The 144179-nt window shown below is 39.5% G+C and overlaps 3 protein-coding genes and 4 non-coding genes across 10 annotated transcripts; 3 read left to right on the top strand and 4 right to left on the bottom strand.

Moving 5' to 3' along the window:
- Positions 1–63840: 63840 nt before the first annotated feature.
- LOC126237310 (BRISC and BRCA1-A complex member 1-like) lies at positions 63841–65217 on the bottom strand. The gene has a single exon (XM_049947273.1). The coding sequence runs from the start codon at positions 65054–65056 to the stop codon at positions 64154–64156; it is 903 nt and encodes a 300-aa protein (XP_049803230.1). The 5' UTR covers positions 65057–65217; the 3' UTR covers positions 63841–64153.
- Positions 65218–65390: 173 nt separating this feature from the next.
- LOC126237308 (pre-mRNA-processing factor 17) lies at positions 65391–131399 on the top strand. Of its 4 annotated transcripts, XM_049947270.1 has the most exons (12): positions 65536–65671; positions 66638–66848; positions 70988–71140; positions 82148–82364; positions 91036–91265; positions 102562–102658; positions 102792–103006; positions 106811–106919; positions 111579–111733; positions 112101–112234; positions 116779–117000; positions 130400–131399. In XM_049947270.1, the coding sequence occupies exons 4-12, from the start codon at positions 82286–82288 to the stop codon at positions 130575–130577; spliced, it is 1419 nt and encodes a 472-aa protein (XP_049803227.1). In that variant the 5' UTR covers positions 65536–65671; positions 66638–66848; positions 70988–71140; positions 82148–82285; the 3' UTR covers positions 130578–131399. The 4 variants fall into 4 exon arrangements, with proteins under 4 accessions (XP_049803225.1, XP_049803227.1, XP_049803226.1 ...); XM_049947269.1 differs by lacking the exon at positions 70988–71140; XM_049947271.1 differs by lacking the exon at positions 66638–66848 and having other exon boundaries at positions 65548–65671.
- On the bottom strand, positions 118464–118538 carry Trnas-cga (transfer RNA serine (anticodon CGA)). The gene has a single exon. It is a non-coding gene; the product is annotated as a tRNA-Ser (tRNA).
- Positions 118765–118839, bottom strand: Trnas-cga (transfer RNA serine (anticodon CGA)). The gene has a single exon. It is a non-coding gene; the product is annotated as a tRNA-Ser (tRNA).
- On the top strand, positions 119054–119128 carry Trnas-cga (transfer RNA serine (anticodon CGA)). Its single transcript has one exon. It is a non-coding gene; the product is annotated as a tRNA-Ser (tRNA).
- Trnas-cga (transfer RNA serine (anticodon CGA)) lies at positions 119355–119429 on the top strand. The gene has a single exon. It is a non-coding gene; the product is annotated as a tRNA-Ser (tRNA).
- A 133-nt stretch (positions 131400–131532) lies between the features above and the next one.
- Positions 131533–138059, bottom strand: LOC126237309 (zinc finger protein 572-like). The gene is made up of 3 exons (XM_049947272.1): positions 137929–138059; positions 137353–137514; positions 131533–135948 (listed from the first exon to the last, which is right to left on the bottom strand). Exons 1-3 carry the CDS (start codon positions 138055–138057, stop codon positions 135319–135321), a joined length of 921 nt encoding a protein of 306 aa, XP_049803229.1. The 5' UTR covers positions 138058–138059; the 3' UTR covers positions 131533–135318.
- Between the last annotated feature and the right edge of the window lie 6120 nt (positions 138060–144179).

Below are 144179 nucleotides of genomic sequence, written 5' to 3'. Positions count from 1 at the left end.
ATCATATAAATTTTACTAGAATCTTAATGACCTATGTAAATGTTACTGTAATACAAATATTAATCTGCCAGTATAGTACATGCTCTGTCTGTTTTATATCATCTTCTCTTTATTTTTCTACAGTATTTTTTCTGTATGTTGTAATGATGAAGAGATTGAAGAAATGTATGGTGTGGTAAAATCAATTATTCAGATAGTTAAGGGAGATGAAAGTTTAATAGTCATGGAGGACTAGAATTCGGTAGTAGGAAAAGGAAGAGAAGGAAAAGTAGTAGGTGAATATGGACTTAAGTACAGAGTGAAAGAGGAAGCTGCCTGGTAGAATTCTCCACAGAGCGTAACTTAGTCATACCTAACACTTGGCTTAAGAATGATGCAACAAGACTGTATGCATGGAAGAGACCTGGAGACACTGGAAGGTTTCAGACTGATTATATTCTGGTAAGACAGAGATTTAGGAACTAGGTTTTAAATTGTAAGACATTTGCAAGGGCAGATGTGGATTCTGACCACAATTTATTGGTTATAAACTGTAGGTTAAAAATGAAGAAACTGCAAAAAGGTAGGAATTTAATGAGACGGGACCTGGATAAACTGAAAGAACCAGAGGTTGCAGAGAGTTTCAGAGAGAGCAGTAGGGAATGATTGACAAGAACTGGGGAAAGAAATACAGTTGGAGAAGTATGGGTAGCTTTCAGAAATGAAAGGCAGCTGAGGATCAAGTAGGTAAAAAGATGAGGGCTAGTATGAAACCTTGAGTAACAAAAGATATACTGAATTTAATTGATGAAAGGAGAAAATATAAAAATGCCATAAATGAAGCAGGCAAACAGGAATACAAATGTCTCAAAAATGAGATCGACATGGCAAAATGGATAAGCAGGGATGGCTAGAGGACAAGTGTAAGGATGTAGAGGCATATATCAGCGGGGAGGGAGGGGGGGGGGTGGAGGGGGGTGGTGGGGGAGGGGGGGGGTAATATACATACTACCTACAGGAAAATTAAAGAGATCTTTGGAGAAAAGAGAACCACCTATAAGAATATCAAGAGCTCAGATGGAAAATCAGTCCTAAGCAAAGGAGGGAAAGCTGAAACTTGGAAGAAGTATATAGAGGGTCTATACAAGGGTGATGTGCTTGAGGGCAATAGTATGAATATGGAAGAGGATGTAGATGAAGATGAAATGGAAGATATGATGCTGCGTGAAGAATTTGACAGAGCACTAAAGTCGAAACAAGGCCCGGGGTTAGACAATGTTCCAGTGGAACTACTGATACCCTTGGGAGAGGCAGCCATGGCAAAACTCTACAGTCTGGTGAGCAAGATGTATGAGGCAGGTGAAATACCCTCTGACTTTAAGAAGAATATAATAATTCCTATTCCAAAGAAAGCAGGTGTTGACAGATGTGAAAATTACCGAACTATCAGTTTAATAACTCACAGCTGCAAAATACTAACACGAATTCTTTACAGACAAATGGGAAAACTGGTAGAAGCTGAACTTGAGGAAGAACAGTTTGAATTCCATAGAAATGTTGGAACAAGTGAGGAAATACTGACCCTACGGCAGATTAAGGAAAGGAAAATCTACTTTTCTAGCAATTGTAGACTTAGAGAAAGCTTTTGACAATGTTGTCTGGAATACTCTTGTTCAAATTCTGAAGGTGGCAGGAGTAAAATACAGGGAGCAGAAGGCTATTTACAATTTGTAGAGAAACCAAATGGCAGTTATGAGAGGCAAGGGGCATGAAAGGGATGTAGTAGTTGAGAAGGGAGTGAGACAGGGTTGTAGCATATCACTGATGTTATTCAATCTGTATATTGAGCAAGCAGTAAAGGAAACAAAAGAAAAATTTGGAATAGGAATTAAAATCCATCGAGAAGAAATAAAAACTTTGAGGTTTGCCGATGACATTCTGCAGAGACAGCAAAGGACCTGGAAGAGCAGTTGGACAGAATAGACAGCATCTTACAAGGAGGATATAAGATGAAGATCAACATAAGCAAAACGAGGTTAATGGAGTGTAGCCAAACTAAATCAGGTGATGCTGAAGGAATTAGATTAGAAAATGAGACACTTAATGTAGTAGATCAGGTTTGCTATTTGGGGAGCAAAATAGCTGATGATGGTCAAAGTACAGAGAACATAAAATGTAGACTGGCTATGGCAAGGAAAGCATTTGTGAAGAAGAGAAATTTGTTAACATCGAGTATTGATTTAAGTGTCAGGAAGTCATTTCTGAAAGTATTTGTATGGAGTGTAGCCATGTATGGAAGTGAAACATGGACGATAAATAGTTTAGACAAGAAGAGAATAGAAGCTTTCGAAATGTGGTGCTATAGAAGAATGCTGAAGGTTAGATAGGTAGATCACATAACTAATGAGGAGGTACTGAATAGAATTGGGGAGAAAAGGACTTTGTGGCATAACTTGACTAGAAGACGAGATCAGTTGGTAGAAAACACTCTGACGCATTAAGGAATCTCCAATTTAGTACTGGAGGGAGTCATGGAGGGTAAAAGTCATAGAGGGAGACCAAGAGATGCATACACTAACCAGATTCAGGAGGATGTATGTTGCAGAAGTTACTCGGAGATGAAGAAGCTGGCTGAGGATAGAATAGCATGGAGAGTTGCATCAAACCAGTCTCTGGAATGAAGACCACAACAACAACATATTGTAACTCAATTATCATTTAACATAAAAATAGTGAAATTAATGTAAATTTAAATTATTTAATATCATATTTTGTTATACATTGACTTGCCCTACATCAGAATGTACCATTTGTGTACTATATGATTACCAGGGCCAACAAAACTCTACTCTAGTCTACTTTGCTTTCCTTGGTAAATTGTTGCCTTTCAAATTTTTCTCTACAGCTGACATGAATTCATTTTGGAACCTGATTTTAAAGATTTCTGAATTCATCCATGCTTTCTTTTGATGAGTGTAATGAAGAGACAGTGATTCTCTTTAGGTTTTTGAAAGCTTTATGTTTCCATGATTTCCTTGTTAATGTAAGCCTAAGCTTGTGGTTGTCAGCAGCATTACTGGAAGCTAATATGCTAACTCCTTCCTCACTGTTCTTGTACCTGGGTGCTGTAGCTTCCTTTTTTCAAGCAAGTATTTTCAAAGAAAAGCACCTTGTAATTTAAACCACTCTCATCACAAATGTACAACTGTCCACCAGAAGTTTCCTCCACATCAATTAACTTCAAAAACTAGTCTTTAAACAATGGCACAGCCACTTTGTCAGTAGATAAAGCTCTCCATTAATGGTAATCCAGTGACTACTGAATTGTTTTCTCATTGATCCCACCATCCATCACTGGCAGTACATTCTGAATCATCTCCTTGTACTTACTAGTGAAATTACAGTGATTTTTCTCATAATATTAGCCCAGTAATGGGCAAACCTCTACCTCTCAAACATAAAAATAAAGCTTCCTCATCTGCCTTATTTTTATCTCTTAACAATGCCTTCCTTACTTTTATTCTACTTCTACTATCTTGGGAAGCACACCACTTTTTCTACCCCTAACTCCATAGCAGTTGTCTTGGCTGCTATCCCAGAATTCAGTTGCATTATAGCATGTAATTTCTGATCCATTCACTACAAGTTTTTTCTTTTATCACTCATTTCAGACTTTTTAATTAAAACACAAAGAACCCCACAAAACAACAATTTAACAATAATATGCAACTGAAGGAATTAAGAACACAGGGTGGCCAACAGTGTTTCTAAGTCTATTTGTTATTGTTTGTTAGAGCTGCAAGCAGGCTTCTAAGTATTGTTTGTTGAAGGGTAGTTCTGGTAATTTATTCAATATTAACAATTCAGTATGTACCTTATAACTGTGACTCCAGGTGTGTTAGAAGCACAAACAATACATTAAACATTCTGAAAGGCCACCTCTGCTTGCTAAAGCTTTAGAAAAGTGCAGTATGTACAATAAATTAATCCTCATTTTATCAGGAAGAAGTAATTATATGAAATTAATTAAGTGGGCTGGATAGTATGGAGGGCAGATGTATCATTAATTTCAATAAGATACTGGAATATGACATCATCAAAAACTGTACAAAAAAATGTATGTTAGAGCTTTTTTTCAGTATTTTAATGTCGGTTTCCATTTGTATGGTAAAGGTGAAAATAAAAGCAGGATTGAATTGGACATAAGATGCTGCCCTTTGGCACACCTGTGTTTATATGTTTGTTGACTGACAAGTGTTTTACTAAGAATTTATCATCAGCAGACAAGCGAAATACATCATTTTTCATGTGTGTTTCTAGGCTGCTTAGTACCGTTTTATGGTCAACAGCATCAAAAACCTTGGACAATTCTAACAATATGCCTACCACAGATTCATCCTTATCCACTTTTGTGAGCTTTGCAGTGGCTGATATTGTACTTCCCTTACTTTCGAAATCAATCTGTGCTTCATTAAAATGGTTATATTTATTCGTGTAACTCATTAGTCTACCTTTCATGACTGATCTATTTATTTTTGAAAACTTTCACAATAGTATAACTGGCCTATAGTTTTCTATACTCTTCACATTTTATCACTCTGTACTAAGGGCACAACTCATGCATGTTTTAGGCGCTCTGGAAAAATACCTGAACTAAGGGATTGTTCATTAATGATGTTTATATACTGCCTATGTATGCCTTCAGGATAGAGACTGGAATCTCACCTATGTCTGCTGATTTCTTGTTTTTTAATTTCTGTATTGTCATGCTGGTGTCAAGCTCAATTGCAGGAAACATCACCACTCTGCTAGCTGTGTAATTCAGTGTCAGTTTTATGTGTGTTTTAGGAAGATTTTCTGGCAATTTCTCCATAATATAAGAGAAATAATCATTTACAAAATTTGCCTATTCCTGAATTTTTTTTGTTACTATGCTCCCATCTTTGACATCCATGTCATTGTACTTGTATCTGCCTTTCCCAGTTTCATGTTTTATGACATCCCACACTTCCTTTAATGTGACCTGGTGAGGATCCCGAACACTCGAGTAACACTAGTATTCAGCACATGGCCTCCTTTTCAGATGAGCTATACTTTCCTACAGTTGTGGTAGTAAACTGAAGTCGACTATTTGCCTTTCAACAGTAATGATCAGAGTACCCAAGATATTTTGTAAATACTCTAAAATTTTCCCTGTCAAAATCTGAGAGTATGTGGTCTAAGACTGATACTGACCTCTTTGATAGTTTGGTAGTACTGTTTACTATTTGTATCATGTTAAAAGTGTTGAGGACGTTACAACTAATTTCACCCTCAATACCTGTTCATATTAATGTATTCCCCATATTATTTAGTTTTGTGGACTGATACTTTTTTTGAGGGCTTCAGTAATTTTGTTGAAGAAAGTGTCCACATTACCACTAGGTACACAGTGGATGCACAAAATGATTACCCTTTTTCCGAATGTCTAGCTTTGTTAATTCAACAGCTGCCAATTCCAAACTTTTTCTACGCTAATTGTGATCAGATCTTGTATAGCTTTAAAGTGTACCACATCTGATATAAATACATGATCCCCATCCACTAAAGTAGTTCTACAGTAGCAACTTGCACATTCATCTGATGATAGCATTATATGCTCTATTTCAGTGTCTCCTCACCAGTGCTCTGTAGTGCATATCGCTATGCTGTTCAAAGACTGTAATCCATCTTCAAGCTGGTGTACTTTACATTTAATAAGCTGTGGATGATCTTTTAATCCCTGAGCAGTTTTCTATAAACTTGTACTAACTCTTTCATTATTATAAATGAGGAATAGGTCAATAAATATTTGCTACCACACATGATTGAAGTTCACCTAATTGTAACTCATGTTGTTGGATTTGTGGATTGCAAGTTGGATTTAAAATTAAATATTAAAAGGAGTTTTTGACTTCTATGTATCTGGGAAATTTATTCAGAGGAATATAAAGATATTTCATGAGGTATTACATATGTTGTTGGTTTGCATAAATAAATAATAGGTACATATTCACTTCCTAATATGATTCCTGACATAGTTCAATAATTGAAAATATTGCAAATTTTGTTACCATTTCATTATATTAATACTTCCATGAGTGGGTATATTTCTACAGAAATTCATTCATTCAGACACACATCATGTTCCACATGAAAGATAACCTTCAGGGATATCTCAGAGGCCAAAATTCAGGCCCTGCTTGACCTCTATGCCATGGACCATATTGGTGTCTTAGATGTAGTCTTTACATCAGCAGAATATTGCTGCGTGGTGTGGGATCCTTACCAGGTGGGATTGATGGAGGACATCGAAAGGGTGCAAAAAAGGGCAGCTCGTTTTGTATTATCATGTAATAGGGGACAGAGTTGAAACATGAACAGCTGCTAGCATGAGTTTCTTAGAAGTAGATACCTTAGGGGTTGTGAAGCAACTCAAATCACTTGATACGGGCAAGTCTTCAGGTCCAGATTGTATACTGATTAGGTTCCTTTCAGATTACGCTGTTACAATAGCTCCCTACTTAGCAATCATATACAACTGCTCGCTCACCGATAGATCTGTACCTACAGATTGGAAAATTGCGCAGCTCGCACCAGTGTTTAAGAAGGGTAGTAGGAGTAATCCATCGAACTACAGACCTATATCATTGACGCCGGTTTGCAGTAGGGTTTTGGAGCATATACTGTATTCAAACATTATGAATCACCTCAAAGGGAACGATCTATTGATACATAATCAGCATGGTTTCAGAAAACATCGTTCTTGTGCAACGCAGCTAGCTCTTTATTCGCATGAAGTAATGGCTGCTATCGACAGGGATCTCAAGTTGATTCCGTATTTCTAGATTTCTGGAAAGCTTTTGACACCGTTCCTCACAAGCGACTTCTAATCAAGCTGCGACTGGATTTGTGATTTCCTGTCAGGAAGGTTGCAGTTTGTAGTAATAGACAGCAAATCATCGAGTAAAACTGAAGTGATATCAGGTGTTCCCCAGGGAAGCGTCCTGGGACCTCTGCTGTTCCTGATCTATATAAATGACCTGGGTGACAATCTGAACAGTTCTCTTAGGTTGTTGGCAGATGATGCTGTAATTTACCGTCTAGTAAGGTCACCCAAAGACCAGTATCGGTTGCAAAGCGATTTAGAAAAGATTGCTGTATGGTGTGGCAGGTGACAGTTGACACTAAATAACAAAAAGTGTAAGGTGATCCACATGAGTTCCAAAAGAAATCCGTTGGAATTCGATTACTCGATAAATAGTACAATTCTCAAGGCTGTCAATTCAACTAAGTACCTGGGTGTTAAAATTACGAACAACTTCAGTTGGAAAGACCACATAGATAATATTGTGGGGAAGGCGAGCCAAAGGATGCGTTTCATTGGCAGGACACTTAGAAGATGCAACAAGTCCACTAAAGAGACAGCTTACATTACAGTCGTTCGTCCTCTGTTAGAATATTGGCAGGACACTTAGAAGATGCAACAAGTCCACTAAAGAGACAGCTTACACTACACTCGTTCGTCCTCTGTTAGAATATTGCTGTGTGGTGTGGGATCCTTACCAGGTGGGATTGACGGAGGGTGCAAAAAAGGGCAGCTCATTTTGTATTATCACGTAATAGGGGAGAGAGTGTGGCAGATATGATATGCAAATTGGGATGGAAGTCATTAAAGCAAAGACTTTTTCGTCGCAGCGAGATCTATTTACGAAATTTCAGTCACGAACTTACTCTTCCGAATGCAAAAATATTTTGATGAACCCAACCTACATAGGTAGGAATGATCATCAAAATAAAATAAGAGAAATCAGAGCTCAAACAGAGAGGTTTAGGTGTTCGTTTTTCCCGCACTGTTCAGGAGTGGAATGGTAGAGAGACAGTATGATTGTGGTTCGATGAACCCTCTGCCAAGCACTTAAATGTGAATTGCAGAGTAATCATGTAGATGTAGATAACTGTGGTGGTGCCCCATTATGCACAAACCACATGAAATTTGAGCCTAATAATATGGGGCCATTATCAAACAAATTTACATCGCAGACACCTATGTACTTACTGGTAGAATATCTCGTATAGAAGTCAGCGGGAGCTCATAACCAAACATTGAACCGCCTTTTTATTCTTCTTCTTCTTCTTCGCGGATGGATCACTTAGGACCACGCGTAATCAACATTTGTTGGCCTTCCTTTTCGCCCAGTATTCCTTCATAAACAACGAATGGGCTAGCTTTCATTGCGTAGACCATGTATGTCGGTTAGTTTTTCTCTCTTCTTCCTCAAAACCCCGTGTGTTTGTGATTTTTCTGATTTCATTTCTATCATGTAGATTTGGAGACCCTAATTCTCTCAGGTCTTTTTCCGTCTGTTTGTACCAATTCGGTCTTGTAGTTTTGTTCTTTAAAAATGTATGGATTTTGTACGTTATCCTGTTTGAGTGCATTCTTTCTAAGTGCCCCATGAATTGGATTCTTCTCATGGGCATTGTCTCTGTTACTTTGGAGATATTTTTATATATTTCTGCATTGGGTTTTGGATAATGTACCCCATCTTTAGTTCTTGGTCCTAGGATTTTCCTCATTATCTTACATTCTTTCACTTCTAATTCCTCTTTTAGTGTTCTGTGTTGAAGGTTTAGTGTCTCAGATGCCTAGAGAGCTTCGGGTCTAATTACTGTTGTATAGTGTCGTATTTTGCAGTTCCACGAGAGACTCTTTTTGTTGTAAATGTTTTTTGTTAACTGAAACGCCATCTCCATTTTCTGGACTCTTGATCTGACAAATTTCTTTTCATTACAATTTTCTGCAATCCATTCACCTAAATATTTAAATTCTTTTACTCGAGAGATGTAGTTATTACCAATTTTGAGATCAGAAGGTGCATCTTTGATGTCAGTCATAAATTTTGTTTTTTCAAATGAAATTTGTAATCCTATTTTAGCTGCCTGTTCTTGTAATAATTCTAGCTGTTTCTGTGCATCAGTAACGTCTTGTGCGATCAGTGCCATGTCATCAGCAAATGCTAAACAGTCTAATTCTATGCCCTTATGTCTTGGTCCCAGTCTGTGTGCTGGTGCACCTGCTTTTTTCCATTCTCTAACAACTTTTTCAAGAGTACAATTGAAGAGCACTGGGACAGTACATCCCCTTGTCGTACTCCTGTGTCTATTTCAAATTCTGTGCTCAATTCTCCCATAAATTTTACTTTGGATTTGGTCTCCGTGAGTGTTTCTTTTATGAAGTTTGTTGTCTTTTGATCTAGTCCAAATTCTGCTAATACTTCAAAAAGGGATTCTCGGTCTATACTGTCATATGCTTTTTTAAAGTCGTCAAACGTGATGACATAACTTTTGTTTGAAGTACTATGTAAATATTTCATTGAGTTTTTCAAGTTAAGGATTTGTTCTACGCATGATCGACCTTTTCTGAACCCACCTTGGTATTCGCCTAATTTTGAATCCAGCTGAGGGTCTGCACGGTTTAGTAGGGCTTTAGACAGAATTTTGTATGTTATTGACAATAAAGAGATTCCACGATAGTTGTTGGGGTCTGTTTCACTTCCTTTTTTGTACAGAGGATGTATGATTGCAGTCTTCCAATCTGTGGGGATTTTTTCAGTTTTCCAGATTTCATGTATAATTTCTTTGAGTTTTGCAATAAGATTTTCTCCTGCATTTTTCCATAATTCTGCGATGATTTGGTCTTCTCCTGATGCGTTGTTATTTTTCAGTGACTGAATTATCTCTTTAATCTCTTGTAAACTTGGTAGCTTTGAGTCTGGGTTTCATTGTGTACGATGGAACTCAAATTTTTCTGCAGGCTTTTCACAATTCAGTAATTTAGAAAAGTATTTTGCAAGAATTTCACAGTTTTCGGTGTTGGTATGAGCAATTTCCCCATGGTCATTTTTGAACTGGAGTGATGGAGGAGAGTACTTTGTTAATTTTTGTTTGAATACTCTGTAGAAATTTCGGGAATTGTTTTTCTTGAAATCATTTTCTATGTCTTGCAATTTTTTGTCTTCGTGTTGTTTACGGACTGTTCGTATTGCTTTTGTGACTACTTTCCTGGTATCTTTGAGATCTTCCAGGGTCTTTTGATTTTTGTTGCACAACCAATTTTGCCACGTCTGTTGTCTGAGATTTATCAGTTGGTCACACTCATCTGTCCACCACGGGTGTTTACATGTTCTTGTTTGCAGTGCTACAGTTTCAGCTGCATTTAAGAGTCCTGCTTGCAGTTGTTGCCAATTTTGTGGTTTTAAATTTTGCTTTTCTTTTGTAAATTGTTCATTGCCATTTATCTTTTGTACATCATATTTACGGTGTGGAGATTTCTTAGTGACTTTTCTTTTTTCTGGAATGACATCTAGGGAGAATTTTGTTGGGTAATGGTCGGAATCTAGGTCTAGTCCATTAAGGACTTTAAGTTTCATGATTTCTACTGTATTTACGCGGGAGATCATTACATGATCCAACTGATATTCACCTAGTAATGGATTAGGTGAGATCCAAGTTTTCGTTTTCAAGGCTCTTTTCTTGAAAAATGTTGATTTGAAAAATAGGTCATGGTTTTTGCAGATTTCAATGAGTCGCATGCCATTCCGGTTGGTCTGTGTATGCCCTGACCATTTACCTACCCAATATCGATATTTCTTTTCTTTACCGATTTGTGCATTGAAATCGCCCATAAGGATTTTGACATGGTTATTTGGGTTTTTTTGGAGAATATTATCTAATTGGTTCCAGAATTCTTCTACTTCTTCTATTTTGTTTTTGTTAGTGATGTTAGTTGGTGCATGTCTGTTGATTAGGGTGTATATCTTATTAGCTGATTTTATTGTCATCGTGGAGAGCCGACCCGAGTAAGATTTGAAAGTTGTGACTGAATCAAGTATTGATGTATCTACTATAAATCCAGTTCCAAATTGTGGACAATTTGCCATGGTTCGTTTTCCAGGTTTTCCTTTGTATATCCTGTATCCTTCCGAATCAAAAGGATTTTCATCTGTACATCGTGATTCCTGAAATGCAATAATTTTGATTTTACGTTCTCTGGATTTGTCCAAGGTGTTTTTTAGTTTTCCCATTTTTAAGGTACTCCAATTTACCTTTTTATTATTATTACAATATAATGAAAATTATAGTTACTACTCACCATATAGTGGAGATGATGAGTCACAGATGGGCACAAGAGGAAGACTGTCACAAAATAAGCTGTTGAGTCCAGGAGGGTTATGGGAACCCTCTGGGCCTCAACCTTCATTAGTCTTATCCTCACTCACCTAACCCCTTCCCTGTTCCCATTCCAGCACTACACAGCCCTCTACTCCAAACAACACACAGAGTCTTTTTACTTTTCTCCTTTTCCGCTACCCCCTGCCACATCTCTCCCTCGCCCTCCGTCTAACCTCCCGACTGCACCTAGCTGCCATCTATTTTTGTCAAAAGCCTTGTTGGCCAAAAGCTTATTTTGTGACAGTCTTTTTGTTGTGCCTATCTGTGTAACTCAGCATCTTCAGTATACGGTGAGTAGCAATTACTCTTTTCATAATATTGTTACATTGCGTCCTCGATTTTCCATTTCTTTTTTTTTATTATTATTAATATAGTAAATTTAATAACTAAATTATTTTTATTTCTTTTTATCCTCATCCATATCCTCTCTGTTTTTCCTCATCTTGCTTTCAGTGTTTAATTTTTCTTTTCCTCTGTCCACTTTTATTCCTCACTCTGTTCTTATACTACCTCTGGACTGTATTTGACTTACTTATTTATTTGCCCATATAAACCTCTTTTTCAGTACCCTTATCATACACAATGTATTGAACAGGAAATATTTTTACCTGTTGTTCTTACAACTTGCAAATGTGTCATTTAAATTTGTATATTATAAGGTGTGTGAGAAAAATAATGTGACTGATTTTTTTATCTACCAATGTTTTTATTTTTCTCATACAACAATACTGTCCCTTTCAAAGTAGTTCCCTTCAGCAACTACACACTGGTGGAGGCACCATTTCTGGTCTTGATGGCAGTGCTGAAAGGCTTCAGCTGGTGCGGTCTTTAACATGTTGGTCGTCTTCTTCTAAATGTTCTTCAGAGTCTCAAGATGATGTCTATGTAAGATAATTTTCAATTTTTGGAAAAAAAAGGTCACAAGGACTCATATCAGGTGAATAGCAGGGGTTGTGGAACAACAAGAATGTCTTTTGAGATAAAAAAAACTCCGTGCTGGAAGTGGCTGTTTGACATAGGGCATTCTGATGATGCAGCATCCACTCATCTGTAAAGTCTGGTCTTACCTGATTTATCCCTTTCCTGAGCCTTTCAAGGACATCTTTGTGAAACACTTGGTTGACAGTTCATGCTGGAGGATCAAATTCTTTATGCACAATATCCCTACTGTAAAGGAAACAAATCAGCATTGTTTTGATCTTTGGTTTGCTCATTCGAGCCTCTTTTGGGGTGTCTTAGTGTGTCACTTCTTACTTTTCTGCATTGTCTCAGGACCTTACTCAAAAACCCAGGATTCATCACCTCTGATCACACTGCTGAACCATTTGTGGTCATTAGCAATCCTCACAAAAATATCAACACACACATTTATTCGATTGTCCTTCTGCTCAGTTGTGAGGTTTTTCGGTACAGTTTGGCACAAACCTTTTGCATCTTCAAAACTTTAACCAAAATTTGACATACAGTGAAAGTGTTTCAGCTTAACAGGTCATCCATCAACCTTATTGTTAAGTGCCAGTCTGATCTCACAAGAGTATGCACACATTCGACGTTTTTTTTTTTTTTTTTTTTTTTTAAGTTGAAGGTCTCCTTGAGTGAAATTCACCTTCAATGTGTTTTCGGCCTTCCAAAAATGATTTGTGCCAGTGAGAATTTTGTGCTCTTGATAAGAAATGTTCATCTTTTCAAGGTCGCAATTGTGGATTCCCCAAGTTTAACACAAAACTTGATGGTATAATGTTGCTCCAAATTCTGCTGTTCTATTTTTGTAACTCACAATAAAAACACAACTAAAAAATGATGTGATGGCTGTACAGAGCTGAAACTCGGACTGAGTATCTAGAGCAAGTAGAACAACACAGCATTGCCAGATTGCTAGCAGTGTTGTCAGTCTCATTACTTTTCTCAAGTACATCGTAAATTATATCCATTTGTTAAATACATAGAAAATTGCGAATATATTGTACATTTACAACTTATTTATATAATTACAAGCTGATGTACTGAGAGATAGAGTAACAGCAGTTTTGTAGTAGGTTGGATGTCAGAGTTTTGTTAAAGGTATGTACAGGATGGTTATAATTAAACTTTTGCTACTTGAGCCAGTGTAGATGGAAACTATTTACTGTATGCGTACCTAACTTTATAGGAATCACCTTTAGACTCTGTGCTTCAGGATTTGCGGTCTTAGTAGTGATAAGTGTCATGACTTATCGTTAGGCACCGATACTGGTATGCAATGTGGGGTTGAAACAGTTTGATCCCTGTGCATACAACTGCAAGCAGTCAACATGGGTGTGGAGAATGTGAACAGAGAGTTATTCGTAAAGCTGTTTTATCAAAAGAGTAGCAGTATTGCTGCTGCTCTTTGTCAGTATCAATGTGTTAAAGAAATACAGAGAGGTCCTCTTTCCACGAGGGCTGAAGGACACGATTCAGAAGTTTGATTTGTTGAAAATGTCGCTGTTGCCATGGCTGAGAAAGCTGAACGCATTGTGTGACCTTCAAGCAGTGCATGAGTTGTATCATGACAGCGGAACATTCCATTGACCATTGTTGTTTCGGACAGCAGTACAACAATACAACAATCTAGTGTGGTTCCAGGGTGTCGAAGAGCTAGATGGTCATCACATTGATGAACTTTTGTAATCTGGAATGTAAACATGGTACAGAATCAACAAATGCTACCCCTATCATGTGGAAACTAAAATGTGTTTCTTTGAATGGTTTATTCGTTATTTCTCTTCTGCATATCCTTGCATAAGTTACCACAAAGTTTCATTGTCCTACGATCACTTGTTTGTCATGGGGGCCCTCTCAAGTAGCAAAAGTTTAATTATAGCCACCCTGTAGTTCAGAAAGAGGTTCAATGTGTCTGGGTAATCTGTTGTACACTTTTGTTTCTACATGATATACATCTTTTTGGTACAATGCGGTGTTGCAATGACAAATGTGAATGTTACAATTTGAATGGGTATGGTAATCACGGACAATTTGTTGCAAGTAAAAAAAAGTTTCTTTTCTCAGTAAAATTTTTTTACAAGGGTAACTGCTTTCAATATATAAATGCAGGAAATGAGTAAAATTTAGAGTTCTTTAAATACATATCTGCGTGGTTTTGTGCTGCTTATTCATCTGTCTCATTATTCTTATAACTTGTTTTCTGTTTCTTGAAAGTTGTTTTGGTCTGGTGTACATTTTCCCAAACAATACCATACCTCAGTAATGAATGTACACAATTAGATTAAACAGCGCTAACCGTTTCAGCACAAGTGTTGCTGCAAAAAATTCTTACCACACACAGTTTTGGGATTTAGAAATGTGATATGAGAACTCCATTTAAAATTCTCTTGAATATGAGTCCCAACAAATTTAGTTTCCATAATAGAACTAATGTTTTGTTCATCCATACGTACTATTGGTTGTGATGCATTTTTACTTTGATCTTTATGGAAATCCATTAACACTGTTTTGTGGAGATTTAAAATTACTGTTACTGGCAAACCACTCAGACTTATTTTGTAACATTGTTTTCCAACACAGTAAGAGTTTCTTTGTTATTACCTCTGACTGGTAGACTGGTGTCATCTGCAAATAGTTCTGGCTCTGAATTCCTAACATTTAATAGAAAATGATTTATTTATAAGAGAAATAGACCTAAAACTGAACCATAAAAACCCAACAAGGTTGCATCCCGCATAGTTTCTACGTCTAGAGCCCCACGAGATAGAAAGCACACAACAAAAGTGAAGAAGGACTTAAAAACATTAAAAAGGACCCGTGCAATGGACTCAGAATATTCATCAGATATTCGTACAGAGGAGGTTACCAATGCCCTGAAGAAGGTTAAACTAGGCGAAGCTCCAGGTTTCGATGGTATCCACCCTGAGTTCCTCACACATGTTGGAGCCTACATAAAACAATGGCTGGCTAAGTTCTTTATGGACATTCTCCAAGTGGGTAACATTCCTCCCTCACTTCAACGAGCAAAGATCATCGCAGTCCTGAAACCTGGTAAACCAGGCGATAGACCAAAGAGTTACCGCCCCATTGCCCTTCTCAGTATGGTGTATAAATTACTAGAAAGACTGCTCCTCAACAGAATAGACCAAACTATACTCAAAAAAATCCCTGTCGAACAAGCAGGATTCTGTCCCTATCGCTGCTGTACAGATCAAGTCCTATCACTGACAACATATATAGAGGCAAGGTTGCAGAAGAAACATAAAGTAGCTGCAGCATTCATAGACCTAACAGCAGCCTATGATACAGTTTGGAAACAGGGACTCATGTACAAATTAATCTAAACCGTCCCCTGCAAGAAGATAACCAACCTCATTGACGATATGTTGTCAAATAGAACCTTCCAAGTAATAATGGGGAATGAGAGAAGTAAACAGATGAAACTCAATAATGGACTCCCACAAGGCTCTGTCCTTGCACCCCTTCTTCTCAGCCTTTACATAGCTGACATGCCAGCAACCAGATCGTGCAAATTTGGTTATGCTGACGACTGGGCTCTGGCAACAGCCCACAGAAATATAGAAACTGCCGAAGATATCCTTATGAGTGACCTAGGGATTCTCAGTGAGTACTTTAGAAAATGGAGGCTACAACCTAGTGCTACAAAGACGGAAGTATCTGCCTTCCATTTGAACATCAAAATGGCCAACAGAGAACTACATGTATATCTAGACGGGAAAATACTAAATCACAACAAACACCCAAAGTACCTTGGGTTTACCCTAGATAGGACACTAACATTCCAAGAACACCTGATGAAAACTGCAGCGACACTCAAAACACGCAACAACATATTGCAGAAGCTCTGTGGCACCACTTGGGGCTCCACAACATCTACCTTAAGAACATCCGCACTTGGCTTGGTGTATCCAGTCGCAGAATACTGTGCCCCAGTGTGGCTCAACAGCAAACACACACACATGGTAGACAGCCAACTTAATGCAACAATGTGTATTATATCAGGCACAACCAGGCCAACTCCTACAGTGTGGCTGCCTGTTCTCAGGAACATAGCCCCTCCTAACCTGCGCCGAGAACACGCTCTGGTTAGAGAATTTCAAAAAATCATGACCAACCCTCAATTGCAAATCCATGAAGATACTCACTCCAGTCTAGGCATCCTCCACTAAAGACTGCACAGGCGCTGCACCAAACCAACTTTAAAATAAATGACCGATGGAAAGAGGAATGGGAGAGCAGAACAGCAGTAAACTCCCACAATATGCCATGCATCTTTAGTAAACCAAAAGGATTTGATTGCCCTCACAAAGCTTGGTCAACTCTTAATCGCATCAGAACCAACTGTGGGAGGTGCGCCAACTCCTTACGCAGATGGGTAAACTTCCTTCGGCCACTTGCGACTGTGGCGCTCAGAGACAGACGGTCAAACACAGTGTGCAGGAATGCCCACTAAGGGCATATGAGGGTGACCCACAGGATTTCCTAATGGCGACTCAAGAGGCAATCGACTATATATTATCTAAGCTGGACGTTTGTTTGTGATTGCTCTTCTGTGAGTGTAAATTTACAATTAGTGGTGCCCTTATATACAAACTGTTATTTATTGTTGTGTTTATACGTATGTAATTTTTTTTAATCATGTTTGTGTAATTTTTACTGTGATGTTATGAGCCATACGCTAAATAAAAATAAAATCATGACTTAGTGCACATGGTTCCGCAAGCTGAATCTGAAGTTCATTTCTTTCCATGTACTTTACTTCTGTTACCTGAGAATGACATTCCAAATATGATTTAATCTAGTCATCTGGCATGCCTCTTACACCCTATCATTCAACCTTTTTCAAGAGCACAGAATGATCAATCACATCAAATGATTTTGTTAGGTTTAAGAATAACCCTGAGATTTCTGTGTAATTATTCACTTCATTTTATATATGTTGCCAGGCTAAAAGTAGCTGTTTTAATTGAGCACTGTGGCCTGAAGCCATACCAATATCCATAAATATAATTATTTTTGTCCAATAATATATTCAGTTGCAAAAGGAACACATTCTCAGTAAGTTTAGAAAATCCTGACAGTAATGGTAAAGGCCAACATTTGTCCATACAAAGCTGATCACCCTTTTTATATAGTGGTAATGCTTTTGTTATTTTGGAAAGACACCACTTGATGAAAATGAATTCCAGATACCTAACAAAGGAAGGAATGTGTCTCTTGCTGATATTTTTACAATACAATCCAGATGAATTTATTTACGAATTCTGTTAACCTTACTGGACTGAGGAACATGAACAGATTATTTATTTCAGTACTTAAAAGTTCTTTTAGTGTTGTATTGGGTGGATTTCCAAATTTGTTCTTCTAATTTATTGGCAACTCTTTCTGATGCCTTCCCATTCTTTTTTCTATCATATTCACAACAGGAAAGTTCCTCTTATCTTTGTGTCTGACTAAAATGCTTCTCCTTCCAACCTTTCCCAATCTATCCCTCTTTCCTCTCTGAAGGAGGAATTATAAGCTCCAAAGCTACAATAGTTGTTTCCATTTTATGTGCCAACTGGCAGTACTATCAGATTCATATCAGCAAATACTACAGGGTATCCCATTAGTTCATTTCTGCATCATGTAGGACAGTGTTCATGAGGTAGAAGCCATGCGCTTGTGCATTACCGTCTTGAAAGGCACATACATCACCAAAATATTGACTGTAGGACTGAAAACAGGTCAGAGGATCCTGTCATGATACTGCACAGCCCTCAGTAGTGACGGGGTGTCTGACACATATAATGATGCTGACCCACCTTCTTGTTGAATCCATGGGACTGTATGCCTGGCAAAACCCAGACTCTTCTATGATATCGGGCATTAAACAAGTCCTGGACTTGTCCATGAAGAGAACCTGATGCCATTCAGCCAGGTTCCATCCCAGCTCTTCCCTCACCCTACCTCCTTTACAGATCATGGTAAATTTTGGAAATTTGTGGTAAGTTCCTAATGGGCCAAACTGCAGAGGTCATCAGTTCATAGGTTTACACACTACTTAATCTAACTTAAACTATCTTACGCTAATGGCAAAACACACACCCATGACCAAAGGAGGACTCAAACCTCTGATGGGGCGAGCCGCACGAACCATGGCAAGGCTCCTCAGACCCCATGCGGCAAGCATCATGATGCTGGGAGTTTTGTACTGAGTGTCTATGGGCCAAATTATTCCTGTGGAGACAGTTGTGTACTGTTATATTCTCTGCAGGGTATCTACAAGACATAATTTCTAGGCAGTAATTATCTCAGCAGTTAATGTTGGCCACAGATGACCACCCAGAGGCAGATTTTCATTGTTTTGTGTCTCATGATGGTGAATAAATTTTTGAATAATGTTGTTATGGTGTATGCCAATTTGGCAGGCTGTGCTGACAACCCTTCTTACGATAAAGGGACAATATGAAGTTTGAAATGACGTTTCAAGGCATGATGACAAATAGAAACAGTGAGTACAAACCACATTGTGCCATTCACAATTGGAAACACAGTGCACTCAACTGAAACACAATGAGAATGCAGGATTACTTTTACTGCCATTACACAGGTGACTGTATGTAGCCATTTCATGTGATTGAAAGAGTATCCAATTAAAAAACACCTATTATGCAAGTCATGATGTTAGTGCAAAACATTTTTAAGTAGTTTATATATGTCTCCACTGTCTTATTTATCCACATGCCCCAGATTTTCACACAATGAGTTTCATTTAGCGTGACCCCATTGATTTGGGAATCTTCAAACTCATATTGAGTAACGCCTATCGCAGAATAACTTCAAACCTCATTATACAGGGTTTCCCACTCAAACCTCCCTGATTTAAAGGACCCAGGAAAGAAAAACCACAGTAGATATGACAATGAAAAACGCACTACATTGTAGAGCATCTCAAAGAATTTATATTCCCACGTCAGAAGTACCAAGTATCGTCAACAGAGTGCAGCACGGTCGCATGAAGTGAAAATGGTGACTCCACAGCAGCGCGCGCAAGCAGTAGTGTGGTTTGCAGAAACAAAATCACTGATTACTGTGCAAAGAAATTATCATTGTGTGTATGAATGTGATCCACCTGATGTGAAAACAATTAAGGAATGATATAGGAAGTTTCTGGCAACAGGAAGTGTTCTGAAACATTCTGGTAGTGCATGTTTCGCAGTTTCAGAAGAGACTGTACAGGATATCAGACAGACGTTTCTCAGAAGCCCACATAAGTCAATTCATCAAGCATCTAGGCAACTTGATGTACCTTGATCAATATTGCATTGTGTAGTTCATCAGCATCTTCATATGTGTGCTTACATAGTGTAAATTCTGCAACATCTGACGCTGAACAACAAACCATGCCGACAAAAATGTGCTGTGGATATACTGCACCGTATTGATCTGGAGACCAGCTTCCTGGAAAGATGTTTATCCTCAGATGAGGCAAACTTTCATCTAATGTTCGGATTTGGGGTTCGCAAAATCTGCATGTTGTCACTGAACATGTTCGTGATAGCCCTAAACTAAACGTCTGGTGTGGGCTAATGCACGACAGGACTGTTGGACAGTTCTTCTTTGCAGAACAAACAGTGAATGGATCATTGTATCTGGACATGTTGGAGCAGTCTGTGTACCCTCAGATACAAGACTGGCAACCCAACATCATTTTTCAACAAGATGGAGCTCCGCTGCATTGGTCAATAGCTGTTTGCTAGTTCCTGGATAGGAAATTTCCCAATTGTTGGATCAGATGCGGAGGACCCATTGTTCACCTGATATTACACCACTTGATTTCTTCATGTGGGGATTTGTGAAGAACTGTGTATATGCAACCAAAGTGGACGATATTCCTACGTTGCAACATTGTATCACTAATGCGATTGCAACAATGACAGAGGAAATGTTACAAAAACTTGGGAAGAAATTGAATATAGACTCGATATTCTTCGTGCTACAAATGGTTCACTTGTAGACGTGTATTGTTGATAAATTCTTTGAAATGCTCTACAATGTGATGCATTTTTCATTTTCATATCTACTGTGTGTGATTTTCCTACTCGGGTAGTAAAGGACAGCAGCACATCGGTAGATAACACGTTTATAGACCAAGATAAGTTTAAAAACATAAATTCTTGTCCTGTTGAGAATGGCCTTATCTGATCATGGTGCTCAGCTAGTTACAGTATATGACATAGCTCCATTCAGTAATTCAAAACTACCCTCCAAAGTTGTATGTTCAATTAATGACTCAACAATTAGAAATTTCAGGGAAAATCTTCAGCAGTTAGACTGGGATGAGGTGTTCAAGGAACCCGATGCTAATTTCAAACATAACTTATTTCATGATACACTTGTAAGAGAATTTGAAAACTGTTTCCCCAAGAAAGTAGTTAAATCTAATTATAAAAAACCATGCAAAAAGCCTCAGCTTACTAAAGGAATAAAAATATCTTGTAACCACAAAACGGAACTGTATCTAACAACAAGAAAGAGTAATGACCCAGAAACAGCCAAATATTATAAAAACTACTGTGCTACATTAAGAAAGGTTATTAAAAGGTCCAGCAGCATGTGCATCATGTCTGAGATTAGTATCTCTGATAACAAAATCAAAACAATTTGGAATATTATTACAAGGGAGACAGGGCAACCAAGACTACAGGACGATGGCATTACCATCAAAGCAAATGGAAACTTGACAAATAATAAGCCAGAAGTCGAAAACATTTTGAATAATCATTTTTTAAATGTTGTAGAGAAAGTAGGATCTAAATGTTCATTAGAAGAAGCAAGTCAGTTAATGGAATAGGCCTTACCCACACAATTTGATACAACTGAAATTCCACCCACCTCTCTTTCTGAAATTAGGAAGATAATAAACTCTCTCGAGAATAAAAGCTCACATGGAATTGATGGCATTTCCAGCACGATAATAAAAGCTTGTTCCCAAGAGATAAGTGGGATTCTTAGCCACATATGTAATAGCTCTCTGAAGCAGGGTATTTTCCCAGATAGACTGAAGTATGCTATTGTTAAACCACTGCATAAAAAAGGGGATACATCTGATGTCAACATCTGCCACCCAACCTCTCTTCTGACTGCCTTATCCAAAATTCTTGAAAAAGTAATGTACTGTACAGTAGCTTCCCACCTCTGTAAAAATAAAGTTTTAACACAATGTCAGTTTGGATTCCAGAAAGGTTCCTCAATGGAAAATGCTATATATACTTTCACTAATGAAATATTAAATGCTCTGAGTAACCGGAAGTCACCCGTTGCGATTTTTTGTGACCTCTCAAAGGCTTTTGATTGTGTAAATCATGGAATACTTCTACATAAGCTAAAGTACTGTGGTATGAATGGGACAGAGCTCAAATGGTTTAAATCATACCTAACTGGAAGAGTGCAAAATGTTGAAATAAGCATTTCACATAATATGCAAAAAACTGTTGATTTCTAAAACTGTGGTACAATCAAGAATGGGGTGCCACAAAGTTTGGTCTTGGGTCCCCAGCTGTTCTTAATATTTATTAATGACTTGCCATTCTATATTCATGAATATGCAAAGCTGGTACTTTTTGCCGATGATACAAGTATAGTTATCACACCCAACAGACAAGAATTAACTGATGAAATTGTAAATGATGTTTTTCAGAAAATCATTAAGTGGTTCTCTGCAAATGGGCTCTCATTAAACTTGGACGAAACACAGTATATACAGTTCCACACAATAAATGGAATGACATCATTAATAAATATAGACTTCGATCAGAAATCGGTAGCTAAGGTAGAATATTCAAAATTTCTAGGAGCATGCATTGATGTGGGTTTGAACTGGAAAAAACACACTGAAGATCTGCTGAAATGTTTGAGTTCAGTTACTTATGCTATTAGGGTCATTGCAAATTTTGGCAATATACATCTCAGTAAATTAGCTTACCACACCTATTTTCATTCTCTGCTTTCGTATGGCATCATATTCTGGGGTAACTCATCATTGAGTAAAAGAGTGTTCATTGCACAAAAGCATGTAATCAGAGTAATTGCTGGAGCTCATCCAAGATCATCCTGCAGACACTTATTTAAAGAGTTAGGGATCTTCACTGTAGTGTCACAATATATATATTCACTTATGAAATTTGTTATTAACAATCCGAATGAATTCAAAAGTAATAGCAGTGTACATGGCTACAACACTAGGAGAAAGAATGATCTTCACTGCTCAAGGTTAAATCTAACTTTGGCTCAGAAGGGGGTAAATTATGCTGCCACAAAAATCTTTGGTCACTTACCTAATAGCATCAAAAGTCTGACAGATAGACATATAGCATTTAAAAGGAAATTAATAGAATTCCTGAATGGCAACTCCTTCTACTCATTAGGTGAATTTTTGGATATAGTAAGTGGGTAATTTCCTCCTCCCCCCCCCCCCCCCAGTCCAAAAAAGTGTCATGTAATATTTTGTGTAATGTAATATTTTGCATTGACACCTTTTATTAACCTGACACGTTCCACATCATTACGAAGTGTCGTATTCATGATCAATGGAACAAGTACTAATCTATTCTAATCTACCATCAATTATGGCAATGCATGTTCAATTCCCAGTTGTGTCGGCATTGTCATCATCATCATCATCATCATCATTATCAATGGGCAAGTCACCATAGTGGCCATCCTGAACTTCGTTTCCTGTCTAATAAAGCCATACATACAAATCAGTTCATTTTACTGATATGCAAGCGCAGCCATGGGTAACAGCTAGTATTTTGTTTAAAAATGTTGTCCCTGGTGGTTGGCATTTTCTGGTACAAATAAAGAGCTGTTGTTCAGGTTTTCAGTGTGGAGTCTAATTTGATGCAGTTCTCATTGCTAGTCTATTCATCTAGGCATAACATCCATTTAAACCTGATTACTGTAGTCAAGCTTTGGTCTCTCTACAACTTTCATCACCCATACTTCCCTCTTTTACCAAACTGACAATTCCTCGATGTCTCAGAATGTATCTGTCAACCGATTCCTTCTTTTAGGCAAGCTGTGGCACAAATTTCTTTTCTCCCCTATTTGATTCAGTGCCTATTCATTTGTTATACCTACTCACCTACATCACCACACTTCAAAAACTTGCATTCTCTTCCGTTCTGAACTGTTTTTCATCTTCTGTTTCACTTCTTTACAAGGTTACATTCCAGACAAATACCTTCAGAAATGACTTCCTACCCCTTTAATATATATACAACATTAACAATTTTTTTTCTTCATCAGAAACATGTTGGCTAGCTATGGCCAGTCTGCATTACATATGAATCGCTGATTGCAGAAACAACACTTGTCCACTTTTTGGTTAAATTGAGTTAAGAGCTGATTTCCATGTTATGGTGCTCCCTCTATTGAATGAATGCAGAAACAACATTTGTCCATTATTCTTAATGGGACAAACAAGATCCCAACGTTATGAGTGAGAGGAGAAAGAACACTTGTCCAGGACTAGTGCTATTTCTGCAGCCAACATTGGCTAGCCTGTTGTATAATATCATCTCTGTGTTCACACACTTTTTCTTTGTGAAGTGCAGCAATGTTGGACAGGGAAGATATGGATGTACATGATGGTGGTGAAAGTAGAAAGAGAAAAAAAGGCGTAAAGAATGTTGAGTATCAGTGTGAAATCATAAAAAGGTCGTGAATTAAAGGTCTAGAGTACAAAAACTACAGTGGAAAGTTAGTTTCAAAGAAAAACATTGGTATGGGCTGCAAGTAAGTAATTTTCTAATACGGGAGGTTATACGTCAGTGAAATAGTAAACTAATGATTTATTGTGAGACTGAAATATCTGTGTAATTTTGTAGATGTCATAGAAACTGCTTTGGAAGAATTCCTGAAGAGGAAAGAAATGAAGTATTTTCACTTTTCTACAACATGACATCAAAGGACGCACAAGATTCTTATCTCCAAGGCCTGATTACTGTAGGTAATATTTCCTGAAGACAAAGAAGAGTACCAGAAGGAGGTAACTGCAAACCAAGATGCAACAGTTTTCAGTATTTTATTAATTCTAGCATGGGGCGATCAGAGGTATGCAAGAAAGCTTTCTTAAGTATCCATGGTGTCACAAACCAAAGGGTAAGGAGGATAAGCAATCTGCTTGCTTGTGGAAAGTCACCTAGTGACCAGAGGGGTAAAAATGCATCGGGAAATCAAATCGGGGTGCAGAAATAAGTTTGATAATTGATCACATAAATTCCTATCCCCAAAAAATTACTCACTATGGCACAAGAGAGCAGCATTATTTAAATAGCCAACTTAATGTCAAAATCATGCATGAGCAGTTCAGATTACGACATCCCCAAGCAAGTAATATTGAGTACGAATTTTATTTAAAAATATTCAAAGAATGAAACTTCAAAGAATGTTTTCCACTTACATTTGGTTGACCACAAGTTGACACATGTGGTATTTGTGAAGTGCTTCAAAATAAATTATGAAACAAAACACTGAATGAAAAGGCTAAGAGGGTTGCCGCTGCAGAAATGCAGGGCTGCAAAGTTTTCTGCTTGTATTCGTGAAGTACAAGTACTGAGTCAAAAAGACAAGGATGTTGCAGGTATTGCCATAGATTTTATGTAATATCTGTCCCTTCCTACCATTCCAGTTCAGGAAGTTTTTTTACCTTTGGCAGCTCAATGTTAATGTATTCAATATCCACAACACGAAGACAGGATATGCAACATTCTACATTTATCACGAAGGTGTAGCAAAGAAGGGTCCCGATGAAGTCTCACGTTTCTGCTGGATTACATACGAAACGAGTTGCCACCAAACATAAAATACCTGCATATCTTTTCAGATGGCTGCCCAGGGCAGAATAAGAATAATACTATGGTCAGGTTCCTCACAGCAGTTGCAGCATCTCAGCGTTTACTCAGAATTATCTTATTTCCCGGTCAGAGGCCATTCATTCTTACCCTGTGACAAGGACTTTGCAGTGATTACGAGGAAAATTCGAGCTGTCGATAGGATTTATAGCATCATGTAGTTTGTAGAACTTATTGTTGCTGCAAGTATCTTTAACAAATACCAGGTTAAAGTTGTTTCAACAGAGTTTGTACTGGCTTTCAAACAATGGTGGCCTAAATTTTACAAACACGATGCCTTGTCTTTGGAAATAATGAACAGCAAAGTGCTCACAAGGAATGAGAAACAATCCTTCACTGTTTCAGACTTCATGGAATTTGAATACAACAGTGAGTGTAGTGGGAACATCATTGCAAAACCGAACATTGGAAGCCTGGTGACGCACACTTTTTGTTTACTTCTTGATTTAAAAACAACAGTAACTCTACTGACGGCTGCAGCATACGAAAAATGTGTACCGCTAAGTGAGAAGAAAATAGCTCTACTCAAGAAATTGGAGCCGTATATCCCTGAAGAGCACCTATCCTTTTACAGAGCTCTCTACAACTGGCCTTCAGTAGACAGCAGAGGGCCTGACAGTGAGTCATATACATGGGTACAAGCAATATTTCACTAATCTTGCTATTTACCTGATTGTAATTTGTAGTTAAAAGTAGTTGTTCAGAATCTATTATGTACACATAAAATAGAAATTTTGGTAATGAGAAATAATATAGCTGATCTTCAGAAACTGTTATGTAGCCTAATAATAACAATTTTTGTATTGAACATAATAAATTTACAAATAAACTGCTGAATAACACAGCAACCAATTGATTTCAGAAACAGCACACGTCCACAAACTTCGCGTATTTAAATCATTATATAATCTAATCATTACACCATTGAAAATAGTGTCTGGACATCACCAGAAACTGTGCTGTTCAAAGTAAAATAGAGCTGTCAAAGAAAATAGAATACTCAGGCCCACAAAGTTATTTTTCCGTTTTTCTCAAAATCAACATGCATGGACTAATGCTGTTTCTGCAATCAGTGATTCATATATAGTCTACTTTGGCCACTGCCAATTATTTTGCTGCCTAACTAGGAAAAACTCTCTACCATCTTAATGCCTCATTTCCTGATCTAATTTTTCAGCTGTCTCTTCAACTGCTCCATGACACACTCCCAAGGGTCAAACAAACGTGTGAGGAGTTGAGTTGAAACCTGTGACGATTCATGTTGCCCTGTGTTGAATTTCTTTAAGTCCTGTTTTTACATCTACATAACCACTACAATCCACCACATAGTGTATGACAGGGGGTACCACGTACCACTACTAGTCACTTCTCTTCTTATTCCACTCGCAAATGGAGCAAGGGAGAAACAACTGTCTGTATGCCTCTGTATGAGCCCTAATTTCTCATATCTTGCCTTTAGGTCCTTACAAGGAATATACATTGGCAGCAGTAGAATTGTTCTGCAATCAACTGCAAATACCTGTTCTCTAAATTTTCTCATTAATGTTTCATGGGAAGATCCACTTGAGTTCAAAAAGCATCTCTGTAACATTCGCATGTTGACTGAACCTAGTGCTAAAATTTCTAGCAGCATGCCTGTGAATTGCTTTATGTCTTCCTTTAATCCAACCTGGTAGGGGTCTCAAACACTCAAGCAGTACTTAAGAATGTCACAAGTGTTTTCTACACAATCTCCCTTGTAGATAAGCTACATTTTCCTAAAGTCTCCAAATAAACCAAAGTCAACCAATCACCTTCCCTATTACTACCTTCACATGCTTGTTCCATTTCTGATATGAAATTTTGCAACATTATGCCTGGATATTTAATCAATGTGGCAATGTCAAGCATCACATCAGTAATGCTGTATTCAAAAATTACAGGGCGGTTTTTCCTATCCATCTGCATTAACGTACATTTTCCTACCATTGCGGCAAACTGCCATTCATCACACCAAGTAGAAATTCTGTCTGTCATTCTATATCCTTCTAGTCACTCAATGATATGTCCCACACATGACCAGTATTCTAGGATGGGTTGTACGAAAGTTTTGTCTCCTTTGTAGACTAATTGCATTTCCCTAGTATTCAACCAAGAAAACTAAATTTTCCACCTGTTTTACCTACTACTGAGCCTGTATGATCTTTCCACTTCATATCCCGATAAACTGTTCCATCCAGGTATTTGTACGAGTTGAACAATTCCAATTGTAACTTGATATTGTGGTCCCCTTTTTCATTTTGTGAAGTGCACAGTTTTATATTTCTGAGCATTTAAGGCAAATTACCAATTTTTGCACAACTCTGAAATCTTTTCAAGATCCAACTGAATATTTATACAGCTTTTCTCAGACATTTTTCCAGTATAGACAACTAAATATCAGCAAAAAGTCTGAGGTTACTATTAATATTCTCTGACATGTCATTAATATACAACATGAAGACCACAGATCCAAACACACCTCCCTGGGGCACACCCTATATCTGTTGATGACCCCCCATCCAAGATGACATGCTCATTCTCTCTATCATTATATCCTTCACCCAGTCACAATTTTGTGTCTTACGCCATACAGTCTTACTACCAATAATAAGTGTGGTACTGTTACAAACGATTTTCAGAAATCAAGATATACAGCATCTACGTAACTGCCTTTATCCACAGATTTCATGATGTCATGTGAGAAAAGTGTGAGTTCGGATTCACATGGTCGTTTTCGGAACATATGGTATGTATTGGCATGGAGGAAGTCACTCTGTTTGACATTCTCATTAGGTCTGAGCTCAGATTATGATTATATTGTCACGTAGAAGAAGGTCTAATTAGATGAATGATGAACACTAACTTCACTTAACGAAGATTTATTCAGCACTTGCACGTACAAGATCATGGAGCAAACTGCCTATGGCCAGAACACATACAGTATATATACAGCTACAGAACATTCCAGTACAATGATTCTTGACATTTGTGGATACTTCTAGAATGTACTCGAACCAAATATATCAATTAAAATTGTACAGTCCAGGTGGGTTTTGAACTCATGACCCTCCATGCAACAGTTTAGTATCATAACAACTACAGCACAGTGCTACTCACAAGGGAACCTCCCCATCGCACCCCCCTCAGATTTAGTTATAATTTGTCACAGTGGATAGGTCTTGAAAAACTGGACACAGATCAATCGAGAAAACATGAAGAAGTTGTGTGGAACTATGAAAAAAATAAGCAAAATATACAAACTGAGTTGTCCATGCGCAAGACAGGCAACATCAAGGAGAGTGTGAGCTCAGGAGCAGTGTGGACCCGTGGTTAGTGTGAGCAGCTGCGGAATGAGAGGTCCTTAGGTCAAGTCTTCCCTCGAGTGAAAAATTTATTTTTTTATTTTCAGACAATTATCGAAGTTCAGGCACTCACACATAATCAACTTCGCTCTCCAAAATTCCAGGACATGTTCAGATTTGCTTAGACATATGCAGGATTTGACAGTCTACACACAGAAAAATTTGAAAACGTTAAAAACATATGTTTTGACAGAGCACAGGGAAAACTGTGCGACTGTGAAACTGTTGCATTCATTTGTTGCAGTTTATGTGACAAACTCTTATGTTTTCATCACTTTTTTGGGAGTGATTATCACATCCACAAGAAAACCTAAATCGGGAAAGTAAGACGAATCTTTTTACCCATTCAACAAGTGTACAAATAAGGTGGGTCGACAACATATTCCTGTCATGTGATGCACATGCCGTCACCAGTGTCGTATAGAATATATCAGACGTGTTTTCCTGTGGAGGAATCGGTTGACCTATGACCTTGCGATCAAATGTTTTCGGTTCCCATTGGAGAGGCACGTCCTTTCGTCTACTAATCGCACGGTTTTGCGGTGTGGTCGCAAAACACAGACACTTAACTTATTACAGTGAACAGAGACGTCAATGAACGAACGGACAGATCATAGCTTTGCGAAAATAAAGAAAGTAAACTTTTCACTCAAGGGAAGACTTGAATCAAGGACCTCTCGTTCCGCAGCTACTCACGCTAACAACGCGACCACAGCACTCCTGAGCTCGCACTATCCTTGATGTTGCATATCTTGCACATGGACTACTCAGTTTGTATATTTTGCTTAATTTTTTTCATAGTTCCACACAACTTCTTCCTGTTTTCTCTGTTGATATGCGTTCAGTTTTTCAAGGCCTATCCACTGTGCCAACTTATAACTAAATCTGAGGTGGGTGCGATGGGGAGGTTCCATAGTCAGCTTCTTATGTGACATTGCTCCCTCCTTAAGAGTACAGCATCACGGTGTTACATCCTCCTAGTCCGGGAACGTGTCATCAGTTGTGCATACTCCAACTCCCGATGACTGATGCTCGCTCCGGTGGTGATCTTCTTAGAACTTCTTTTGCAGCTATGCTCTTTACCAGGATGATATTTTCACTCTGCAGTGGAGTGTGAGCTGATATGAAACTTCCTGGCAGATTAAAACTGTGTGCCGGACCGAGACTCGAACTCGGGACCTTTGCCTTTCGTGGGCAAGTGCTCTACCACTGGCAGAAGTAAAGCTGTGAGGACGGGGCGTGAGTCGTGCTTGGGTAGCTCAGTTGGTAGAGCACTTGCTCGTGAAAGGCAAAGGTCCCGAGTTTGAGTCTCGGTCCGGCACACGGTTTTAATCTGCAAGGAAGTTTCACTATGCTCTTTGTCGCCTTTCCACTTATTGCCGGTCATGGGAGCTTCAAATTTACCCTATGTGGCAGGATCCTTGTAGGGCTTCATTCGAAGGACATCGACCGTACCTCTGATCTTTCGTCGTCTTGCGTCATGGTCGAAATCATCAACTTAATAAGTAACATCAGACAAATGTCTTACAACCTTATAAGGTCCAAAGTAGCACCTGAGGAGCTTCTGAGAGAGACCAATCTTCCGAACAGGAGTGAAGATCCAGATGAGGTCACCAGGCTGGTAGACAACAGGGTGGTGCCTCACATCATTCGTTTGGCGATCGTTTTCTTGAGCCTGCAACATGCATAGTTGAGCTAACTGCCAAGCTTCCTCAGCTCTGGTTAACACCTGGCCGATGTAATCATTGTCCACATCAGGGTGTAATGTAAACACAGTGTCCATCGTCATAGTCACCTCATGCCCATGCACCAGGAAAAATGGCGTAAATCCTGTGGTGTCTTGTTTGGTGGTGTTGTAGACAAACGTCACGAAAGGTAGCACCTCATTCCAGTTGCTCTGCTCAACACTGACGAACATTGATAGCATGTCGGCCAAGGTCTTGTTAAGGCATTCAGTAAGCCCATTGGTTTGTGGATGGTAGGCAGTCGTCATGTGATGAGTAATGTTGCACTGATGGTTTATCTCTGTCACAAGATTCAATTGAAAAACTTTCCCTCAATCTGTTTTTTAATACAATGTCTTCCACGATGAATTTAGCTACCTCGGATGCTTCGACTGTTTTCACGGCTTTTGTAATGGCATAGCATGTCAGATAATCAGTGCAAACAATAATCCATCTATTGCCACTAGCAGATGTTGGAAATCGTCCAAGGAGGTCAATCCCAACAATTTGGAAAGATGTTTTGGCTGGTGGAATTGGCATGAGTCGGCCAGGTGGTTTCTGAGGAACTGCCTTTCTCCTCTGGCACTCTCTACAGTGTGACACACAGTGACGGACACTCCTAAATAAAACTGGCCAGAAAAATCTCTTGCAGATTCTATCATAGGTCTTAATAGATACTAAATGTCTGGCATCAGGTTTGTCATGCAACTTCTGTAGAACATCTAAGTGCATATGTTTAGGAATCACTGGTAGCCACCTCTTTCCAAATGGATCAAAGTTTTTCTTGCAAAGTAATTCATTAACTACATTAAAATGTCCTTTCACATCCTCTGACCAATTTAAGGCAAGCATAATTTAAGACATCTTGGCGTCCTTCTGCTCAGCAGAGAGATCGTAGAGGGCAGCGAGAGTCACTATCTTCATCATAGTCTTGATGGTCTTGCACAGGTTTTCTTGAGAGACAGTTGGCACTTTGGTGTTTTCTTCCCATTTTGTACACTATGGAAATGTCATACTCTTGAAGATGTAGTGCTCACCTGGCGAGTCATCCTGTTGGATCCTTAAGACCTGTCAGCCAACAAAGTGAATGATGGTCTGTAACAACTATGAATGGCCTTCCATAGAGATACTGTCGAAATTTGCACATGGCCCAGATCACAGCAAGACATTCTCTTTCTGTAGTTGAGGAGTTTCTCTCAGCTTTTGTAAGTGTCCTAGAAGCATAGGCTATAACCTTCTCTTATCATACGAAATTTGCACCAGAACAGCACTGATCCCATACTCACTGGCATCTGTAGGTGCTCTTTCATCATACAGACCAAGTACAGGGTCAGTCATCAGAGCTTTTGGTTGGTTGGTTGGTTTGTGGGATTAAAGGGACCAGACTGCTACGGTCATCGGTCCCTTTTTCCAAATCCTAAAAACATCCACAGAGAAGAAAAACGATTAACAGAACACAGACGACACAGAACAAGAGAAACGGAGATAAAGACCAGGCAAAACGAATTTAATCACACAGAGTGTAACGGTGGTTGGCCGACCATAGGAAAAAAAAGGAAAAGCCAACCACCGTGAACACATTAAAAACCGAGTTTAAAACCGTAGGCCAAAAGCCAGAATCAACACAAAACAATAAAATAAAACACAAACACTCAGATTAAATGATAAAAACCCCCTGCCCGAATAAAACGTAAAACTAAGCCAGCCATAGCAGGGTCATCAGATAAAAGGGCAGGGAGCGTGTCAGGCATGGCGAACGTCTGCCTGAGCACAGCTAAAAGTGTTGTTGTTGTTGTTGTTGTGGTCTTCAGTCCTGAGACTGGTTTGATGCAGCTCTCCATGCTACTCTATCCTGTGCAAACTTCTTCATCTCCCAGTACCTACTGCAACCTACATCCTTCTGAATCTGCTTAGTGTATGCATCTCTTGGTCTCCCCCTACGATTTTTACCCTCCACGCTGCCCTCCAATACTAAATTGGTGATCCCTTGATGCCTCAGAACATGTCCTACCAACCGATCCCTTCTTCTGGTCAAGTTGTGCCACAAACTCCTCTTCTCCCCAATCCTATTCAGTACCTCCTCATTAGTTATGTGATCTACCCATCTAATCTTCAGCATTCTTCTGTAGCACCACATTTCGAAAGCTTCTATTCTCTTCTTGTCCAAACTATTTATCGTCCATGTTTCACTTCCATACATGGCTACACTCCATACAAATACTTTCAGAAAAGACTTCCTGACACTTAAATCTATACTCGATGTTAACAAATTTCTCTTCTTCAGAAACGCTTTCCTTGCCATTGCCAGTCTACATTTTATATCCTCTCTACTTCAACCATCATCAGTTATTTTGCTCCCCAAATAGCAAAACTCCTTTACTACTTTAAGTGTCTCATTTCCTAATCTAATACCTTCAACATCACCCGACTTAATTCGACTACATTCCATTATCCTCGTTTTGCTTTTGTTGATGTTCATCTTATACCCTCCTTTCAAGACACTGTCCATTCCGTTCAACTGCTCTTCCAAGTCCTTTGCTGTCTCTGACAGAATTACAATGTCATCGGCGAACCTCAAAGTTTTTATTTCTTCTCCATGGATTTTAATACCTACTCCGAATTTTTCTTTTGTTTCCTTTACTGCTTGCTCAATATACAGATTGAATAACATCGGAGAGAGGCTACAACCCTGTCTTACTCCCTTCCCAACCACTGCTTCCCTTTCATGCCCCTCGACTCTTATAACTGCCATCTGGTTTCTGTACAAATTGTAAATAGCCTTTCGCTCCCTGTATTTTACCCCTGCCACCTTTAGAATTTGAAAGAGAGTATTCCAGTCAACATTGTCAAAAGCTTTCTCTAAGTCTACAAATGCTAGAAACGTAGGTTTGCCTTTCCTTAATCTTTCTTCTAAGATAAGTCGTAAGGTCAGTATTGCCTCACGTGTTCCAGTATTTCTACGGAATCCAAACTGATCTTCCCCGAGGTCGGCTTCTACTAGTTTTTCCATTCGTCTGTAAAGAATTCGTGTTAGTATTTTGCAGCTGTGGCTTATTAAACTGATTGTCCGGTAATTCTCACATCTGTCAACACCTGCTTTCTTTGGAATTGGAATTATTATATTCTTCTTGAAGTCTGAGGGTATTTCGCCTGTTTCATACATCTTGCTTACCAGATGGTAGAGTTTCGTCAGGGCTGGCTCTCCCAAAGCCGTCAGTAGTTCCAATGGAATGTTGTCTACTCCGGGGGCCTTGTTTCGACTCAGGTCTTTCAGTGCTCTGTCAAATTCTTCACGCATTATCTTATCTCCCATTTCATCTTCATCTACATCCTCTTCCATTTCCATAATATTGTCCTCAAGTACATCGCCCTTGTATAGACCCTCTATATACTCCTTCCACCTTTCTGCTTTCCCTTCTTTGCTTAGAACTGGGTTTCCATCTGAGCTCTTGATGTTCATACAAGTGGTTCTCTTATCTCCAAAGGTCTCTTTAATTTTCCTGTAGGCAGTATCTATCTTACCCCTAGTGAGATAAGCCTCTACATCCTTACATTTGTCCTCTAGCCATCCCTGCTTAGCCATTTTGCACTTCCTGTCGATCTCATTTTTGAGACGTTTGTATTCCTTTTTGCCTGCTTCATTTACTGCATTTTTATATTTTCTCCTTTCATCAATTAAATTCAATATTTCTTCTGTTACCCAAGGATTTCTACTAGCCCTCGTCTTTTTACCTACTTGATCCTCTGCTGCCTTCACTACTTCATCCCTCAAAGCTACCCATTCTTCTTCTACTGTATTTCTTTCCCCCATTCCCGTCAATTGTTCCCTTATGCTCTCCCTGAAACTCTGTACAACCTCTGGTTCTTTCAGTTTATCCAGGTCCCATCTCCTTAAATTCCCACCTTTTTGCAGTTTCTTCAGTTTTAATCTACAGGTCATAACCAATAGATTGTGGTCAGAGTCCACATCTGCCCCTGGAAATGTCTTACAATTTAAAACCTGGTTCCTAAATCTCTGTCTTACCATTATATAATCTATCTGATACCTTTTAGTATCTCCACGGTTCTTCCATGTATACAACCTTCTATCATGATTCTTAAACCAAGTATTAGCTATGATTAAGTTGTGCTCTGTGCAAAATTCTACCAGGCGGCTTCCTCTTTCATTTCTTAGCCCCAATCCATATTCACCTACTACGTTTCCTTCTCTCCCTTTCCCTACACTCGAATTCCAGTCACCCATCACTATTAAATTTTCGTCTCCCTTCACTATCTGAATAATTTCTTTTATTTCATCATACATTTCTTCAATTTCTTCGTCATCTGCAGAGCTAGTTGGCATATAAACTTGTACTACTGTAGTAGGTGTGGGCTTCGTATCTATCTTGGCCACAATAATGCGTTCACTAAGCTGTTTGTAGTAGCTTACCCGCGTTCCTATTTTCCTATTCATTATTAAACCTACTCCTGCATTACCCCTATTTGACTTTGTGTTTATAACCCTGTAGTCACCTGACCAGAAGTCTTGTTCCTCCTTCCACCGAACTTCACTAATTCCCACTATATCTAACTTTAACCTATCCATTTCCCTTTTCAAATTTTCTAACCTACCTGCCCGATTAAGGGACCTGACATTCCACGCTCCGATCCGTAGAACGCCAGTTTTCTTTCTCCTGATAACGACATCCTCTTGAGTAGTCCCCGCCCGGAGATCCGAATGGGGGACTATTTTACCTCCGGAATATTTTACCCAAGAGGACGCCATCATCATTTAATCATACAGTAAAGCTGCATGCCCTCGGGAAAAATTACGGCCGTAGTTTCCCCTTGCTTTCAGCCGTTCGCAGTACCAGCACAGCAAGGCCGTTTTGGTTATTGTTACAAGGCCAGATCAGTCAATCATCCAGACTGTTGCCCTTGCAACTACTGAAAAGGCTGCTGCCCCTCTTCAGGAACCACACGTTTGTCTGGCCTCTCAACAGATACCCCTCCGTTGTGGTTGTACCTACGGTACGGCTATCTGTATCGCTGAGGCACGCAAGCCTCCCCACCAACGGCAAGGTCCATGGTTCAGCTAAAAGTGGACACTCCAATAAAATGTGCACCACAGAGAAAACGGAGCCGCAGCGACACAGAGGTGGGTCCTCACGGCGCAGTAAGTAGCCGTGTGTCAGCCGAGTGTGCCCAATGCGCAGCTGGCAGAGGACAATAGACTCCTGGCGGGAGACCCGAATGGACGACCGCCATACAGTCGTCGACGCCTTGATACGGGCAGGTTGCGCCATTCAGTGTCCCATAAATCGGAAATTTTGCGGCGTAATAGTGCCCGCAAATCAGTCGCCGGGAGGCCAATCCCCAGAGGTGGTTGACTGGTGGCCTCTTTCGCCAGGCGGTCAACATTCTCATTCCCGGGGATCCCAACATGGCCTGGGGTCCAAACAAAGACCACAGAGCGGCCGCAACGGTCAAGAGTAGACAGGGACTCCTGGATAGCCATCACCAGACGGGAACGAGGGAAACACTTGTCGAGAGCCGGTAAACTGCTCAGGGAGTCGCTACTGATAACGAAGGACTCACCTGAGCAGGAGCGGAGATACTCTAGGGCTCGAAAGATGGCGACCAGCTCAGCAGTGTAAATGCTGCAGCCAGCCACCAAGGAGCGTTGTTCGGAATGGTCCCCTAGAGTGAGCGCATAAGCGACACGACCAGCAACCATTGAACCGTCAGTGTAAACAATCCCAGAGCCCTGATACGTGGCCAGGATGGAATAAAAGCGGCGGCGGAAGGCCTCTGGAGGGACTGAGTCCTTCGGGCCCTGTGCCAAGTCGAGCCGAAGGTAAGGGCGAGGAACACACCATGGGGGTGTACGCAAAGTGGCCCGGAAAGGAGGTGGAACAGGGAAAAATCCAAGCCCGGAGAGAAGCTCCGTGACGCGCACGGCGATCAGACAACCCGACCGGGGCCGACGTTCTGGCAGATGGACGACTGACTGCGGGAACAGCACACGGTAATTTGGAAGCCCGGGCAAGCTAAAAACATGGGCAGCATAAGCAGCCAGTAATTGTTGGCGTCGTAACCGCAGTGGAGGGACACCTGCCTCCACTAGTATGCTGTCCACAGGGCTGGTGCAGAAAGCACCAGTGGCAAGGCGTATCCCGCTGTGGAGAATTGGGTCCAGCACCCGCAATGCAGACGGGGATGCCGAGCCATAAGCCAGGCACCCATAATCCAGACGGGACTGGATTAACGCCTGGTAGAGCCGTAACAGGGTAGAGCGGTCGGCGCCCCAGCGGGTGTGGCTGAAACATCGCAGAGCATTGAGATGCCGCCAACACGCCTGTTTGAGCTGCCGGATATGAGGCAGCCAAGTCAACCGGGCATCGAAAACCACCCCCAAAAACCAGTGGGTCTCCACCACAGCAAGGAGTTCGTCGGCAAGATAAAGCCGCGGCTCAGGATGGACTGTTCGGCGCCGGCAGAAATGCATAACGCGGGTCTTGGCTGCCGAAAACTGAAACCCATGCGCTACAGCCCAAGACTGCGCCTTACGGATAGCGCCCTGTAGCTGATGTTCAACAGCTGCAATGCCAGTAGAGCTGTAGTAAAGGCAGAAGTCGTCAGCATACAGGGAAGCGGAGACAGAATTTCCCACAGCCGCAGCAAGCCCGGTAATGGCTATTAAAAACAGACAGACACTTAAAACAGAACCCTGTGGCACACCGTTCTCCTGGACGTGGGAGGAACTATACGAGGCCGCGACTTGCACGCGGAAGGTACGATACGACAGAAAATTGCGGATAAAAGTCGGCAGAGGACCACGAAGACCCCATCCATGAAGCGTAGAAAGGATGTGATGACGCCATGTCGTATCGTACGCCTTCCGCATGTCGAAAAAGACAGCGACCAGGTGCTGACGGCGGGCAAAGGCACTACGGATGGCTGACTCCAGGCTCACCAGATTGTCGGTGGCGGAGCGGCCTTTACGGAACCCACCCTGAGACGGAGCCAGAAGGCCCCGAGACTCCAGTACCCAATGCAAGCGCCGGCTCACCATCCGTTCAATCAACTTGCAAAGAACGTTGGTGAGGCTAATGGGACGGTAGCTGTCCACCTCCAGAGGGGTCTTTCCAGGTTTCAAAACAGGGATGACAATGCCTTCCCGCCATTGCGACGGAAACTCCCCCACGACCCAAAGACGGTTGTAAAGATCGAGAAGGCGCCGCTGGCAGTCCACTGAAAGGTGTTTCAGCATCTGACAGTGGATGCCATCTGGCCCAGGAGCGGTATCAGGGCAAGCAGCTAGGGCACTGCGAAATTCCCACTCACTAAATGGAGCATTGTAAGATTCTGGGTGGTTGGTGCGAAACGAAAGGCTCCGACGTTCCATCCGCTCTTTAATGGAGCGGAAGGCCTGGGGGTAATTCGCAGAGGAGGAACTCATAGCAAAATGCTCTGCTAAGCGATTTGCAATGACGTCGGAGTCAGTACAAACTGCTCCATTCAGTGAGAGCGCAGGGACGCTGGCAGGGGTCCGATAGCCGTAGACGCGTCGAATCTTGGCCCAGACCTGCGATGGAGTGACATGGAGGCCAATGGTGGACACATACCGCTCCCAGCACTCCTTCTTGCCTTGGCGGATAAGGAGGCGGGCCCGCGCACGCAGCCGTTTGAAGGCGATAAGGTGGTCTATGGAGGGATGTCGCTTGTGACGCTGGAGTGCCCGCCGGTGATCTTTAATCGCTTCAGCGATCTCAGGCGACCACCAAGGCACAGCCTTCCGCCGAGGGGACCCAGAAGAACGGGGAATGGCAGATTCGGCGGCAGTAACGATGCCGGTGGTGACCGATTGAACCACCGCATCAATGTCATCTGTAGAGAGAGGCTCAAAAGCGGCAGTGGAGGAGAACAAGTCCCAGTCAGCCTTATTCATAGCCCATCTGCTAGGGCGCCCAGAAGAGTGACGCTGTGGTAGTGACAAAAAGAGCGGAAAGTGATCACTACCACACAGGTCGTCATGCACACTCCATTGGACAGACGGTAAGAGGCTATGGCTACAGATTGAAAGGTCAATGGCGGAGTAGGTGCCATGCGCCACACTGAAGTGTGTGAAGGCACCATCATTTAACAGCGAGAGATCGAGCTGCGACAATAAATGCTCAACGATGGCGCCTCGACCTGTTGCCACTGACCCACCCCACAGAGGGTTATGGGCGTTGAAGTCGCCCAATAGCAAGAAAGGTGGCGGCAATTGGGCAACCAGTGCAGCCAGGACATGCTGCGAGACATCACCATCCGGTGGAATGTAAAGACTGCAGACGGTAACAGCCTGTGGCGTCCACACGCGTACAGCGACAGCCTCTAAAGGCGTCTGGAGAGGGACAGACTCGCTGTGCAGAGTGTGAAGGACATATATGCAGACGCCACCAGACACCCTTTCATAAGCTGCTCGGTTCTTATAATAACCCCGATAGCCACGGAGGGCGGGGGTTCGCATTGCTGGAAACCAAGTTTCCTGGAGAGCAATGCAGAAGAAAGGGTGAAGGCTGATAAGTTGGCGGAGCTCAGCTAGATGGTGGAAGGAACCGCTGCAGTTCCACTGGAGGATGGTGTTGGCCATGGCTGGGAAAGGCGTGACGGGACTGGGAAGGCAGATTACGCCGCTGGGTCACCTGCTGCCTCTGATTGAGCACCTGCGCTAGTGCTATTCATGGCGTCTGAGGGACCGGCGAGATCGAGGTCCTCAGCGGACGCCAGAATCTCCACCTCGTCCTCAGACGCAGAGCTGGAAGGTTGCGGTGGGGCGGCTGCCACCGCGAGTTCCTTGGGCTTAGAGCTCTTCTTCTTCGATTTCTCACGCTGCTCCTTGGGTTTAACTGGCTGGGAGGGCTTCACCAATTCAGTCTCCGGGACTGAGGAGGATCGTGAAGCCCTTCGACCAGCTGATTGCGGGCACTTACGCCACTGTCGGTCGTCAGCCTTCCCACTGGTGGAAACCTGGGAATGGAAGGACCCAAGGGACCCCTTGCGAGCGTGAGAAGCCGAAGAAGTTGGACACTTCTCCGGCTTAGAAGCAGGGACCGACGTCCCCGATGGGGGGGATGGTGTGGCTCCTGAGGTAGGTGGCACAGGAGCAACCCGGTGGGTAGAGCTCCCCACTGGCAAGGGGGCAGGAGGAGTTGTACCACTCGTCGATCCGGCCGGAAGTCGCAAAACTGATGGGGCGAGCGCAGGTGTTGTAGCAGCGGCGTAGGAAGATGTCATTCTCACTGGATGTAATCGGTCGTATTTCCTTTTGGCCTCAGTATAAGTCAGTCGGTCCAGGGTCTTATATTCCATGATTTTGCGCTCTTTCTGGAATATTCTGCAGTCTGGCGAGCAAGGTGAATGTTGCTCCCCGCAGTTGACGCAGATGGGAGGCAGGGCACATGGAGTATCGGGATGAGACGGGCGTCCGCAATCTCGACATGTGAGGCTGGAAGTGCAGCGGGAAGACATATGGCCGAACTTCCAGCACTTGAAGCACAGCATCGGGGGAGGAATATAGGGCTTCACGTCACATCGGTAGACCATCACCTTGACCTTTTCCGGTAACGTATCACCCTCGAAGGCCAAGATGAAGGCACCGGTAGCAACCTGATTGTCCCTCGGACCCCGATGAACGCGCCGGACGAAATGAACACCTCTACGTTCTAAGTTGGCGCACAGCTCGTCATCAGACTGCAAAAGGAGGTCCCTAAGGAAAATAACACCCTGGACCATATTTAAACTCTTATGTGGTGTAATAGTAACGTTAACATCCCCCAACTTGTCACAAGCAAGTAACCTGCGTGACTGGGCGGAGGATGCCGTTTGTATCAGTACCGACCCAGAGCGCATTTTAGACAAGCCCTCCACCTCCCCAAACTTGTCCTCTAAATGCTCGACGAAGAACTGAGGCTTTGTGGAGAGAAAAGACTCCCCATCAGCTCTCGTGCAAACTAAGAATCGGGGCGAATAACTGTTACCTCCAGCCTGAGACTTACGCTCTTACCACGGCGTGGCAAGGGAGGGGAACGTTTTCGGATCGTACTTCTGAGCATTAAATTGAGCCCGAGAACGCTTAGAGACTGCTGGCGGCTGGCCGCCAGCGAGAGATGATGTACCACGCTTCATTGCGGGTCATCCGCCCTGATGCCACCTACTCCGACCAAGGGCCCTCCCCACGGGCGCCACCCAGCCACAGCAAAGGCCACCTGGCAGGATGGCCATTGCCAGGAGTCCCGATACCCCAGGAGGATAGGCATCTACTCCTTGGCATACGTGGGGAGTTAACGGCGCAGGCATCAGCAGAGCGATCCCTGTGTTGTCAGGGGGCTACAACCAAGAGGGTACATGGCGGCCCCACCACAACGGACTGGCTACCGTGCTGGATGTTAGGTGACACGTGGTCCATGGTCGCCGTCAGTGCAGAAAGGGGCCCTGCACATTGCTTGGCAGAAAGGGCATGCAGGAGCGTAGCCATGCCCAAAAGACGTAGAGCGGGCAGGACTGCAACGCAACGACGAATAAGCAGGCGAAAGTTCTCAATGCAAGATGGACACAATGCACCAAGTAAGGCGCCCTTCCCCAATCGGCTCGCTCTTCGGAAAAATTTTGAGATATGGAGGTCAAACCCGACAGGGGACCATCACGTAAGGCCGAAACGTTTGAGACTCCTTTTAGCCGCCTCTTACGACAGGCAGGAATACCGCGGGCCTATTCTTACCCCAGACCCGCAGGGGGGCATCAGAGCTTTTCACAGCGCATCAAAAGAATCTTGTTGATCACCATCCCAGATAAATTTAGCATCAGCTTTGAACAACTTTTGAAGTGGCCCGGCTTTGATACAAAAGTCTTTGATAAAATGATGGTAATAAGAACATAGTCCAAGGAAGATTCTCACATCTCTAATACTTTTAGGAAAAGGAAATTCCATTACAGATTTCACCTTTTCTGGGTCTGGCAGCACACCTTCGTTTGACACAAGTGTCCAAGTATTTGATTTCTTTTGCTCCAAAGAGACACTTTTTTGGATAAGTTTAAGTCCGCCTTGTTGGAGACATTTAAGAATGGCCCTCAGTCTTTTTATATGGTCATCAAATGTCTATGGGAACACTATAATGTCATCTAAATAACAGACACACACTGTCCACTTCAGGTGACGTAGAAGAGTACTCATCATACATTCAAAAGTTGCTGGTGCATTACAAAAACCAAATGGCATTACCTTAAACTCATACAGGCCCTCAGGGGTGATAAATGCAGTTTTCTCACGATCAGCTTCATTTAATTCGATTTTCCAGTATCCCAAGTACATGTCCATGGTTGAAAAAAACTGAGCCCCCTTCAGACTATCTAGTGTATCGTCAGTTCGTGGAAAAGGGTAAACGCCCTTTTTAGTTATCTTACTAAGTTTCCTGTAATCAACACAAAAGCGTCAACTGCAATCCTTCTTCCTGACAAGCACCACCGATGACGACCATGAGCTCTATGAAGGCTCAATGATGTCAGTCTTCATCATTTTCTCTACCTCTTCATGAATTATTCAACGTTCCGTTGCTGACACACGGTATGCTCTGCGGCTTATTGGTTGATGGTCTCCAGGGCTAATCCAGTGCTTCACTGCCAATTTGTCTAATTTACTCTTCACCTGTGGATTGAAGCATTCAGAGAACTCTTGAAGAATGGCAAGTAGCTTCTTCTGTTGTTCCTTAGTGAGATCTGGTGATAGTCAAGCTAGAATATCTTGTCTCATAGTGGTTGAGCTAATTTCGCCCACAGACTCGGCATGGGAGATTTATATGACGCTCAGCTGTTCTTCAATTAATGGCTCAGCATTTGCTACGCACATGCATCTTGGAAGGATCTGCGGTTCTCGGCGACAGTTAACTATCCACAATTCACCGAATCCATTCTTAAACGAGACGACAGGCTGGGATGACCAAGTTATTCTTCAGTGATATGCTTCTCTTACATTCCACTACAAGATCCATGAGTTGATGCATGGCATGACATGTGACAGTTACCTTTCTAGTGCTGACTGCATGAATGATCACTTCATCCAGCACACAGTCTCCACACACTCGGTTGTGCATCTTCCTGTCCACAGCATCTCATCTTGTCAAGGATAATTTTCGAGCGACCACAATCTATAATTGCCTGAGAAGCTTTCAAAAAGTCCCATCCCAGAATGACGTCATGATTAACTCTTGTAAGGCAATGAATTGTAAGGGCTGTGTAAAGCCACTTATACCCACACAAATGGTACATCTTCCTGTAGGTTTTACATTTCCAATTAGCCACCTTCAACAGAGGTGTTTTGTTGTCGACGAATACTGTTTTCTGCAACTGGCGACGGAACTTCTCCGAAATGACTGAATATGATGCTCCAGAGTCCACAAGAGCTTGTGTTGGTCGGCCATCCATGAGGATATCAACGTAGTTTCCTATCATTTTCGTAGTGATCGACAGCAGAGGATTTTTCTCATCGGCGGCCTCACCTCCAAGGAAAGTTTTCCAGGTTGCAGTGACTAGGTGTTCGGCTGGAGCTTCTAAATGGTGATGGAGACCTTGATTGGCGTGTTGGGGAGTGTCCTCTCCAGCAATTAGCTTGCGGTGATGGTGACCTATGTTGTCCTGCACCCACATCATCTTGTTCATCTTCGTCGCCCCGGAGTTGGCTACGATTGGTCTGCTGTCTTCTGGCGCGAGCGTCATCAAATATCCACCGCCTTTCTCAACAATAGCGCACCATATGTCCTGGTCGTCCACAGTGGAAACATACTGGTTGGTTATCCTGGGTCCTACAGATGTCAGTCTTTCTCGGTGCCCAAACAGGTTCCTCATGCAGCATTGTAGGAATGTAACTCCGCCTGGGTCTCGACTTTTTCACCATTTTAATGGGAAATGGACAAGAGTTTGGGTTCAATGTCTATTCCACCTTCCTCCCTTATGACCTCTTGAAGCGTCTCGGTTTTTTTGCTTGCCGTGCAATCCAATCACCTTCTGAACTTCCTCTCTCACTATTTGTCGAAGAACACTTGTGAAATCAGTTGCTTCCTCCATCACAGACATCGATACGATGTTTGAAAGCCGTTCAAACTTTGTGCGTGTAATTATTTTTTGATGCATTGTCTCAATATACCGGCACCATTCTATGAAGTCGTCTGCTGTCAAAAACTCCTTCAAGAGTAGGGCTTGATACATGTCCTCAGCAACACCCATCATGAGATATGCAACCTTATCTTCCTCCTCCATTATAGGATCCACTATTTTACACAGCTCCAAGATGTCTTGAATATAGGATGCTGTAGTTTCTCCTGGACACTGTGCCCTGCACTTCAATTTATCTTCAGCCTTGCACTTCTGTCGTCGTGTGTCACCGAAATACTTGCACAGTTCTGCCTGGAATACTTCCCAGCTTGTTAACTACTTCTCGTTGTTCTCATACCACTGCTTGGCAGTACCCTCCAAGTAGAAAAATATCTTAGCCAAATACACGGTGTCATCCCATTTATTAAATTTGGCTATACCCTCGTATACCTTCAGCCACTTGTTTGGATCTTGGCCATCGTCACCAGAGAACCTGGAAGGATGTCTCATGTGGTGGCAGACAGTTGCTGTCATCACAACTTCCTCTTCTTCTTCTGTCTCCGGTAGATTGTGATCTGTTGAATATGGCTCGAACTCGGGTTTCTTGCCACGTAAATGGCAGCTCTGTCAGAGTCGTCGATAATGTGCACTATCACAAGTTCCAATACTTGGCGCCTCCACCAGAATAATGTCATGTAGAAGAAGGTGTAATTAGATGAATGACGAACACTAACTCTACTTAACAAAGGTTTATTCAGCACTTGCACGTACAAGATCATGGAGCAAACTGCCTACGGCCAGAACACATACAGTATATATACAGCTACAGAACATTCCCGTACAATGATTCTTGACATTTGTGGATACTTCTCGAATGTACTCGAACCAAATATAGAAATTAAAATTGTACAGTCTAAGTGAGTTTTGAACTCACGACCCTCCATGCAACAGTTTAGTATCATAACCACTACACCACAGTGCTACTCAGCTGCTTCTGCGGCAATATTATACAACAATGGAAGTCAAGAACATTGGATGGTGATTTTGCAGATCACTTCTGCTAGTCTTCTTGTAGGTATGGGTGTGACCTGTGATTTCTTCCAACTAATGGGTATGGCTTTTTTTGTTTGAAGGATCTATGGTAGATTACGGCCAAAAGAGGGGCTAACTCGGTCACAAATTCAGTACAGAATCTGATACGTATTTGATTGGACCCTGGAGCTTTATACAGTTTTAGCAATTTCTTTTATTTCTCAATGCCATTGAGATAATTTCTATATCAGTCATCTTTACAGTGTTGCAAGAATGGATTGTCCTAAGCAAAGAAACATTTGAAAACAGAGTTCATCATTTGTTTTGGATTTTTGAGAGATTTTTTTGATAAGATTATGTTATGGTAGCACTAAACAGTCAGACATGTTTCATTCACCATCTCTCCATCTATAGAGGAGGAGGAGGACAATAGTGTTTAACATCACATTGACAGTATGGTCATTAGCAATGGAACACAAGTTTGGATTAGGGGAGGACAGGGAAGGAAATCAGCCTTGCCCTTTTGGAGAAACCATCATGGCATTTGCCTGAAACAATTTAGGGAAATCATGGAAAACCTAAATCAGGATGGCCAGACACATGTTTGAACTATCGTCCTTCCGAAAGTGAATCCAGTGTTTTAATGACTGTGCCCCCTCAATCGGTCCCACCTATAGCCCCGTACCTTGTTTTGCACGTATTATGCAGTAGTCTCTTGTTTCTTTGTTGTTGTTGTTGTTGTTGTGGTCTTCAGTCCTGAGACTGGTTTGATGCAGCTCTCCATGCTACTCTATCTTGTGCAAGCTTCTTCATCTCCCAGTACCTACTGCAACCTACATCCTTCTGAATCTGCTTAGTGCATTGATTTCTTGGTCTCCCTCTACGATTTTTACCCTCCAATGCTAAATTTGTGATCCCTTGATGCCTCAAAACATGTCCTACCAACCGATCCCTTCTTCTCTTCTCCCCAATCCTATTCAATACCTCCTCATTAGTTACGTGATCTACCCACCTTATCTTCAGCATTCTTCTGTAGCACCACATTTCGAAAGCTTCTATTCTCTTCTTGTCCAAACTAGTTATCGTCCATGTTTCACTTCCATACATGGCTACACTCCATACAAATACTTTCAGAAACGACTTCCTGACACTTAAATCTATACTCGATGTTAACAAATTTCTCTTCTTCAGAAACGATTTCCTTGCCATTGCCAGTCTACATTTTATATCCTCTCTACTTTGACCATCATCAGTTATTTTACTCCCTAAATAGCAAAACTCCTTTACTACTTTAAGTGTCTCATTTCCTAATGTAATCCCCTCAGCATCACCCGATTTAATTTGACTACATTCCATTATCCTCGTTTTGCTTTTGTTGATGTTCATCTTATATCCTCCTTTCAAGACACTGTCCATTCCGTTCAACTGCTCTTCCAAGTCCTTTGCTGTCTCTGACAGAATTACAATGTCATCGGCGAACCTCAAAGTTTTTACTTCTTCTCCATGAATTTTAATACCTACTCCGAATTTTTCTTTTGTTTCCTTTACTGCTTGCTCAATATACAGATTGAATAACATCGGGGAGAGGCTACAACCCTGTCGCACTCCTTTCCCAACCACTGCTTCCCTTTCATGCCCCTCGACTCTTATAACTGCCATCTGGTTTCTGTACAAATTGTAAATAGCCTTTCGCTCCCTGTATTTTACCCCTGCCACCTTCAGAATTTGAAAGAGAGTATTCCAGTTAACATTGTCAAAAGCTTTCTCTAAGTCTACAAATGCTAGAAACGTAGGTTTGCCTTTTCTTAATCTTTCTTCTAAGATAAGTCGTAAGGTTAGTATTGCCTCACGAGTTCCAACATTTCTACGGAATCCAAACTGATCTTCCCCGAGGTCCGCTTCTACCAGTTTTTCCATTCGTCTGTAAAGAATTTGCGTTAGTATTTTGCAGCTGTGACTTATTAAACTGATAGTTCGGTAATTTTCACATCTGTCAACACCTGCTTTCTTTGGTTTGGAATTATTATATTCTTCTTGAAGTCTGTGGGTATTTCGCCTGTCTCATACATCTTGCTCACCAGATGGTAGAGTTTTGTCATGTCTGGCTCTCCCAAGGCCATCAGTAGTTCTAATGGAATGTTGTCTACTCCCGGGGCCTTGTTTCTTTACAGTGACTGAATACCATGGAGGGTCCCTTTCATCATCATAAGCTGTTCTACTAGGTACAGATCTATTATCTGCATGGTTAAATATTCTTTTAAGCCTGAGCCACAGATCTTCTACATGCTCCCCTCCAGAGTTAAGCGTTTTAGGTTTCTTACTGAAATACAACACTACGGCTGCTTTAACTAGTTTGCAAAAACCATAAATCAATCTGTTTGTTTCAGTTGCCCTTTGCACTTTAGTAACCACTGTTGCTGTAACTGCTTCACAGTCATTGATACCAGTTTCAACGTGGACACCCTTGAAGAGCTAAGGCCATTAGATCCAGTATATTTCCATCATGCATTGGCTTTCAAACTATTTGTTCAGAAGGCATTTAGTAGTTTTGGAGGATGTCTTGTCAGACCCACCACTTACAAAACTGTAATTTCTCAAATGACTGCTGAATGATTTAAGTCGCCTCTGGTGATGACATTCTGATTGAGAAACTTACATTTTCTTTCAAGTTAACGGTTAGATCTGGTCTGGTGGTTGACAAAAGTATCTAATTATAAGTTTATGCCCACCTTTGATACTATGTCTTGCCAAACAATCTCACACGCAGCTTCAATTTCTATCTTGGTGGATTTGACTTCCCTGTCTACTGTGACAAATACAACACCAAGACTAAGATTAGTGGCAAATAATGGACTGAACAAGAATGGAAACAGACAACTTGGGGAAACAAGAATAAGCTTCAAATTTCAGAACAGACACTAATTTGGAATAATTTTTTCAAAGGAATATAAAAATGTGCAATAGGGAATAGTTAAAACTGAAGAAATTGGAAAAAAATGTATGAAATTGAGGAGATGGGACCTGTATACATTGAAACAACTAGAGGTTGTTGAGAGCTTCAGAGGGAGCATCAGGCAACAGTTGACTAGAACAGGAAAAAGGAATACAGAAGAAGATAAATTGATACTTTAAGAAATGAAATAGTGATGGCATCAGAGGATCAAATAGATAAAAAGACACGGCCTAGTAGGAATCCTTGGATAACATAAAAATGCAATAAATGAAGCAGGCAGAAGGGAATACAAGCGTCAAAAAATGAGACTGACAGGAAGTGCAAAATTGCTAAGCAGGAATACCTAGAGGACAAATGTGAGGATTTAGAAGCATATTTCACTAGGGGAAAGATAAATACCATCTACAAGAAAATTAAAGAGGCCTTTGGGGAAAAGAGAAGCAGCTGTATATCAAGAGCTCAGATGGTAAACCAGTCCTAAGCAAAGATGGGGAGGCTGAAAGGTGGAAAGAGAATATGGAGAATCTATACCAGTGAGATGAGGTTGAAAGCAATATTATTGAAAGGGAAGTGGACGTAGATGGGATGGGAGATATGATACTGTGAGAAGAATTTGGCAAAGCTCTGATTTAAGTTGAAACAAGGGCCTGAAAGTAGACGACATTCTGTCAGAACTACTGATAGCCTTGGGAGAGAGCCAGCCATCTTCCATCTTGTGTGCAAGATGTATGAGACATGCAAAATACCCTCAGACTTCAAGAAGAATGTGGTCATTCCAATTCTAAAGAAAGCAGTAGCTGTCAGGTGTGAAAATTACCATACTGTCACTGTAATAAGTTATGGCTGCAAGGTACTAACATGAATTCTTTACAGAAGGATGGAAAAACTGCTAGTAGCAGACCTTGGAGAAGATCAGTTTGGATTCCAGAGAAATGTAGGAACATGCGAGGCAATACTGAATCCTACAACTTAATCTTAGAAGATAGGTTAAAGAAAGGCAAACCTGCATTTACAGCATTTGTAGATTTACACAAATATTTTGACAATGTTGAATGGAATACTCTCCTTGAAATTCTTAAGGTAGCATGGGTAAAATACAGGGAGCGATAGGCTATTTACAACTTGTACAGAAACGAAGCAGCAGTAATAAGAGTCGAAGGATATGAAAGGGAAGCAGTGGTTGAGAAGGGAGTGGGACAGGGTTGTAGCCTATCACTGATGCTATTCAATCTGTACATTGAACAAGCAGTAAAGGAGACAAAAAAATTTGGAGTAGGAATTAAACTTCAGGGAGAAGAAATAAGAGCTTTGAGGTTTGCTGATGACATTGCAATTCTATCACAGACACCAAACTGCTTGGAAGAGCAGTTGAACGGAATGACAGCGTTTTGAAAGTGATGCTAAGAGAATCAGATTAGGAACTGAGATATTTAAGGTAGTAGATGAGTTTGCTATTCAGGCAGCAAAATAACTGATAATAGTCAAAGTAAAGAGGGTATAAAATGTATACTGGCAATGGCAAGAAAAGCATCTCTGAAGAAGAGAAATCTGTTAACATCAAATATAGATTTAAGTGTCAGGATGTCTTTTCTGAAGGTATTTGTCTGGGGTGTAGCCATGTATGGAAGTGAAACATGGACAATAAACAGTTTAGATAAAAAGAGAATACAAGCTTTCAAAATGTGGTGCTACAGAAGAATGCTAAAGATTAGATGAGTCGATCACACAAGTAAGGAGGAAGTACGGAATAGAATTGGGGAGACAAGAAATTTGTGGCACAACCTGACCAAAAGAAGCAATCAACTGATAGGACACATTCTGAGACATCAAGGGATCACCAGTCTATTATTTGAAGGAAATGTGTGTGTGTGTGTGTGTGTGGGGGGGGGGGGGGGTAAAAGGGGTAAAAACCAGAGAGGGAGACCAAGAGATGAATACAGTATGCAGCTTCAGAAGATGTAGGTTGCAGCAGTCATTATTTGTAGATGAAGATGGTCACACAGGATAGAGTAGCAAGGAGAGCTGCATCAAACCAATCTTCAGACTGAAGACCACAACAACAACAAGGAATAGTAATCACAACAAATGCTACACAAAAATAGAATAAGCACGAGCAGAATAGATGGAACATAGACAACAAGGAAGCTGATGTCAGACAAATGACAGGTGTAAGCAGAGTCAGTAGTATACTGTTCTAGATTAAGACAGACATCTGATTAGGAAGTATCAGCCAAAGTCGTACAGGCATTAGAACTAACTGACTGCAAGAAAGAACCACAACAGATGCAAGATAAAAGTTTCAAGCAAATGGAATGTAGTAACAATGGCTAAAAAGGCAACAAATAAATAAGAAAAGAATATGAAGTCTACACTAAAATTATAGAAATTCTAGGATAAAAACAAGTGTTAAAAATGGTGATGTTCCAAAGCACTCACTTTGATGAAACCTAGAAATAAATTCAAAATGAGTATATATTCTTAACTACGTTAAAAATGTTGTAAAATAGTGAACTAAGTGTATACTTCTTTTGTACCTTCTGAATTTTATCTTTTCTCCCAGTAAACTACCTCTGTCTCACAAATGATATTGACTGATTCATTCTGTCACAGACTTCTTCCTGATAACTATTTCTTCATGATCAGTCATTACCCTCTGAAGCATAAACAAGTCCATGATCATGTCCATCTTCATGTAATCAGTGCCTCAGTATAGATATTTCTTCATATCATCAGACATATATTTACACAAAAAACACTGTACAGTCACATTAATGTGACCACCTGCCAACAACCTGAATAACCACCTTTTGCGAACTGCTGTGAGATATAGAGGAAGTGTGTCAATGAGGTTCTGGAAGTTATTGACAGGGATGTGGAGCCATACCAACGCGCAGATAGGTGCATACTTGTGTTGATCCATTGGACCTTCCAGAATGACACGATCACCCAGGGAATGCCCTCCGACTTGGCCTCTTCTGATAATTGGTTCAAGGTGTTTGTTTTTAGATGTTTTATGCTGTACATGCTAATGGCCATCTGTTTGATGGAGCATAAAACATGATTCGTATATGTCCACTTGCAATACTGGCATGCAAATTCCAGCTTTCGTCACCGATGAACATCAGTCAGCATTGGTGTAAGAACCAGGCACCTATTATGGAGGCTCATATGCTGCACAACATTCACTGAATGATTGTTGGCATATGCTGCTGGTAGCCCCTTGGTTCAGCTGGACAGTAAGATGCTCAATAGTTGCATGTCTATTCACTCATATGCCTCAACACAACCACTGTTCACCCATATCAATGGCCCATGGTGCACCACAGTTGCCTTAGCACTGGTTTTGGATAGCATCATTTTGCCATGCACAGTATACTTTAACCACAGCGGCACATGAGCAGTTTACAAGCTTAACCACTTCGGAAATGCTTCCACCCTTGGCCTGGAATCCAATGGTCATGCCCTTTTGGACATCCGGTAAATCACCCTGTTTCTGCATTACAACAATGACTGCAGTGTTTTCCTGTGTCCCAACATGCTTTATGCACCCTCCACTGCTAGTGCTGCCACCTGCCATCTGTGAGTGATTATTGCACACTGACATCAAACACAGGCAGTGGTCACAATGATGTGACTGAACCATGTATATGGTATGACATAAGATACAGTTACTCATTGATGTTGAAGGGAAAGATAAATGCTATCTTACCTATTTTTATATTTTATCACTTTTAGATCATTAGGCAATAGAAACTTACACACTCCAGAGTCACCCAGTGCAACCTCTGATATAATCACAGCTATGTCTTAAACATTGTACACACAACTCTCAACAATTTTACTTAAAATTTAGACTACTTGTTTTTCACAATATTTGATTATTTGTTTCAAATGTATTTGGCATCTTCAAATCCCTTTATTATATGATTTAACATACCTCATCCAAATTTCTGTATGCAGTGTATGACTACTACTAGACATGTGCTGATTGAGCCCAACATATATCTACATAGTTACTGATAACTGCCTAAATCTAAATCTAGCTGGAAGGCAGGCTTCAAAATGAATGTCTTAAAGGACATTAGATGAACAAAGAAAGTTAGTGATTTACTCCTTTATCTTTCTCGGGCATTTGATGCTGTACGCCAAAGCAACATAATGCCAAAACTTAGTAACTATGGCATTGGGGTAAAGGTAGAAATATTATAAAATCATACTTGGAAAACAGAGTACAATGCATGAAGGTAAATTATAATAATGATAATACTGACAAAAAGATTCTTTCAGAGAACTTAACATCCTAACTGTTCCTGCACTGAACAGTCATGCATGAAAAATAAATTATGCTTGTTTGTTAGAGAGATACAGGGGTAAGCAAAATAATGTAAACCCCTGTACTTACTTGGGTATGGTTTATTAATAAGGGATTGGACCTCCATTTCCCCATAATACGGCTGTGATTCTTCTTGGAGTACTGGTGTATGATTATTGTATAGTCTCCAGTGTAATGTTATGCCACTCTTCGGTCAGAACCTCTTCTAACTCCTGTAGTGACGAGGGAGGCGGAAATCTGCTCCGGAGTCTACGCTCCAATACCGTCCACAAGGGTTCAATAATGTTCACGTTCATGGTCCATGCAGGCCAGGGAAGACGCTGCAGTTCAGTTAAATGGTCCTCATACCATGATTGTAGGCCTGGCTGTGTGAATGGGTGCATTATCATCCTGAAGTATGGCATCATTGTTGGGGAACATCAGAATCATGGTGTGTACCTCATCACCTGAAATCTTCATATAATAGTTGGCTGTAACACGGCCTGTGAGAGTAATGACGGGACCAGCAGAATACTATGATATGACTGCCCACACCATCACACTTCCACCTCCATGCTTAACCGTTGGAATCAAGCAGTCTGGATTGTAGGCTTTTTTTGTGTTCTCCAGACGTCAACCCGGCCCAATGTTGGAAATAACAAAAACATTCAATCGTCAGACCATACGAAGTCTTTCCACTGACCAACCATCCAGCATTTCTGCTCCTGACATCATGTTTTACACTTCTTTTCGTTGTTTGCCATCACTAATGGTTTTGGTATAGCAGCTTATCCATGAATATTCACTTTATGGAGTACTCGGTAGACAGCGTCGATAGATACGGAGTCTCGAAGATGGCTATTGAGCTCTGCAGTCACTTTAGCCACAATAGTTTTGTGTTGTTTTGACACAATTTGTGTTAGAATATGACAATCTCTGTCATTAAGTTTTGTTTTGCAGCCACTATTACATTTACACAATGATGTCTTTCCACGTTTTGTGTAGACTGTCATGACTTTTGACACAGTTGCTCCTGAAACATACAATAAGCTGCCTGTCTTGGTTGCTATTGGTCCAGCTAATTGGGCACCAACAATCTGCCCTCTATGGAACTTTGTTAGGTCTTTCACTGCACGTCAACTTTAGCCTATGAATGCAAATACAAAGTGTGCTCTACTTGTAAACAACCTGCACTGATGCCTAGCCTGTACTGAACATACACAGTCCAACACGACACGTGCCTTACCTGCGTTGTTGACTGACAAACACAACCATTCCATTACTACCACTGTTCACATTATTTTGCCTATCCTCTGCACCTAATCATAATAGAAGATATGGGACTGATTATCATATACAAGGAAAACAACATTTAACAGAGAAGATTCCAACAAATGCTGGTCACTTTTTCCACAACCGACTCTAAGTTTATATAAAAAAAGAGAAGCTATTGCTGATCTGAAAAATAAATAAATAAATAAATAAAAATAAAAAATTAAAGTCTCAATTAGGACTGTGTCCATAATGTATTTACTAGTATACAGAAGACAGGCAGTAAAGTGTCATAATAAATTGTAAAGTATATGAGTTATGGTAAGAAACTATTCATTACCCAACCCCCACTCCAGGTGACATCATTCGTACACACAATGACACAATATTCTGATTAACCAAGGGAAGCAACAGAGATTAAGTCTGCAGCTTTCTATCGCATCTGTTACTGGGAACATTGGTGATGGATTAGTGTCATCAGTAGAATAGTGCCCAGGACAGTGATCAGCATTCTAAGAAAAAATAGCTACCAATTTTATTTCCAGCAATATATTATCTGTATGTTTTCTCTCATCTCCTCCCATACCTTTTTTTCCCAAAACAAGAATTAGCAAAATTATTTAAGGGGGGTAGGACGTCAAACGGGCCGACTTGGAACAGGGGAGGCACCACAGGACATTTTATTTTCTACTGTCTATACTTTTACAAATAAATTCATAAAACTTTGTCAGCATGACCAGGAAGGATTCAGGATTCACACTCATGGCAGTGGAAGTGCAAAAACATAACAAAATAATTTTTTTTTAGATATGAAATTTCATCATTTATTCACTTGCTGTTGGCTGCCTTTGTTGCTATAGGTACATTTTTCTTCACAAGTAAGAGAGATTCTTTGATGAATTTTGCACAGCATACAAACCATACTTACAGGTGTACGCAACTCTAGAATTTTCCAAATTTATTAAAAACTGTGGTAAAAATTGAGATAATTAACTATAAAATTTGATTGTTTTCTAAACAAAAAGTTTAAAACTTAACAGCTCATTCAGTTTTTCATAAATTAAATAGATTCTAGAGTTTCAGACACCTATAAGTATGGTTTGTATGCTGTGCAAAATTCATCGAACAGTCTCTCTTACTTACGAAGAAAAGTGTACCTATAGCAACAAATGCAGCCAATAGTAAGTGAAAAAATGATGAAATTTCACATGTAAAAAAAATTATTTTGTTATGTTTTTGAACTTCCGCTGCTACTAGTGTGAATCCTGAATCCTTCCTAGTCATGCTGACAAAGTTTTATGAATTTACGTGTAAAAGTATAGACAGTGGAAATTAAAATGTCCTGTGGTGCCTCCCCTGCTCCAAGTCGGCTCGTTTGACGTCCTACCCACCTTATATTGGAAAAAATGCAATTAGATAAATTCCACACAAACAGCAATGAGAAACCTGTAAATCACTCTGAAAAGTTGAACATACTGCCTCTCCCTAATCAATATAGATAGTTGAACTGCTCTGTTTTGGTAAATGAAAATATCAGTGGAGTGTATAGGAACCAGGATAGTCACCACCATGACACCAGGTAATAAATAAATAAATAAATAAAATAGAGGGAAACATTCCACGTGGGAAAAATATATCTAAAAACAAAGATGATGTGACTTACCGAACGAGAGCGCTGGCAGGTCGATACACACACAAACAAACACAAACACACACACAAAATTCAAGCTTTCGCAACAAACTGTTGCCTCATCAGGAAAGAGGGAAGGAGAGGGAAAGACGAAAGGATGTGGGTTTTAAGGGAGAAGGTAAGGAGTCATTCCAATCCCGGGAGTGGAAAGACTTACCTTAGGGGGAAAAAAGGACGGGTATACACTCGCACACACACACATATCCATCCACACATATACAGACACAAGCAGACATCTCACAAGCAGACATATGTCTGCTTGTGAGATGTCTGCTTGTGTCTGTATATGTGTGGATGGATATGTGTGTGTGTGCGAGTGTATACCCGTCCTTTTTTCCCCCTAAGGTAAGTCTTTCCACTCCCGGGATTGGAATGACTCCTTACCCTCTCCCTTAAAACCCACATCCTTTTGTCTTTCCCTCTCCTTCCCTCTTTCCTGATGAGGCAACAGTTTGTTGCGAAAGCTTGAATTTTGTGTGTGTGTGTTTGTGTGTCTATCGACCTGCCAGCGCTCTCGTTCGGTAAGTCAAATCATCTTTGTTTTTAGATATAAATAAATAAATAAAAACATTAACATTAGTACCCCATTCAACTTAACTGTATAATAATAGTGTTAAGTTATGGGAATCAAACTGTACATTCATCTCCTTAAAGAAGTAGAAAATATTTAAAAACCAACAAAATTCTTAAAAAAAAATGTTAAGAATACTTCTAACACAGCATTGCTTCTACAGCATACAAGAGTTCCTTGAATACGCTCTCTCGTAAATTATATTAAATGTATTTTGAAAATCCTTCAAAACTAAACTGTTTTATCAGAAATAATGCCTATTGCCCATTGATGAACTTTAGCTGTGAGATTATGACCAGCAATAATATTTGGACTTACTCTTACATTATTATGTATAATTCAATGTTATGTTACTACATGAAACAATGTTGTGTGTACACGCCACGTGATCTAAAGTATCCGGACACCCCTAAAAACATACTTTTTTCATATTAGGTGTACTGTGCTGCCAGATACTCCATAACAGCGACCTCAGTAGTCATTAGACATCATGGGAGAGCAGGATGGGTCAATCCGTGGAACTAATGGACTTCAAACTTGGTCAGGTGATTGAGTGTCACTTGTGTCATACGTCTGTACACAAGATTTCCACACTCCTAAACATCCCTAGGTCCACTGTTTCTGATGAGATAGTGAAGTGGAAACGTGAAGGGACACGTACAGCACAGAAGTGTCCAAGCTGGCCTCATCTGTTGACTGGCAGAACACCGACAGTTGAAGAGGGTCGTAATGAGTAATTGGCAGACATTTATCCAGACCATCACACGGGAATTCCAAACTGCATCAGGATCCACTGCAAGTACTATGACATTAGGCGGGAGGTGAGAAAACTTGTATTTCATGGTTGAGCAGCTGCTCATAAGCCACACATCACACTGGTCAATGCCAAATGATGCCTCGCTTGGTGTAAGGAGCGTAAACATTGGACAATTGAACAGTGGAAAAACGTTGTGTGGAGTGACGAATCACGGTACACAATGTGGCTATCCTATGGCAGAGTGTGGGTAGGGCAAATGCCTGGTGAACATCATCTGCCATCGTGTGTAGTGCCAACAGTAAAATTCAGAGGCAGTGGTGTCATGGTGGGTCATGTTTTTCATGAAGTGGGATTGCACCCCTTGTTGTTTTGCATGGCACTACCACAGCGCAGGCCTACATTTATGTTTTAAGCCCCTTTTTGCTTCCCAATGTTGAAGAGCAATTCAGGGGTGGCGACTGCATCTTTAAACACAATCGAGCACCTGTTCATAATGCATGGCCTGTGGTGGAGTGGTTACATAACAATAACATCCCTGTAATGGACTGGCCTGCACAGAGTCCTGACTTGAATCCTATAGTCCGTCGTCCTATGAGATCCCTAAATTCCCAACGAACTTCCGTGCACAAATAGAATCAATCCACAACAGTCCACTCATCTAGCCATGTTTCATGGATGATAAAAGGGACATCTGAATGCTACAAATTATCACTGCCACGTGTAACCACAGGACTGTGAAGCTGCAACATTTGCAAGACACAAGCTGTGACCAGAGATATGGCACCTGCAATACTCCTCAACGACACTGAAGTTTTGTAAAAATGCAACAGTCAACTCCATATCAGCCATCTGTCATCACGATTTGGCTTGTAAACTTCACAATAGCATCCATTTCAAACAAACAAGCCAGGTCAACTACCTTGGACACTGTTCCCCACATAAGGCAGACTGAACTAATTTGGAAAGATAGGCTCAACTACACATGGCCGGGTCAGAGATTTTCTCCACCTGGGGACTGGGTGTTTCTGTTGTCCTCATCATTTAGGTAAATGGTGAGACTGGACTGTGGAAAGACTGGGAATTTGTACAGGTGCTGATATCTGCGTTATTGAGCGCTCCACAAACCAATCACCACCATCATTTGCCCTCTACTAAAACTGCATAAACTACCACTGCAGATGACCTATACAAATCAAACAAACTTTGATATTCAAAGCACGAGCCTAACATCACCCTCACATGACCCTGACCCATTAAATCAAACTAACTTTCGCATTCAAAGCACAAGCCTAACATCATTACGTAAGATCTCAAAACAAATGTGCAGCACTCACTCAAAGCCTCAAGTGACCCAAGTTAATGATGACCACAGTTATTCGATGAGTAAACCCGATAATGTCTCCACTGAGTAATGTTACCATAGTTAGATGTTATTATTTCTGATTACAAGGATACTAAAAGTTTCTGTGCATACAAGCTACAACAGGAGCTGCCTTGTTCAGCAAGTAAATTTCATTATCCACACCCAATATGCTTCACAAGGATAATTACAAACAGTTTTGCCTGTATAGCTCTTCTAATACAGTGAACATCAAAATTGGTAAAATTGAAAGAGCAGTTAAACATAATATTGTGCTCGACATTAAAAACACACTACTTCAGTCAATAATTACAATTTTTAGCCACGTTTCTAAGAATAAAACAGATAAAAAAAAATTCACTATGAATGGATTGAGCAGATGCTCAACATATCCTTTGCCAACAGTGAACTGTACAAAATATCACAAACTCTGAGGAAAACACACACAAACCTGTGCTGTGCCTCTACAGAGTGCCAGCTGAACAAAAAATGCCAGGAGCACAGTTCCACAAGTGGACTAGAGTAGGCTGGGACTTGACGGGTGAGGTGGGTAGAGGCAGAGAGGTGAGAGTGAGAAATAAGGGTTTAGCAATATAAAAATGCAGTAAATGAAGCAGGCAAAAAGGAATACAAACGTCTCAAAAATGATATCGACAGGAAGTGTAAAATGGCTAAGCAGGGATGGCTAGAGGACAAATGTAAGGATGTAGAGGCTTGTCTCACTAGGGGTAAGATAGATACTGCCTACAGGAAAATTAAAGAGACCTTTGGAGAGAAGAGAACCACTTGTATGAATATCAAGAGCTCAGATGGCAACCCAGTTCTAAGCAAAGAAGGGAAGGCAGAACGGTGGAAGGAGTATATAGAGGGTTTATACAAGGGCGATGTACTTGAGGACAATATTATGGAAATGGAAGAGGATGTAGATGAAGACAAAATGGGAGATAAGATACTGTATGAAGAGTTTGACAGGGCACTGAAAGACCTGAGTCGAAACAAGGCCCCGGGAGTAGACAACATTCCATTAGAACTACTGATGGCCTTGGGAGAGCCAGTCATGACAAAACTCTACCATCTGGTGAGCAAGATGTATGAGACAGGCGAAATACCCACAGACTTCAAGAAGAATATAATAATTCCAATCCCAAAGAAAGCAGGTATTGACAGATGTGAACATTACCGAACTATCAGTTTAATAAGTCACATCTGCAAAATACTAACGCAAATTCTTTACAGACGAATGGAAAAACTGGTAGAATTGGACCTCGGGGAAGATCAGTTTGGATTCCGTAGAAATGTTGGAACACGTGAGGCAATACTAACCTTACGACTTATCTTAGAAGAAAGATTAAGAAAAGGCAAACCTACGTTTCTAGCATTTGTAGACTTAGAGAAAGCTTTTGACAACGTTAACTGGAATACTCTCTTTCAAATTCTGAAGGTGGCAGGGGTAAAGTACAGGGAGCGAAAGGCTATTTACAATTTGTACAGAAACCAGATGGCAGTTATAAGAGTCGAGGGGCATGAAAGGGAAGCAGTGGTTGGGAAAGGAGTGCGACAGGGTTGTAGCCTCTCCCCGATGTTATTCAATCTGTATATCGAGCAAGCAGTAAAGGAAACAATAGAAAAATTCGGAGTAGGTATTAAAATTCATGGAGAAGAAGTAAAAACTTTGAGGTTCGCCGATGACATTGTAATTCTGTCAGAGACAGCAAAGGACTTGGAAGAGCAGTTGAACGGAATGGACAGTGTCTTGAAAGGAGGATATAAGATGAACATCAACAAAAGCAAAACGAGGATAATGGAATGTAGTCAAATTAAGTCGGGTGATGCTGAGGGAATTAGTTTAGGAAATGAGACACTTAAAGTAGTAAAGGAGTTTTGCTATTTAGGGAGTAAAATAACTGATGATGGTCAAAGTAGAGAGGATATAAAATGTAGACTGGCAATGGCAAAGAAAGCGTTTCTGAAGAAGAGAAATTTGTTAACATCGAGTATAGATTTAAGTGTCAGGAAGTCGTTTCTGAAAGTATTTGTATGGAGTATAGCCATGTATGGATGTGAAACATGGACGATAACTAGTTTGGACAAGAAGAGAATAGAAGCTTTCGAAATGTGGTGCTACAGAAGAATGCTGAAGATAAGGTGGGTAGATCGCGTAACTAATGAGGAGGTATTGAATAGGATTGGGGAGAAGAGAAGTTTGTGGCACAACTTGACTAGAAGAAGGGATCGGTTGGTAGGACATGTTCTGAGGCATCAAGGGATCACAAATTTAGCATTGGAGGGCAGTGTGGAGGGTAAAAATCATAGAGGGAGACCAAGAGATGAATACACTAAGCAGATTCAGAAGGATGTAGGTTGCAGTAGGTACTGGGAGATGAAGAAGCTTGCACAGGATAGAGTAGCATGGAGAGCTGCATCAAACCAGTCTCAGGACTGAAGACCACAACAACAACAGCTTGCAGCTCAGAAGGAGATAGTTTCCTGGCTCAGAAAGTGTGAGGGAGAGGTGGTAGGTGCAAAGGCTAAGTATGTGATGCACGAGTGTTGGAGCTGGTAGAGAGCAGTGAACAATGAAGGTCACATGGAGAGGTGAATTGGGAGGGATGCCAGGATCAGGAAAGGGAAAGTCATATGGTGCAGGGTGTGGGAACTGTTTGTTAATGGAGATTGGCACCAAGATGGCTCCAGGAGTGGGGGATTTGTTGCAACAATAACTCCTATCTGCATAGTTCAGATAATGATGAACAGTAGGCTGACATTTAAGAGTTGTACAGAAGCATCAGTGTGGAAGAAGTGTAATACTGAAATACTGATGAATGATGAGACCCATTGGAGCTCACTTGAAGATGCGCGGATGAAATGGGAGACACACATGTTGGATAGACAAACATGGGTAGAGGAAAGTAATTGTGAAGAAGCCTTGGGTAACAGAAGTAAAGATCAAAGAAAAATGAAAGCACAAAAATGGTCAGGTAAAGAAAGGAACACAACAATAAAATCACTTCTGGACATTTGGGAGATCAAAGGTGAAACGGCTAAAAAAAAAAAAAAAAAAAAAAAAAAAATTGTCAGGACTGACTCAGCATACAGAAAAGTAAAAACAGCTTTCAATGAAATAAAGAGTAAGGGTGGTAACAGTAACAGTCCAATAGGAATTTCACTGTTAAGTGCAGAGAAGACAGCAGATTGGGGGACGTAGTACACTGAAGGCCTCTACGATGGGGAGGTCTCGTCTGATGACTCGACAGAAGAAGAAATCGGAGGCAATGTGGGAGACGTGGGGGATCCATACTCAGGATTTAAAAAAGCTCTAGAAGACTTGCAATCACATAAGGTAGAGGGCTAGATAACATTCCATCGGAATTTCTAAAATCATTGAGGGAAGTGACAACCAAATGGCTATTGATGTTCGTGTGGAGAATATATGGGACTGGCGATGTACCAGACTTTTGGCAAAATATCATCCACACAATCCAGGGGTAGCAAGGGCAGTTAAGTGCAAGAGCTATCACACAATCAGTTTATCAGCTCATGCAACCAAGATGCTGACAAGAATAACATACATAATGGAAAAAATGGAAGGTCTGTTAGATGATGATCAGTTTGGCTTTAGGAAAGGTAAAGAAACCAGAGAGGCAGTCCCGACATTGTGCTTGATAATGGAAGCAAAATTGAAGAAAAATCAGAACACGTTCACAGGACTCGTCAATCTAGAAAAAACATTTTGACAATGTAAAATGGTGTAAGATGTTTGAAACTCTGAGAAAAATAAGTGTACACTATGCAGAAAGATTGGATTAAAAAGGGTGCAAGAAAGGGATGCAGTCTTTTGCCCCTACCGTTCAATCTATACATCGAAGAACCAAGGACAGGAATAAAAGAAAGTTAAAGAGTAAGATTAAAATTCAGGGTGAAAAGATACCAATGACAAGATCCACTGATGAGATTACTATTCTCAGTGAAGGTGAAGAAGAATTACAAGATATGTTGAAGGGTTGATCAGTTGATTTTGGGGAGGGGACCAAACATCTTTTGAATGGAATGAACAGTCTAATGAGTATAAAATATGGACAGACAGTAAGCTAGAAAAAAGTAATGAGAAGTAGCAGAAATGAGAACAGAGAGAAACTTATCAAAACTGGGGATCACAAACCAAAGGAATTCTGCTACCTTGAATGCAAAGTAATATATGTATGAACAGAGCAAAGATGACATAAAAAGGACTAACAATGGTAAAGAAGTCATTCCCGACCAAGAAAAGTCTACTGGTGATGAAAATAGACCTTAATTTGAGGAAGAAATGTCGGAATGTACATTTGGAACACAGCATTGTGATAGTGAATTGAGGACAATGGGAAAACCAGAAGAAAAGAGCTCTGAAGCATTTGAAATGTGGTGGTACAGAAGGATGCTGAAAATTAAGTGGACTGATAATAAACCAGGTGGTTCTCTGCAGAACTGGTGATCATAAGGAAAACAATGACAAGAAGGGACACAATGACAGGACACATATTAAGACCTCAGTGAATAACCTCCAAGATACTAGATGGAGCTGTAGAGGGTAAAAACTGAAGGGGGAGATAGATGCTGGAATACATCCAACAAATAACTAAGGATGTATGGCGCAACTACTACTCTGAGATGAATAGGTTGAGATAGCAGGGGAATTTGCAGCAGGTCACATCAAACCAAACTGATGAAGGAAAACAGACAATCAGTCCGATGTCCATCAGAATGAATGTCCACTGCCAAGAACACAATAAACCACCTGTTGGCACAACATACAGCAGGATACAACATGTCAAATTCAATGGCTGCTTCATATCCCAGGTCATCTGCATCCTTCCCTCCACCATCAGCTGTTCTGAACTATGCAGATGGGAGTCATTCTTGTAACACACCCTCCAACCCCAGAACCATCCTCACAGCAATCTCTGTTAACCAGCTGTCCCCACAACCTCCACCAGCTTCCTCTTCCCATTTATTACCCCTTTCCATTCACCTCTTCACATCACCTTCATTGTGCACTGCTCACCACTGGCTCCCACACCTATGTAACACATATCTCACACACGCAACTGCCACAGCTCCCTCCCACGTTCCTCACTGTGTGTGTACTGGTACGAGGTCTCTGTTATTCTTATAGTGTTCTCACTAATTGTTTTGTGTGCAATAAGAGTCAGTGGGGGGGGGGGGGGCGGCTCCTTAGGGATACCATAAAAAAAATTCCTTGACTTCTGATTACTTTGCAATGAAATTACAAATAATTGTGGGAACAACAACATCTCTTTTATGAAGTCTTCTCTTAAATGAAAAGTTTCAAGAGTTATTCATTAGGGCCTATTATTAAATGGGAAAGACCCACTGAATGTCACAATGAACAGATCGGCCACGTATTCATGGAACATTATTGCTAAAAGAGGAAATGGCAGTGTGAATTTCAACAAGCAATAAGATACAATTACCATACTTTTTAAAGCAAGGATTACAAATTTCAACTCACCATTTAAAAATCTTCTGATAATAATGCTGAAATTAAGTTTCCATGCTATAATTATGTTAGTTCAAATAAGAAGATGAACTGGTACAGTCAGGAACTATATCAAATAGTGAAGATATAATCCACTTAATATTTTTGAGAAATCAGGACAAAAAGGTGAACAGAGTTGCTTCTGTTGTTCATAATACTTACGAGCTTTTACCAAGCTAAAGATTTACATAAATTGTATACGATTTGCACCATTGAAGAGATGTTGTATGAAGATCTTTGCTCTTTCTTTTACATATAAAGTAGCCTCTGGCTTAACATTTTTCTGAATGTACGTGCTGTGGGGAAATAGTAAGAAAATATAATGTGAAATATGGAAGTTGGAATATAGCTACAAAAACAAGAATAATAATAGGCTTGAATCAGGTGCTCGGTGACTCACAATGAGGCAGTTGATGCAGGACTTAACATTTTCCTTCTTCACCTCCTGAATAAATCAGTTTATTAGAATGTTTCAGACTACATAGACACAACAAAAATATTGAGACTAGGCCTACTACATCTGATATAGGGCTAAGATTTTGTAAGAGAAAAAACTGAATAAAATGGGTCTCTCTTACAAAGCAAGTCATCTGTAGTCTAAAAGTTTATAACAGATAGAGAAATCTTCTTAAAGCAGTTTTCTCAATCTTTGTTATCTGCATTGATCCTTACAATATACCAATTCAGTAAATGCAAATATTATGGCTCCACAATTTGTGACAAACCAACACTAATTAATATGTCTACACTTTTAAACAATTTTTAGCATTGTATGCTGGATGGAGCATTAACATTTGTACAAAGAAACATAATTTTAGTGATTAAAAAAATCACAGCCATTGTAATATGCACATATTTTTATCTTTGGGGTTGAACAGAAACAAGCAATAACATTCAAACACAAATCCATACCACTGGGAAAAAAGGTTGGGACAAAACTGCAGTTCATGCTAGCAAGAAAATATAGCTTATTATCTTCTTCACATTTCTTTATTTTTATAAATGTATATTGTAAACTGACATTTTATGCAAAAATGACCGTATAAAATGAATATGTTATATGTCATTTTAATTTATTGTTTCCAAAACACTTCAGCAACATTTAACCCTGCAATGTGGCAGTTAAGTAGACTATCTGCATTAAAACTGTGCAGCTGTAACAAAATATAGGAACATTACTTGCAGATATTCTGCAGCTCCAATGTGTAATGTTTTCTCACAGTACTAAAATTTAATACTTCATTACCGTACATAACTCTGCAACTTGTCAATTCAGTAAGCTTCTTCAAAAAATCTCCACAAATAAAGCTTATAACACATATATACAATACATACAAATTATTTTGGAATATCCTGCGGCTCCTTCAATTTATAATGAGTTCTTTTCTGTGCTGGTCGTTGAAGCGGATGCGCAAGAAGCTTAGCCATATGGTCATGCAATTTCGTTGCATTTCTGAGGACATCATACACATAGGAGAGTTCCTGCTCATCTAATCCATCTAAAACACTAAATGCTTCTTCACATTTATTGTCCTCTGAAGGCTGTTCATGTATATACAGAATATCCAATGTAAAATACGGAGATGATGTGAGGACATTAAAAGACTCTCGTCCTTGTCTAAATTCTGGGACGCAGAATGACCGGCTATATAACAAAATTACTCTCACCGAGTACGGTGGGCAAAGTTCTGGATTATTGGCATGAGGTGCAGGAAGTTTTACATTTCGTTTTATAACGTCGAACAATGACGTAAGATTGAAAGTTTCATTTTGTGTGGTTTCACTCAAACCTTCCAGTATGGATATGATTTCCTTCGGATTACTACAAAAATCACTTAGCCACACCGCTTCATCAGTCTTTAACACAACCAACGCAAACTCGTGTTCAAGGCTTATGATGTTTTTACTATACAAAAATATTTCTGTCACCCTCTTGACCATATACAAGGGGGAGAACTTCGATCCTTGTCCTAGTTTAAACGGAGTATAATCAGGATCTTCCGCTAAATCAACACATAACACTATTTTTTCTGGGCAGCTGACAGCTGGAAATTTTAATATCTCGCAGTCATCACCTGTTACACCGTTATTTACATCATCAACACACCGTCCGAGTTGGTTCATTTCGTTGCACGGTGGACCGGGGGAAGAATCGTCACTTGAAGAACCGCGAGAGGTCGATGTGTTATTAACTAAGGAAACACTAGAATTCTCACTTCCACATGCGTGATCTCCATCCATTGTCACAAAATTTTACTTGATCTACTTCCCTCGTTTTTCTAAGTCAAAACCACACGGCACACAAATTCATACAACCAACTCATTTTCATTCAAAGATTACAATCGACATGCAGTGATCACCGATTTGAAATCAGTAGTTTAACATTACATGTTAGGTCCAAGCGGCAAAATATGTTTATCTCCGCACATAACGATATTTTTCTGTGCACATCATATTTTTGAGCTTCCGTCACAATTAATAAATTAGTGGAAAAAAATTATATCTCGAGTTTGGAGTATGAGATCTTTGGAAGTAGCTGCAGTGAAGGATGTAGCTAGTTACTGTGCATGCAAAGATCATAAGATGCCAGATGTATGTTAGATGTTACTGTTGAGTGATGAACGGTGTGTTGTTTACAAATCTTATTGTTTTGTATACAGAACTGAACACATACGAAGACAAAAATAGAAATGCTAGAACTACTACAATATGGAAGCAGCGATGATGACGATGCGGGAACAAAGACGGCGAATGACGACACAAACATTCACTTGAAACCTCTGGCTCCAGGGACATCCATTATGAGTTTACAGAACAAAATGCAAATTTGCGCTGCTCCCGATGTTGTTCCCATGGTGTGTATCTAATAAAAACTACTATTCTAAACTGACCTATGGAATATTTGCCAAGAAAAGTGGTTTTTGAGAAGAATGTAGTTCATTTACGTGCACGACCTTACTAATTTAGGTTCTTCCATGATTTACCTTGCTACTTAAAGTAAATACTGGCTTTATTCCTTCATACATAATGCCATTTGCAGCCTCAATCCCAGCTAACAGCTTTTAATTTGTCGCGAACGACCTCTGTCTTGTTTGGAAATAAGTTTATTTGATAGGTCCCTGAAAAGGTCTTTCCTTTTTCAACTTGTAAAATAAGTTTATTATCTAAGTATTGCTGATTATGTTTATGGCAGTTGATGGAACGAGTCATCTATTGATTTTAGTGTGTCGACTTTAGGGGCCAATTTCAGTGATAGTGAAGTCTGGCTAAGTGGCTGTACGTACAGTGTTTCCCACAAGACTATACTTTGAAGCAAATCTCATCTGTTGCAAGCTCTTTGCTATCCATATTTTGGGAGGAGGTAGTATAGACGAAAACAAAACAAAAAAATTTCTGGTACATGTGGGTTCTAAACTGCATATCTTAAACAGTTACGAGCACTTTTTCAGTAGAAGAAATTTTTTTGCATTAGCGAAAATGAAGTAGTGCTCACAGCTCTAAGGGCATTTTAGAGCCCATATTTACTAGACGTGTTTGCTCAAATGATTGTTCTTTTCATATCCCTGAATATTAAGCATTCCTCCTGGGGCACCCTGTATAGTCTAAAATTCGTCACTGAAGATGTGATACATACTGGTGTTCATTGAAAATGCAACAGAATTTTGTGTGTGTGTGTGTGTGTGTGAAAATTTCCATACTTTTCCACATACCATCTCTACATTATGTTAATTTTTATAATTTTATTCTTAAATCATTGACACATTGAAATTTCACTACCTTAGCACAAGTACTTAGCTTAGGTTGTTGTTGATTTTTTCCAGTAAGCAACTAATATTCCCAAGAGAAGGAAGAATTATGTGTCAGATAACTTCAGCAATGTTCTCTTTGTATAATGAGATGATACCAAAGATTACAGTTAAGCACTGTGAGACAAACCTCCCAGATTGCTTCAGAAATACCAGAGAAGTGCCAGGTGTGATTAGGAGCTAACTCCAATGGAATGTCGTCCCCGCATTCTTCTGCAACTCCGAGGTACATACACTGTGATTAGACTCTAATGCTAATCGGATGGCATCTCTGTTTTTTTTTTTTTTTTATGGAGCTCCAGAAGCATGACAAGTGTTATTCATAGCTAACACTAATGAAATGGCCTTCTCTCATTCATCACAAATTCCAATGAATGTTCAGACCAATGCTAGTCCTATTGTCATTAACCGAAAGTTACACTAGTTTTGTACAAGTGGAGTGTGGAGTGTAAGATTCCTTAATGTAAAAAAGGTAAATGGGTAGGTTGAAGTGAGACGTAGTGTGAATTAGTGTATCAGATTAACAGGGAGAACAGGACTGCTGGTCAATTCAGTACTGGATTATCAACACAAAACCAAATAGGTGTAATGCAGTAGTGGGCTGAATAATGAATAAGAAAATAGTAATGTGTCTAAGGTACTACCAACAACAACATAGTGAATGCATTATTATAAAAAAGATAGACATGAAGTCTACAACGACCACTTTTAGCACAAAATGTTTATATGCCAACTAAATCTGCACATTATGAAAAGATTGAAAGAGTGTATAATGAGGTAAAGGAAATTGTTCAGATAGTTAAGATAATGAAAAGTTTATTGTGATGGGTGACTGGAATTCAATAGTAGGAAATGGAAGAGAAGGAAAAATAGTAGGAGAGCCTGGACTGGGGGAAGGAATGAAAAGGGGGAGGGGGGGGGCACCACTCGGTAGAATTTTGCACAGGGCAGAATTTAATAATCACTAACACCTAACACTTGATTTAAGAATAATGAATGGAGGTTGTGTACATGGAAGAGACCTAGGGACACTGGAAGGTTTCCAGATTGATTGTTTATAGTTAAGACAGAGATTTGGAACCAGATTTTGAAGTGTAAGACAGATGTGGGCTTTGACCATAATTTACTGGTTGTGAACTTCAGATTAAATCTGAAAAAGCTGCAAAAAGATAGGAAATTAAGACGATAAGAAAGAAACAGATTTCTGAAACTTTCAGGACAAGTTTTAGGTAATGATGGTCTGAAACAGGAGAAAGGAATACTATAGAAGAGGAATGGATGGTTTTGAGAGATGAAATAGTGAAGGCACAGAGGATCAGGCAAGCGAAGGAGAGTATAGATGTCTAAAAAATGAGACTTGCAGAAAATACTGCATGGCTAGAGAACAAATGCAAGGCTGTAGAAATGTGCATTGTACAGGGGGAAAGGTAACTTACAGAGACTTTGGAGAAAACAGAAGCAGCTGTGTGAATATCAAGTGTTCAGATCGCAAGCCAGTACTAAGCATAGAAGGGAAAGGTGGAAGGAATATTTAGAAGGTCTGTATAATGGAAAATATGATATAAAGAGAAGAGGGAGTAGGGGAAAGTGAGATGAGAGATATACTGCAAGAAGAATCTGATAGAGCACTGAAAGACATAAATAGAAACAAGATCCTTGGAGTAGACGACATTCTCACGGAATTATTTAGAGTCTTGTGAGAGCCAGCCATGACGAAACTGTTGTGCAAGACATGTGAAACAGGGAAAACACCCTCAGACTTCAAAAAGAATGTAATAATTCCAATTTCGAAGAAGGCAGGTGCCAGCAGGTGTGAATACTACTGAACCATCAGTTCAGTAATACATAGTTGCAAAATATTCACAAGATTTATTTACAGAAGAGTGTAAAAAATGCTAAAGCAACATCAGGGAAGATCAACTTGGGTTCCAGAGAAACGTAGGAAAGTGTGCGGCTATACTGTGACCCTACATCTTATCTTATAAGGTGGGTTGAAGAAAGGCAAACATAAATTTAAAGTATTTGCAAATGTAGACTGTTGACTAGACTACCCTGTTTGAAATTCTGAAGATAGCAGGGATAAAATGCAGGGAGTGAAAGGTTATTTACAACTTGTGCAGAAAACAGTCTCCAGTTATTAGAGTCACAGTATGTGAAAGGGAAGCTGTAGTTGAAAAGGGGGTGAGGCAGGATTGTAGCCTATCCCAGATGTTATTCAGTTGGTGCATTGTGTGGGGAGGAATTATGAAAGGGAATTTAAGAAATAAAAGCTTTGATATTTGCTGATGACAATGTAGTTCTGTCAGAGATGGCAATTGACTTGGAATAGCACTTGAACCGAAAGAATAGTGTCTTGAAAAGAGATTATAGAGTGAATATCAACAAAAGTGAAACAAAAGGTTATGGAAAAAAGTTGAATTAAATCAGGTGATATGAGAGAATTGTATTAGAAAGTGAGACACTAAAAGTAGTAGATTGATTTTGCTATTTAGGCAGCAAAGTACCTGATGAAGGTTGAATAGGGAGGATATAAAATGCAGACTAACTGTAACAAGAAAAGCATTTCAGAAAAATAGGAATTTGTTAACATATAAATTGAAATGTTGAGAAGACTTTTCTGAATGTATTTGTTTTGAGAGCAGCCTTGTACAGAAGTTAAATGTGGATGAGAAGCAGTTCAGACAAGAAGGGAATAAAAGTTTTTGAAATGTGGTGCTGTAGAAGAATGCTGAAGGCTAGATACTGATAGATCGAATAACTGATGAAGAGGTGCCAAATCAAATTGAGACAAAAATAAATTTATGGCACAACTTGGCTGAAAGAAAGGCTAGATTAAAAGGGCACATCCCAAGAGGGATAAAAATTGTAGAGGGAGATCAAGGCATAACTACGGTAAGTAGGTTCAAATGGATGTATGTTGCAGTAGTTTTGTAGAGGTGAAGAGGGTGGACTAGCAAGGAGAATTGCATAAAACTAGTCTTCTAACTGAATACTTCAACAATTTCAATGACCAGTTATTTCTGTTATACATCAATTTGAGACCTGTCTCTTGTAGTGTCATTCAGAGATTGGTGTTCAAACCGACAGTTTGCCTTTCATATCAAAGTACAGTGAGATGCTCTGGGTTTAAGACACTGCACTCATGTTCTGGAGGACAGCAGTTTAAATCCTTGTCTTGTCATCCATACTGCTCAGTCTTTAATGACCTTGTTGACAGCAGAACATTGAACCCTTATTTTCCTTTCTTTTTCTTCACATTCAGATATTTTCAGATGCCAGTATAAGTAAGCAGGACATAGGCTCAGATACTTCAAGTGATTGGCCTCTATGTGTCTATGTGTAGTCGTAGTTCTTATAAGGGCAATTTTAAGTGATTTGTGCCTGAACATAAAGTGTAAACGGCACATAAATATGTTGTCAGGAGAGGAAGGATGTAAATGTTGTATATGAATCTGTTTTGTAAAACATTTTCAGTTGTTTTATTCACATGAAAAATACTCTTTTTAAAAAGTATATTAAAAACAACGTACACATACTTCTTTCTGCTGGTGTACGGTTTATGCTAAATATCATACAATTTACTTTTCAACCATGTAATAGATAGGTAACATGATAGGTTCATTCAAAAAGGAATGGTTATCCTGTTGTTATATGGTGCCTTTTCCCCTGAGTAGCTTAAATTCCACCTGGAATCTTTCTTTTTTTTGTCATCCATTTGTAAGTTTTTGTGGCAGTTAGACACAGATCAGCATTCATGAATGTGTTTTAATGAATAATTTAATTATCATAAAAATGTTTTGGGTATGGTACCATATAATGTTGTAAAATAACTGTAACAGAATAAAATCTGCATTCTGGCTGCAGCTACAGTGGCATTCCTTTGGGTCTACTGGTGTCCTACGTTGTCAAGAGTCATCTTGTGTTATATCATAACCTCTCTAATGGGCTTGACATTAAGTCACTTTTTTTTTAAACCAGTGATATAATTAATTTACTAGTGGAAGGAGTGGGATACATTAGATGGCATCTTATGGTTGGAGAAGTGGGGATCTGCTTTAGTCTATTACATCATTCATTATGAGCCTTGCTTGGAAATTTTCAGCAAACGGGGAGTAAAACGCTGTAATCCTTATGTGAGACATTTGGTTATGCTTCATGATTCAGTGTATTGACCATTTTCATTTTTAATTTAGAAGACAGTTTAGGATCAAAGATAGCCAAGGCAAGAGAAAAGGAAACAGATACTATAAAGAAGTTTTCAGTGTTTTTAAATCCACTTGAGAGGTAATGTATCACGTTTGACAACTTAACATTTGTAAAATTTTGTAAGAATACTGAAGTCTAAATATGGTGCTTTGTTTTCAGGAAGTTTGTTATACACAGTAATAAGGACTAAACAGATACCACAAGTTGCATTTACTTGTCTTAGCGATAAATGAAATTTATCGTGGAATAAAATCAGCAATAAGTAGACTTTCAAAATGGATACTGCTGGAGCACAAAAACATACTCCACGAGGTTGGTGCTTTTGCATGGGAGATCACATTTAATGAAAACTTAAATAGAATCCTTTGTAGGTTCCTGTTGTCGCAAAGTATCTCAAACAAAATTGAGAATTCAAAACATATTGAGTTGATCCATGTGTTCCTTGAATTTTCCATGCTAAATTCTGATTTGGGATTTATAGAATGGATTCTAAGCCAGATGTTTTGAAACTTTTTCAAGACTAATTTAGTATGTGAAAGTGATTATTCAGATGGCCAGGCTGTCGTGCTTGTTCCCCATCCAGTCATTTTATGCTTAAACACTGGTTGTGGAGGTCAGAGTCCAGTTGACAAGATAGCAGCAGCTGTATTGGACATTTTTGTGCTAAAAACATGACAGCAGTACATGTTATTCAGTACATTGCGAGAGATGAATAGGTGGTGAGATCCTTGTGTCTTGTGTCACCTGAAGGTTATGAGGAATGTTTCACTAGCGCCATACCAGTAGCGATGAGATTGCAGCCAAACCCAGAGGGGTGGGTGGGTAGTGCTGATGGTATCTTAAGCTGTGTTGTTTTGGTGTCCTCCCTTGTTAGCACCACTTCTTGGGGCTGTATGATGTTGCAGTCTGTGACTGCAGTGTTGGGGGAAGCAGTGAGCTGATGTAGTATGGGTGACGCTGAGTGCCAGACCTCGGCATACAAGCAGCAATTGTCGAATGGACAACTGCTGCCAAGTATATGGATTGAAAGCTGACGGGAGGACTGGTCACATCATAGCTGAATGGATGGCTGCCAAACTGCTCAGTGTCCTGTAGCCTGGCAAAACCGGTATAAGTAGTGTCTTCCAGCTACTGTCCCATTGCAAAAACAGCAACTTAACTGGACATGCTGAATATATAACAACACATTGTCATAGTCATTGGTAAAAAGACAGGTGTAATACTGTTTTACATGATAGCCTATCTTGAGCAAGTCCTCTCAAATCTATACAGCTAATGCATTGTAGACCTATTTGAGGTTCCTTACTAGTCTCAGTCCTTTCTTTGACTACCTCTCACACTTCCCTCTTATTACCAAGTGAACAGTTCTCGGATGCCTCAGAGTGTCTTGTCAAGTCTCTTCATTAGTTACTCACTCTACCCATTTAATTCCCAGAATTCTTTTGTAACACTGCATTCCAAAAGCTTCAGTTCTCTTCCATGTTGTTATTGACAGTGACATTACAAGAAATTTAAGTAAATAAAATTAACTAAATTCATTTAGTCAAAATAAAGTAAGCACTACTCGTGTCAGCATGAAGTAAATAATTTACAAACAGATGCAGTATTGTTGCTGATGTGGGTAACATTAATGTCATTACTTATCATAACTGGAGGAATAAGGGCCAGTGGTGCAAATACAGCTGTTCTGTTACAGCACAGTTCGTCAACTTGATGAAGGCTTCTTCCAATAGTAGATGTAAAGAAGCTTTCAGTTTACGTCATAGTGCCATGCTCATCTGGAAGTGCTGCAGTAAATAAGTCTCCACCTGTGAATGTATATGTAAGAATATAATCATTTTTCTTATATAGAGTAGCTTTTTGGGGTACATGGAAAATCAAACAGTGTACGAATAATGCTGAAAGGAATGTTCCATCAGTACTTGGAGGAACATTGTGACAATGTAGGCTTTCATGGCCGATATTGTTGTCACTTGAAACTTCCAGGCTGATACACTGTGGTCGATGTATAAAACTCTCCCCTGACATTTCGTCTCTGACTGCGGAAGAAATCCTCCGAGGTAAAGCGGCGAGCTACAAAGAGAACTTGAGGAAGTGCAGATTATATAGGCAGTGCAGAGGGTGCCACTGTCCATCATGTGGCTTGGCTATGAGACTATCTCTGTAATGGCAACATTCTCGAATGAAAGTAATTGATCGTCACGCTTCCGGTGCAGTGCTAACATCTAAGTTTTACCCAGTTTAACACCTTTCTCTTTCCTTTTAAAATCTTTATGGTGTTTATCAATCTCGATAGTCACTCTATACATGCGCACATAATAATGCGAGGTTTTAGATATGAAACTCGTCACACTGAATTTTAGTTCATGATTACCTTCCTGGTAAACTTGTTCTGCTATGGTTGATTTATTTGTTTGTGTTCAACAAGACGAGTGTTATCACTTCTTTTTGTGATACTGATATAAACCTGTCCACAACTACAAGGAATTTTATATACCCCCGGTGTAGCCAAAGGATGTCTTGCATCTTTTGCCAGTCTTAAATATTCTTTTATTTTCCTGGTGGGTCTGAAAATAATTTCCACCCCATACTTGTTTAACACTTCCCAGTGCTATCTGTGACCTTACTAATCAATGGAAGAAAAACCTTGCTAAGGGCGGCTGTTGTTCATTGTTGCTCGTGATTCTCTGCCTACGGCACAGTACTCAATCTATCTCCTTGCTAGAATAGCCATTCTTCACGAAAGTCGACTGTAGATGTTCAATCTCATCTTTTAAATAAAGTTTGTACGCCCTGTCTACCAAGGTTTTTATTACATCTTCTATTTTGTCTAGGGTGTGGTTAGACACTTTATGCATATGATAACCAGTATGTGTGGCCTTTCTATACACATTATGGCCCAACGTTCCACCCTGTCATTTAATCACAGACAGATCCAGAAAATTCAGTTGCCCGTTACTCTCCGTCTCCATAGTAAATTGGATTTTCAGATTAATGCTGTTTAGATGTGTCAGGGAGGCATCCAACTCCTCTGCTCCATGTGTCCATACTACAAATGTGTCATTGGCATAGTGATACCATCTGGCTGGTCTCTTATTGGCAGTCTGCAGTGCCTGTTGTTCAAAAGTCTCCATAAACAAGTTAGCCACAGCAGGACAAAGAGGACTGTCCATAGCAACTTCATCAATCTGTTCATAAAAGTCACTATTGTACTGAAAGTAAATTGTGGTGAGGCAGTGTCAGAATAATGCCACAATAACGGTAGGAAAAATATCCGCTCTGCATGAGATAGCTTTGTGTACTGGTATTATGGTAAATAACGATACAGTATGAAAACTAACGAGGATATCATATGGGCCCATGCTCATTTCCTTTAACATGTTAATGAAATGAGCTGAATTTTTAGTATGACTCTCAGTCATTGACAAGTTAAGGAAAACGATCGTGGGCCCGGATGATATCCTCTTTAGTTTTGATATAGTATCATTATTTGCCATGTTTCTGGTAAACGAAGCTATCTTATGCATATTGGATATTTTTCATAGCGATATTGTGGCATTATTCATGCAATCTAATATTGATGTGCCCATCATTACTTTTCTGGAGCTCACAAATCTCAATCTAAAGAACTTAAAATTAATTAATTAATACATAAAATTATCACATTCTGGAGACTAGAATCTGCCTCATCTGAATGAAGCACACTGGTCAGGGGAAAAAAATGTTTCAGTAATAAACTAAGTGAAACAGGGTCATAACTTGGGAAACAGCGTAGTTGACTGGCAGCCTTACTTGTCAAATATTATTGAGCTATAATAGCATAAGTCCCCCACATAGCCGCTTGTTTTGACATCCATGAGCAGCTGCCTGTACCATCCACAGGTGGTTTCTGAAGGCCATTCCTACAAACAAAAGACTTTAACATTAATTATTGAGTAAAATGTTGGCAAATATAAAATATTGAAAGAGAAATTTGTGTGTGCAAATCATCTGTAGATTCTGAATGTGACATTACTGTATACATCGAAAAGTCACAGTACATTGTTAGGTCACTTCTCCCTCAAAATGTCTCACATTTTACCTGAAATTAAAAGTACACAGACTGACACAGAAAATGCAATGTTTCAATTTCTTTAATTTTATTTTAAACTCCAGTTATTTTTATGATAAAATATTGTGGCATGGCCCCCTCTGGGTGTCTAGCAATGAATAAATAAATAAATAGAAAGACAGTTGTATAAACAACTTAAGCTAGAGAGGCAGAAGTGACATAAATATATTCACACTTCAAGCACATTTTGAGGACGTTCATCGAGGTAATGCACATCTGTTTTGATTTTCAACACTTCTCTTTACAGACTTCTCTTTGCATCTTCAAAACGGTGTATTACCTCCTCTTGCACCAGTCATGGCATCCAACCTCCCAGGCATTCTCTTTATTAATGTTGCAGTTTCCATTTGAGAAATCATCTCCCATTATTTCAAGGGGACCATCCATAGGTCCAGTAGGGTCACTGAGTAGTGCTGAGTCCCAGCTGGTCCCATACGGGCTCAATAAGATTCAAATCGGGGCTCTTGAGCAGGCCAAGCCATAGAGTGAATGTCCACTTCATCCAAGAACTCTTGCATTAGTGTAAAACTATCACCACTAAATGAAGCAAAAGACAAAACATGCTCCACGAAGGATTTCCTCCACATACCAATATGTCGCAAGGTTCCTGTGCTCCACAAAGAACAAGTCTGTCCTTATAGTGATATTGATTCCTGCACCCACCATAAGACAACTACCCTGAAATGCTGACCTGGATGAGAATATGCATGTGGGAATAACTTCCCCCAGCCCTTCTCCAGACCCTCTCTGTCAGGTGATGGTAAGCCAAATCAAGACTCATCAGTGAACAAACACTTGCTCCTATTGTTGTAATCTCCAGTCATGATATTTCCTTGTTAAACATAGTTGAACTGTGTGATGCACTCTAATGAGTCCTGGGTGTATAGCAGGCCTTCTGGATGGGAGATTGGCTTCTTCCAGTCTTCTTCAGACAAGTGCCTCATTAACATTGACCCCTCAAACTTGGTGGAGTCGATTTCGTGCTCCAATGGTGATGGTGTGATGGTTGTAAAGAACTTGGAAGTTATAAGAAGTGCTCATCTCTTGGCAGTGTTGCTCACCTGGAACCTGCTCCTCATTTCCTTGCATGGCCTCCTGTCCAGTTTCTCTGTACCTTCTTATAGTTCTGAAAATAGTGGAAGATGCAGTTCTCAACCTTCTGACACACAATTCTGTGACCACCTTCCACCAAAGCAGTGGCTTTTCCAGTATCTTCATTGCTTAATGACATGTTTGTTTGAGAAAGCTGATTACACTAATCACAGAGAAAGCCTACAAACAAGTGTTATTGAAAGGGCAACAATACGGGTATGGGAAAAAAAACATTTAAGGCTAGTACAGTAAACAATCAATGCTGTATTGTTTGGGTGCAAAACAATGCCAGTAACATACACTATCTAAAAATATATGACAAAGTGCTACACTTTAATTAAATAGATAATTACATATCATTTATTACATGTTACAGTTTTCATGTTGGTCACTGTAATTATTAGCATAAGAAGCAAGTGGTATTTCCACAATTATTGGAACGATTTCAAGCTTTCATGTTTTTCATATCATTGTTGTTTTGGTGGCTGTCAATCTGAAGACTAATTTGATGCAGATCTCCATGCTGCTCTATCACATGCAAGTCTCTTCATGCCTACAGAACTACTGAAACCTACAGACACTTGAACATGCTTGTTGTAATCAATCCTTCGTCTCCCCCTACAATTTTCATCTTCCACCTTTTCCTCCATTACCACATTGGCAATTCCTTGAGGCCTCAGGAAGTGTCTTTATCAATCAATCAATCCTTTCTTTTAGTCAAGTTGTACCATAATTGTATCTTTCCAATTCGATTCAGTACTGCTTCATTAGTTATATAATCTGCCTATCTATTCTTCAGCGTTGTTTTGTAACTTCACATTTCAAACACATTTATTCTCTTCGTGTCTGTACTGTCTATGATCCATATTTCACTCCAGTACAAGGTTATACTCCTGACAAATACTTTCCGAAATGATTTATATTTGAAGTTAACAAACTACTTCTTTTCAAAAATACTTATGTTACTATTACCAGTGTGCATTTTATAGCATCTCTACTTCGGACTTCATCAGTTATGTTGCTGCCTGAACAGCAATTGCATACTTTGCTGTCTCAGTTTCTAATTTAATTCCCTCAGTATCTCATGATTTAATTTGATTACACTCCATTACCCTTGTTTTTCTTTTGTTGAAGTTCCTCTTACAACTGCTATTCAGGGTGCTATCCATTTCATTCATTTGATCTTCTGAGTCCTCTCTTTTTTTTGGTCTGCCTAGTGGTCTTCTTCCATCAGGAGTAAAATCCATGGATTTCAAAGACTGTCTGTGTTTATATATGAGTTAAATGCCCTGCTTGTACAAGCCATTGGTTCTCATCAGTCGTACAATGTTTGGTCTCTTGTAGATTTCACCCAGCTCACAATTATGCTGGATCCTCCATTTCCCAATGATCTCATCTTGTAACAAACTGTAGATCTTTCTTAAGACTTTCAACTTGAAAACGGGAAGGTTGTTTTAACCTTTGCTCTGGACGAACTCTCGAAGTTGTGCAGCCACATTGCCATATGTGTTGGATCAGTGTTTTGTACAGCTGGAATTTGAAATTCCTTGAAAGGCTGTGTGCTTTAAAAAGCTGATGCAGACTGAAGTATGATTGGTTATCAGCTTGGATCCTCACTTGAACTTCTGCCTCACACAATGCATTTTCTGTAAAGATTTCTCTTAGATATTTAAAGTTGTGAACTATGTTGTAGGATCGGGTTCTGACTAGCAGAGACTGGAGTTGGTCTCTTGAATAGGCTTGAGTCCCATTCATCATCAGATACTCGGTCTTTCAATAATTCACTAGGAATCCAATTTTGCTTGCTGACACCTCCACACTGTCACTCACCTTCAATAGTTATTAGATGTGAAACAACAGGGCCATGTTATTGGCAAATGTGAGATTTGTGATTTTTTCCACCCTCTACCTCAATCCCTTCAAAATTCTTATGGAAAGCTCCTCTCATTATATTTTTGAGTGCCATATTGAACAATATCGGTGACACACAATCTCCTTGTCTCAATCTTGCGTTTACATTAAGGCTCTCCATAACTTTATTCCCAAGATTCACATTATGTTTTGAATTAGGAAGAAAAACTGCAAATAGGTTTGTGGTTTTTTTGGGTGTTCCAAATTTGGTTAGGCAATTCATCAGGTGCTCCCAGTGGATGCTATCATATGCCTCCTTAAAATAAGTGAGGAGCACATGAAGGTCTTCGCCATATTCGCACATCTTCTTGGTGAGCTGTTACGGTGTCCACAGTCGAAAGCTGCTTCCTGAAGCCATCCTGATATTCACGAATCACTTCTTCTACCAATGGCTTGGGCTTCTACCAATGGTTGGGTTCTAATCTGTATACAGTTGGACCTGATGTTGCAGAAGATTCAGGAGGGTGTTTTCTCTGTAGTTGGTGCAGTCCATTTTGTTTACCTTTCTTGTGTATAGGTCAGATGATTGCTGTCTTCCAATCTTGTGTGATCTCCTCCACAATTCAGATCCTCTTAACTAGTTGGTGAATTCTCTCGTGATGTCTCTTCTCTCCAACTTAAATAACTTCTGCCTGTATTCGCATTTTCTCGTGGACTTTTGTTCTTCTTCAGTTTCATCATCTGATCCTTCATTTCCTTCAGTGTAGGAGCTGGATAACCAAAATTTACAATGTCAGGAGGTTGAAATTTGAACAGATCTTTAGGTTAATCAGGGTTGAGAAGCTCCTTGAAGTATTGTTTCCATCTCTCGGCAGTGCTGAACTCATTGGTGAGAATGGTCCCGTTATTGTCCCTGATGAACTTTTGGCAGCTCTGTACCAGAGGTTAACTTGACACTATATCTTTTGCACCTGTCTTCCAAAGAAATCTAGCTGAGCCTCCTCTGGTATTGCTTTGATGTACATCTCTTTGCTCCCCTCAGAGTTTCTGGAATAGTTCTAAGTAGGCCCACTTTTTCAAATTGTGCTTTGCCTTGGGCAAAATCTGTACCTCATATCCACCTCCTGTTGGCTTCCCTTCTCTTGACTGACGCCTCAATGCATATATCCTCATACCAAATCATCTTACCCCTGATCTGCTAACAAGATAGCATATTACTTCCTTAAGACTGTTTCTGACTCTGGCTTTGGGTTGTAGTCATAAACAGCTTTTTACTAGGAAATGGTCACTCCTGTGCTCCGTACTGTCTTTACATCCATCATCCAGTTCTTTGCTTGCGTGTTAACTGCAGTGTGACCTATCTGATTAATTGTTTTACCATCTGGTGACACCTAGATTCAGGTGTGTATAAGCTTCTGTTGGAAATTTGTGCTATTGATAAGCATCCCTTTTGATGATGTACAGGTGATGAAACTGATGCTATTGTTGTTTCAGAGTTCATACAAATTTTGTTTTCTGTTTATTGAATGGAATACATCTTCTTTTCCCACTTTAGCGTTCATATCAGCCAGCAGGACCTTATAGCTGCTATTCGAAACGTCACCCATCACTACTTCCAGTTCTGCATGGACTTGGTCCTTCGATTAGGATGTGCTTTCTCCTGTGGGTGCATGGTGGTTCATAAACGACATTTTACATCCCTTTGTGTCTGTTACTAATAACTTTAATTACCTTTCCTAATTTTTCTTTGGTTTTCTTTATTAATTGTTCATTGTCGAAATGGAATATTTTGTGTGTACCAAATTCATTTTCCAGTTTAAACTCTGGATGGCCCAAAGCCAAGAAGTTTCAAGCCGCCCCCCTCTCTTCTATATCTGGAAAGGGACACAACATTTTTTCCATCTGCATGGTAAACTAAATTACAGGATGGAGTGACTTTAGATTTTGTATATGTAAATATAACCTATAAACTTACTGTGGCAAAATAATACTGGTAACATTCATCTATTGAGAAGATAACTGCAAATCTACTAGATACAGAACTTTATCCTCAAAATTTATTGATAAAGAAGTTTGCTGCTATAGGTTAAGGCTACCAGTAGCAGTATCATCAGATTGTTGCAAGTATTGGTTAGTAAAAAGTAGGGGTAAGTAGGCCTATATATGTTGAAAGCAGAGCACAATTGTCTTCCAGCTTTTTATAGGTGAAGTCAGGGGTAAAAGTGCCTGGTGTTTTCTTTTTTTTTGCCAGCTGGGAGGAAAGAGTGTCTCAGAATGGAAGAACAAGATGAACTGGAAAGCATTTAAAAATTAGTTTTATAAAATAAAAGAATCTTTCCAAGAGCCTAGGAAATCAGGAGTGCCAAAGTGGTACATGAAGTGAAGATAAGGAGAAAGAATAATGTCTGAACTTTAAAGAAGGTAGTGATGCAAGCTGTATAGAAACCCATCAGATCCAACATGGGATCATTACACAATTACTCATTGCTAATTTGAATAGTGGGAAATATGTCATTCTATCTGGCTTTTAGCAAATTATTACAGAAACACTTTCCTTGTTCATTTTTGGGACACTAGCCACCCAATTTTTAAAGTTGATTTAGCTGTACAATGAGACTACATTTTAAAATTTTTGTGCTAAAAAAAGTGTTACTGTGCCTTGGAACACAAAATTTTGTAAAGCTGATTATTTTTGTGGTCATGTATATATTTAGTTAAATTAGAACTAGTATCAGTTGTATGTTTGTATGAGAGACATGATTTATTTGCTTTAAATATCAGTTCAAATATCTATGTATTTTGAATATTTCAATGCAGATTCTCATCATCTATATTCGTTAATAGTGCCAGAACAGAAAGGAAAAGAAATTGTTTTGCTGTGTGAGGACCAAGTTTAAACAGTGTTCTCAGAGTATAACTTAAACTCTGCTGAATTTAGTGCCCAGGAATAACTCTTGCACACTATGATTATTTGTAAGAGTGAGAGTTAACTATAAAAAATTAAATGCCATTATCATAATAGTATGTGTTTTATAAATGTTTATATAGGTATGTGGTGACTAAAACATCTTTTGAACTTAAGCCAGGGGAAAAAAGCCCTCGCACATGCATTACTGCCACACTTCAGCTTGTGAAGAAGTAGTAGAAACAAATCCGTCCCATACAATACAAGAACTCCTAATATTCTTGTAATTATATTTGGCTTTGCAAATAAGAATATTTTGCTGCTTTTATTTCCTTCATTTGTAACATATTAGCACCATCATACGAGAAGTAGAATACTGCCTTTTGTCATTTGTTCCAGCTCAGTAGTTAGTCTGCATGCTGTACGACATCCATCTTCAGTTATTGATCTTTGTATGTAATAGAGAATTAAAGAAAGTCTATAGCAACATCTGGGAAGTATTGAAAAATACAATGAAACCCACCAAGTTTGACCATTGATACTGTCTGCAAGGTAACAATTTGTCATAACTATGGTGACTATGATATCACACAATCATGTGTGTTTTAACTATCAATGAATTGGAACCTCCAAAGGTGGAACCTCCGAAGGAATATAAGGGCCTTGGGTGGGGAAATACTTGGTGTTAATGACTTCAGATATACTAAACACTTGAAAATTTCAGACTACAGTGGGGAAATACGGACTTTCATCGGGATCATAAACTATAACTGCAAAACACAAAGTGTATGAAAAACTAGATTAATGTTATGTCGTAGATCTCTGGACACACTACAAATTAGTCTGTAATTGCAATATTCGTTTAAGAAGTAGGTTGTTTTGCTGACACATTTGTTGTTTTAGAAACTCTCAACCAAATTTTCACCTTCCAACATAATTTAGACCATGGGCAATGCTGCACATCACTCTGTCACCACAGCCATCATTTCAAAAAATGGTGACATTACTGGTCAAAACTGATTGTTAATATCTCAAACACTCAACTTCTAAATGCTGTATCTGCATCAAAAAGTCAGACCAGAAGCCCTGTACTTCTTGATTCTGAGGAAATGTATTTCCTACGTCCAGGGAACAAACTTTCCTGATTTATAAATCACATACTTACTGGTCCTGTATCAGAAACACTCGTAAGGGACAAACATAAAAACTCCTAGTATCCGACAATATCAGAAACATATTTCATTTGTTTGTGACAGTGTCATTGGTTGAGTTGACTCCTGCATAGCAGCAAGCTGAGTACTAATATTGGTGGCATTTTGCAAAATTTTGAAATCCATTTATCGATTTTACTTTTTTTCAGGGTACTGTTGACACCTTAAGACACATTGACTCTACAACGAAAGAAGTATTGCATAATCCAAAATATGAAGAACTATTTGCCCCAGAAGTTGGACCAGAGAATCCATTCCAAACAAGACAACAGAAAGCTCATAAAAACATGCTGTCTGGATTTGTTGAACAAGCATACATTAGTGATTTCCAGTTTGAAAATCAGCGCCGAACCTTCAACAGCTATGGTAAACACGGAATACATTTAACTCTCTGTAAAACTTATAAATGACAGGAAGAACTGTCAAGATTTCAGAACTGACATCTGTAGCACTCAGTCTTTTGCTTCTCAGTTCTTCCTGTTCCAGTCAAGGATTAAGCTTACATTTCTGTTTCTTATATTTGTGTGTGTTTTTGCCCCTTCGCAGAGGAAGAAGATTAGATTATAAAAAGTTCAAATACCTTAAATTTTATATGTCACTTCTGCTACAGTGTATTTTATCTTTGTAGTTCTCTCTCTCTCTCTCTCTCTCTCTCTCTCTCTCTCTCTCTCTCTCTCTCTCTCTCTCTCTCTGTCACCCTCCCTCCTTCCTTCCCTATCCCTCTCCCCCCCCCTCACTCTCCCCCCTGCCCCCACTCTTCCCCCTTCTGCTCTCTCTCTCTCTCTCCCCCCCCCTCCCTCTCCCCCCTCTCCCTTTCCCCCCTCCCTCTCCCACTCCCTCTCCCTTACTCACCAGGAAGCTAATGAATAAATTGCTCACAAAGTAAATTGGGACATAAAACTCAACAGTGGAATGTAGAAAACTAAAAGGCAAATGCCAGAGTAACTTAATAATAGCAATAATTCAAGAAAGCTGTCATGAACCGGAAGGTTGGTTTGAACACTACAGCACTTTACTAGGCATGATCCTATTGGAGGTGGTACGCCATTGCCTTCCTCTGTCCATTGAGCTGACTTACCCAGCCACTTATAGGCGGACCCGCAGTTTAACAGGAATTCTGAACCACAGTGAATTCTTTTCACTTTAATAAACACATTGCCAGAAGTTAATGAAGTGGTACGTGACAGATAAAAATCTTATGACCCAAAGAAACAGTCTGAAAAAATAGTTGCAGCAAAAGTGAAATTTCTGTTGAAAAAATTATTTACAATTTGGTTCCTTTTTGATGTGCACTGGTGGTTAATATAAACGGAAGATGTTGGTTCGTATAAACATCCATTTATTCTGACTTAGGTAATGCATTGTTTCCCTAAATCACTTCAAGCAAATGCTGGATTTGTTCCATGAACAGAACCATTGCCAGCTCCCTACCCTAATCTTGTACAGTTGGGCTAACACTGTGTCCAAAAACCTCAATTTATGAGAATGCATTGGATTACGCATATTAAAATCTTTAAATTTTATTGCATTTCATTTTTGTTGTGCTTCGCCTGTTGCACTGAGAATTCATATTGGTCATTCTCTTTGTATTTTGTTCTTATATGTTTTCTTCACTGTACATTTTTCAAGATTCTCAGCACGCATGTTTCTTGCTTTTGATTTATGTTGTCTCCTCATGCTCTACAACAATTTTTTCACACTTACTACAGTCGCCCTATACCCATTCTTCACACATTTCCTTCTCCTTATTGTTCAGTTATGCTGTTGGTAGTTTTTTAAAATTTTCCTTTTGGTGCCCAGCCAAATTTCACTGATGTTACCTTATTTATTGACTGAGCAAAATGGTGCAGTGTTTAAAGCATTTGATTTGTTATCGGGAAAATAAGGTTCAAATTCTTGTCAAACCATTGAGATTTCGGTTTGGCTTGGTTTTTCTGGATTGATCAAGGTGAATGGCAGAGCGATTGCTTTCAAAAGATCCTGGATAATTCATTTAGGATCATTAGTTCTATTGGAGTTTGTCTCCACCGCAAATGATGTTATCATCAACAGAAGTTAAACCCCTAATTTTTCTTCTTATTGAACTTCAGTATATTAAAAGGGATAAATGCTAATGTATGTATCTTTGGATTATAGCTCTTCACAGCAGTAACTCTATTTCCATTATTGTCACAACTGTTTGTATGCAATAAGTATGCTTGTATTATCTAACACATTTTCCTAGATTAAAAGAGCTTGTAACCATCTGTCTATCTCTTAGTGATCCTTATTAATTTTTTATTAATTTGGTTGCTCAGTTATTGAGTAAGCTGAGATGGTTGAATATCTGCTTCAACAGCCACCAATTAAAAATAAACATTCTGCACATTGTAATATTCAGAACATATAAAATTAATGAAAGTCCACCAGTAATGCGTGTACTCATAATCAACCAAGTAGTATCACTCACAAATTTGTCATGTAGTACTCACATCTTAAACCGATGAAAGTTCTCAGTAATGCAACCCACAAAGTTCATAACATTTGAATAAAGAGTTTGTTGTTTATTATGACATAGATGAGTTGTATTCAGAAATTATCAGAATTTTTAGATGCACAAAAAAAGATTGTGTTATGAAACACTTCAGAGTAAAGTGTGTTGAGATGACATTGGTATGGCACATTATATTAATATCAAATGGAATCAAGAGGACACACATTTGGATGAAATTATGTTTGGTCAGATTGTTGACAGACTAGAAGTAAGCCGCAGTCATTGCAAAGTTGGAGTCAGAGTTGAATGTCAGCCTTACGTCATTTCAGTGCTACAGAGAAGATTCCAGGGATGAAGAAACATTCAGTGGCAGTGTGAACAAGATGGACAAATTGCTACAATCCAATACCACAATCCAAAGACATCTGGCCAGCACAATACCTACCCTGGCTAGGTTCATTGCAGCAAGCTTTGGATTACTCAGCTACTGTTACAGAACATATTTTGGACCTCAAGTGGTAACTTTGTATGTTCAATGACACACTACAACCATTCTGCTCACACTAAGATGCCTTCTTGCTTGGCATACATGTGTGTTATGCGTAGCCAACCATGAGAGTAACTAGTGTTGGGGAACAGTTGGAATGGAATTTTAAATATCAAATACAGGTAACTTTAATTGCACAGTGTGTCTATATCACAGAGATTATATAAAATTTCTCTAAACAATGGAAAAACCAGGATGGAATAAAGACAGTAGTTCGAAAAGGACACATTACTACTCACTTTATAGAAGAGGTGTTGTGTTGTAGACAGGCATAACAAAAAACTGCTATACATTTGAGCTTTCAACCATAAAGCCTTTTTCTAAAGTAGGAAAATGACAACAACAATAACAGCAGCAGCAGCAACAAAAACAACACACACACACACACACACACACACACACACACACACACAATCACTATCTCTGGTCAGTGAGACTAGGCTGTGAGCAACTGCACCTGATGAGAGAACCAGTCCTTGGGTTGTGGGGTTAAGGAGGAGGCTGGGGTGGAGGGGGGAGTGATAGCATGGTAGATGTGGGGGATAGTGTGGTGCTGCTTGTGGGAGCATGCAGGATGTGGTGGGGATAGAGTAAGGCTGCTAAGAGTAGTCAGGTGGTTTGAGAGGGGGAGGTGGGGGGAGCAGAAAAGGAGAGAAATATGGGGGAGGGAGGGATGGCATGGGGAGAGTAGTGGGTGCATTGGTTAGAACAGAAGGCTGTGATGTGGTTGAGTGGGAGTAGGGAAGGGGACAGGTGGGGTGAAGGACAGGGAATAGTGAAGGTTAAAGCCAAGGGGGTTACAGGAACATATAGGATATACCAGGTGTACCGGTATGAAATGAGCGTTAAGATACAAATGTGTCAATGGGGAACATTGTTGTGAACGAGCCTTAATTATTTTTTTGTTTGGTTGGTATGACATCTGTCAAAGATATTTAGTATACATCAAGTCATGGAACAAACAACATCATATGTTTTCATTGTGTTAACAATGTTGAATTTTATACCAGAAAGTGATGATTTGCGGAAAGCATTAATTTTTTGTTTTCATTTGAAAAAGAGTGCTGCAGAGTCACATCGAATGCTTGTCGAGGCATATGGTGATCATGCTCTATCAGAAGCAACATGCAAAAGATGGTTTCAACGGCTCAGAAATAATGATTTTGATGTAAGAAATGAAGAACATGGAAGACCACCAAAAAAGTTTGAAGACGCCGAATTGCAAGCAATATTGGATGACGATGATACTTTGAGTCAGAAGCAAATGGCAGCAATGGTAAATATTGCACAACAAACAATTTCTGACCATTTGAAAGCTATGGGAAAAATCCAAAAGTGTGGAAAATGGGTGCCACATGAATTGAATGAAAGACAGATGGAAAACCGAAAAACCATTTTTCAAATTTTGCTTCAAAGACATGAAAGAAAATCAGTTTTGCATTGAATTGTTGCTGGCAATTAAAATGGATTTATTTTAAGAATCCTAAAGGGGAAAAATCATGGGTTAAGCCGGGACAACCATCAACATCGACTGCAAAACCAGATTGATTCGGCAAGAAGACCATGCTCTGTTTGGTGGGATCAGATAGGTGTGGTGTATCATGAGCTTCTAAAACCCAGTGAAACTGTGAATACTAATCGCTACAGACAATAAATGATCATTTTGAACTATGCATTGATCAAAAAAAGACCAGAATGGGCCAGAAGACATGGCAAAGTAATTTTTTCACATGACAATGCACCTGCACACAAAGCAAAACTGGTTTAGGATACAATCAAAACACTTGGTTGGGAGCTGCTACCCCATCCATCATATTCACCAGACTTGGCCCCTTCCGACTACCATTTGTTTTCATCAATGGGAGACACATTGGCTGAGAAACACTTCGATTCCTACGAAGAAGTCGAAAATTAGGTGTCTGATTGGTTTGGTTCAAAAGACGAACATTTCTATTGGCGTGGTGTCCACAAAATGCCAGAAAGGTGGTCAAAATGTATAGAAAGCAATGGTCAGCACTTTGAATAAAATGTTTTTACTTTTCAATTCAAAATTAGTGTTTCATTTTCACAAAAAACGCTCATTTCATACCGGTACACCTGGTATTACAGGGAGCATTTCCACCTGTGGGTAGGAAGGGTCCACGTGGAGCAGGCTATGAAACAGTCATTGAAGTGAAGCATGTTGTGGTGGGCAGCATGTTCAGCAAATGTGTGGTCCAAGTGTTTTTTGGCCACACTTTGTTGGTGGCCATTCATGCAAACAGACATCTTATTGGTTGCAGCTTAATTTTTAGATCACATAACTGCTTTCACAAGTAGCCTTGCCTTTGATGGGATAGGTGATGCCCGTGACTGGACTGGAGTGGGTGGTGGTAGGAGGATGTATGGGACTGGTCTTGCATCTAGGTCTATTGCAGGGATATAAACCGTGGAGCAAGGTGATGTGAGTAGGAATGCACAAGGATACTGTGCAAGTTTGGTGGATGGCAGAATACACTGTGGGAGGGATGGGAAAAATAGAGGGTAGGATGTTCGTCATTTCAGGTCACAAGAAGTAGTTGGAGAATGTGATTCAGTTGCTCCAATCCTGGGCGGTACTGAGTCACCAGGGGAGTGCCTATTTGTGGCTAAATGGTGACAAATTGAGAGTTGGTAGGTGACTGGGGAGACAAGGCACAAGAGATTTGTTTCTGTACAAGGTTGGGAGGATAATTTTGGTGTGTGAAGGCCTTTATATATTTGGAGAAGGACTGCTTGTCACTATAGATGTGACAACCATTGGTGGATAGGCTGTATGGAAGGAATTTCTTCATGTGGAGTTGGTGGCAGCTGTCAAAGTGGAGGTGTTGCCAGTGGTTGGTAGCTGTGATGTGGATGGAGGTACTGATGTAACCATCTTTGAGGTGGATGTCAACATCCAGGAAGATGGGTTGATTCCCCAAATCCCTCAACACGGAAGCTAACCTAATATCCACGGAAAGCATCAATTCACCAACTAAAAACTGATCTTGACCTTATATTACTACCTGTTGACAAAGGCTCTAATGCTGTGGTTTTGAACCACAGGGATTTCTGGTGGAAGGATTCCACAAGCTGTAAGATTTGTTCACCTACTAATGCCTCAGTGACCTCATTCCAGAAATCCAAAAGGATGTCCAGTCTCTCCTCAAATCCTTAGGCCCATCCCAGAACCTTTCCCGTGAGTCTGACCCCTACCACTCCCTACACTCCTATCTCCTACATGTTCCTGTTCCTTTATCACATGACACTCTGCTTGCCCATCACTGTTAATGTCACCTTCCTCTGCACTAACTTCCCCAATGCCCATGGCCTTTTGACTTTTGAACACTACCTTTCCCATTGACCGACTGGCTTCAAATCTGTAACTGTGGTGCAAAAATAGGCACCTGAATGGCCCCATCCTATACCAAACTATTCATGCAAGACCTGTCCCAAACATCCTCCTGCTACCAAGTACTCGAGCCCAGTCACTGGTGTCACTTACTCCACAAAGGCAGGGTTACCTGTGAAAGAAGTCGTGTGATCTACAAACTAAGGGAAACACTGTGCTGCTTTGTACATGATCATGACAACCAACAAGCTGTTTGTCCGCATGAATGGCCACCGGCAAACTGTGGCCAAGAATCAGCTGGACAACCCAGTTGCTGAATACATTGCCCAATACAGCGTGTTTCACTTCAGTGCCTGCTCCACAGTCAGTGCTACCAGGATCTTTTCTACCACCAGCAGCTTTTCTGAACTGCACAGGTGGGAAATCTCTCCCCCTTATCCTCAACCTTCGCTAGTCCCTGTCCTTCACCCATATACCCCCTTCCCTGCTCCCACTCCAGCATGTCACAAGCTTCTATTCCACCAATGTACTCACTCACTAGCCTTTTTCTCCTCCTGCATTTCTCTCCTTTTCTGCTCACTACCCCCCCCCCCCCCCCCATCCAACCCATCCACTCTTTCATACCTCCCGACTGCACCTCTGCACCCCTACCCTACCCCTCCACATCCCTGTGTGCTCCCGCAAGTAGCACTACACTGCCCCCTACACCTACCCTGCCATCCCCCCTCCCCTCCCCAACCCAGCCTCCTCCTCAACCTCACCACCCACAGCTTACTTCTTCCATCAGGCACATTTGCTCATTGCTCGCAGTCCGGTGTTAGAGGCCAGAGACAGTGGTTACGTGTGTGTGTGTGTGTGTGTGTGTTGCCTACTTTAGAAGAAGGCCTTTTAGCTGAAAGTGCAAATGTATAGTAGTGACAGGAAATAAAGTTTTGGAGACAATAAAGTGAGCAGCCATGTGTTGGATCTAGTTGGTCGTTTCACAGTTTGCTCGCATTGTGACAATCATAAATACATCTTTTCTTTTCAGAAAAAATACCTTATGTTTGTGACCACACAAGAATCTCAGTCTGAGATACCATTTTGCTATCTAATTTAACCGCCTAATAATACAACATTTAATATAAAACTAAACAGTTTTGTGGCCTACGTTGGTGTGACGCAACACTAGTCTTTCTTAACCCTCAATACAGGCATGTAATATACATTGCTCTTGTTGAAGCTCTATAGTTTGTGATCATTTTGAAACCCCCAAGCCAGGGCTTCCTGTCATTGTGGTCGTAATATTAAATATCTACGTTCTGTGGACCCACTGCTGACACTGAGTACACTAAAATGTGGTAATGAAATGGTGCTCAACCACAGAGGTAGCCTGTTCGAAACATCTGTCGAATACGTGATCACCAGAGTTTGGTCTTTAAGGAAATAAAAAGTTGTGCTATATGCATCCTGGTCATCAAACTTTTCACTGTTTAAACATAGATATCCATTGGGTGATAAAGTTACTCTTAATGCTGACCTTTGTGCTATGCAGTAGAGGTAAGTTATGCACTGGAAATGATTCCACTCGCTCCCCTTTATTTTTAATGTCATATCTAACAACAGTGTAAACATAACAACAGAGTGTGCATGTCGTGTATAGTGTTTCAAAACCAGATTTGTCCATCCATATCTAGAAATCCTGTGCTAAAGGCAAAATCTTTGGGAAAGGACACAGCTGATTTCCATTCCTGATCTGAGTTTGTTCTCATATCTAAATGACCTTATATCAAGGGAGTGATAAACATTATTATTCCTTCCATCCTATAGGCTGGGTGAGGTCTAAAATAAATAACTTGTGTATAAAACTTGCTGTATAGGTAGTCCCACATTGATACAACTCTACTACTAATAAATGTGCATTGATTAGACGTAAATTTTCTGCCATGTGTAAATTTTGTGATCATTTTGGTAGATCTGTCTGGGATAAGTCATTAGCGATGAATGTTTTCCTGCTCAAATATTTGAATAAACTTATTAGAATAGCAAAAATGTCCAATAAAGAATTCATACAAGTCTGATGTCCGCACTTACTACGAGAATAATGTTTGTTCTTCAATGCCTTAAGTTTGTATAACAGATTTCAAAACTATTATGATGGTCATCAGTCTCATAACTCATGTTTGCTGTTGGACTGCAAGTTTTGAATGACTCCTCACAACTGCTTTGACGGGAGCTGTTTAATCACAGGTTTAGCACAACACACGAACAGCATATGTAAGACCAGGTATATAACGTGGATTTAGTATTATTGTACAAAGAGAAAACAGAAAGAGGCCGGCCGGGGTGGCCGAGCGGTTCTAAGCGCTACAGTCTGGAACCGCGCGACTGCTACGGTCGCAGGTTCGAATCCTGCCTCGGGCATGGATGTGTGTGATGTCCTTAGGTTAGTTAGGTTAGTTCTATGGGACTGATGACCTTAGAAGTTAAGTCCCATTTTTTCCCCCTTTCTGGAAGTGTATGATACATTTACATTCATTGAATTAGTGGAATATTACAGGAAATTGAGCCTTAACTAAGTTAGTTTTCTTTTAAGTATGGCATGAGCTGCAGTGTAAATAAAAATAACACATTAAAATGAAACCATTAATGTGCCTTTGATCTATTACTTATTATTTTTGTGTAGGCTATGCATTGGATCCTACTGTTGATGGAGTTACTGGAAATGGAAATCAGATTGTTGGTGCAACTGAAGCAGCCAAAGAATCTGATGGTAAGACAGTCTTTGAAACCACCAAGGAACGCCTTCTTGACAAAAGGAAAAGAAACAAGAATGACAACCCTTCTGACATTGAAGGATTTCTTGGGCCATGGGGAGGATATACTGATGAGCAGAGGGTAATGAGACCTAATGAGGTATGTAATTTAATATATCTCCACATCCACTCAGTGCCACTAGAGTTTGGAATATAATAAATAATCTGATAGTGCTGGATGCAGTAATTATCTTTGGTGACCTTGCCTGGAACATGCAACAACAGGCATACCAGGTGTTGTAGTGGATACACAGAAACCAACAGTGAAAACATCAGATATGTTTGTCCTTCATTCTAGAACCGTATCCTTTGTTTGCAAATAATATTGTAATACTTGTGAAGAGTGCCTGAAATATCTCTCTTTGACTATAGAAAATTGCAAATTTAAATACCTCACTATTGTATTTCAATATCAATTTACAAAACCTGAAAGTACATACGTCAGTGATTAGTTAGCACAGATGCAATAGTTTACATACCAGTTTACAAGTATGTATAATATTATCACTCTTCTGGGACAAATGCTATAACTAATTTGATATGATAAACTATTTTTTGTTATTTCCAGCTTTAAGCAAATTCATTTATAATTAATGGGTTATTAAAAAAGTCATCACTTTTTAAACTGAATATCTGAGTTCATTACACGTTAACAGTTCTGTTTATGCTTGGGTCTCCAGTCACATTAAGTTTCTCAAGAGAAACCACTTTTCAGCACAGATGTGTTTTTCTTTTTAATTTTAAACAAATACTTTATATTATAAAATCATGATTTTACACAAAAGGTGTATGTTACTTTATCAAAACTGATGTACCTACGTTCATGATGCACATGATTTGAGATCATGCACCCATACAGTTGACAGGCCCACTTATGGAGGCTGCCTGAATCGGTGTCCTGGCGCAGTTTGATGAGCCACCAAGGAAACTATTATTTAAGCGATCACAGACGAATGCTCAGCCTATTCTGTAACCTGTATTACTTACTACTGTCCATTCAATATGTTCAGTGCTATGCGCAACCTGTACTTCATTTATCTTATGTTGGCTCTATGAAGTACTACGTTCTGTAAATTGTGTTTGTTCTTTCCGTAACAAACTTGGCAATGAGTGAGGCTACGTTTGTTTGCTTGCCAGTGTCAATGCTAAGTCACCCGACAAACCTCTTGATGGAAGAAATACTCCAAGGTATCGTTGCCCAGCAGCAGGCTTTTACAGAACAACTCTCTGTCAGGTGACATCTGTGTGTTCGCGGCTGTTTACTCTTCCGTCAGTGCAGCTGTAACCCTTTCCGGCATATGATGAATTGGCTGAAGATTGGGACTCCTATGAGACATGGTTACACTAACATTTTCAGGTTTTTCGCATGGGCAATGCAAACCTGTGTAGGGCTTTCTTTCTTTCTTTCCTGGATTTCACCACAAATGTATCAGTTGTTGGGCCAATTTGCACCTTTGCAAGAACCAGCCAACTTGTAATTTGATGAAATGCTCAAGCTTATCTCACCCTATTACTGTGACAGAACACATGTCATTGCGACGCATATAGAATTTTACCATTGTCAGAAATGGCCAAACTAATCTTACAAAGCCTGGGCAGCAGAACTTCACGAGAGGAGCCGTCATTTTAAATTTGTCACTAGTCCCCATCACGTTGATCACATGGTGTGTGGTGATATTATTTGTCTGGCACTGGGTAGGGAAGTCTGCGAAAAAGCACTTTGGTGTGAGAATCCTATGTGTATGGATGTGCTCAATATAGCACAGTCCTGAGAAGTGTTACAAGGCACAGGCATTCAGATTGCTGCATGGGGGGAGATATTGGAAGTTGTTCAGTCAACCCCTGTTAGGCACACTGCAAGTGTTCAGGATGATGGGGAAGTTTCGCCTCTGCGGTGACTTCAGTGTCACGATTAATGCACATCCTTGAAAGATACGCACCCTTTGCCGTGCACTGACAGGTTGTTCCCAAAATTATCAGGCAGCCACTACAATTACCTCAATGATATCGTTGTTTTGTGTTTTGTAGTCTGTGGGCCTCAAGTGCAATCTTGCCAAATCTCAGTTTTTTCAAGCCTCACTTAAGTACTTAGGTTTTGATGTTGTGTCACCATGTTGATGCAATTGCAGTTTTGCCACAGCAGACCTGCAGTAAGGAACTGCAGGTATTTCTAGGTAAAGCTGCGTACTGCTGTTTTTATAGGATGCATCCACTGCTGCTCAGCCCCTGTGTATGCTTTTGCGTAAAACTGTGCTTTTTTTCTGGTCCCTAGCTTGGAGCTGAGTGTTCGCTTTGCTTAAATCTAAGCTACAATCTGCCCCGTGTCTGGCCACTTTTCAACTGGGTCAGCATCTTGTGTTGGCTACAGATGCCTCTCAGCACTATGTTGGCTCACAAATATGCAAATTGGTCTGAACGACCCATTGCTTACATTTCTAAGACTTGAACTCCCACTCACCAGCAGTATTCTCAGATTGGAAAGGAGGCTTGAGCAGTTGTGTTGAGTTCCATTTAATCATGGATCACAAGCTGTTGGTTGCTCTTTTCAACCCTTCAGTTTCCTTGTCAGACAAGGCAGTACATTGTATGCAGAGGTGGACACTCTTCCTCTCCCGATACCATTATCAGATCCATTACCGGCCGACAGCGCAACACACCAACACCAATTCCTTATCTCAGATTCTTATTGGGTTGGACCTGGTGTTCAATCAGAATGAATTGCTTTGTTCATATTTAGATACTGAGAACCAGACTGCAGTCAATGGTTTTTCCCATCACTGGTGCCATGATTGCATCGGTTGTCGCCGTGGATCCTGTACTTACTCAGTTCATGTCTTTTGTGCAGCACAGGTGGCCGTAAAAACACGCGGGCCGTGCCTCAGATCCCTTGCATAATTACTTCTCCCTCCAGCACTGCCTTTCTGTGTTTGACAGGGTTCTTTTGTTAGCTCTCCAGGTTATGATTCTTGCTTCCTTATGCCATAATGTACTGCGACTTCTGCACATTGGTACTTGGAAGACCTCCTGAATCACAGACAGGCGCAATGAAAAGACTGCTAAATAAGTAATCTTTCAGCCAAGAAGCTTTCTTCTGAATTAGACCACACACACACACACACACACACACACACACGCACACATTTTCATCAAATTCATTCTGGGGGGGGGGGGGGATACAGGAAAAGGAAGGAGTTGAAAGGGGGGACTGGCAAAAGGGGGTGACAAGGAGATAGAGGACCATAGAACAGGCACCCTTGAAAACTGCTCGAATTGAAATGCAGTAAAATAAACTAAGACAACTAAGAGTCATTAGTAATTAATTACAAAAGTTGCTCAGGATCCACAGGAAGGGACAGCAAGGTACGGTGAGAGAGAAATCACATCTTAACAAGGGAAAGTGAGGAAGGGGCGGAGGGAATGAGTGACATGTAAGGAAATTGAAAACTGAAAGAAGACAAAACTGTATAGTAGCCTGACATGATACGTTCTGTATGTTGTTATGTGTAGTCAATAATTTTTGTAACAGTTTATTGGATAAATTGTAATTTTAACTTCCTGTTTTGCTGGATGATTTGAAAATGTGTTCAAGTAACCGAAAACTAGTCAGCAATTAAATAAAAAGCGAATTTTGCAACTTTGGCTATTTCTATATCGAACTATGTTATGCATGTTGACTGATGTAGGATATGGTCACAAAAAAGAATCTTCAATTAAATATACGTAAAAAAAAGTGTTCCACAAACCAAGCAAAAGCAAAAATAGATGCAACGGATAGTTGTGAAATTATTAGCTTTCAACAGTTTAGGTCAAAATAGAAAGAGGTATTGGAGGAAATAAGATTCATTAGAAATTAATTAAGAAAGTTACTCAGGACCTACAGGAGACGATGACAAGACAGGATGAAAGAGAAATCACATTTCTTAACATAAGAAAGTGAGAAATAGTAAGTAGCCATGATATATGGGTTGTTGTTGCAGTCTTCAGTCCTGAGACTGGTTTGATGCAGCTCTCCATGTTACTCTATCCTGTGCAAGCTTCTTCATCTCCCAGTACCTACTGCAACCTACATCCTTCTGAATCTGCTTAGTGTATTCATCTCTTGGTCTCCCTCTACGATTTTTACCCTCCACGCTGCCCTCCAATGTTAAATTTGTGATCCCTTGATGCCTCAGAACATGTCCTACCAACCGATCCCTTCTTCTAGTCAAGTTGTGCCACAAACTTCTCTTCTCCCCAATCCTATTCAATACCTCCTCATTAGTTACGTGATCTACCCACCTTATCTTCAGCATTCTTCTGTAGCACCACATTTCGAAAGCTTCTATTCTCTTCTTGTCCACACTAGTTATCGTCCATGTTTCACTTCCATACATGGCTACATTCCATACAAATACTTTCAGAAACGACTTCCTGACACTTAAATCTATACTCGATGTTAACAAATTTCTCTTCTTCAGAAACGCTTTCCTTGTCATTGCCAGTCTACAATTTATATCATCTCTACTTCGACCATCATCAGTAATTTTACTCCCTAAATAGCAAAGCTCCTTTACTACTTTAAGTATCTCATTTCCTAATCTAATTCCCTCAGCATCACCCGATTTAATTTGACTACATTCCATTATCCTCATTTTGCTTTTGTTGATGTTCATCTTATATCCTCCTTTCAAGACACTGTCCATTCCGTTCAACTGCTCTTCCAAGTCTTTTGCTGTCACTGACAGAATTACAATGTCATTGGCGAACCTCAAAGTTTTTACTTCTTCTCCATGAATTTTAATGCCTACTCCGAATTTTTCATTTGTTTCCTTTACTGCTTGCTCAATATACAGATTGAATAACATCGGGGAGAGGCTACAACCCTGTCTCACTCCTTTCCCAACCACTGCTTCCATTTCATGCCCCTCGACTCTTACAACTGCCATCTGGTTTCTGTACAAATTGTAAATAACCTTTCGCTCCCTGTATTTTACCCCTGCCACCTTCAGAATTTGAAAGAGAGTATTCCAGTTAACATTGTCAAAAGCTTTCTCTAAGTCTACAAATGCTAGAAACGTAGGTTTGCCTTTTCTTAATCTTTCTTCTAAGATAAGTCGTAAGGTTAGTATTGCCTCACGTGTTCCAACATTTCTACGGAATCCAAACTGATCTTCCCCGAGGTCCGCTTCTACCAGTTTTTCCATTCGTCTGTAAAGAATTCGCGTTAGTATTTTGCAGCTGTGACTTATTAAACTGATAGTTCGGTAATTTTCACATCTGTCAATACCTGCTTTCTTTGGGATTGGAATTATTATATTGTTCTTGAAGTCTGAGGGTATTTCGCCTGTCTCATACATCGTGCTCACCAGATGGTAGAGTTTTGTCATGACTGGCTCTCCCGAGGCCATCAGTAGTTCTAATGGAATGTTGTCTACTCCCGGGGCCTTGTTTCGACTCAGGTCTTTCAGTGCTCTCTCAAACTCTTCACACAGTATCTTATCTCCCATTTTGTCTTCATCTACATCCTCTTCCATTTCCATAATATTGTCCTCAAGTACATCGCCCTTGTATAAACCCTCTATATACTCCTTCCACCGTTCTGCCTTCCCTTCTTTGCTTAGAACTGGGTTGCTATCTGAGCTCTTGATATTCATACAAGTGGTTCTCTTCTCTCCAAAGGTCTCTTTAATTTTCCTGTAGGCAGTATCTATCTTACCCCTAGTGAGACAAGCCTCTACATCCTTACATTTGTCCTCTAGCTATCCCTGCTTAGCCATTTTGCACTTCCTGTCGATTTCATTTTTGAGATGTTTGTATTCCTTTTTGCCTGCTTCATTTACTGCATTTTTATATTTTCTCCTTTCATCAATTAAATTCAATATTTCTTCTGTTACCCAAGGATTTCTATTAGCCCTCGTCTTTTTACCTACTTGATCCTCTGCTGCCTTCACTACTTCATCCCTCAGAGCTACCCATTCTTCTTCTACTGTATTTCTTTCCCCCATTCCTGTCAATTGTTCCCTTATGCTCTCCCTGAAACTCTCTACAACCTCTCGTTCTTTCAGTTTATCCAGGTCCCATATCCTTAAATTCCCACCTTTTTGCAGTTTCTTCAGTTTCAATCTGCAGATCATAACCAATTGATTGTGATCAGAATCCACATCTGCCTCTGGAAATGTCTTACAATTTAAAACATGGTTCCTAAATCTCTGTCTTACCATTATATAATCTATCTGATACCTTTTAGTATCTCCAGGATTCTTCCAGATATACAACCTTCTTTTATGATTCTTGAACCAAGTGTTAGCTATGATTAGGTTATGCTATGTGCAAAATTCTACAAGGTGGCTTCCTCTTTCATTTCTTCCCCCCAATCCATATTCACCTACTATGTTTCCTTCTCTCCCTTTTCCTACTGACGAATTCCAGTCACCCATGACTATTAAATTTTCGTCTCCCTTCACTACCTGAATAATTTCTTTTATCTCGTCATACATTTCATCAATTTCTTCATCATCTACAGAGCTAGTTGGCATATAAACTTGTACTACTGTAGTAGCCATGGGCTTTGTGTCTATCTTGGCCACAATAATGCGTTCACTATGCTGTTTGTAGTAGCTAACCCGCACTCCTATTTTTTTATTCATTATTAAACCTACTCCTGCATTACCCCCATTTGATTTTGTATTTATAACCCTGTAATCACCTGACCAAAAGTCTTGTTCCTCCTGCCACCGAACTTCACTAATTCCCACTATATCTAACTTTAACTTATCCATTTCCCTTTTTAAATTTTCTAACCTACCTGCCCGATTAAGGGATCTGACATTCCACGCTCCGATCTGTAGAACGCCAGTTTTCTTTCTCCTGATAACGACGCCCTCTTGAGTAGTCCCCGCCCGGAGATCCGAATGGGGGACTATTTTACCTCCGGAATATTTTACCCAAGAGGACGCCATCATCATTTAATCATACAGTAAAGCTGCATGTCCTCGGGAAAAATTATGGCTGTAGTTTCCCCTTGCTTTCAGCCGTTCGCAGTACCAGCACAGCAAGGCCGTTTTGGTTAATGTTACAAGGCCAGATCAGTCAATCATCCAGACTGTTGCCCCTGCAACTACTGAAAAGGCTGCTGCCCCTCCTCAGGAACCACATGTTTGTCTGGCCTCACAACAGATACCCCTTCGTTGTGGTTGCAACTACGGTACGGCCATCTGTATCGCTGAGGCACGCAAGCCTTCCCACCAACGGCAAGGTCCATGGTTCATGGGGGGGGATATGGGTAAATGAAATGAAAATGACAGATATGTCCCAAGAGTTATGATATTAATTATGACAGTGTCTTCAAACAAATATTGTGGTGCTGGTAGTAAGTTAGATGGTAAACTAAGGTGATTATTGCGTGAGGTTTTTTTACTTATCAGAGTGCTGCAGACATGTATTTTTGATTTTTGTATTGTTAATGTTGGATGTGTTTTTAATGATAATTCTAATTTTTTTTCAATACTTATTAAGGTAAATCTACTAAACTAGTGGGAAAAATGAATGCTTCAGGAGGTGTGACATGAAGTGCCATATTGCATGGAACCAAGATAAAGGACAATAAAGTTATGTTCTGATTGCTATACTAGGGACACAGTTGGAACCATGCGCTAATTATGAAAATTGTGATGTCTTACACACCTATATTTGACAATCTGAAAGACTGGTTGGTTGTTAGAGCTTTATACAGTATTGGTAAGCTTTAAGAAAGCTGCCAGTACTGCATCGATGACCAGGGTTCACGCTATATTGCATCCAGTCACATATGACCACCAAGAAGCATTTTTTGGAGAATAATCTATAAGGAAGTGCACTGCATGCTAATTTTCCTCTCATCCTTACTTCCTTGCTACTAACCTCTGGTGGCATGATGAAAGATGCAACTGGAGTGTTGAAATGACCACGTACTTCCTAGGTCCCCTATCTTTTAAAAGAGTATTGAACAGTTTAGAATACATACAGTACATCACCCAACCCATTGCTGTTCTCTTTCTGCGAAGTCGTGGAAATCTATTCTTCTAGGGAAACAGTTGTCACACTCACAGTTATCGTATTTCCCACTGCTCTCTTCAGGAAGTTCTCCCCGTCCTCCTTAGTGCAGTCTATCTTCAGTAAATACTTGTGTTTGAAGACAGATGTCATTGCCAATGTAAGTTGGTGTGAACATCTTGCTCTGCCATTGCTTAAATGACACCACTTCATAGATAAGTTTGAATTTAAAAGCTTTGTCAGTAACTTGTAATATGTGGTTTTTGCTGAGATGGAAAATGTACAGTATTGTTCACTGATTTACTTTTTGCTTTTAAATGGGAAAACATGGGGAAGGGGGGGGGGGGAATTGGATGCTGTATATGGTGATCCTTTGCAATCAGTGACAACAGTTAGATATTGCTTCAGTGGATTTCACCATGTTTTTGATGATGATCACCCAGGACAGCCCACAGATGTGATTACTGAAAAAGTAATTGATCATGACATGATTCTTGCTGATTGTCAAAAGCAATTACACAGAGTGCATTGATGGGAACGGCAAGTGATATTTTGTGTAATGAGTTGATGATAAAATTTTGTTGGCCCAGTGACATAAGAATGAGGTGGCAGTGATTAGGAGCTTCAACAGGAACAAGAAGCAATATTAGAAAAGGGGTAAGACAAGGATGTGCTCTCTCTCCTCTTATATTCAATGCTTACATCCAGGAAGCTGTAGACTAAGTTCGGGAAACTACTCAGGTGGGTATCAAAATTATTGGGCAGAAGATAGACATGCTACGTTATGTAGATGATATTGCTATGGTCACGGAGACAAAAGAAGATCTAGAGGAAGGCCTCAGAACAATGGAAAAAATTCTGTGCAATCAGTATGGAATGAGAATAAACAAGAAAAAGACTAGAGTGATGGTATGCAGGGCAGGAGCAGAATATGAACTTCTGAGAATGAGTATTGGAAGAGAGAAGCCAGAAGTGATAGAGGAATTTACTTACCTGGGAAGCAGAATCACAAGGGATGGTAGAAGCCGGAAAGAAATTGCGAGCAGAATACAAAAGGACAAAATTGCATTTAATTGGAGGAGGAACTTACTCATCAGCAAAAACGTCAGTCTGAAAGTAAGGAAACGTGTCATGAAAGTTTTCGTTTGGAGTGTGGCCCTATACGGATGTGAAACTTGGTCTATTGGAAGAGAAGAGAGAAGATGTCTAGAGGCCCTGGAGATGTGGTGCTATAGAAGGATGATGATGATCAGTTGGAGAAATAATAGTAACAAATGAAGAGGTGCTTAGAAGAGTACAGGAAACCATATCTCTGTGGAGGCACATCCAAATAAGAAGAGACAAACTTGTAGGGCACTCCTACGACACAACATCATTGGAACAATAGCAGAAGGAGCTATTGAGGGAAGGAATTAGAGGGAGCGACCAAGGATATCGTACATGCAACAGATCATAAATGACGTTGGATGTAACACATACGTGGAAATGAAGAGGAAGGCAGACAGAAGAGAGGAATGGCACTCTGCTGCAAACCAACCTCACTGTTGAACACTAAAAGAAGAAGAAAGAAGTGACTGCCTCAGTGGGTGGTCATGGTAGATAACAAGTGTGGCTTTCAAATTGGATGCTGTGTGTGAAGCAATGTAAATGAGCTCCACAGGATATTTTGCTTCGATTTTACCACCATCCATCAGACTTGGGTTCCGAGAAGGCAAAGACAATCCCATTGGTTGGAAAAGTCATAACAGTGATTTCCTGGATGTGAAGTAAGTCTATAAGAATGACTTCTTAGAAAAGAAGAAAACAATCACTGGACAGTACCACAGTGAAACATTGGGCTGTTTCAATGATAAGTAGAAGGAAACATGACCCCATTTGGCAAAGAAGAAAGCGCTGTTTCACAACAACACATCAGGAAATTCTTGCCACAGAACTGCTTGAGCTGATGCAACACACTCTGTAGTTGAATCGTTTGGTGCCCTGTGATTTCTTCTAATTCCCAAGAAGAAAGGGATTGTGGGCAAGATATTCTGCGCAGATGAGGTGGTCATTATTGAGATAGAGGCATACGTTAGAGAGTTTCACAGTACCCATTTTTTTAAAGAAGTTTAATCTTTTTGGGACATTGCATATATCCCTAAAATGGAACTGTGTTCAAAAATTAATAATTTGTTTTAAAAAATGGTATCTTGATTCCTAAAACAGGTACTTATTCAACCAGTGTCATATGATAATCTCTGTATTTGATTGTAGGATTGTTTTAGAGCTATATACGGCCAAAAAGATTCTAAAATTGTTCTCCAGACATTATGTCTGTATATGTATTTGCTGTTATAATCCATCAACTTGTCTCCAACTCATAGTGGCTTAATGAGCGATGTGTCTCTATGCACTCCTGGAAATTGTTTTGGTGCTCAGTTCTTCCAGGGCCATTTTGATGCTTTCTTTGGTGTCCTGTATCCACTTGCTCCTTGGTTTTCCTCTACATCTTTGATCTGTTCTTCCACGCATTACAGTTTGTACTGGTAATTCTTCTGCTGTTGTGACATGCCCAAAGTACCTTAATTTCATCTGAAGAGTTTTGGTCTCCAAAGATAGTTCAGGTTTTATTTTTTCTAGGATTAGTTTATTTTTTTGGTCTGTGAATTCCTCGGGATCCTTCTTCAAAGAATCAGTTTTCTTGTGATACACTTTTTTATTGTCAGTGACTCACATCCTTACATAACTGTGGGAAACATCAAAGTTTCAGCCACTTTATCTTGGGCAGTAGTGACAGTTTCCTTTCCTTTAGCAACTTGTGTAATTGTAGTGACTTTTCCAAGGTTTACACTTCTTAATTTCTCAGTGTGGAGCTGGTTGTTGTTATTATAGGTTCTAAAAGTGTATACTGGTATTGACCGAATTCCTCCATAATTTCTCTATCACCACATTAGTCTCCATTCCTGTAGTCAAAATTGTTTTCTTCAAATTTAGCCTTAGGCCAACATTTTCACTATTATTTTATATTCTTTCCAGTATACTTTACATGTCCACTGCACTGTGTGGTGTAAGGGTTGTCTAAGCTGTATATCTTAAGTCGTTACTCAAATACCCCTCAGTTTTAATTCCAGTTTCCATATGTGTTAGACCTTCAGTTCTCAGTAGGTGCTCATCATACAAATTGAAAAGAAATGGAGATAGTATACATCCTAACTGACTTCTTTCCTTATCCCGAAAGTTTATGATCGTATGCATGTACAACCTACATAATGAGTGACTAACACTTCATTCATGTGGGACCATTGTTTTAGGGTGTTCATATTTTTATTTGCGCAGATCTGTATGTTGTTAACAGTAATGTATATCTTAGATTTATACCAGTTGACAATTGATTTTATGTTTGACAGGAAGAAGCAGCTGAATTGGAAGAAATACTTGCAAAACGGCAGAAGCGAGGGAAGCAAGCAGATGAGAAGCCCCTTGAGGAGAAAACTGTGTTGCATAGTGAGTATCCAATACCCTTCCAGACACTTTTTCTGTGTAATTTTTATATTACAAAAAAAGATAATGGCATTTGAAAAATGTGTGTGGCATGTGATAAATGTATGTCACAAAAATGTGATGTCTCTCATTTCAGTTAAGGATCCAGTTGACTATCAGGGCAGGTCATTCCTCCATGCTCCACAGGATGTTGGTGTTAACCTTAAATCAGATTCGCCTCCTGATCGTTGCTTCTTACCAAAGACTCACATTCACACATGGCAAGGACATACCAAAGGAATTTCTGCAATACGTTGGTTTCCAAAAACAGCTCATCTTTTGCTTTCATGCAGCATGGATTGCAGGGTCAAAGTAAGTTTATTTCAAGTAAATAGTTGTAAGTTCTAAACATAATGGGATTTTTGTGAAACAGGTTGTCCAGTGAACCTTGAAATCTGAAAAATTTGGAAAAAGGCAAGAATTTTCAAAATCGGGAAAAAACAAGAAAAAACCTTAAATTTTATTTAAAAACCTTGATTTTTTTCTGTACCATACTCATATTGATATGTTATCAGTGATATTTCAAATAGCATTCAAATATTCAAAGGGGAATCTACATGTTACTCACATAATACTTGTTGGTGATTCAATGTTTTCACAATAATTGGTAACTGCTTTGTACTTGTCAAGGTGTCGCATGAGGTGGGGATCCACGGAAGGTGATTGATGCTACCGCTGAGAGGTAGGGAGAGATGGGAGAATTCATTGCTTCGAAGTCTAGATTCCTGAGTCACCAAGTTTCTGAAGCTGTCAATAACAAAGTGATAGCTCCAGAACTGACATTCTTCAGTTGAACAGCACACTTGTTGGAACCATTTTTACTCGATTTTCAGACTGATGTCCCAATGGCTTCATTTCTGTATGATGTACTATATTATCTCATGAACATTTTGATACAGTGAGTTGTGGAACTGGACATCTTAAAAAGCAAATACTCAACTTTAATGAAAATCAGCTTAAAGGATGTAAAGAATCTTATTAAAGCCAGACAATTCACTCTGCATTCTGCTACAAGATGTGCACTGAAAAAAATTTAGAATGCACCTGAGGAGGAAATATTGTTGCTAAAGGAAAATATGCAAACATATTATTGGGATAGTAGAGAAATGGTGAGAAAGATCACAGCCCAAATAGAATTTAACGCACATGGTTTCCTGCTTGAATCCATAAATCACATTAAACCAGGAAGCAGCTCGTCTTGAAATTTTGGTATCAAACGGAAGAATGTCATGTTTAAAGGCAGACCTTGTCAAACTTGAATTTGTGGAGATCTACAGGGAAAAAGAACTGAAAACGAGATGAAATGTTACAAGAGAAATGAAAATCGTTGTGGTAAATTCTGGATTAATATAATCAAATTATCTTCAAAACCATGCCCAAATTTCCAAAATTTTATGCAAATTATTTTAATAATCTCATCGAAATGATACTGTTGAGTGAGGCTTTCCTGTAAACCTCAAAATTGTTGTTGGGGAGGGGGCAAAAAGCCTTATTCCTCAAAGATACATATATGACACAGTCCAGGATGCAAATCGAGTTGACAGTTTCAACATTGACAAAAGTTTTATACACTGTTTTCACAGTACACATTCTTTGTACAAAGGTGATGTGAAACATAAGGTGAAGGAAGTTGAAAAAGAAAAGAAGGAACCATTGATTATTGAACAAATGAAAGCAGGCTGAAATCAAAGAATTGGAAACAAAAGGACCACATAAGTTAATTGAAGCCTCAAAGATTTCAGCAGAGACAGAAAATTTAAAGAAATGATTTATTCATTTTTATCATGATGAATTTGTTTGGTTTGTTTCCTGTGATCAGCAAGTTACAGTGTATATATATTTATAAAAACAGAATTTGTAATTTTTTATTGGGTGTAAATCAGAATACAGTATTTAATATTTTAAAAATATTTTAATTTGTATCTGTTACGTATGCTGCTTAAGAAATAACACATAATTAGTTATGCACTTTGTAATAATTGTCAATGTAAAGTATTGAAAAAAGGATGTTTTAGTCTCAAATTTAGTAAAAAAGCAACTTGGAAAAAATTTGCTGTGAAAAACCTGGAAAAAAACCTTGAATTTGGAAATGATCAATAGCTGGACACCCTGTGAAAGTAGTAACAGCACTTCTTTTATTTTCTGTTGTGTGGTTGTTACTGGTGTTTTGATTTTTGCATTGAAGATTTCATTTGCAACTACTGCAGAAGAGGAAGATATTGCTTTCATGGTATTCTTCTTTGTTTTTATTTCTTCCTCTCTTTTTGAAGTGTGTTTGTTTTTAAATTTTGCAACACCATTCTCAATCTTTTTGCATCTGGTAATCTACAGGGATCCAATAAATGCTAGACACTCTTGTAATGTAAGTTCTGTTCGCAGCTGTCATTTTTCATTTTTTTTCAGAATAAAATTAGTCATAAGCTGCATTATTGAAATATTTTATTGGTGTGTGTGTGTGTGTGTGTGTGTGTGTGTGTGTGTGTGTGTGTGTGTGTGTGTAAGTCTTTCCGCTCCCGGGATTGGAATGACTCCTTACCCTCTCCCTTAAAACCCACATCCTTTCGTCTTTCCCTCTCCTTCCCTCTTTCCTGATGAAGCAACCGTGGGTTGCGAAATCTTGAATTTTGTGTGTGTGTTTGTGTTTGTTTGTGTCTCTATCAACATACCAACGCTTTTGTTTGGTAAGTTACATCATCTTTGTTTTTAGATATATTTTTCCCACGTGGAATGTTTCCCTCTATTATATTCACTTTATTTAATTGGATAGATAAAAAAGCTACTCACCAAGTGGCGGCAGAACACACACATAAAAGACTGTTGTGATTGACAAGCTTTCGGAGCCAGTGGCTTCTCCTTCAGGCAGAAGGGTTGAAGGGGATGGAAGAAGGGTGAAGGAAAAGGACTGGAGAGGTCTAAGAAAAGGGGTAGATGTTGGGAAAGTCAGCCAGAACTGCAGGTCAGGTGAGACTTACCATACGGGATGAGAAGGAAAGACTGATTGTTGGGGACTGCATCGGACGAGACTTAGAAACCTGAGAGCTTAAAGGTGGAAGACAGGGTAATATGCAAGACAGAGATTACTACTAAAACATGGTGCATGAGTTAATAAGAGTGAGAAGCTAAGTGCTAGTATTGAAGTCACTTGTTTTCCACAAGGAGTAGATTAAAATAGTGCAGGATTTACAAACAGTCCAGCTTTTAGCTGTGTCACTAACCCAAAGCACCAAGTTGGCGCTGAGGTAACTCAGTCGGTCTCCTGTAAGAATATTTATATTACAAAGAATGATATTCATAGATTTGTAGCCTGGGTCATTTTTAGAAACTGAACATATCAAACAAAAAGAAGATGAGATGATTTCAGTGTGCAGTCCGAATAAATTCATTTGTTTGTAGAATATCTGCATAAACCAGTGGTTTCACAGTTGGTTATTTGTTACTCATTGTAACAATAGTTTTGACCCTGAAACTCTTATAATATGAAACTAAAGAATCCTTGCATTGTTATGCATTCATAGATAAAACACAGTACATTCAATCTGCATTGCAAAAGACTTCACCACTCTTCTAAAATTTGCACAAGAGAGAGAGAGAGAGAGAGAGAGAGAGAGAGAAACAGTATATGAAACAGAATTCTTTAAATGTGTCAATGTTTATTTTGGCAGGAAAGGGATTTGGAAATCACATGTTGAATATATTCTTAAATGTCTAAGATCTACAACTTTTGTAGTACAGGTAATAACAAATTATGAAGATAAAAATGTTATTTTTTTCTATTTTCACTCACTGTTGACCTACAGCATCTGAGCAGCACTTCACTGACTGAGGAACAAAGTATTCACTGTGGAGAAGTGTGTAATAAGGATAATGTGTGGTGTTCATTTTAAAGCATCTTTTAGGCAACTCTTGAAATAGTTTGGTATATTGGTTGAAACTCTGCAATACATTTACTTATGAAAATTGTTATCAGTGACCAGTCACAGCTTGAAACTGACAGTAATGTTCACAAACATAATAGCAGAATCAGAAATGAATTATTGTAACTAATAACTTATACTATAAATAATTAAACATTTACATGTACACAATAACTAACCACACTTTTTATTTACTTTCCAGTTGTGGGAAGTTTATCATGAGAGACGATGTGTTCGAACATATTATGGTCATCGACAGGCTGTGAGAGATGTTAGCTTCAATAATGATGGAACACAGTTTCTTTCAGCAGGTAAGAAAAATTGTTCAAATGAAACATTTGTTTGTTAGTGTCAAGAGTTGAAATTAGGTAACATAGAAAACTATTCCTTCATAATTAAAAAAAAAATAGACATCTTATAATCATTTCTTGTCTTGTGCACTAAGCAGAGTATTCTAATGTTGCTAGTCACTCAACACTGTCAGAAATATTTTATAATATGCCCTGCTGACTCCAGAGACACATCCTCATTCTTTATACAATGAGAGACTATGTCGTTATTCACAGCCACCTCTCCTTGAAGAGAAAAAGTGCAAACAAATCCATAGTATGACTGTGGAAAGCAACTCCTGCAGTGTTCATGAAGTGAAATAAAAACATGTTGGACTATCCCTCCTTGTCTTTGAGTGCCCATTTCTGTCCTTATCCATCCCATCACACACAACAATCTCATATCAGACAGTATCCAGTTGAGATTTTTACTAGTGCATAGATGTCAGCCGGACACTCTGACTCACTTAGAAGATGGTCAGTCCTATGTAAAACACTGTGCAGTGAACAGATTTAAGTCTTTGAATGACATATTTGATTTCACATGTTGCTCTGGCTTTTACATTGTTGGATTTACCAATTGTGGGGTTGGAGTAAGTGGTAGTGGGTGGGTGGATGGGGCAGCTTTTATAGTGCGATTGATTGCAGGTGTATGTGCCTTGAGGTAAGGATAATGGTCTAGGGATTGGGAACGTCATATTATTTGAGAAGGATGTTACGAGAGTTATGAGGGCAAGGGATGGCTTCAGTGGGTAGTGTGGGAAGGAAAAGTGATAAATACTTTCATTTGAGGGCTTAAGAAAGTCTTACCTGTTGCTAGAGTGTTATGATGGATTACCCACAAGGCCTGTCCTGTTGTCTCTCTTGCCCTGTAATCCTTTGTAACTTTACTCTCTATCCCTGATTAGTCTTGTCTTTTCAAATCCTTTCTTCTCTATTGCCAGATGGAGAATCTCTGGTTACAAGAGCTACTGTTTGTGTGTCTTTTGCTTTGTACTTTTTTGTACCACTGCTTCATTGTTTTATAAATATAATTGCAATGTTAAAGCACAGTGTTATAGATGGCTTCAGCATTACAGAGGAAAGACTCAGCTAGAATCAGTCAACTCATACAGGTATATGGTTTTTGACAATTTGTAGAGACATGAAATGGAATGATCACATAGACTCAGTCATAATTAAAGCCAGTAGTGGACTTCTGTTCATTGGTAGGATATTGGAAAAATTCAGACTGTCTACAAAGGCTATTGTTTATAAAACGTTCATGCTACCCGTTCGAAAATATTGTTCAAGTGTGTAGAATCTAAACCAGGACTAACAGAGAATATTGAATGTATAAAAAGACTGGCAGCACAAATGGTCGCAGGTTTGCTTGACCCGTGAGAGGGTGTTGTGGAAATGCTGAAGAATCTGAACTTGAACTCGTAGATGCGCAAAGGTCACTAAGTTTCAAGAACTTGTCTTATGGGAGGAATATTAGGGATATGCTACAGTTCCCTGCATACTGCTCCAGTAGAGTCTGACTAGACTAATTACAGCATGCATAAAGCAATATAACTAGGTGCTCTTCCCACACTCCATACACAGATGCAGTGGGAGGAAACTCCAATATGTAATTCATTGGGAAGTACCCTCTGTCGTGCACTTCACAATGGCTTACAGAGTATGGATGTACGAGGTGCATTCAAGTTCTAAGGCCTCCGATTTTTTTTCTAATTAACTACTCACTCGAAATCGATGAAACTGGCGTTACTTCTCGACGTAATCGCCCTGCAGACGTACACATTTTTCACAACGCTGACGCCATGATTCCGTGGCAGCGGCAAAGGCTTCTTTAGGAGTCTGTTTTGACACTGGAAAATCGCTGAGGCAATAGCAGCACGGCTGGTGAATGTGCGGCCACGGAGAGTGTCTTTCATTGTTGGAAAAAGCCAAAAGTCACTAGGAGCCAGGTCAGGTGAGTAGGGAGCATGAGGAATCACTTCAAAGTTGTTATCACGAAGAAACTGTTGCGTAACGTTAGCTCGATGTGTGGGTGTGTTGTCTTGGTGAAACAGCACATGCGCAGCCCTTCCCGGACGTTTTTGTTGCAGTGCAGGAAGGAATTTGTTCTTCAAAACATTTTCGTAGGATGCACCTGTTACCGTAGTGCCCTTTGGAACGCAATGGGTAAGGATTACGCCCTCGCTGTCCCAGAACATGGACACCATCATTTTTTCAGCACTGGCGGTTACCCGAAATTATTTTGGTGGCCATGAATCTGTGTGCTTCCATTGAGCTGACTGGCGCTTTGTTTCTGGATTGAAAAATGGCATCCACGTCTCATCCATTGTCACAACCGATGAAAAGAAAGTCCCATTCATGCTGTCGTTGTGCGTCAACATTGCTTGGCAACATGCCACACGGGCAGCCATGTGGTCATCCGTCAGCATTCGTGGCACCCACCTGGATGACACTTTTCGCATTTTCAGGTCGTCATGCAGGATTGTGTGCACAGAACCCACAAAAATGCCAACTCTGGAGGCGATCTGTTCAACAGTCATTCGGCAATCCCCCAAAACAATTCTCTCCACTTTCTCGATCATGACGTCAGACCGGCATGTGCGAGCCCGAGGTTGTTTCGGTTTGTTGTCACACGATGTTCTGCCTTCATTAAACTGTCGCACCCACGAACGCACTTTCGACACATCCATAACTCCATCACCACATGTCTACTTCAACTGTCGATGAATTTCAATTGGTTTCACACCACGCAAATTCAGAAAACGAATGATCGCACGCTTTTCAAGTAAGGAAAACGTCGCCATTTTAAGTATTTAAAACAGTTCTCATTCTCGCCGCTGGCGGTAAAATTCCATCTGCCGTACGGTGCTGCCATCTCTGGGACGTATTGACAATGAACGTGGCCTCATTTTAAAACAATGCGCATGTTTCTATCTCTTTCCAGTCCGGAGAAAAAAATCGGAGGTCTTAGAACTTGAATGCACCTCGTAAGTGTAGAAACGACTATTCTTTGCATGCTGGCAAAATTTTGTTATTATGCTCATTATCATATTTATCACTTCATGACTGTAAATCTGTGTGGTATGCCTGTTGTGATACTATACCTATGACAGCGAAACATTGCACTTGACGGTTCACATTACATCAAGTTAGGTTGGCTATACTGCAATTGCGATGTTGCAACAGCAGCCTCTATACACATAGCAGACAATACGGTTTTCTGTTCCATCTTGTAAATGTAAGCTATTGAGCAGTAACAGAACATATAATGATTCGTTTTTGACTTGCTACCACAATGACAGCAAATAAACAACTGCAAACAATGTATATGGCCCTCTGTAAAGTTTTACCATATATATATAATCATAATGAAGCAAACACTTTCGATAATGATGCAAAGAAATACAGAAAATAAGCATTTGATGATGACTGATATCTTGAAAACAATGTGGTACATAGTTTACAAAATAAGTAATAACAGAGACTACAAATTATCGCTCTATATCTTATAATAATAAATAACAGATATTCGTTACTCTTCACTCACCATTTTACAGTGACAATGGCACAATTCCATGCAGCTCCCCATCGTCACTGTATTCGGAATTGGCGCCAAAACCATTTTCATGGTCATCACCACAAATGCAAATTGAATGAGTTTCCTTGCTCATAATTTTATGCAAGAATATGCTTTGAGCTGTAGCAATATGCACCTTTTCTAACAGGACTTTGCGTTCATCTAACACTTTGAAACAGAAATTCCTTACTTTTCAGCACAATTTATAGTGACATTTTCCAACCTCTAAAAAGTTCACTTTCTTTTAATGACAGTAGTAACTTTGCTACCATAGGATGCTCTTTCTTGCTGTAGTAAGCATAAATATGCATGCAGTCTAAGTCGATGACAGGGTGAGGTTGCTTTTACTTCTTTCTGTGAGTCGTTAAAAATGTATTATCTGGTACAGATGGTGTGGAATCATTATGGTTCATGTCTACATCTCTCACCTTTTGCGTAGGAACTGATGGCTGTCAATGAATACTTGCGTATTCTTTCTCCTGCTCATGAAACTTATACTTCAGTGCCTCGCTGCCTAGTGGCACACCTTGACACATAAAGGATTGTCACTAGCCGAATTTTTTCGAGTATCAGAATTTTCTAAACCACAGTGAAGCGAAGAACAGTCCAATTCAAGCACACTGTAGAAACAACACACAATGCACGTTGTTTATGTTCACACCAAACATAGGTGGCAGTGTGGGAGCTTTGACATCATGACCAGCACCGATTACCTCGCTGGGACTTGTTCACACCCCATGCCTAGCACCGCGTGCTTCTCATTCTTCACTTGTTAAGCTGCCAACTTGAAATGCATATGTCACATGCAAAGTTTTAGTGGCCTGGGTATAAATATATTTAATTTCTTGTGCTTGTAAGTTAGGAACTAATTCTTACGTTGAGGTTAATGTTACAATATTCTTGTTTGTTTATTGAGGAAATTTGGGGGCTGTACATAACTTTTTATGTTCGAATGACAGCATTAATCAAGCTGTCTTTATTATGTCATTTTTATTGTTAAATTGAAAAGGTTAGGTGTTTGAAAAATTGTATACACTAAATTGCACTGTTTTATCTTCCAGCATATGATCGCTACATTAAACTGTGGGATACAGAATCAGGAAAATGTATATCTCGTTTTACGAGTCGGAAAATTCCGTATTGTGCAAAGTTCAACCCAGATGACGATAAACAACATCTCTTTGTTGCTGGCACTTCTGATAAGAAGATCATTTGCGTAAGATACTTTTATTTGAGATAAGTCTCTATTAATTATTTTAATTATTTTCATATCCTGTCCCTACAACATATGTCAAAAGAAGGACCATAATTGTATCCTGTGTGATTCCTACTTATCTTTCACATGTTTCAGTACATATATCTTCCTGTCACACCATAATATTTATTGGCTTTCACTGAAAAGATTGCAGGGACTTGGCAGAACTACTACTTAGGAAGTTCCAAAGAGAAGCACATCATTGCCTAAATATTATTGATCCATTTAAATTTTTACATGCTTTGTGATAAATTATGTGACATGATCATTACAAATTCATTGCCTATTTTATTCACTTAGTAATTTATGGTTTTCTGTTTTATTTCAGTGGGATATTCGTTCAGGTGAAATAGTTCAAGAATATGACAGGCATCTGGGTGCTGTAAATACTATAACATTTGTGGACGAGAATCGACGATTTGTTACGACATCTGATGATAAAAGTTTGAGAGTGTGGGAGTGGTAAGTTGACAAAAAAAAAAAATTTATAATTAGGCTAGTGGTCAAAAGTTAACAATATTTATAAAATGAGAGCCTGTTTCCTGAACAGGCCATCAGAAGGTTTGCAATACGAGAGAAAGCTTAATCGCAGGTGGTTTAGCCTACAATAATGTCCAAAACATTGCATCAGAAGACCAAGGGTACACACTTAACAAAAAGTGGCAAACCTAGAAAGTCTTTTGCACAACTACTAAACAGTTAATAGATGATGAGCATGCCTATAAGAAATATGGTATGTTCTTTGTGATATGGTGCGAGAGCATCGTTGGCATTCAATTTCATTGCTGAGAAATAGTGGCAGTGTGGAGGTATGGAAGTAGTGGCAGTTCTTTCTCCTGATGTTGCACAGGATTCAGAGCCAAATCCAGAAACATCATCAGCAATATAATTTGTGGCTTTTCTCCCTACCAAGAAATTCATCCACTGGAACATCTCAGCAGGACTTTCATTATGTTCAAGAACGGTAAGTTTAATTCTGGTGCACCTTGGAAATGTAATATCTCATTCCAGTATAATATTCCTCTGACAACTAATGAAGGTGTAAAGTGCCGTATACTGTATGTATCCAGCATGCACTGAACTAGCACTGCACACCGCTGAAGTGGTCTCATTCTATGATGTTCCAGAGATTATACTTGCTATGATGTTTATTCCACTTTATGATGAAAAACGTTTTTTTAAACTGAAAAATACATTCCTCCAGTGATTCATGTTCCAATTTTAATGTTGCTGACTCCACAATAAATGAGCCTATCTGTGCACTGTAGTGAAAGGGGTACAGTTCAACCCATCATCTCTTTGTTGCTAGCACTGCTGATAAGAAGGCCGTTTGTTTAAGATACTGTTATTTGAGATAAGTCTGTATTAATTATTTTTACCTTTGCCTGCCCATCATATCCTGTACTTATAATTTTGTCTCTGATGTATGCAAAAAAAGGACCAAAATAGTATACTGTACAATCTTAATTTAGCTTTTACACTTTTCAATACATATATGTTCTTATCACACCATTTACTGGCTTTTACTTCAAATATTGCAGGAACTTACAGTGCCACTATTCAATAAACGAAAAGTTCCAAAGAAAAGAGCATCATTGCCTAAATAATGTTGATCAATTTAAATGTTTACCTTCTTTTCAATAAATTTTAGGACATGGTCACAAAAAAATCATTTATGACTTTATTCAATTTGAAAATTATGGTTTTCCATTTTATATCAGTAGGAGCTACAAGAAATATACAGACAAATTGATCTCTTCTCAAGTTCTTGCCAGCTCAATAACTCTTACTTAACTATATGAGTATTGTGTCTATAATAAATTCAATGTTTATTCCTGTCAAATCTAGTAGGTCTACTTTTTCAGGATTTGACAAATTTTATTTTATTATTAGCTACGTGCCCTTTCTGACATCACAGTCATTAAGATAACCTAAGGAAGGAGAGTCATGCTAACCATCTGTGAGGCATATAAACTACGTTCTGTGTTCCTAAACATGCATGAGAAATCCTAAAAATCCACACCCAGGCTGCTCGGTATACCAGGCCACATTTGCTGTGTGGATTTGATCTGGGTCTGGCTCACCTTCCTACCTCTCAACCTAGTGTGCTGCATGTTACACAATACAAGCAGGTTTCTACAATGAATTCAATAAACCAGTTAATTTGTGACATTGATAAACGGAATCATACACAGCCCACATATTTTCTTTGACTGTTTTAATGAATTTTGCCAAATTAACTGAAAGCAGCTTGCAACTACCACTTGGCTCATGCTGTCTCGATTCGGGAAATTGTAAATAATGTAAATTACTACCAGTATTCAAGTGTCAAGGGCTGAGAACTAAATATTTGTTTGTTTCCACATCTGTGCAGGAGTTTTTACCTGTACAGTATATGTGGATTTTTTCCTGTAAAATAGTTTCCAAAATTACCCAGAGATTACACTCTGCTTGAAACTGAAGTCAGTCACAGTCATTATTACTTGAACGCACAGATTCTTATTACCTTTCAGTCACATGCCTATTTGAAGAAGGGAGTACACCTTTTCTGCAAATAGAAAGCACAGTTCCAGTTTGAGAGGAAACTGTAAAGATCATGTACAGTGATTGTGACTGATCCATTTTCCTCCTTCCTGAGTGTGCTTAATTTTTGGACACTAGTGTTATTTTCTTATTGCTGACCAGTATTTGTTATTTGTTGTCATGCTTTTAATTTTTAATGGATATTTGAACATTATTAGGATCTAGGAAACACTCTTATTGATACTCTTAATAAAATCAAGTTATCTTGACATTTAGTGTTTGTGCATGCATTTTAAATGAAGTAAAACTGAAAAATATCATTATGTGATGCCTCATTATTGTGATGAATAAAACTATACTACGGCAAGCATAAAACTTTTGTGCTCTGTTACAGATTAATATTGATATCAGTGAAATTATTCAAAGCAGTTTGATACGTCACACAGTAGCATAAACTAAGTGCTGACTTGGTCCATGTAATAGTTTTGTTTGTACAGCTCTTAAAGAATTAGTCTCATATGTGCTTCATTCAAATAGATAAACTGGAATACTCTGTCATCATAAAATTGTTTGTTGTCATTGATTTGTCAGCTGTAGAAATCCAAAGTTGGTGAAGGTCTAGGAGGAATCAGGTCCATCTTTTTCACCATTTAACCCTTTAACTGCTCTGGACGTGTTAACATGCGTGCATTTGTACCTGTCCACGTGTGCTCTGAACGTGTTTACGCGCACGACCAGTCCTTCTACCTGGTAGTCTGAGCGTGTCTACGCAAGTACCAGGTAGAAGGGATGGTGGCGCGTGTAAACACGTTCAGAGCACACAGGGAAGGTACAAAGATGCGTGCGTTAACATGTCCAGAGCAGTTAAAGGGTTAAGAAATGGATGGTTGAATTCAAATGTAGCCATAATCCTTTTGAAAGAGGTCCAAGTGAAAAATGTCCCTTTATTACAGCTATAGGTCATCACATCAAGAAAGCACACAATATAGTACGAACAATCGGTGGCTAATGCTGCATGAAACAGCTGATGCAATAGCCACATCAGAAGCTTGCTTGACATACAAAAGATATTTTTCTTGTTGATTGACCAAACAGGGAAACCATAACTGATGAATAGTAAGCAAATATTATTGACCAAATGGATGAAAAATGTAGGAGTAGATGCCTGGATTGGGAGGGGGGAGGGTGGTGGAGGGAGAAAGAAAGTGTACTTAGTTCTGCCACCCCCTGATTTCAACCTAATTCAACATTTGTTGTTGTAAAAGTTTGAGTCCATTGAATACATCAAGGAAACCATAGAGGGAGAATTATGTAAACCATATAGAATGAGCCTCCAAAGCAGGAATCTACTCACTAGACAAAATTAACAGACCTAAGATGCGAATACATAAAGAAAATAACATTTTCATGTAAAAAAAAAAAAATCAGTCAGGTCGAGAAATTTTCTTCTTGCTTTAGTACTGCTTAACCCTTTCGCTGCAACAGACGTGCATCCCTTACTGAGGCAGCTTTTGTTATGACTGTACAGCAGGTGTCTGTGCTGAGAGATGGAATTCCAGCCAATATGAAACACTTATCGCCTGATATTCTGAAAACTATTAAGTGAAAACATTTTTCATCTTACAGTCTGATATCTTCACTCTGCAAAGAACCAAATTTCTTTTCATTATCCATCATATTTGCCGCACTACATCAAATTAAGTAAAATATTACATGAAATTTCAAAGAATTTGCAAAGGTAAAAATGCATTGTGTAAACTTTTTGCTTATGGATGATTTTAGCCCATACATTGCAGTAAGTGAAATGTAGGTAAGATATAGAAATTTTATGTAAAACTGAGAGCAGAAGAATATCTCATTTCCTTCATGAGTTATTGGGTTTTATATCCCAAGGATGGTCATGTGCAACAAGCACATTCACGTCTTTGCACATTGCGAGTCATGGGGTAATGAAAATCATCATATATCATAAATGATTCAAGATATCAAAATGAAGTGCACAATGAGGCAGATGTGTTGTATGATTAATACTCAAAACATTTTATTTGCCAAGATATGGAAGTAATTTGTTAACAGCAGTGAGAGATTAGCAACTCGAGATGCATTCAGATGTGCATAGCACTGTTGGAAAATCCAAGCAGAGCGTTTATACATCTCCACAACACCAGGGAGATGGCCTAGCAGGATGTATATACATGTCCACATCAGTGAAAGGGTTAAACCTTCTATATATCTAGTATGCTTTGACACATAGTTTTAGAAGGGAGAAATGGGTGTAATTGTGACGAAGAAATGGGTGTAATTGTGACAGTGTCTCAAAGCTCATATTACTACAGAATAGTGATGTTGCCTGTTTATGGTGAAAATTTTATTTGTCATACTTTCATTTTCAATACTTTACATAATAGTTTGTCATGATGTGTAATTCATTGTGCACAAGCAATTGAATTTAATTGTAAATTGTATGTTTGCATTTTTTCTAGGGATATCCCAGTTGACATGAAGTATATTGCTGATCCCACAATGCATTCCATGCCTGCTGTCACACCATCACCCAACCAAAAGTGGTTGGCCTGTCAGAGTATGGACAACAAAATTGTAATATTCTCATCACTGAATCGTTTCAAGATGAACAGGAAAAAGACATTCAGTGGTCATATGGTTGCTGGTTATGCATGCACTTTGGACTTCTCTCCAGATATGAGGTATGATAGAAGATGTGAAGCTTTTTGTAATGAACAGTGTGCACTGTAAATTATAGTGTGGAAGGTCAGTTTTGGGAGAAACAGAATGGGTATGTAAGTGCTAAATTAAACATCGGAACAAGATGGAGCTGTGTAATGTAATACTGTTTATTTATCTGAAAATGGCTAAATCAGACACAAAACAGTGACTAGTAATGACTTCCATTAAAACTGTAGATTTTCTAGCAAAATGTCATGGCAAGGCAAACCTACGTTTCTAGCATTTGTAGACTTAGAGAAAGTTTTTGACAATGTTGACTGGAATACTCTCTTTCAAATTCTGAAGGTGGCAGGGGTAAAATACAGGGAGTGAAAGGCTATTTACAATTTGTACAGAAACCAGATGGCAATTATAAGAGTTGAGGGACATGGAAGGGAAACAGTGGTTGGGGAGGGAGTGAGACAAGGTTGTAGCCTCTCCCCGATGTTATTCAATCTGTATATTGAGCAAGCAGTAAAGGAAACAAAAGAAAAATTCGGAGTAGGTATTAAAATCCATGAAGAAGAAATAAAAACTTTGAGGTTCGCCGATGACATTGTAATTCTATCAGACACAGCAAAGGACCTGGAAGAACAATTGAACGGAATGGACAGTGTCTTGAAAGGAGGATGTAAGATGAACATCAACAAAAGCAAAACGAGGATAATGGAATGTATTCGAATTAAGTCGGGTGATGCAGAGGGAATTAGATTAGGAAATGAGACACTTAAAGTAGTAAAAGAGTTTTGCTATTTGGGGATCAAAATAACTGATGATGATTGAAGTAGAGAGGATATAAAATGTAGACTGGCAAAGGCAAGGAAAGCGTTTCTGAACAAGAGAAATTTGCTAACATCGAGTATAGATTTAAATGTCAGAAAGTCGTTTCCGAAAGTATTTGTATGGAGTGTAGCCATGTATGAAGTGAAACATGGACGATAAATAGTTTGGACAAGAAGAGAATAGAAGCTTTTGAAATGTGGTGCTACAGAAGAATGCTGAAGATTAGATGGGTAGATCACATAACTAATGAGGAGGCATTGAATAGAATTAGGGAGAAGAGGAGTTTGTGACATAACTTGACTAGAAGAATGGATCGGTTGGTAGGACATGTTCTGAGGCATCAAGGGCTCACCAATTTAGTATTGGAGGGCAGTGTGGAGGGTAAAAATCGTAGAGGGAGACCAAGAGATGAATACACTAAGCAGATTCAGAAGGATGTAGGTTGCAGTAGGTAATGGGAGATGAAGAATCTTGCACAGGATAGAATAGCATGGACAGCTGTATCAAACCAGTCTCAGGACTGAAGACCACAACAACAACAGCACTACTTTGGTATTATTAAACAGGGTAAGATGAATTCTTAAATCTGAATTATGAATTTCTAAGTTTAGTATTATGTCTACTACTATTACTGTGAAACTTCCTGGCAGATTAAAACTGTATGCCCGACCGAGACTCGAACTCGGGACCTTTGCCTTTCGCGGGCAAGTGCTCTACCAACTGAGCTACCGAAGCACGACTCACGACCGGTACTCACAGCTTTACTTCTGCCAGTACCTCGTCTCCTACCTTCCAAACTTTACAGAAGCTCTCCTGCGAAACTTGCAGAACTAGCACTCCTGAAAGAAAGGATATTGCGGAGACATGGCTTAGCCACAGCCTGGGGGATGTTTCCAGAATGAGATTTTCACTCTGCAGCGGAGTGTGCGCTGATATGAAACTTCCTGGCAGATTAAAACTGTATGCCCGACCGAGACTCGAACTCGGGACCTTTGCCTTTCGCGGGCAAGTGCTCTACCAACTGAGCTACCGAAGCACGACTCACGACCGGTACTCACAGCTTTACTTCTGCCAGTACCTCGTCTCCTACCTTCCAAACTTTACAGAGGCTGTGGCTAAGCCATGTCTCCGCAATATCCTTTCTTTCAGGAGTGCTAGTTCTGCAGTTTCGCAGGAGAGCTTCTGTAAAGTTTGGAAGGTAGGAGACGAGGTACTGGCAGAAGTAAAGCTGTGAGTACCGGTCGTGAGTCGTGCTTCGGTAGCTCAGTTGGTAGAGCACTTGCCCGCGAAAGGCAAAGGTCCCGAGTTCGAGTCTCGGTCGGGCATACAGTTTTAATCTGCCAGGAAGTTTCATATCAGCGCACACTCCGCTGCAGAGTGAAAATCTCATTCTGGAAACATCCCCCAGGCTGTGGCTAAGCCATGTCTCCGCAATATCCTTTCTTTCAGGAGTGCTAGTTCTGCAAGTTTCGCAGGAGAGCTTCTGTAAAGTTTGGAAGGTAGGAGACGAGGTACTGGCAGAAGTAAAGCTGTGAGTACCGGTCGTGAGTCGTGCTTCGGTAGCTCAGTTGGTAGAGCACTTGCCCGCGAAAGGCAAAGGTCCCGAGTTCGAGTCTCGGTCGGGCATACAGTTTTAATCTGCCAGGAAGTTTCATATCAGCGCACACTCCGCTGCAGAGTGAAAATCTCATTCTACTATTACTGTGATTGCAGCAGCAATAAAAACAACAAATACTACTACTACTACTACTACAGTGCAGACACTATGACTTGGCAGTCAGCTGCGAATGTAAACAAATGAGAACTTATATGACACAGGGGATACAAACAGAGCAGGGCATCAAGCTGTGCCTCTGTCTGACTTGGCTGGTAGTCTACATCGGTGTTCTGTGCTCCTGCAAAAGCACAGCTGACATAATGGTCACAGTGATTGCTGATCACTTTCGGTGTTGTGACGGTCATACTTGAACCCCATCACAAACTGCAAGTGATCTCTTCAGTCATTTCAAAATAACCAAAGAAAACAACAAGCAATGTACAACACAAAGCAAAGTGGAACACACAAATTGCTCTGGCTGCAGTGCAATTGTTTGCTGAGGTTGACAGTGTTGTAAACATGGTAATTTAGGTCTGACCTCTACTGGAATCTTATGCAAACATAGCTCAAAGCATGCCGCCCCCACATCAAAATCTAAAACTATTATGTTAAATTCTCCACATATTACTACTGCTACTACTACTACTACTACTACTACTACTACTACAAGTACACTATTACTGCTACCATCATTGAGATATTCTAGAGTATGTAACTACTGTTGTTGTTGTGGTCTTCAGACCGGAGACTGTTTTGATGCAGCTCTCCATGCTACTTTTCCTGTGCAAGCTTCTTCATCTCCCAGTACCTACTGCAACCTACATCCTTCTGAATCTGCTTAGTTTATTTATTTCTTGGTCTCCCTCTATGATTTTTACCCTCCACGCTGCCCTCCAATACTAAATCGGTGATCCCTTGATGCCTCAGAACATGTCCTACCAACCAATCCCTTCTTCTAGTCAAGTTGTGCCACAAAATTCTCTTCTCCACAATTCTGTTCAACACCTCCTCATTAGTTATGTGATCTACCCATCTAATCTTCAGCAATTTTCTGTAGCACCACATTTCAAAAGCTTCTCTTCTCTTTTTGTCCAAACTATTTATTGTCCATGTTTCACTTCCAGACATGGCTACACTCCATACATATACCTTCATAAACGACTTCCTGACACTTAAATCTATACTCGATGTTAACAAATTTCCCTTCTTCAGAAACGCTTTCCTTGCCATTGCCAGTCTACATTTTATGTCCTCTCTACTTCAACCATCATTAGTTATTTTGCTCCCCAAATAGCAAAACTCATTTACTACTTTAAGTGTCTCATTCCCTAATCTAATTTCCTCAGTATCACCCAAGTTAACTCGACTACATTCCATTATCCTCATTTTGCTTTTGTTGATGTTCATCTTATATCCTCCTTTCAAGACATTGTCCATACCATTCAGCTGCTCTTCCAGGTCCTTTGCTGTCTCTGACAGAATTACAATGTCATCGGCAAACTTCAAAGTTATTATTTCTTCTCCATGGATTTTAATTCCTACTCCAAATTTTTCTTTTGTTTCCTTTACTGCTTGCTCAATATACAGATTGAATAACTACTAAAAATATTAAAAACCTGTTGTCATTATTACATTATCTAGGTGGATTATCATTGATATATAGCACTTGCTGTGTCTTATTAAGGGGTTCACCAGTGCAAAATTCAGACAGTGGATTATTTTCATCAGCAAGCAATACATCAAATATTTGAGTTCATATAGGGCTTTTATGAAAATAACTTGAAAATACCATTGACATGATGTGAACTTACATTTTTAGTGAACTAATAATGTTTCTAAATTTTAGATGTTTTAGTGGGTGTTTATTTTTGGTTGCTTAAAATTTTTGATTGTTGTATTGGGAACATAATGACTTGATTTTTTTTCCTGAGCTGATTTATACGCCTCTCTCTCTGTCTGTCTTTCTGTCTGTCTCTCTCTCTCTCTCTCTCTCTCTCTCTCTCTCTCTCTCTCTCTCTCTCTCTCTTTCCGCATTAAGAATTAACTTTTATGAATATATGCTCTCCATAAATTATTATTTGTTGTGCTTAATGTGGATATTACAAGTTTATTCCCTGGTATGTTGCTTTGCTCTCATCACACTCTATTCTATATAGAAATGACATGTTGATGGAAACTGTTATAAATAAATCATTGATACCAACCTGCCTCCATAAGTAAATGTCTGTGATAATTGCTGTTGTTATATAGCATTTCACATGTTGCTGTGGGGACTGAAATAAGTTTTAACACATTGACAATACTTTGATGAATGTCTTGCTTCAGGTTATTATGCCTGTTGAACCAGGTGCCAAGCAGATTTACCAAGTTTTTTGTGAACCAAATTGGGATTTTTTAAATGAAACATAGACAAAACACTCATAGGCCTAAAATTCAAAATACAATCTAACAAAGTACTGTATTTCACCGTATTGATCTACCTGCTCGGTTTTCAACCTCCCCTTCTTCCCCATCAAGAAGTTTTTGTTGTCCTCATCATTCATGCACGTGGCGAGATTGGACCGAGAAAAGGTTGGGAATTTGTAGGGCACTGATAACTGCACAGTTGGGCGCCCCACAAACCAAACATCATCATCATTCCCCATCAAGAAAACAATAAAACTACAGGTATGTAAATGAGTAATTAATCTTCACCATGAATTCAGTTTCTGATGTAGTTATTGACAAACGGTTTCTCTCAGCTCGCCAAGTGCTCCTTAAGAAGTTCAAAAATTATTTCTGGGCAACTTTGGAATGAGGTTTAGAAAACACAGACCAGACAACTTTGAATAGGTTTTCACAGTTTTCATAACAGTGAAAAAATCTCACCCACTTATCACCAGACTTAGGCGTAAAAACGTTCCCCTCTTGTTCCTTGAGAAAGATGTTTAATTGCAAACATTCTTCGAACATAAAATCCTTGTCTACGCGAAGTTCATATTGAGAAATAATTCTATGAATTCCTCTTCAAAGTAAAATCATTTGTCAAGATAGTCTATACCATTATGCATATAACTGGCTGCTTATCTTTTGAATGCTTTACATGGTCATCAGTTCTGGATTTCAAGAAGACAGAGAAAGCTAAAGACCCGTAAAACTGATCTTCCTTTATTTATTTCAGAAAAGTTCTAAAGTTGCTCATAAGGTCAAATAAGTATGTTATAAGTGCATCATCATATTGAAGTTTTGCGTTTAGTGATGGAAAATAACCACCAATTTTAGTTATAAAGCCCAGATATGCCAAAGATAATTCATCTTCATAAAACTCTCTGTATATTTTTGGTGTGTGCTGTACGAGGGGAAGTACAATTTGATCAGTTCAGAGTTTTTCACTATTCACGCTGTGGCCAGAATGAGTGTGTGTGGGTACTTTTTAAAACCTCCTGCCCTTCATTGTCCGTCCAAGAAAATGGAACTCGTTATATATTTTCATAAGAGTGGCTTCTAACTCAATTTGAAGTGCATTTGCTGTTTGCTTGGTTGCGCTATTCAAGAGATGACAGTTACATGTCATTGCAGACAAATTTGGATTTTCTTTGTGTAGCTCGACATGTACACTTTTCTTCTTTCCAAAATCAACAGAGGCCTTGTCAGCAGAAAAACTGTTATATACTTCAGTGGTAAAGATGCTTTGATAAGCTCACTTTTGATTCTTGCCGCAATTGTTTCAGATGTTTCTGTAATAACCAACTAATACATGAAACTGATACAAGTAAGACAATATGACTTTATTAATAAACCTCTGAACAATAACAGAAATAAGCCTCTTATGACTCCATATGTGACAAGACAAAAGAATCATACTCACATGCATCAGTAGCAGGATACAGCAGTTTCACTATCACTGCTATAAAATGAGAGAATTTTTGTACATAAACGTTCTTTACGAGAAAAATAATGTACTGCCAGTGGAATCGTTTTAATGTGTTCTTCGTTGGACGCATCTGGAGATACAGAATAATAAACAGACTTGTCCAGCTGACAAAATCATTTCCGTTTCGTTTGTGCATCCACAGTAATACTTGTCAGATATTTTTGAATCAGGGAACAACTGCGGGGACAAACTGCTGCAACAGTCCACAGAAACATAACAATGACTGTGTTTAACTGAGTGAAACACAAAGGATGCTTCTGCAGCTACTACTGTTTTTTGCTCTACACTTCTATGAGAGGTAAAAAAAAGAACTTACTTCCATCTGCACTTTTGAGCCAACTGATGAACAGAAGTTCTGCGTGTTGCAATGTTTGCATGTTTTTTAATGTCGTTTCCATGAGAAACACTGCAATAGGAGGGACACACAGTGCAGTGGCCGTTGTGATCATATTTACATTTTTAAGAAACAAGTCAACTTTACTCCATCCACTATGGAGCTTAGTTTTCAACTTTTGTCTCTTTTGTGGTAATTACACTTCTGTAGTTTCACTATCTGATGATGAATCCTTATTTTTAAAAGTGTTTCACAAAAGAAACTGCACAACACTACTTACAAGGAAAAAACTCCCGTCGCACCGCCCTCAGATTTAGTGGTGAGATGGCCCAGTGGATAGCCTGTCAAAAACTGAACACAGATCAAGCACGAAAACAGGAAGAAGCAAAGTAGAAACAGTGAATAGTCCAAGCTCAAGACGAGCAACATCTAGTGAATTGGAAGAGCCATGGCATTGTGGTTGTATGGTCATGGTGTTGGACTGCAGAGCGAGAGATTCATGTTTGAATGTCCCTCCTGCCTCTCTCTCTCTCTCTCTCTCTCTCTCTCTCTCTCTCTCTCTCTCTTTTTACAAAGTTATGAACTGTCCATCCGGTCATTGATGTGTTGGTTTGCTGTATTCAAATTTACGTGTAATGGTGTAACGTCTGTTTGCAACTGAGAGGTACAAGAAATGGATCTGTAATGAAAGTTTATTCTCATATTTTGTATGTTTTTACCTGTACTCGACACTGGGATTCCATGATTACAAGGCGATGAGCCTCCAGACATACATATCTCCTATTTGTTCTCCACAAGTGCCACATGTTGTGACTCTTGAGTTCTATTTTGGAAGTTTTGCCTCTTTAATTCCTTTGTTGTAACGTAGTTCACACCTGTTTATTTGTTGTTTACATTTCTGTGAAAGGTCTGTGCAGCATCTCACTTGCTCTCACTATTCATCCAGTTACTTGCGACGGTAATATATTATTACCATATGACTCTTATTCTACAACCAGTGTATAGTACCACAGTTGCTAAGACTACAGAAAGAGAACGGAGATGTCAGCGAATGGATGGACAGTTCATAATTTTGTGGGGAAAAAGGAGGGGGGGGGGGCGCATTAGGTAGATTTGAGCATGGATCTTTTGCTTTGCAGTCCAACACTGTGACAATGTAACCACGACTTCGTGTCCCCTTCCAAATTGCTTGATTGGCACATCTTGAGCTTGGACGTTTCACTGTTTCTATTTTGCGTCTTTTCTCTAGTTCAGTACACCCTATTCCTGTTTCCATGCTTGATCTGTGCTCAGTTTTTGAGGGGCTGTCCACTGGGTCATCTCACCATTAAATCTCGTGGGGGAGGGGGGGGGGGAGTGATGGGGAGTTTCCCTTGTTAGTTTGTTCTTGCAGAGAATGACTAAGCACTGTTATGTTTGTTGACTTCTGGCTTGCTACAAAAAAACAATGGCTGTTGAGTCAGATTCGCCCGCTTAGCGCTCTGACCAAAACTAAAAGCAGAATTTTAAATTTCAGTAAAATTTACAAGATTACCCCTCAGTTTTAAACCTATAATGATATTCGGGACAGTACTACCAAAATCGGGATATCTGGCATCCCGGTACCAAGGTATTTAAAATGTTCCATTCTGCCATCTCTTCTTCTGCCTCCACTATGGCTGCAATACAATGGCTACCTATCCCAGTAACTTGCGTTCTTTCATTTAGCTTCACCCTTTTGCCTTATCTTTTCATATCATGAATTACTTTCTCAAGAACCAAATTTACAAGCAGTGGTGAAATGGCCTCACACTTGGTCTGTTACTGAATTCGTTTGATGGCTCCCTGTGGTACTTCACCTTGGCGGTACACACCTTCACCAAGTTAATTGACTTCCTTGGCATGCAAAGATCCCTCAGGATGTTGTACATACGTAATCTGTGTGCCTTTGCGAAATCTACAAATGTTACCTTTTTAGGTAAGAGGATCTCAGGGAAACACAAAACAGGCTTCAGTCTCAAAGGGTGCAGGTCGAATACGGGAAGAACTTAGATCTAGGAACCATCGGTATAACAGTTGTAAATTGTCATAACTGTGTTGTGAAAGTACCTGAGCTCCAAACACTAATAGAAAGTACTGATGCTCAAATTGTTATAGGCACTGAAAACGGGCTAAAGCCAGAGATAAGTTCAACTGAAATTTTGGCAAAGGATGTAACTGTGCTCAGAAAGGATAGGCTGAATACAGTTGGCAGTGCCATGTTTGTTGCTGTTAGAAGTAGTTTATCTTGTAGTGAAATTGAAGTATATAATTTCTGTGTTTCTGTGGGTAGAGGTCATTCTTGGCAACCAGAATAAAATAATAATTGGATCCTATTATCAGCCTTCCAAGTCAAATGATACAATTGCTGAAAGGTTAAAAAAAACTTGAGTCTAATTTAAAACATGTACCTGACTCATAGATTTATAGTTGGTGGTGATTTCAATTTACCCTTGATATGTTGGGAAAAATACATGTTTAAATCCGGAGATATGCATAATACATCATTCAAAATTGTGCTTAATGCATTCCCTGAAAATTTATTTTGAGCAATTAGTTCATGAGCCCACTTATATAGTAAATGATTGTGAAGACACATTTGACTTCTTATCAGCAAACACAGATACTGAGCTAATAATGAGCATTAAAATAAGTTCAGGGATTAGTGAACACGGAATTGTCCCAAATCCTCCAAAAATAAACGAAAAATATATATGTTCAAAAAAGCAGACAAAAATTCACTTGACAAGTGTAAGTCTGGACCAGATGTGGCTTGAATTCAGAGAAATAGTATCAGCAGCAATTGAGAGATTTATATCAAATAAATTATCAAATGACAGAACTGATCCGCCATGGTACACAAAACAAGTCAGAACACCGCTCTTTCACAGAAGCTCGAAATTTAGTATGGATTTCAGTTTGGGATACTAATAATAATTTCTACAATGAAATTTTGTCTCGAAACCTGGTAGAAAATCCAAAGAGATTCTGGTCATATTTAAAGTATGCTAGTGGCAAGACACAATCAATGCCTTCTCTGTGCAATAGCAGTGGGAATATATAGATGACAGTGCTGCTAAAGCAGAGTTACTGAACACAGCCTCCTGAAATTCCTTCACCAAAGTAGATGAAGTAAATATTTCAGAATTCGAATCAGGAGCAGCTGCCAACATGAGTAATTTAGAAGTAGATATTCTCAGAGTAGTGAAGCTACTTAAATTACTTAATAAAAGCGAGCCCTCTGGCTCAGTCTGTATACCAGTTATAAGGGGCATTCAAATGAAACCTGGTCACCAGTGTAAAGCAATGGTAACGATTTTAGTAACTCAAAAATGTAGTTATACACAACTCGCATACTCAAAAATAGTCGCCAAAACTGTTGATTCTATCCTTGAAGAAGCTAGTAGGCTGCTGTCGGATCCAGGCCATAATATTCTGAAAAGTGACTTAATAACCTTGTGGTAAAAAAAAAGAAAGGACATCATGACCTTACCAGAACTGGTGTGCATGGCCTTTGATTTCTTTGGAGGTGGTGAGGTCGCATGTTTCCACTGCTTGCTTTCCGTTTCAAAATGGTGACACCATGTTTCGTCACCTGTGACAATATATGACAGAAAACTGTATTCCTCCTCATGGTAACATTGTAGATGACTCAAAGACAGCACCATTCGAGTATTGCAGTGTTCAGTGGTCAGTTGGTGGGGAACCCACTGCGCACAGATTTTTCGAAAGTTCAAGTGTTGATGCATTATGGTGCTAATACCCAGTAACCGATGGATCTTTTCCATGGTGATTATGCGGTTGTCCAAGACTAAATTATTCAGTTCTGCAACCATTTCCGGTGTGATGACACGATGAGTGTGTCCAGGACTATCATTGTCTTCCAGTGACTCGCGCCCCTCAAGGAATCTTTGCGCCATTCCACAACACTTGAACGACTCAGACTGTACTCACCATACACAGCCTTCATCTGTCAGTACATTTCATAGCCTCGAACTTCCTCCACCGCCAAAAATTGAATCACTCCTCGTTGTTCCTGCTTACTCTCCTACATGTTCGGTAGCGGACGATAACTTGTGTGACCACCTTCTCTTTGGTGTGAAACCACACTATGCAACATCGAACAGTGCGCACACATCAGTCTCTCTACCAATAGATGGCGCCACCATACCCGCAGTTACGTGGTGCCACCTTACGTGTAAGGCAAAGGTAGATGCACTGACCAGATTTCATCCGTATCTATATAAACGATTTGGGAGACAATATGAGCAGCTGTCTTAGGTTGTTTGCAGATGATGTTGTCAGTTGTTATCTAGTAAAGTCATCAGAAGATCAAAACAAATTGCAAAACTATTTAGAAAAGATATATATATGATGTGAAAATTGACATTTGACCCTAAATAATTAAAAGTTTGAGGTCATCCACATGAGTGCTAAAAGGAATCTGTTAAAACTTCCATTACACGATACATCAATCAAATCTAAAGGCCATAAATTCAACTAAATATCTACGAATCTAGGAACTACAGTTAAAAACAACTAAAATTTGAAAGAACACATGGAAAATGTAGTGGGGAAGGTGAATCAAAGCCTACATTTTATTGGCAGAATACTTTGAAGATGCAACAGATATATTAAAGAGACAACCTACACTACGCTTGTCCATCATCTTTTTGGAGCACTGCTGCATGGACTGGGATCTTTACCAAAGGAAGTATACTGAGAAAGTTCAGAGAGGGGCCGTAAGTTTTGTTTTATTGAGAAATGAGCAGTGTCATGGGCATGGTACGGGATTCAGGGTGGACGTCATTAAATCTAAGGTGGTTGTTGTTGCGGTGGGATATTCTTGTAAAATTTCAATCACCAACTTTCTCCACCTAGTGCGAAAATATTTTGTTTATGCTAACCTACATGGGGAGAAATTATCATAATAATAAAATAAGGGAAGTCAGAGCTCACACAGACTTTTCGAGAGTGGAATAATAGAGAATTATTGCGAAGGTGGTTCAATAAATTCTCTACCAGACACCTAAGTGTGATTTGCAGAGTATCCATGTAATGTAGATGAACTGCCTCATAGTGAACATTTGATCCATGGTTGATCTTACTGTCAGAAAACCTGTCTGGTACTCCCCAACAATATCTGCAGCAAAAGGCTTCAGCTTTTTGAGAATTATTACTGACAACACTTTGTGTGATATGCTTAGCAGAGAAATACCTCTGTAATTACTACAGTTCCTTTTACTGTTTTCTTTTTTGTGCTGTGGGATAATGGTAGCTGACTTCCACTCTTTTTCGAATCTCCTCCTTCCTCCATACTTCACATATAAGATTGCATATCTCGTTCTGAAGTGTTCCACCACCTGCCTTCAACATCTCTGCCATTATCCTGTCTTTTCCTGGTGCCTTATTATTCTTCAATTTCTTGATTGCTCTATGTATGACCTGTTGAGTTACTTCAGTTTGTTCTCCTCCTATACCCTCTACAATTCTTCCTTCGGGGAATACATATTCAGCATTCAGCAAATGCTCAAGATATTTCCCCCACCTGTCCAGAAGCCTTTCCTGGTCCATTAGTGTATTTCCATCCTTATCATTAATAACTATTGCCTCATTTCTTTGACCATTACTCATCTGTTTTATCATCTGAACAGTTCAGTTTAACGTTCTTATTTATTCCCTGAGGACCTTCCAACACTTTTAAATGATTATTCACTCACATTACATGCAATCAGTGAAACATTTGGCACTTTCATCACTTGCTCTCAATGGAAATAAAAGGTTTATTGATGTTTCAAAAATATGTTTATTACACATTCTTTTCTAAACTAGACAAAACTTTGCTGGTAGTACTGTCAACTTTAATTTCACTATGTTAGTTTGGACATTTTAATCAATATTACTAAACATTCTTCTATTAGTTAAAAGAGTGAATTCAGATGGATATTATATAATAGCTCTTTGTGATGTGTGTGTGAAGTTAAATGCATTGTTAACAACAAGTGTAATTGTTGAATAATTAAGCTATTCTATTTATACTCAGTAGGACTGATATTCAGTGGTGTGCCATACAATTATCCTGATGTAGGTGTTCCACAGTTTCTTCAGTTCTGAATGCTAAAATTGTTCCTTCAGCACTGTGGCTGACTCCTTTCTCTGTCCTCCGCCTATAATATGAATTGTAATAGGAGTCGGAAGACACAGAAATTTCCGTTAAGGGGAGGAGGTTTGTCAGATTTTGGTTTTTCGCGGTTTCTTAACTTGCTTAAGACAAACTCTGTGGTGGAGGAAAAGGACAAAGTCAATTCTTATCTACTCTTCCAGTTTTTCGTATATCCCGGATGACCTTCTGAAACATTACATCCTAATCAACCTTTGAATCCTCAACTTGCACGTGGTGTTAAGCTATAACCTTTTCTGCACATTTTTAAGTATTGCCATTGATACTTTGTTTCTTATTTTGTGAACTTTTTCAGGTATCCCCTTCACACAACTGTCTTTAAGTTTATGCTTTGACTCTGCAAAGGACACAACACCATTACATACACAATAATTTCATGAGACAGTCCTACTTTTGACAGATTTTTTTGTCAGTAAAGTGCTCTGTGGTTCCAAAGCTAATTCAAGTTACACAGTTGACAGAACACAGTTTATTACAGTTCAGTGATTTAAGCCAATATGTGTTAGAATAATTGTTTTTAAAGTAATTGATGCAGTTTAATTATTTTGTTTCAGTTATCTCATATCTGGCGATGCTGATGGTAAATGCTATGTATGGGACTGGAAGACAACTAAACTGTACAAGAAGTGGAAGGCTCATGACAATGTTTGCATTGGTGTTCTGTGGCACCCACATGAGGCAAGCAAAGTTGTGACAGCTGGCTGGGATGGACTTATGAAGTATTGGGACTAAACTGCCTCATATTATTTGTTGAGTGCAGTGTTAAATAATGTGATTCAAGAGAGGAAAAAAACTCAGCATGAGATACAGTCATCCCTTTTCTTTTCCTTTTAAGACTTTTGTGTAAAAGTGATCTGTGTCATATCATTGACACTGTAGTTGCCCATATCTGTCAAGTTGATGTTACATCAAGAAAAAAATGCAAATAAGACTTAGACATAATGGACTCTTGAAGCATTGCTATAATGTAAAACTTGCCAGGTATAACACTCAATTAAATTTTATTCTTATCTGAACAACTGATGCTGTGCTGTGCAATGTTTGTTGACAGTATATCTGATACTGTTCAAGAATTTATTTAGTGTTAATATTTTTGTAAATAAATACTGAAAAGCTGTACAATTCTTCTGCCAACTGTGAACCATACAGTAAATGTCACTACTATGTAAAAACCCTTGATTGTGAGACAAATTGCATAATCAAAACCAAGATTTTGTGCAGTTGTTTCTCAGGTGGCAAGACAATAGTATTGTGTGTGACTATCAAGCCATCTTAGATGTAGTCTCCTAGAATTATGCCAGAGCATATAAATTGCTTTTTTGAACAAGATACGTTATGGTACTGAAGGTACACACTCTCTGCACCCTGGGTCTTGTCATTGTAGCAGGAAATAGTATCTCATATTAATGGGAAAGCAACTGAACAAAGGGAGATATCTCACACTAATGGGAAAGAAACTGAACAAAGGGAGAATGTCAAATGTGACAAGCAGATGCTTTTTGCTTGTTCATGACTGTGTTATTGCTGTTCCAAAAACTTTAAAGGGGATTTAAAAAATACTATTGATCACTCATTATGTGGTCATAGTGATTAATAGTCAGCACATGATGGTACTGACCCCTGAAAACAATATGAATAAAACACTTCCTACTGTTCTGCAAAATTATATTTATTTGGCCATGAATTGGCTTCGCTTCTTAGCCATCATCAGGTTACGACTGAATATTGCTAACACAAATAAAATGACATGCAACTTATAAACAGATGTAACTTATATAGAAGATACAAAAAAATGATAACATGTAGTACGTTTACATAGAATCATCTGTCTGCATTTTCAACACAATGTAAAACTTCACATTCTGTATCATATAAGTGGTTTTTCAGTTAAAAGATGATTGTTGAGTGTTGGCTCTGTCCTCAATTCAGTACATTGCAACTGAGTGACTTTCAAGAATTAAACTCTCGACATTATAAATACTCGTATTTTGTAACTACAAAGAATTCATAATGACTTAGCATCTCACAGAGAACACACATGGTGAAGGTTTAATTATAGATATAATTTTTTTTAAATATGCGCAGGAGCAACATGGATGAGTTTGCTGAAGACATTGCATCAGTATGTCATGTTAGCTACTTCTTATTTCCTGGAACCCTGCAAAGATCATCTACCATTAATTCACCTGGCTTCATGTCAAAGGCACTTCCATTTCATTTTCATTATATTCATTATTATGTCTTTCACTCTAATGTGTTTCCTGGTTTATTCATTTATTTTCCTGCCGTTAGTAATTTACAGAGAGCATGGTACTGAGGCAAACCTCAGCTTTTGATTGGTTGTCACATTCAAATCTCATGTGTCAGTGCCCCAAGTCCCTTGTGGTAGGTTACATTCGACTGTAAATTTTCTTGTTCACACACACTAGCAACCTGATTCTGAAAACCCTGTTCAGTTAAATACTAAAAGTACTCCGTGCCACTTTTATATAGTTGTGATGGTATCTGTGAGACAGATTACACCACTAAAACTTCTGTAATGTTTGTATGTATTGTACTATAGTGCTTATTGTGTTAATTTTTTATGTTTATTTCTTTGCTGTACATTCAGTTAAAACTTCAACTACACTTGGGTTCAAATGTACCCCAGTTACACATACACCTTCTTATTTTGCTGTGTCCAGGATGACAAGATACGCTGCTGTAAAAGACAAACTCATTCAATCTTCTACTCTCTTGCAAACAAATATTTTACTGTTAAATTCTCAATGAAAAGTGTCTACTGCTTATTATGGTAAAGTGATCATCTTCTTCAGACCACTGCTTCATGTTGCTTTTCTTCATATATAATCTAGAATTTTCTCCCTGTCATTGCAAGTTACAACAAAATAATTTTTTAATATAGATGACACTTCTGTTTTTTGTATTGTGTATAAAATCTCTGGTTCAGAAGGTGAAATTTATTGGAGAGTGTTTATAAGATATGGAAATCTGTCTGCTATTATGGAGGGTCAAAATTGAACAGCCAGTCGCCGTAGTGGAATCAGTGTGGCCCAGACCACTCAGAAATCTTGATTCGAACTATCCAAATTTACTGGAGTGTCAGGACCAGTTATAAATAACTGGCTGAAATATTTTTAATGAAAAGAGAAATTCATAAAACATGCAGCTGCTGTATGCTAACCCCACCTTTTCAATAAGGAACTTGGATTCCCTCGCAGTACCTCAGTATGCAGTCATATCATGAACATGAGCTCCAAAAGCCTTTGTTTTTGCCGTGTGAAAACCCTTGAATGCAGTGGACTGGGTATGCAAAATGAAGAATAACATCCTCCCTCAAACAGTGCAGATATATTCATGTGTAACTGGCTTTTAGTTCTGAACAAAATTTCATTGATGTAATGAAGCAATATCTGTGTTGAAACCTTCCTATAGCTATTTTAGACACACAAAACAACTACTGCTTAAAGAGTGCCTTTGACAGTTTTGGATTGAGTTATTACGAGTCGTGCTCTTTTACCATTAAATGGAAAACTATTTTCTTGCTATGTATCTCTAGGTGTTATTAAGAGGTTAATCAGCTACTGATTTGTGGAAAGTGCAAGAGACACTGAGTGATGTTCAACATTACACATAAGGAATATTAGTGACTTAATTGCTGTGTTCTCTTTTTATATAAGAATCAGTGTTTGGACTTTCCCTGCTTTGAAAATGAGACAAGTTTTCACTGTCCATCCATAGCTAGAAATTTCTGGTGTAGGTGGATATTGTGTATAATTTAAATGATGTTGAGTCCATCCCTGCATTCTCACTTGTTGAGACTACTACTTAACTAATGAATGTGGTAATATAACTAACAGTGGAGGCAGAGATAGAGGTAACAACAAAATTATAATTTGTAACTTTTTGTATTAAATTAAGTTCATCATACTGGTGCACATCAGGTATTTACAGAATACTTGTTTAAAATAACAGCTCATTCTTCTTCAATCTCATTTTAAAGCTCTCATTATTCACATAAAGCACCACTGACATATTTTGAAATCTGTAACAGTACATAAATTAAACATCACTATAATTTGACCTTTAATGGAACACTACTCCTCTATAAATAAATTTCCATTCAGGCACTTTGTGTGTACAATACAGAAGCCAGCCTCAGAGAACTGTAAAATTGTAAGTATGAAATTCAGTCATTTAGGAACCTGTTTTTGCAGTAATAAAATGCAGTCTTGATACATAAGCTTTTGGACACTTAGTTTTTGAAGACTGCAGTATAATTTATATTGCAATCAGATCTTTGGCACAGACCAGATGCTATATGCAAGTCATTTACTTTTCAAACACATTTTCTGTACTTATTTGATGATGCCACAATAAGTACATTGCAATTGTATTTCATGCTAACAATATAATAAATACTATATCTGTGAAAGACATCTTAGTAGTAAACTTTTTTAATAATATAACATCTTTTTCCTAGGATACAGAATCTCTGCATTACTGCAGATATCTCTCTGCTTAAACATCAGACTAGATAATTAATTGTTCTCACTGCAGTTTCATGGAAATGGTTAGCAACACATTTTAATAAATATTTTCTATTCTGCAGTAGATCTGCATCTGTAGTGCCATTAATCTGACTAGCTCTGTACTAATGCAGAAATAACACACACTCACTGTATATCAGTACAGAAATGACATTAAGTTTTACAGATACTGCATCCAAACCAATTGTGCTCTGAGAATTAATGACAATAGATTATTTTTTTTTAGAATGATACTACATGGCTTTACACTCAACTGCAGCAGATTCAAGTTACCAACTTTGGATAAACAAGTGCCATAACTCATGGCTGCCCTCCTTAGGTGGTTTTTGCACAAACCCATGAATATGTGTAACATACATCAAATCTATCATTGGTATATTCTATACTACGGTACTTATGTTGCAAGTGATTCTGTAGTAATGACGTCTAATGATTGATTGACAACTGGAATTTGTAACCCCAGACACACAAATTTGAGAGCATATTACAAAGTTTGTAAGTTATGCAGTTAAATGACTACAAATAGCTTTTTGACAGGGTAACAGCAACTAACATAAGTTCCGAAAACAAAGAAGAAAGTGCATGGACTTTGTGTCAGGTACAGCTTGAATTGAATGTACATGACTACTTGTAGGTCACTGATCTCTACATCTGAGATCTCACTTTATTCTCCTACAATAAATGACTGTAGTACTGTGTTAAAAGTTTTGTTCTTACATTCTTAAGGTACCATGTTTTCACACACATTTATATCATGTGTGCTCATGTTCAAGTAACTCTTCGAAATGGCACATCTTGAGGTATGTACGAGATTTCTTCGAAATCAGTTTTCCTTTCACATTTGGCAAGCACGTAAAAAAATGATCACAGCCATCATATAATATAAATACGTAAAATTAATAACTTTCGACGGCAATTAATCGTCACGTAGAACTCTCGGAGGTGCTTGGGCGCGCACTGGCATGTGCAGTCTTCACGTGTCCCAGCATTTTGTCACTGCGCCCGAATGTCTTGGGACAGTGAGGGCACGTGTAGGGCTTTTCTCCGGAGTGAATCTTGCGGTGGCGTAACAAATTGCTAGTATGTGAGAAACGTTTGTTGCACACAGGGCAGGCATAAGGCCGTTCGCCAGTATGCGTACGCCGGTGCTTCTTGAGGTCACCGGCGTGGTTGAAGGACTTGCTGCAGAAGTCGCAGATGAGGCCCTTCTTGTGCGTCGTGCCCTGCAGCGGACTCGAAACTGGCACCTTCCGCTCGTCTTCGACAGTGGAGCTGGGTTGCGGGGGCGGCGTCTGCGCGGCCTGGCTCAAAGGGCTACTCGATGGCGCACTGTCGCTCTCCTCCAGCGTATCTTCCAGGGGCAGGCTGCCGTAGCGACTCAGCGTGCATTTCACGCACTTGCAGAGTCTCAGGTGCCCCACATGTTTGTTATCCGCTCTCGAACTTATGTCCAGATTTGCGGGAAACCATGGCTTGCTCTTCTCTGGCCGCTCGTCCATAACCATTGGTTCCAATAGCTTCACGTCTGCTGTATCAGCGTAATACATGCCGTCCTGAAAGGAAACAAAATTCGAAAACTACAATTAGACGCTCAATTCCTTAGTAGCAACAAAAAATGCATGTGTACACACTCATGCGTGCATATGGGTGTTTGCGTACACTCATATACAGTGTGTTTGTAGACGAATAATGCATCTTACAATCTGGAAGGATTTTTGGTTGAATAAATAAATTTTTTTTGAAAACAGCCACAATTCGCACTTGTTATTTTTTATTTACGTATTTCGCTCTTCAAATGAACAAGAGTATAACCAGAATATTCAGTTTAAAACTGGCTGATAGCACTAAAAACTGCGTTTAAAGTTGGCTAACAGCACTAAAGATTAAACTTTGGCGCTGTCAACGTCATCTCCCATTTACTACTGTAGTTTAAACAAAAGTTTAACTACTATAGTACAGACAATTCAATATTTAGTGCTCTCAGCCAACTTTAAACTGTGTATTTTGATGATGATTTTGTTCACGTGAAGAGCGACGCCGGTAAATAAAAAATACTAAGCGCAACTTGTTACTGTTTTCAAAAACTTAGTTTTAACAGTCGCTTCCCCTGTAGGCAATCCCTACTCTTGCAGAATAAATGCACTATAATATTTATTTTTATAGGAACACGGATCATGAAACACTGCTGACACTATCGCTAAGACTACAAAATACTGATACATTTTACGTTCATTTAACTGGCTGGTATGGAAATTACAACAGCAGTTGTCAAACTAGTTCGATTACGGAACATTTACGAAAATTCTGAACCTTTGTGTAATCTCAAATTTTTCGCGATCATTGCAAGCCCAAGGTTGCTGTAGTATTTAAAAAATAAAAACGTGCTTTCTAATGTCTGATAAGTCTATTTATATTATTTTTGGCAGCTTTGTTAAATATTTTGTCTTTCAGATTACTTTTTTCGCGGAATTCTGAGAATTTTTGAATTACAGCAGTTAGAATGTATCGGACATCAGAATTAGACATATTAGCTTTATGAAAGTGGTTGTCTATCTTTGAGTTTACTATTGTTTGAATCATTTGTCGCTTATTACAAAGATATTGTTTAGTGGGATGCTCTAATACGTTCACAAATTAAGCGCAACTGGAATTACAGTACATGAGGCTTCTCGTGACCACAGGAAATGTAACTATAGTTCAGGTATTAGAAATGAATAACCAACAATCAGGAAACAAAACAAACGGAGAAATGTGCACTAAAAAAATTATACAGAATATTGTTAAAACTGCATGACACATTTATGATCTCAATGAACGTAATGAAGTTACTATTCCAAGTCCCGCGGTTGACGGAAAGTGATTGGAATCATTTGTGTGGACAAAGTTATGAAAACTTACGTTAAATAAATATGAACTGAAGCAACTAAGATATATGTATTTCAAAAGATCATACTCACTTCAGGCGTGGCACATGTTGTTGGGTTGACGCTGTATTGGATCCGTTGGTTTCGGAACTGGTTTTCTGCGATAAAATGGTCTTGCATAAACTCGTAACACACTTCCAATCTTGCTACACACTTCCAGCACAATGAAGTTGGTAGATCGTCACTGGTAGAAACCTAAGTAAGAAGAGAAGAGTTGATTTTGAAAATGAACTGACATTGCTACCAGGGTGCAAACAATAAGTTAGCAATATCTAAAAACACTGCAGAAACGCGTTGCTGTCTCTACAGACATATACGTTTCCCCATGACACAAAAAATAATTATGAAACATCACTGAGACAGCTTTCTTGCAATACGTTAAAAAACTGTCACAATTTTATGCCAGCAAAGCGCACTTCGTTACTTCATTAACACCGATATTGGTGAAGCACAAGTAGCATGTCTAGCACTGATCAAGATGCGATTCCGACTAAACAAATTATTAGCGTAGCACTGCGTTTTATTCCACTTTCAAACGAGCGCCAAATACATCGCGGTACTTTCATTTGCCGCTGTGAAGCTACAGCAGTCAGACACACGACTACTTACTGTTATACGAAGGCAGAACTGTAGTTTAAGGATCAGCTGCCGGCATCTCCCTTCCTCACTGAAGATTGATATTAAATCGTCGTGCTTGCGAGCGCACACACGGCAACAGTTCACCGTCATCCAAGCCATGCTTTCCCTCGACTGAGCCAGCGAATAGAGGCGCTCCTTGTATAGGTGGAGGGGGACCCGCTGGTACCAACATTGAAACACACAAACGCCCTAGCGCGCCTTATCTACGCTTCGTTATTGAGCCGCATATCTACGCTTGTGTAATTCATGATTAACAGATAAGCTGTTTGAAACACTCATTGCGCAAGTTAGACGAATTATGTGCATGTAATTTTTAATGTTAATGACTTTGAAATAACGTGTACAATCGAGTTAAGATGGTACGAGGGAGGCGGGGCCAGCGTCGTATTTTTCCTGCAGAACCAGTGTAAGGAATTCCCCACTCGGGAGTCCCCTGCGGTATTCCCTTATCAATTCCGACCTCTTAGGAAGCGGTAATTACCTTCTGCATTTACGATGGATGTGTGGCATCAGGGCAGGTTAGTTCCGGAAAGAAAAGTACCTTTCGTTCTAGAAAGATAGATCCGGTCGTAGCGATCTATTAAACGTGAGGGACAACAGTTACCTCGTCAGAACCTAATGAAAGGAAGGGAAATACAAGAAATAATAAAAAAAACCGAATATTTCTCGAAAATCCCTGTTGCATGCTTCTATTTGGTCTGTCTTGTGAAATTTCAGAGGAGATTTGTTCCCCCGGTTTGTGCTTAAAATAAACGCATCCTGGAAGAAACTTTGACAGCTGTTGTAATAACTGCCGCATATAAAATGAGATCTTGGCTTTGCATGGTATGTGTTTCAAAACCTATGAAATACGCATATCTGTGCCGAGGAAATTATTTTGGCCTCTTTTTCTTGCGCCTTTATTATTTTCTGTACCAGTATGATGTGTGCAATGCACTACAGGTAGTAAATCTATCCTTACTGGCGACACAAGTGAATACGTTTTCGTGTAATACGACACTATTCGCAGTGTTGGCAAGCGTTGCACTCTGAAAACTTGACGATATCATTTAAAGTGAGGAAATCACGAATAATTTATTCTAGAAATTTTTGTAAAATCTTTACAAATTTTTCCTCGATCTTGATATCAAATAAGAGTCTAACAGTGGAAGGAGGGGGTCTCAATTTTTTCTGTCGATTATTTTGTGTTGAAGGATTGTTTAAATTCCTATCCTGTACGTTGTACAGTCAAGAAGAACTTTGTTATAGCTGGTAGCAAATTTAGTGGCGGGCTTAGTTATCTTTTCTTAGTGTACAATGTATTTAGAGTATTAACAATACAGCAATTAAAAACAAACGTTGTCTGCTAATTTCATTGGGATAAATGCAGAGGACACATTTAAAACATATTCTTATGCTCGAGGCAAGAATTTAATCTACAGCTACCGTATTTTACGAGACTAGATGCAGTTAAGACGTTGTACATAGAAAAAATCGGTTGCCTGCATCAATATTTTCTCAGATTTTGTATCTCACTTTTATATTTTGAAAGTAGTAAAGATGTTCATTATGGTTCAAGTTCCGGAGATTTGTTTACAATTCCCATTGTGAACGGTTTGTACTGAATGCTTGTATTTTTGTTTACTCAATTATTGATTGTGAAGTAATCTAATTTGTAAGGGTATGATATGTCACGAAACAGAGTTACTGGAGAATTATGGTACTCCTGCAGGGTTTGCTTGAAGGGAATGATGGAAATTTTTGCTCAGCTTGTTGGCAAATGATTTCATCCATAGGAGTTTAAGATATGGTCAACCGGACTTTACTCGCAATGTAATGTGTCATTGGGAAATCACGCCGTCGCAGAAGTCATCTGCAAACGAGACGCACTTTCGCGCAGGCCGTTTAGTCACGAGTCGGCGACTGGGACTCGGCTGACATGGAGTCCCTGCAGCAGGTGAGGGCTCCCCCACTCGGACACACGAGGCGCGCCTGATTCACTCCTGACGCAGTGGAAATGCTGTGACGTCTTCTGGCCGCTGGGGATTCCTGCCCGGCGCCAGGCTCGGCTGCGCGGTAGCATGGAACACTGAACTCTCCAGGGTCGCCGCGTCGACAGTGCGCATGCGCGGGACTCGCTACGCCACCTGGCGTTAGCCGGCACACGAGGTTGCGAGCGCCACAGGTGCGGCAGTCGGTGCTCGGCACTCGGTGGAGTGTGGGCATTTGATTCTCGAGAACCTGAGGGAACCGAATGACAGTACGAGAATGATTGTAAGCACAGCCTAAAGGCGTTTGTCCAATAACAATTTCTGCAAGCACTTGCTGAGGTGTTTACATTAGAATAAAAACTGGCGCAAGTTTACTTCTGCAGGTTAATTTGAGGAACTTGCTGCAAGTACTTGAGTTGCGTCCCGAGATAGGCTGAAAACGGAGCAGCTGCCTCCGTTGTTGCATTTATTATTAAAGGATAAAAACTCACCAGGTTCGAGTAGGACTCGCGCATTGAGGGTTCCGTACGAACTTAATTACGTATGTAGATAGTCCACCCATTCTGCAAATCGAGAATCTCACTCATTTTTGCCTAATCGACATTTATACTGGCAAGATCTCAGTCCCACGGATTCCGAGATTTTAGATAATGTTTTAATTCCAATTATATAAATGTGGCGTAAATTTATGCAGCAAGCAGACGACCTTTATCATTATATTCAGCAGTTCTGCATTCAGGCTAACAGTCGCAATCGCAAAACTCAAACATCAAATGGCACGTTTCGGAATCTATCCATCATCAGATATCCGGGAGCGATTAGTGCGCGTAGATATGGTGTTTTAGGTTGTATGTGAAACAAAGATTCGCAAACGTTCAAATAACTTGCCTTATTTTTGACTTTTACCATTGCGATGCCTTAATGCAGAATTACTGATGGTTTTACTTTCTAGTTTGACGTCACATTCCAAATGACAAAAGAATTTTTTTACGTCTAATGTAATTGCAAGTTAATGGTTTTCGGATTTCTTTTTTTCGTTTACTTGTACTGTGAAACCTTGCTTCTTGACATATTTCATGATTCTAAGCCAACTGTAGGCTTTGATGACTGAGTTTACGAGTGCCAAAATATGTGAACTAAATGGCCATAGCTTTTGGATTAGAAACTTACTTTTATTACACAGCCAAGGGCCTACAGACCTTGATATGTGATATAAATTTCAACTTGATGAGTTCTAAGCGTTCCTGAGAAAAAGGGGTCTTAACAGAACGGACGAACAGTCGGATAAGAAGTGACAAAAAATTTTCTCATGCGATATAATTAAAGATTTACAGTTTTCGGTCTTATTTCTTTGGTTGTCCAATGAAATCTTCCTTTTTGCCAAATTTCGTGGTTCTAGGCCAACGGGAAGAACTCTATAGGTTTTGATGGGTGAGTTTGCGAGTAAAACAGGTGACACAAATGACGATATCTCTTGATTGCATTAACTTAGAGGTTAAGAAGTAGAAGTTTTTATACAGCCAAGGGACTATAGACCTCGGTACGTGACATAAATTTCAAATTGACACGTCAACCCGTTCCAGAGAAAAGTGGTTTTTAACAGTCGGGCAGACAAATAGACAACGAAGCGATCCTATTTTACCGATAGAGGCACGGAACCCTAAAAATCGTTACGAAGAACAAAATTAAGAAGAAAAAAAAGACGTTTTAATGAAAAATAGATGCAGAGACATAGATATTTTACTTATCAAGAAAAACTTTTAAGTGAAATACAGAGGATTTCTCTCAGATTAAAAACTTTCTGAGAACGTCGCATGCTAGTTTCGAATATCTCTTATTACAGTACAATCAAATATTCGAAAAGGGGACACAAAAATGCGGCAAGCTACAAGGCCAAGAGATGGCCTTTTGCTTATTCTTCGAGTTTTCTAAAGAGTGTTTATTACTTTTGTTACAAATGTAATGCATTTATGTTTATGTTAACATTATAAACCAACTATAATTTGAAGACGTCTGTACTGACATTCTACTTCTCCTATGGGCAAAACAAAGTAATCTGTAAATTAATTTCGCACTTCGTTAGCTGTTATACACGTTTAGTGGTTCCAGGGATACATTTCTTTGTACCGTTCTCCGTTTGTAAAATGGAAACTTTCACGACTGCAAATGTCACAATTAATAAAATGTTCCTGGCTGTTATGCCGTATTTCACATTTAAACCCAAAGTTTCATCCCTATCTGCGGACGATATTTTCAAGAGCGATCGCAGCTTCTTTGAATGTCCGATTTACGCCCTGGGTAGCTACTGACTGCAGCAAAATTCCGTTTCCGCGCAATGGCGTGACGTCACATGTTTTGAATACCCGAGCACAGTTGGCCGTTGTCGATTGCCGTTGTCGATTGCCGACGTCCGCTGAAGATATGTACCAGCCTTCCACCACAGGATGACAATAACAGCGGACAACGGCATAATAGCCCGAAACATTTTATCTACTGTGATTCTCCTGTTTTTCTCTGACATTTTCGTACCGCTGCTGAACACGCAAAACTTCTACAGGTTTCAGAAAGACTTCCAGTAACTGGCACGTCCGGCAAGTTCTTGCAGCAAGGTGCAAGAAACTATTTCCACTAGTTTGTGGAAGATGCCTTTGCAAGTCGATGAAACTTGCGGAATTCGACTTGCTGGGGGTGTTCCCGCGTCAAATAATTTTCGCGGAAGTTTATTTGCTAGCTAGGGGCACCATTAGGGTGGTTCTTCTTCTTCGAATTTGATTTTTTTTTCTTTCTGCTACCTTCTACTTTAGTTCCATTGAACAAAGCTCTGTCCTAGGCCATTGGGTTGGGAAAAAAGGAAAATAAGATCACATAAAATCATCATTTACTTTTTATCTCAAAACTATTAAGTTATGCTGAAGCAGCTGTGCTCAACATAATTATTAAATTTGTTGTATTGATTTTAATGAAATCAATCGATAACACTACTACATAAAATGTTTGTGAAGAAAAATATCATGAGGAATCAAATATTTTTTTTACTAATCCTTATTCTTTGATGTAGTCTCTTTTTTATGCTTGGATACAAACTGAATGAAGCGCATGCAGCTTGCGTTTCTTGTTTTTTTTTTCATATAACTTATTGTAGTGTTCCTTGAGCTAGATACCTCTTTCTGCTGGATCATTTACAACTTTCGGTTTATTAATTAGACGCCGAGCGTTGACGAAATCTTCATTTTCATGTCACTGCGGAGAAGCTATCTTACGGAACTCGACACTCAAGTCAAATCATGTTAAAAATAGTCTTATTTTATCAGGAACAAATTCTTCTTCGTTTTCTTCTTCACTTCAAGGAGAAGGCTTATAGTCTGTCCCGTCTTCACAAAAGCCGCCTTTTCCTTGGTCTTCCTGCGTCTCTCTTTCCTTTGGGTTGTAGTCTGTTACACGTCTGAATATTCTTTCCTCCCCAGTTCTTTCAGTATGCTTCTTCCATTTTGTTATCCACTCTGTTCTTTCATTTAAGCATAATATATTTAATTCTTTCCTTATTTCAGATTTCTTTGATGTCTCCGTGCACATCCTTTTACCGTCGTTAAAAATTTCATTTCAGTTGATTGTATCCTTTTTGGCTCTTTCTTAGTTATTTTCCTGGTTTCACTTCCATACGTGAGCATAGGTGTTACCACGACATTGGAGAATTTCGTCTTTGTGACTTTCCTGGTTTTACTGGCTAATGTTCTATGCTGTGGTTCTTCCTTCGCGATTCCATTTCACAATCACATACTTGGGCAGCTTTAGAAACGTTGAAATATTCCCGAGAGATATGTTAGTAAGGTGACAGTCGATTCTCTTATGATAACACAATACTCCCCGTCTTCTTTTAAATTGGTGGATCCTCCTCTCGTAACATCTAGTGTTCAGTCCCGCATTACGTTGGGTGTCCGGATACTTTTGATCAAATAGTGTACGTCGAGATGAAAACGTTAGCTCAAAATAGTAAGAGATGGAAGTTGGAATTCAACTAGACGGAAGAGTGACGACATAAAACGGTTTGCAGAGCCATTAGTGTGAGCAGTCGTTTTCATGCAGCGGTCGAGGAAAACGATGGCAGATGTTTCGCTCAGATCTTTCTCAATAAGGATTTCCTTGTTGACGGTCATTACTCTCTCACGCTGGCAGCCACATCTATACACAGCTACGCCGCCATACTATCTCCGGGGCCCCTCTATGACGTAAAACGAGTACCGTTGTTTCAGC

Source organism: Schistocerca nitens, chromosome 2 (assembly GCF_023898315.1).
Source record: "Schistocerca nitens isolate TAMUIC-IGC-003100 chromosome 2, iqSchNite1.1, whole genome shotgun sequence".
NCBI lineage: Eukaryota > Metazoa > Arthropoda > Insecta > Orthoptera > Acrididae > Schistocerca > Schistocerca nitens.
The sequence above is the reverse complement of the archived record's forward strand: the minus strand, read 5'-3'. Positions and strand labels throughout refer to the sequence as shown.

Coding starts and splice junctions, on each gene's coding strand:
- LOC126237310 (XM_049947273.1), bottom strand. CDS start 65,056: ATGGATGGAGATCACGCATGTGGAAGTGAGAATTCTAGTGTTTCCTTA.
- LOC126237308 (XM_049947268.1), top strand. CDS start 65,507: ATGCTAGAACTACTACAATATGGAAGCAGCGATGATGACGATGCGGGA. Junction 65,672..82,147: donor CTCCCGATGTTGTTCCCATG/GTGTGTATCTAA, acceptor ACTTTTTTTCAG/GGTACTGTTGACACCTTAAG. Junction 103,007..106,810: donor GCATGGATTGCAGGGTCAAA/GTAAGTTTATTT, acceptor TTTACTTTCCAG/TTGTGGGAAGTTTATCATGA.
- LOC126237309 (XM_049947272.1), bottom strand. CDS start 138,057: ATGGCTTGGATGACGGTGAACTGTTGCCGTGTGTGCGCTCGCAAGCAC. Junction 137,515..137,928: donor AGTTCTGCCTTCGTATAACA/GTAAGTAGTCGT, acceptor CTTCTTACTTAG/GTTTCTACCAGTGACGATCT. Junction 135,949..137,352: donor CAACATGTGCCACGCCTGAA/GTGAGTATGATC, acceptor GTTTCCTTTCAG/GACGGCATGTATTACGCTGA.